Source organism: Oncorhynchus mykiss, chromosome 7 (assembly GCF_013265735.2).
Source record: "Oncorhynchus mykiss isolate Arlee chromosome 7, USDA_OmykA_1.1, whole genome shotgun sequence".
Taxonomy (NCBI): Eukaryota; Metazoa; Chordata; class Actinopteri; order Salmoniformes; family Salmonidae; genus Oncorhynchus; species Oncorhynchus mykiss.
The window spans coordinates 13166083-13310261 of record NC_048571.1 but is presented as its reverse complement, the minus strand read 5'-3'; the positions used below and the strand labels follow the sequence as shown (position 1 = coordinate 13310261).

General features: G+C 43.8%; 4 protein-coding genes across 4 annotated transcripts; all 4 read left to right on the top strand.

Annotated features, from left to right (window-relative positions):
• Window positions 1–3225: 3225 nt before the first annotated feature.
• Window positions 3226–13823, top strand: LOC118965253. Its single transcript, XM_036982629.1, has 5 exons — window positions 3226–3400; window positions 8847–9134; window positions 9285–9557; window positions 9706–9771; window positions 13764–13823. Exons 1-5 carry the CDS (start codon window positions 3334–3336, stop codon window positions 13769–13771), a joined length of 702 nt encoding a protein of 233 aa, XP_036838524.1. The 5' UTR covers window positions 3226–3333; the 3' UTR covers window positions 13772–13823.
• Window positions 13824–14303: 480 nt separating this feature from the next.
• LOC118965252 (uncharacterized PE-PGRS family protein PE_PGRS54-like) lies at window positions 14304–25546 on the top strand. The gene is made up of 3 exons (XM_036982628.1): window positions 14304–15229; window positions 15383–15439; window positions 21790–25546. Exon 3 carries the CDS (start codon window positions 21807–21809, stop codon window positions 24576–24578), a length of 2772 nt encoding a protein of 923 aa, XP_036838523.1. The 5' UTR covers window positions 14304–15229; window positions 15383–15439; window positions 21790–21806; the 3' UTR covers window positions 24579–25546.
• A 28274-nt stretch (window positions 25547–53820) lies between these two features.
• LOC110527330 lies at window positions 53821–112854 on the top strand. Its single transcript, XM_036982626.1, has 10 exons — window positions 53821–53851; window positions 64156–64437; window positions 66510–66776; window positions 106066–106347; window positions 106502–106768; window positions 107085–107372; window positions 107579–107845; window positions 108152–108436; window positions 108679–108951; window positions 111729–112854. The coding sequence occupies exons 1-10, from the start codon at window positions 53836–53838 to the stop codon at window positions 111794–111796; spliced, it is 2295 nt and encodes a 764-aa protein (XP_036838521.1). The 5' UTR covers window positions 53821–53835; the 3' UTR covers window positions 111797–112854.
• Window positions 90837–92804, top strand: LOC118965251 (protein SPT2 homolog). Its single transcript, XM_036982627.1, has 2 exons — window positions 90837–90992; window positions 91231–92804. The coding sequence occupies exon 2, from the start codon at window positions 91678–91680 to the stop codon at window positions 92704–92706; it is 1029 nt and encodes a 342-aa protein (XP_036838522.1). The 5' UTR covers window positions 90837–90992; window positions 91231–91677; the 3' UTR covers window positions 92707–92804.
• Window positions 112855–144179: the final 31325 nt, after the last annotated feature.

The window sequence follows — 144179 nt, the reverse complement described above, 5'->3', positions numbered from 1 at the left end:
AGATGCGACCCTGGCTTCCGAGCTGAACATCCCCACTCAGCCCCTCTCCATTCCCATGGATGTTAGAGCACTGGACGAGCGCTCTATAGGCCGGGTCACTCATAATACCACTCCCATCAACCTACTGGTGTCAGGGAATCACAGAGAGACTATTACATTTCTGCTCATCAAGTCTCCTCAGATTCCCATGATTTTTGGATTCTCCTGGCTCCAGCAATACAATCCCTTCATCAACTAGTCTACTGGTGCCATCATGGGCTGGAGTCCATTCTGCCACGCCCATTGTCTGAAGTCAGTGCAACCTGCCCTGGAACATCATCTTGAAGGCTCGGAAGGTGCCTCGGACCCCTCTGCTATCCTCGCGGACCTCCGGGAGGTGCTCAGCAAGGCCCAGGCCACTTTGCTTCCGCCTCACCGCCCCTATGACTGCGGGATTGACCTTCTCCCTAGCATCAAGCCTCCCCGGGGATGCCTGTACTCTCTGTCGGGACCAGAGACCAAGGCGATGGAGACCTACATTGGGGACTCCCTAGCTACAGGATTTATCCGTCCCTCTTCCTCTCCCGCCAGCACAGGGTTATTCTTCATGGAGAAAAAGGACAAGACCCTGCGCCCGTGCATTGACTACCGGGAACTCAATGACATACTGTTAAGAACCACCCCTTTCTGGGTTACATCATCTCTGCTGGGAGTGTCCAGATGTATCCTGGGAAGGTGAGAGCGGTGGTGGATTGGCCTCAGCCTACGTCCAGAGTGCAGCTACAATGTTTCCTGGGGCAAACCAACTTTATTGCCGTTTAATCCGGGTTTACAGCACCCTGGCTTCCCCCCATCTGCACTCACCTCTACCAAGGTTCCGTTCACATGGTCCTCTGCCGCTGACCGGGTGTTCCGGGACCTCAAACACCACTTCACCACAGCCCCTATCTTGGTTCATTCTGACCCTTCTCGTCAGTTTGTGGTGGAGGCCGATGCTTCGGATGTTGGAGTGGGGGCTGTCCTGTCCCAATGTTCTGCCATGGACCTTAAGCTGCATCCCTGCGCCTTCTTCTCCCACCGCTTCAACGCACAGAGCGGAACTACGATGTGGGGAATTGGGAGTTTCTCACGGTGAAGAATGTATTGGAGGAATGGAGGCACTGGCTGGAAGGGGCGGAACATCCGTTCATTCTGTGGACCGACCACAAAAACATGGTGTATCTCCGCACGACCAAGTGCCTCAACTCCAGGCAAGCGAGGTGGGCCCTGCTGTATACCCGGTTCAACTTTTCCCTCTTTTACCAGCCGGGGTCCAAAAATGTCAAGCCGGATGCCCTGTCTCGCCGCTATAGCCCCATGGTTACCACCCTGGAGCCCGAGACCATCCCTCCCCCCTCGTGCATGGCACTCAGCTGGGGTATAGGGAAACATGCCTTTTTGCCACAACTTTGAAAGTATGCTTGGTGTCATTGTCCATTTGGAAGATCCATTTCCAACCAAGATTTAACTTCCTTACTGATGTCTTGAGATGTTGCTTCAATGTATCCACATAATTTTAATTCCTCATGAAGCCATCTACTTTGTGAAGTGCACCAGTCCCTCCTGCAGCAAAGCACCCCCACAACATAATGCTGCCACCCCCATGCTTCACAGTTGGGATGGTGCTTTTCGACTTGCAAGCCTCCCCCTTTTTCCTCCAAACATAACGATGGTCATTATGGCCAAACCATTCTATTTTTGTTTCATCAGACCAGAGGACATTTCTCCAAAAAGTACTATCTTTGTCCACAGTGTTCCTATCATCTGGTTTAAACAGTTCTGCAAAAAAATCACTTACAGAATGAATTAAACATGATTTTGGCCTTGTTTTTGGAAAAGTGTTTATTTCTGTATTTCTTGGTTGTAATTTGCTGAATATTGTCCAGTGTTCCTATCATCTAGTTTAAACAGTTCTGTAAAACATTTCACTTACAGAGTGCATCAATCATGATTTAGACCTTGTTTATGGAAAAGTGTTTATTTCTGTATTTCTTGTTTGCAACTTGCTGAAAATTGTCTACAGTGTTCCTATCATCGAGTTTAAACAAACTAACAAAACAACAAAACGAACGTGACGCTATGATACACCGAGTGCTGACATGCAACTACACATAGACAATAACCCACAAAACCAAAATGGAAAATGTCAACCTGGTTATTAGCATCCCCAATCAGAGACAACGATAAACAGCTGCCTCTGATTGGGAACCAATTCAGGCCACCATAGACCTACATATACCCAGACATAGTAAAACGCCATAGATTTACAAAAGCCCTAGACAGGGAAAAACACCTTAGACAATACAAAACTTAACAACGCACCCTTGTCACACCCTGACCTAACCAAAATAATAAAGAAAACAAAGATAACTAAGGTCAGGGCGTGACAGTCATACACAACGTAGATGTCCTAACCGACTTGCCAAAACTATAGTTTGTTTACAATACATTTGTGAAGCGGTTGAAAAACGAGTTTTAATGACTCCAACCTAAGTGTATGTAAACTTCCGACCTCAACTGTAGCTGTGTGCGACAACAAGGCAGTTGTTCCTGAGAAATGGCGCCCAATCTACTTCACTAATTGCACAATGAATGGAAATGTGAAATTCAATGTGTATCACAAATAAATAGCTGTAGATGCTGTGACCATCCGAAGAAAATGTCATTGTGGTTTCTATTCTGATCTGCAGAACCAATGTCTTTGCTGCAATGTTTCAGCACTGTTTTCAGTACCATGGACAGCGCCCCTAGAAACCAAGGTTCGGGAACTATCTACCAGCACTTGGGTAGTTTTTCTTTACATGGCAGTCAATACGAAAATAACTAACGACCAGAGAACGCCTGAAATGTCACCTGACAACCAGTGTTAGTGAATGTAGCATCATGTTTTGTCAGAAAATTGATTGTTTGTGAAATAATCTTGATTTTTAATGCTGGTAACCCGTTGTATAAAGGTAAAAATACACTCGAGGCCATGTGTTATGACATTTTTATCATCATAGCCACGAAGCGAAACCTCTCAAGTATTATTGCTTAAATAGCATATATAAATAGCATATACACATAATGCAATGTGTTGGTATACAGTGTGATTGTATTGCAGCTATGAAACATTATTTACAAGTCAAATGGAACGTTGTTTTATTTCCACGAAGAGGTCTTGAATAGTGAGGAACTAAACCACATTTTAGTTTCACTTTCACAGCCTCGGGAAAAGAAGATCAGAAGCAGCCTAGATTAAGCACACAGTGTTTTAGCACATCTCTTTTGAATGTACTGTTATTTATTATCCTTACAAATAACAGTCTAGCAGATATGCCCGAACTACGGCTCATCAGATTGTGTTTATGGCTTTGTCTGGCGCGAATGGTGGTCTCCGGAGGTAAGTTGAACCGACTGGCAGGGGCGAATGTAGCATTTTGGCCTACCTAATATGTGTTACACTACTTGTTTGCTATTGTGTGCTAATTGTATAGTCTAGCCTACAACATCATATCCTAATCTTTGATTATCATGAACAATAGGTATATGTAAGATAATGTCGTTTATGAACACTACGTGGGCTGCAACTTCAAGTTAGAAGCGCAGCCACCGAGAGGGATTCATATCACTGAAAAAATTATATTTGTAACGAAATTATGGATGGACAATAGTCTAAACACGGTCTTCATATTGATTTTCAACATGGAAAGTCAGAATGGTTTTAAACAACGTCTATACGGGTTTCGATTAGAAATAAGGACCGCACCCTTCTTGTTCAGTGATGACTTTTTTTTTGGGGGGGGGGGGTATGGCTGACTTGCTTAAAAAATGTGGTTTCTAATGACAATTGAGATGTACAAACTATGGCATAAGGGGACAACAAGCAGATAAGAGGCAATCCGTAATTTTGATTAAGACATTCATGAAGGAGCTAGGATGGAAGTTGTCAATATAACTATTTGTTTAGCACTTTTGAAATGTACAGTGACAGAATTCAGAACATGGGCTGTTCTTACAGTGTTTTCCCTGTACACCAAGTCAGAACCGTAGGATAAATTAAGGGGGCATATAAGCAGACAATGAAAGCTCTTACATTATTCAATGATTACTTTTCTTTAAACAGGTTATAGGCTACATGTGCACCACCAAGTCAGAACAGTCAGAACAAATAGCGACCGTGAAGCTATAAATGAGACCTGTGCTGACACAAGCCACTAACATAGACAATCACCCACAAACAAACAGTGAAACCCAGGCTACCTAAGTATGATTCTCAATCAGAGAGAACTAATGACACATGCCTCTGATTGAGAACCATACTAGGCCAAAACATAGAAATCCCAAAATCATAGAAAAACAAACATAGACTGCCCACCCCAACTCACGCCCTGACCATACTAAATAATGACAAAAACAACAGAAATAAATGTCAGAACGTGACACACAGTCTCCCACGAATTCCTGCACATTCCTTTGTACATTGTGTGAATTGTTTGCCCTTCGAATGTTTATTTGTATCAATTCCCCATTACAGATGTAACCAGTAGCCATAGTAAATGTACCGTTAATCCCCATCATTTGGTTACATTAATACCTCTTAATGGATGCATTACAGTAATTTACCGTTCTTATTCTCTGAGTGGAAACCTATGCAGAGTTCACAACTTGCTACACTTGTGAGAAATAAGCTTTAGTCTGTTTCATAACCATCAATTTAGAGTTTTGTAATTTTTTTCATTGTCTTTTGAATTGAGTGCCCCATGTGGCTCCGGAGTGGCGCAGCTGTCTAAGGCACTGCATCTCAGCGCCAGAGGTGTCACTGTAGTCCCTGATCCGAATCCAGGCTGCATCACAACCGGCGTTGCTTGGGTGTCCCATAGGTCGGCGCACAATTGGTCCAGCGTCGTCCAGGTTTGGCTGGGATAGGCCATCAACATAAATAAGAATTTGTTCTTAACTGACTTGCCTAGTTACATAAAGATTGCATTGAGCATGTGTGAGGTTTCTCTGTACCGATAATGTTGAGGGAGCATGCGCGCCTGAGCATACCAACCTCCTGAGTTGATACAATGTTGCACTTTACTAAGGATAGCTCAAGTCATGATATAAAGGGAGGCGGAGTTGAGAGATGAATGCAATTGAAAGAACCTGCATTTTCATCAGGATATTTTCCACTGTTTTAGGTCTATGTATTTTACTAAGTTGATGATGGATTGGTCTATAGGCTATTTCTGAGTTCCATGCGCGGATTTCTTTAGCCACTAGTGGATCAATGTGTCCATATGGCAAAGGCTGGTGCTCTTGCATTTATTTGAATTTTTACTTTTTGATTTTATAATTTCAATTCAGATTTTTATGATTAGCTAAGAAGGTAATAACGTTACTAAGTGTATGTTGTGTAGTAAGCTATTAGTAGCCCATGTGCATCACGCTAATAATTTGGTCCCTTTTCCCCTCTTAATTTCCTCTACTGTTCGGACTTGGTGGTGCACATGTAGCCTATAGCCTGTTTTAGAGAAATGTAATCATCAAATTTTGTAAGAGCTTTCATTGTCTGCTCATTTGCCCCCATTATTTATCCTACGTTCTGACTTGGTGTACAGGGACAATACTGTAAGAACGGCCCATGTTCTGAATTCTGTCGTTGTACATTTCAAAAGTGCTGAACAAATAGTTATATTGACAACGTTAGTCCTAACTCGCTCATTAATGTCTAAATCAAAATTACGGATTGCCTCTTATCCGCTCGTTGTTCCCTTATGCCATAGTTTGTATATCTCAATTATCATTAGAAACCATATTTGTTTAAACAAGTCAGCCATATAAGCTATGTTTTTTTAAAGAGGCAGTAAATGAGGTTGAATGAACTGTTTTGCTGCCGGACAAGGCTCCGCTGATAGCCAGGTGGTAAGATGTTGGGACTGCTTCATGTTTTTAGCCTTTTTTTAACTTGGCAAGTCAGTGTCATGTCTTTGGCTATGCCGGATGAATTGATATGACATGCTATTCTATAAAATAATTTCTCCATAATTAATGTCACCTGATTGAGCTAATCATGTAAATGTAATTAACTAGAGAGTCGGGCTCCACTAAATAATATTTATGGAGCTGTTATCTTCCGAATAAACTCTTAAAGACCTAGTAATATTTTACATCAATAGCAGTCAATATCAATCGCCATCTTACTTCATCTGAAAGTTGTAAATTCTTAGTTATCTGCACGAACCCTGGCTAACAATTTGAAAAAAAAAATTGGGTTTCCACAGAATTACACAATTAATCATAACTTGATTACAAATTACGTCATAAAGGACAACGTCCTTAGCGGGCGGAACAGATATGACGGCTTGTTACACAAAGGAAAAGAGCTGGGTTTGTGTGAAAGAGCGGGAAGACTGAGGGACACAGGGAGAAGCTGTGCTATCGTAAATACAGTATCTTATGCATTCTAAATTACCGCACATTTGGAAAAGGAAAATGCAATAAATATTTACTCTGAGCTGCGCTTCAGTGGTAGATGGAAGGCCGTGTTGCCCAACCGAGTCCTTTGAAGAATGTCTCATGTTGTCAATTGGATATGTTGTAGTAACATCGTTGTGTGGTGGATGGGATACTCTGTCTGTTCCTTCCTAACCTACTTTTGCAGCTGCGGTCGCTAACTCAACGGCTAGGAGGTATCACTTCTGTCGTGAATAAGAGTTCAAAGTTCATACCATTCGCAACCAAAGCTCACGCTTCGTTCTGTAGTTATTTATTGAACCATTCTGACATAGGACCGTCGTCCTACCTCCCCGGACCAGGAAGTTATGTTGTCATCAAGGGCTCAAGGGAGAAAAGGGGTGTGTTTCATAGTTTACAACCTCTGTCTCTTGACGTGGGCGGGCCACTGAGTGAGCAGCCCTATCTTATGAAAACCCACATCTCACATTTTAGAAGCTAAAATCACATTTCATCCCCTCACAAATAATTTCATATTCAAACATTTAAATTGAACAACAATTCCATGTGAATCCGATAACTCTGTAGAGTTTATGTCATCTTATCATTGATGAGAATGTCTCAGATGACAACCGAACTGACATCATATTCATTAAGTACCACCACATTGGTTGGATTACCAGAATATAGTAATTTATATATATATAATTTCCCCCCACCTACTGATGTTCCCAGAATTTTTTATTTTATTTAACCAGGCAATTCTTATTTTCAATGACGGCCTAGGAACAGTGGGTTCAGGGGCAGAACGACAGATTTGTCAGCTCGGGGGTTTGAACTCCAGTTACTAGTCCAACGCTCTAACCACTAGGCTACCCTGCCGCCCCAAATCTCTATGTTAACCAAGGGTTTTGCAAATGTACCCTCAGTAGGGTAGAGAGAGGAAAAAGGGGGGAAGAGGTATTTATAACTGTCATAAACCTACCCCCCAGGCCAACGTCATGACATCAGTATAGAAGACATTCTTATTTACAATGACCCCAGACAACACCGGTCCAATTGTGCATCACCCTATGGGACTCTCAATCCCAGCTGAATGTGATAAACCTGGATTTGAACCAGGGACTGTAGTGACACCTCTTGTGCCTTAGACCACTGCACCACTCAGGGGACCTAACAGTTGGTGGCCCCTGTTTGTCACCGTTATTGTGCAATTAATGCAATTAATGTATTGTTTAGTCACAGTGCACCTGCCAAGATGCCTAACGTAGGCATTTTGCTATTCAACGCAGTAGAGTTGAAAATATGCTGGAAACACACAGAACTTTAGATTTTTATTCAGTAAATGAAAACTGAAACAAAAAAGTAGAATTTGTGTGCACTATGTCCTCACACACTGATTTGTATCTGCAACAAGTACATTAAGTGGAAACACCACTGGTTGGAAAATGCGCACATTTTCTTGATGTGGATTTTAGAATATTCTCATAAAAATCTGCCGCCAATTGGCTGGAAACGTAGCTACTAACTAGGTTTCCATCCAACCTTTTTTATGAGAGTAAAGTACATGTCAGATAAAAAAAATGTCATGACCGGCCTGATGGAAACAGAACATTTTTCGGGAAACTTTCCAAATGTCGACAAAACAAAATATTCTAGACAAGGTGGGATCTTTTTGTGTAAAATGAATTATGTGAGAAATGGGGTGTGAATATGCTTTTATGCGCAAATATTGATATAATAACCATCATATTGAAGTAAACATGGAGTCACGCGATAACGTGTTGTGTGGTCCTCCCACTACGACTGCAGTTTATTAGGCTACAGATTTGAAAAATTATGATTAACTTCACAGGGTGGTGAAAGTGCAAAGTGATGAATTTGATGCTCCTTTCAAATAAATATCGAGGGTCTTATTCTGGTGACATGATCATCAATGTTTTGCAGCCTTTTGACAAATACAAATAATATCGCTCTTATCCATAATAATCTCATAATGTAGATAGCCTAACCCCACTTAGTTTGATGGAAACATCTCTCTGGAGGGAAAATGTGCATATTGTTTTATGCAGATTTTACAATGTTCACATGAAACTCTGTCGCGGATTAGATGGAAACCTAGCTAGTGATATAATAGGGGACAGGGTGTAGACAAAGACTTTAATATGTGGTGTAGTCTAGATACATTTCTGCTCCAGTAGTGGTGATGGGGAAAATACTAGTCAAAGTGGTCAGACTACATAGACCAGATACACCCAGCAAGCAGAATTCTAGACATAAAAAGTAAAGGTTAATAATAATGTCTCTTTCAATGCCAATAGGGTTAGGACTACATATTTATACCCTCACCATAATGTGTTACCCTGGATACATTGATACTCTGATACATGTATGAAATGCTTTTCTAGAAGCCCTTAATCTTAAAGTGGGAGGTGAGCTCCTGTTGACGCCGGACAAGTCCACAGTGCCTGACTTCATCACAAGCATCCTATGGAAGCATGGGAAGAACAAGGTGGCAGAGTGGGACAAGGATTTTGGTGGTCTGGACGTCTATGCTGCCTTCAAAGGCCGCACAACCCTGGACCAGACTACTGGAGAGCTGAGAATCAGTGGATTGATGAAAACAGACAGTGGAGTTTATTCTGTGGAGTTCAACAGCAAACTGCTTGACAAGACATATATACTGTCTGTTATCAGTAAGTGTTTCAGTGTGTGTGTGTGTGTGTGTGTGTGTGTGTGTGTGTGTGTGTGTGTGTGTGTGTGTGTGGTCATGTAGAAACAGCAGGTTGTGCAGTGCCTCACAAGCATTTCCCCAAATTATTCCTGTTTCTTTCCTCTATTTACAGATGCAGTACCCAAACCCACAATCACTTCTTCCTGTAACGCCAACCAAACCTCCTGCACTCTGACCTGTGAAGGTGACACCACTGATGCTGAACCCGTCACCTACAGATGGAAAGTGGCAGAGGGGGCGTGGGAAGTCGGAGTAAAACAGTTTAATGTCTTTAAGAGCGACACTGGCCAATCAACCAACAGTTACAAGTACATCTGCAAGCTGAATAATGCTGTTAGTGGGGAAGGGAAAGTCAGTGAGCCAGTAGGAGAGGTGTTTGGTCCAGGTGAGTGGACACTCATAAGTGTGTTACAGTCTTATGTATTGATATGCCAGTAACACTGCTAGTGTTGTAGGACATTTTGAGTGCTGCACTATGTGGAATACCTGATCAACTCCTGTCAAAGTATCAATAAAACATGTTTTCATTTCAGAGCCTTCCAATACCAGTACTATTGTTGTTGGTGTTGTCATATTAGCGCTTGCTGCTGTCATAACAGGTAAGAACAGCACATCTATAGTAACAGAGCACTGCACATGTACATAGTTCTGAAGCACAGATTGACATAACAGCAGAAACAACAGGGAGCTATACCCCCTGAAGGGGGTATCTGTTCTACCTGTATTTACAGTAGTGTTCAGGCTACTGTTACAGTCAAGACAAGGGGTTAGATGCACCACCTGCCGTAGGTCACAGTCTTCATAATGTGTCACAAGGAGGCATCAATTTGGACCGTGCCCAGTATGGAATAACCTAATCGGATTCCTTACACTCGTTCTTCCAATGACCGATAGCCACACATCTAAAACAGGGAGCTATCCCCGGGTGCCTTAGCACAGGTTCGCTACCCTTTCCTCTCTGTTTCTTTGTCCTACCTTGGCCATTGAGACCACTGTTAGTGACTTCCACTGTGGCAGCGTTAACCACTTGTACATCTACGGAGTAAACTGAATTAGCTTCCACTCTCAATGCTGCTTGTACTATTAAATCCCAATGAGAATGCTTGTCCACTACCCCCTCTTTATTTGATTGGATTTTTCCATTCGCAGGGAAATGCTGACTAATTTTAACAATTTTGCACAATTTTTCCGATATTCGAGAATTGGTAGAATGCCTGTGCTCCTCTTTCAACACCTCTATGGCTTTATTAAACTTCTCTTCCTCTAGCCCCACTTTACAGTTAGAATTGGGGCCGTCTGTCGCCATTTCAATAGTTATTATTCTGAAATCTTTCCTGATGGTGTCCAGGGTGTGTAGATCTTCTTCACTCCCGGCTCTAATACACGCCTTTTATTAACTATTTTCCAAGGTAGCGCTAACCACTTCCCCGGAGTATAGTTATGGTATTTGTGCCTATTAATTGGTAATGGTACTTAATACCTTGTATTTGAACCAATCCAATAGCGTCTGCAAATGTATTACTGGAGAATACGGGTGACCTTATGTCTTATTCCAGTGTTACGCCTCAAATATCACTGTTGTTGATAACACACATTACCAAAATCATTCACAGTTGTCTTCCTATTGCCACATACTCTGTCACGGTTCCCCCTCCCAATAGGGCATAAACCAACCTCTTTCCTTATTGCTACTGCTAATACACACAAATCAGACAGTATTCGAATATCTTATTGCTTTTCTTTCAACCATGAATGTGGCTTTCTTTCAGAAATGATAGGAAACCTTCTTATCACCATCCACATTCCCTCCTGTTGTCCTTCTCCATGGACTACTTCTCTACAATCTGCCGTACTAGTACACAAGCGTGACAATTTATCCATACACACACACTTCGGCCACCGCGGCTGGGCTTTCACCTTCCCTTTATGGGTCTAGTAGGGAACCAACCCCACTTGGGATTTACCCCCTAGGACTTACCCTCTGCAGGTACCAGCCTGCTTGGGCTTACCTTCTGACAATTACCCTATACTTTATGGGTCTAGTAGGGAACCAACCCCACTCGGGACTTACCCCCTAGGACTTACCCTCTGCAGGTACCAGCCTGCTCGGGCTTACCTTCTGACAATTACCCTATACTTTATGGTCCTGGCAGGAACCAACCCACTTGGGATTTACCCCCTAGGACTTACCCTATGCAGGTACCAGCCTGCTCGGGCTTACCTTCTGGGACTTACCATATACCATGAATCTACAACTGGTGGTAATACAATGGGACTACTGAATAAGCTCAGGCTTTCTAGGTCCGTATCCTATAATTGGTTCAGCCTACGACTCTCATCTTCCCAACATGTCAGAATGAGTGGTAACAGGTGTAGGAACTGTGCCTACCTTATTTTTGGTGCTGGCTCCTGTTTCACTGATTCGGAATCTCTAGTTCGACTGTAATTCGTGGTGAACCCTGCTTGTAGCGCCAACTGTTAGGTTCTAAATAAACAGAGTAATAAACTCACGGATGCTTAATAAAGCTCAAACCAAGTTTATTCACCCACTGGGTCATACAGCTGCATAAGACAAAGACATGGTTCCACCAGTGGTAGTATATACAGTGGGGCAAAAAAGTATTTAGTCAGCCAAATACTTGTGCAAGTTCTCCCACTTAAAAAGATGAGAGAGGCCTGTAATTTTCATCATAGGTACACTTCAACTATGACAGACAAAATGAGAAAAAAAATCCAGAAAATCACATTGTAGGATTTTTAATGAATTTATTTGCAAATTATGGTGGAAAATAAGTATTTGGTCAATAACAAAAGTTTATCTCAATACTTTGTTATATACCCTTTGTTGGCAATGACAGAGGTCAAAGGTTTTCTGTAAGTCTTCACAAGGTTTTCACACACTGTTGCTGGTATTTTGGCCCATTCCTCTTTGCAGATCTCCTCTAGAGCAGTGATGTTTTGGGGCTGTTGCTGGGCAACACAGACTTTCAACTCCCTCCAAAGATTTTCTATGGGGGTGAGATCTGGAGACTGGCTAGGCCACTCCAGGACCTTGACATGCTTCTTACGAAGCCACTACTTCGTTGCCCGGGCGGTGTGTTTGGGATCATTGTCATGCTGAAAGACCCAGCCACGTTTCATCTTCAATGCCCTTGCTGATGGAAGGAGGTTTTCACTCAAAATCCCACGATACATGGCCCCATTCATTCTTTCCTTTACACGGATCAGTCGTCCTGGTCCCTTTGCAGAAAAAAGAGCCCCAAAGCATGATGTTTCTACCCCCATGCTTCACAGTAGGTATGGTGTTCTTTGGATGCAACTCAGCATTCTTTGTCCTCCAAACACGACGAGTTGAGTTTTTACTAAAAAGTTATATTTTGGTTTCATCTGACCATATGACATTCTCCCAATCTTCTTCTGGATCACCCAAATGCTCTCGAGCAAACTTCAGACGGGCTTAAGTATTGTCTTAAGCAGGGGGACACGTCTGGCACTGCAGGATTTGAGTCCCTGGCGGCGTAGTGTGTTACTGATTGTAGGCTTTGTTACTTTGGTCCCAGCTCTCTGCAGGTCATTCACTAGGTCCCCCTTTGTGGTTCTGGGATTTTTGCTCACCGTTCTTGTGATCATTTTGACCCCACGGGGTGAGATCTTGCGTGGGGCCCCAGATCGAGGGGGATTATCAGGGGTCTTGTATGTCTTCCATTTCCTAATAATTGCTCCCACAGTTGATTTCTTCAAACCAAGCTGCTTACCTATTGCAGATTCAGTCTTTCGTAGTGGAGTTTAGAGTGTGACTGTTTGAGGTTGTGGACAGGTGTCTTTTATACTGATAACAAGTTCAAACAGGTGCCATTAATACAGGTAACGACTGGAGGACAGAGGAGCCTCTTAAAGAAGAAGTTACAGGTCTGTGAGAGCCAGAAATCTTGCTTGTTTGTAGGTGACCAAATACTTATTTTCCACCATAATTTGCAAATAACTTCATTAAAAATCCTACAAAGTTATTTTCTGGATTTTTTTTCTCATTTTGTATGTCATAGTTGAAGTGTACCTATGATGAAAATTACAGGCCTCTCTCATCTTTTTAAGTTGGAGAACTTGCACAATTGGTGGCTGACTAAATACTTTTTTGCCCCACTGTATACCCCATTTTGGGTGACGTCCTTCTTCCCTCTAAACATTACATCTTTATTGCTAGGCAGGATAGTAAGTGATGTGGCCATAAACTGTTCCTTCTCCCTTAATGTGACCTGACATATCATCGGCCCCCTTCCTCACTAAACCACATCTCTCCATCTTTATCAGTGCCTGCCACATGTGATTGCCCTTCCTTTACTCAATACATTCCAAGCTTAATTGCCTCCACCATATACATTCCTCCTACAGATAACCATTAACTTCCTGTGTAGACCCTAGACTATGGCACTCAATATTCCAATAGGATACCTGATAATTAACAATATCTCAAGTTTAGAACTCATCAGAATTCAAGGCACACTTAACCAGCATGGGTACCACAACATTCTGAAGCGATACGCCAACACATCTGGTTTGCTCTTAGTGGTACTATCATTTTGTAATTCAACAGGACAATAATCCGACACACCTCCAGGCTGTTTATGGGCTATTTTACCAAGAAGGAGAGTGATGGACTGCTGCATCACATGACCTGGCCTCCACAATCACCCGAACTCAACCCAATTTAGATTGTTTGGGATGAGTTGGACTGCAAGGTAAAGGAAAAGCAGCCAACAAGTGCTCAGCATATGTGGGAACTCCTTCAACACTGTTGGAAAATAAATTCATGTGAAGCTGGTTGAGAGAATGCCAAGATTGTGCAATGCTGTCATCAAGGCAAAGGGTGTCTGTCAACTTGAAGAATCTCAAATATAAAACATGTGTTATTTTGTTATTTCATAGTTTTGATGTCTTCACTATTATTCTACAATGTAGAAAATAGTAAAAAATAAAGAAAAACCCTTGAATGAGTAGGTGTTCTAAAACTTTTGAGCGGTAGTGTATATTTACAAAAATATATATATATAGGGGATATGTTAATTATGTAGACAATTACATTGATTGATGCTACAATCTATCGGCAATATTAAAGCTGATCTACCCCCTAAAAAATAAAAAAGGCAGTTGTTGGGAAGTCATTACAGGCCTACACTGTATGCGCCGTTCCACAAGGGTGGCTGTAGCCTAGGGGGTCGGAAACCTTTTTCATCTTGTGTGCCAATTTATCTTTATCCTTCAATTTATAAAGTTCTGCATGCCAGTTATGATTTTCATATACGCATTGTAGGCTACCTAACCATGCCCTAAAATCTGCCCAAAAACTGAAGAATTATGTAGCTGTCTACTAGACAGAGGCGCTGCCCATTTCAGCACCACACCACTGAGCTCCACTATGCCTACTTGTACAGAGGAGCTGTCCATTCAGCGGTGCTGAATCACGGACACAGCCTTCCCTTTAAAAAGGCATGTGTATATTTTGTGATTTGTCATTCTTTGAGCTTTTGTCTTCATGTGTCCTTCTCGATTGTAGGCCTAAGTAAGTCTTTTGATGTGTGCCTTTTATTTCAGTGCATGTGTTAATGCATGTTTATGTATTATTTCTTACATTGTTACACCAGGATTTTTTTTGTACAAGCATTTCACTACACTCTCATTAACATCTGCTATCCAAGTGTATGCGACCAATAACATTTGATTTGATGTGTAGGATTTATCGAGCATAGTTTGCATTCATCGTCAGCTGTTTAATGCACCGGTTACTTTCACATTGATTTGAAGTCGGCCTTGTTCAGGTACTGTATGCATGTTGTTTATTGGTGCTTTCATAAATGATGTATTTTTATTGCAGCTTAAGCATGTAAATGTGGGTGAAGTCATACTCAATAGCTGACAGAATGGTTAATGCAGACTTGTACTTTAAGAAGTATTTCTCACTCTGATTTAGCGAAGACAAGCTACAGAACCATGGATCAACTTGGAAAATAAAATATGTATTTTTTTACTCCTCAGGAGTTTTGGTGTGGAAGAAAAAGACTGGTAGGATGATTATCTGTCTCTTTCTGTCTCAATTCTTCATACTCACTGGTTCACAATAAAAGCATTTACATTTGGATTCGAGTGAAAACATAGAACCATTTGAATGAAAATGTTAATAATGTCTAACATTCTTGTGTTTCTTTTTCCATTCAGGATATCCCCAAGACACCTGGATCGACTTTTTGAGAGAGTTTTGTGGTGGAATTTGTAGTAAGTTTTACCCTAACTTGACTCTGATCCATATTTAACCTGCTAACAGGGTCCCCAAAGTAATACAAACACAACGTTATTAATGTACTACAGTTTATAGTATACAGTAGTATACTACAGTATTTAGACCCATTTACTATTTCTACATTTTGTTACGTTACAGTCTTATTCTTAAATGGATAAAAAAACAAAAACATTCTGCAGCATTGAAGGTTGCCAAGAACACAGTGGCCTCCATCATTCTTTAATGGAAGAAGTTTGGAACCACCAAAACTCTTCCTATAACTGTCCGCCCGGCCAAACTGAGCAATGGGGGAGAAAGGTCAAGAAGGTGACCAAGAACCCGATAGTCACTGATAGAGCTCCAGATTTCCAATGTGGAGATGGGAAAAACTTCTAGAAGGACAACCCTCTCTGAAACGCTCCACCAATCAGGCCTTTATGGTAGAGTGGCCAGGCGGATGCCACTCCTCAGTAAAAGGCACATGACAGCGCGCTTTAAAGTTTGATGAAAGGCACCTATAGACTCCAAGACCATAAGAAACAAGGTTCTCGGGTCTGATGAAACCAAGATTGAACTCTTTGGCCTGAATGCTAAGCATCACGCCTGGAGGAAACCTGGTACCATCCCTACGGTGAAGCATGGTGGTGGCAGCATCATGCTGTGGGGATGTTTTCCAGAGGCAGGGACTGGGAGACTGGTCAGGATCGAGGGAAAGATGAATGGAGCAAAGTACAGAGAGATCCTTGATGAAACCTGCTCCAGAGTGCTCAGGACCTCAGACTGAGGCGAAAGTTCACCTTCAACAGGACAATGACCTAAGCACACAGCCAAAACAATACAGGAGTGGCTTCGGGACAAGTCTCTGAATGTCCTTGAGTGGCCCATCCAGAGCCCGGACTTGAACCCGATCAAATATCTCTGGAGAGGCCTGAAAATAGCTGTGCAGCAACACTCCCCATCCAACCTGATAGAGCATGAGAGGATCTGCAGAGAAGAATGGGAGAGACTCCCCAAATACAGGTGTGCCAAGCTTGTAGCATATCCTAGAATAATTGAGGCTGTAATCGCTGCCAAAGGTGCTTCAACAAAGTACTGAGTAAATTGTCTGAATACTTATGTAAATGTCATATCGATTTTTATTATTAATACATTTGCAAAAATGTAAAAAAACCTGTGTGTAGATTAATGAGGAAAAAAAGCTATTTAATACATGTTAGAATAAGGCTGTAACATTACAAAATGTGGAAAAAGTCAAGGGGTCTGAATACTATCCAAATTAACTATACTTCCATGCACTGCACACATACTTCCTCACAGCACAGGACAGTAGTGTTGTTTTTGTTCCATCCCAGAAATCCAGAAACCTGTTTTAATCGAATTAAGGAACTTTACTCACTAATAGGTACTGTTGAAGTCGGAAGTTTACATACACTTAGGTTGGAGTCATGAAAACTTGTTTTTCAACCATTCCACAAATTTCTTGTTAACAAACTATAGTTTTGGCAAGTCGGTTAGGACATCTACTTTGTGCATGACACAAGTAATTTTTCCAACAAAGAGTCAGACGTTTACATACCCTAAGTTGACTGTGCCTATAAACAGCTTGTAAATTCCAGAAAATGATGTCATGGCTTTAGAAGCTTCTGGTAGGCTAATTGCCATCATTTGAGTCAATTAGAGGTATACCTATGGATGTATTTCAAGGTCTACCTTCGAACTGAGTGGCCTACCTTCAAACTCTTAACTGACTTGCCTAGTTAAATTAGCTGTGGTGCCTATTTGGAACAAAATCCAGCAGTAGGTTCTGGCCTTTCTAGGGAGTTTTTGTCCATCAAAACAGGGGATGACGGTACAGGGGAATGGAAGGTTGTATGAGACTTAAGTGGATAGTTTACCCCGTAACAGATCTGGAATCAGTGCTCTGGCAGTTACAGTACACCCAAATCGTAATTGTCTCGGATGATTCCTGTAACTGACTGATTCTTGTATGCTAAATACATAACTGTGTTTTATAAGTATAGAGGGTTCATCTAGAACAGGGGTGTCAAACTCATTCCATGAAGGGCTTAGTGTTTGCTGGTTTTAGTTTTTTCCTTTCAATGAAGACCTAGACAACCAGATGAGGGGAGTTTTTTAATAATTAGTACTCCCTTGTAATCAAATACAAGGGAGGAGTGAAAATCCTCAGACACTCGGCCCTCTGTGGAATGAGTTAGACACAGGAAGAAGAAGCACTGTGTCATTCTCTTGGCTCGACTACAGTTCGGGAGAATGAGTGGGCGATGGTGAAGTAGAAAGGGCTAAAGTTAGAAATTAACAGCAGTTGATGGTTGGAGTGTGATTCACAAGCAAGGATGTTTTTTGGGGGTGAAGAATCGGTCAGTGACCAGGAGCGGTATGATGTTGTTTTCCTGTGTCAAAAGCGCAAAAGGAGAAGGCTCTGTGGCTCCACAAGATGTTGACGTATGATGTGGAAAGCTATGATTTTCAGAGTAGGGCACTAGTTAAAGGTGTCATCTCTGGTGTCTCGTTGGCCATAGAGGCTGTGTGGTTTATGGGTAACATTCCAGGAGTGGTAGACGAACGTCGCTTGAATCGAATGATGGACAAAAGAAGGAGCAAAGCGTATCGGTTTTACTGTCATTTGATGAAGTGTGAGAAATGCAGTGAGACCACATGCACAGAAGCCGCTGCAGAGTTTGTCGAAGGAATAAGTATGTAGTAGCTGAAGAGGCAGATGAAAGATGTTGTCATTGTGATCGGAATCCCGTTCCCGGAGTGCCCTGTAAGGATGTCGCTGTAGCTAGGATCAGGCCTATCCAGCAGATCTCCTATGTGGAGGCAGTGAAAATAGCTGAAGGTAGTGGATGTCTCACAGTCTGCAGTGAATGCCATGCAGGAGAAGGATCCCGACAAACCAACAGTGAAGAAGGTGGACTTTGTTATGTTTATAGCGCACATGATAAATTGCACTAATTCAAACTAATAAAACATCTAAGAAGCTAGACATGGTGAAGGCGGCAAATAGATTTCTGGATCTCCAGGACTTTACAGTCAAAATGTTACAGGGAGTACTGAATGAAGAGGTTTCAATTCTTATAGTTTAATTTCCGTTTATGTGAAAAAAACAAGCAGTCATTGTGTAGAGCAGTGATTCCCAAACCTTTTACAGTCCCATACCCCTTCAAATGTTCAATCTCCAGCTGAGTACTCCCTCTAGCACCAGGGTCAGCGCACTCTCAAATGTTGTTTTTTGCCATTATTGTAAGCCTGCCACACACACACACTATACGATACATTTATTAAACACAAGAATGAGTGTGAGTTTGTCACAACCCAGCTCGTGGGAAGTGACAAAGATCTCTTATAGGACCCGAGTACAAATAATAATCAGTATTTTTGCTCTTTATTTAACAGTGTTACATATAAAATATTTTGTTAATCAAAAATTGTGAATATCTCCCCACAGGTTAGTGAGAAGGGTCTGCTTGAAAGGATGCACATAATTCTGCAATATTGGGTTGTATTGGAGAGAGTCTCAGTCTTAAATCCTTTTCCACACACAGTCTGTGCCTGTATTTAGTTTTCATGCTAGTGAGGGACGAGAATCCACTCTCACATAGGTACCTGGTTGCAAAGGGCATCAGTGTCTTAAGAGCGATTTGCAATGGCAGGACACTCTGAGCGCAACCCAATCCAATAAATCTGTCAATGATTTCTGATTAAATTCAATTTTCACAGAACCGCCTGTTGAAATTTTGATGGGGCTCTCTTGTTCAGATATCGGTAAGTGAACTGGAGGCAGGGCATGAAAGGGATAACGAATCCAGTTGTTTGTTTCATCCGTTTCGGGAAAGTACCTGCGTAACTGTGCACCCAACTCACTCAGGTGGTACGCTATATCACATTTGACATTGTCCGTAAGCTTGAATTAATTTGCACAGAAAAAATCATACAATGATGGAAAGACCTGTGTGTTGTCCTTGTTAATGCTGACAGAGAAGATCTTGCTCCAACTTCTTAATCATCGCCTCAATTTTGTCCCGCACATTGAATATAGTTGCGGAGAGTCCCTGTAATCCAAGATTCCGATCATTCAGGTGAGAAAAAACATCACCCAAGGTAGGCCAGTCGTGTGAGAAACTCGTCATCATGCAATCAGTGAGACGTGAAAATTATGGTCAGTAAAGAACTTTAAGCTCTTCTCTCAATTTTAAAAAACGTGTCAATACTTTGCCCCTTGATAACCAGCGCACTTCTGTATGTTGTAAAAGTGTTACATGGTCGCTGCCCATATCATTGCATTGTGCAGGAAATACATGTGAGTTCAAGGTCCTTGCTTTAACAAAGTTAACTATTTTCTCTGTAGTGTCCAAAACGTCTTTCAAGCTGTCAGGCATTCCCTTGGCAGCAAGAGCCTCTCGGTGGATGCTGCAGTGTACCCAGTGGCTTCGGGAGCAACTGCTTGCACGCACGTTACCACTCTAATAATTATCCCGGATGGCTTTTGCACAATCAGTACAGATACCAACACATGTTGACCAACACATGTTGACCACCAAAGTCCATTTGATGTCACAAAGCTGTCCAGTACTTTAAAAATATCCACTTTTGTTGTCCTGGTTTGCAGAAAAAGGATATCTTCCTTAATTGACCCCCCCATAAACGTCACGGACATATACCAGGAGTTGTGCCAGGCCCGCCATGTCTGATTCATTTATAAAAAAATATATATTTCACCTTTATTTAACCAGGTAGGCCAGTTGAGAAAAAGTTCTCATTTACAACTGTGACCTGACCAAGATAAAGCAAAGCAGTGCAATAAAACAACAACACAGAGTTGCACATAAACAAATGTACAGTCAATAACACAATAGAATAATCTATGTACAGTGTGTGCAAAAGGTAAGGCAGTAAATAGGCCATAGAGGTGAAATTATTAACATTTAGCATTTATTAACACTGGAGTGATAGATGTGCAAGTAGAGATACTGGGGTGCAAAAGAATAAGAAGATAAATAACAATATGGGGATGAGGTAGTTGGGTATGCTATTTACAGTTTGGTTGTATACAGGTACAGTGATTGGTAAGCTGCTCTGACAACTGATGCTTAAAGTTAGAGAGGGAGATATAAGTGTCCAGCTTCAGTGATTTTTGCAATTCGTTCCAGTCATTGGCAGCAGAGAACTGGAAGGAAAGGTGGCCAAAGGAAGTGTTGGCTTTGGGGATGAACAGTGAAACATAAATGCTGGAGTGCATGCTAAGGGTGGGTGTTGCTATGGTGATCAGTGAACTGAGATAAGGTGGGGCTTTACCTAGCAGAGACTTATAGATGACCTGGAACCAGTGGGTTTGGCGACAAATATGTAGCGAGGAAACTCCTGTGGCTTATTTTTCAAGTGGGCATGTTTCGTTACTAAATGTCTGCGCATCCAGTTGTGAGATAGTACTTTTGCACATATAACACACTGTGGATGAGGAAAGACACTACTCCCAAAATAAGTGAACCCAAAATCAATGTAGTTCTCATCATATTTGCACCTCTTCGATGGTCCAACATCCCTGTCTGTTCCGTGCTTTCCCGGGTAAGGGGGCAGTAGCTCTTTGGCTGCATCAGATTCACAACTGTCAGTGTCCATGCTAGCTGGGCTAACAACAAATGTAGAATTACTGATGCTAGCATTGGATGTGCTCGAGGAAAAAAAACAACTTGTCGTCGACTGGTGCAGGTGTATTACTGCTGGTAGTAGCAGTACTACCAGTAGAGCTGGTATGTGTATATATGGACTCAGGCCTTTTTTTAAAAACATTTATACATTTTAGAGCAAACGGAATGAACAGCAGCTACGTTTGGCTACATGCAGACCGTTAGTGGAATTACCACGAGAGAAAAACCTCACCCAAATGTTTAGCCCAGTTGGAAAATATAAATGGACTGTTTGAAAATGTGAATCACATTTTTATTTGGCGTACCCCAGACGACATTGTGCGTACCCCTGGGGTTTTGGGAATACCTGTTGTAGAGGATCATTGTACCATCTAAACCGTTGTGAAATATATGATCCATAACCAAAAATATACCAAAAATAAATATATTGTATATACAGCTGGTGTTGGAAGCTAGTGTACAAAACTGAAATGGGAAGCATATAAATAGCACACATAGAACAGATCTACCGCTTCTTAGACTTGCTTTCAATGGGAATGAAAGATCTATAACTCCCGTTTCTATGTGAATTTGGTTGGGTTGCCCAAAAAGTTACATATTGTAGATTTAAGCAGTGGGTTTTTGATGCAGTAGGAGAGCGGCTGTAATTGATGTTGTTCTTCTGTGTGTTTCTGCAGAGATTACGGTTCCACTAATGGAATCACCAGACATTTGTTTAAATGGAACTAGGGACCTTCACCCACACGTGTGTGTGTGTGAGAGAGAGAGCACAGCGTTAATCCCACCACCCAGAACATTTCCAGCTGGCGAAGGAGGCGACAGAGCCGGCAGAGGAGGAGACGGAAGAGGAGCAGGCGGTGGTAAAGGAGGAGCCGGCGGTGGCAAAGGAGGAGCCAGCGACGGCAAAGGAGCCGGAGGAGGAGCAGGCGATTGCAAAGGAGGAGCCGGTAAAGAAGGAGCCGGCGACGGAAAAGGAGGAACCGGAGGAAGAGCCGGCGACGGCAAAGGAGGAGCCGGCGGCAGCAACGGCAAAGGAGGCGACGGAGCCGGCGATGACAAAGGAGGTGACGGCGGAGGAGGAGCCGGCGACGGCAAAGGAGGAGCTGGCGGAGGAGGAGCCGGAAAAGAAGCCGGTGGTGACAACGGCAAAGGAACAGCCGGCGGAGTCGACGTCAAAGGAGGCGACAGCAAAGGAGGAGCCAGTAAAGGAGGTGGCGACGACGGCAACGGACCAGCCGGCGGCAAAGGAGGAGCCGGCGGTGGCAAAGGAGGAGCCGGAAAAGGAACCGGCGGCGGCAAAGGAGGCGATGGAGCCGGCGACAGCAAAGGAGGAGCCGATGACAGCAAAGGAGGAGCCGGTGGCGACGAAGGCAAAGGAACAGCCGGCGGAGGCAACGGCAAAGGAGGCGACTGCAAAGGAGGAGCCGGAGGAGGAGCCGGAGGAGGAGCCGGAGGAGGAGCTGGAGGAGGAGCCGGAGGAGGAGCCGGCTCCGGCAATGGAGGAGCCGGAAAAGAAGCCGGTGGTGACAACGGCAAAGGAACAGCCGGCGGAGTCGACGGCAAAGGAGGCGACAGCAAAGGAGGAACCAGCAAAGGAGGAGCCGGCGGCGGCAAAGGAGGACCCGGAAAAGGAGCCGGCGACAGCAAAGGAGGAGATGGAGGAGGAGACGGCGACGGCAAAGGAGGAGCCGGTAAAGGAGGAGCCGGTGGCGGAAAAGGAGGAGCCGGCGATGGTAAAGGTGGAGCCGGTGACGGGAAAGGAGGAGCCGGAGATGGCAAAGGAGGAGCCGGCGACAAAAAAGGTGGCGATGGAAAAGGATGTGACGGGAAAGGAGGCAACGGTGGTGTTAAAGGAGGAGCCAGAGCAAGCGATGGAGCCAGCGACAGCAAAGAAGGAGCCGGTGGCGGCAACGGCAAAGGAGGAGCCGGAGGAGGAGCCGGCGACGGCAAAGGAACCGGAGGAGGAGCCTGCGGCGGCAAAGGAGGAGCCGGTAAAGAAGGAGCCGGCGATGGAAAAGGAGGCGACGGCGGCGTTAAAGGAGGAGCCGGCAGCGGCAAAGGAGGAGCCAGACCCAGCGACGGAGCCAGCGACAGCAAAGGAGGAGCCGGCGACGGCAAAGGAGGAACCGGAGGAAGAGCCGGCGACAGCAAAGAAAGAGCCGGAGGAGGAGATGGCGACGGCAAAGGAGGAGCCGGTAAAGGAGGAGCCGGTGGCGGAAAAGGAGGAGCCGGCGATGGCAAAGGTGGAGCCGGTGATGGGAAAGGAGGAGCCGGAGATGGCAAAGGAGGAGGCGGCGACAAAAAAGGTGGCGATGGAAAAGGATGCGACGGGAAAGGAGGCAACAGCGATGTTAAAGGAGGAGCCGGGGGTGGCAAAGGAGAAGCCAGAGCAAGCGATGGAGCCAGCGACAGCAAAGAAGGAGCTGGCGGCAGCAACGGCAAAGGAGGAGCCGGAGGAGGAGCCGGCGACGGCAAAGGAGCCGGAGGAGGAGCCGGCGACGTCAAAGGAGGAGCCGGTAAAGGAGGAGCCGGCGACGGAAAAGGAGGCGACGGCGGCGTTAAAGTAGGAGCCGGCAGCGGCAAAGGAGGAGCCGGTAAAGGAGGAGCCGTCGACGGAAAAAGAGGCGACGGCGGCGTTACAATAGGAGCCGGCAGCGGCAAAGGAGGAGCCAGAGCCAGCGACAGCAAAGGAGGAGCCGGCGATGGCAAAGGAGGAACCGGAGGAAGAGCCGGCGATGGCAAAGGAGGAGCCGGCGGAGGAGGAGCCGGCGACGGCAAAGGAGGAGCTGGCAGAGGAGATGCCGGAAAAGAAGCCGGTGGTAACAACGGCAAAGGAACAGCCGGCGGAGTTGACGGCAAAGGAGGCAACAGCAAAGAAGGAGCCGGCGACAGCAAAGGAGGAGCCGGTAAAGGAGGAGCCGGCGACAGAAAAGGAGGCGACGGCGGTGTTAAAGGAGGAGCCGGCAGCAGCAAAGGAGGAGCGAGAGCCAGCGATGGAGCCAGCGACAGCAAAGGAGGAGCCGGCGACGGCAAAGGAGGAACCGGAGGAAGAGCAGGCGACGGCAAAGGAGGAGCCGGCGGAGGAGGAGCCGGCGACGGCAAAGGAGGAGCTGGCGGAGGAGGAGCCGGAAAAGGAGCCGGCAGCGGCAAAGGAGGAGCCGGTGGCGGCAAAGGAGGAGCCAGAGCCAGCGATGGAGCCAGCGACAGCAAAGAAGGCGGAGGCAAAGGAGGATCCGACGGCGGCAAAGGAGGAGCCGGCGGCGGCATTGGAGGAGCCGGAGATGTAGCCGGCGACGGCAAAGGAGGAGCCGGTAAAAAAGGAGCCAGAAAAGGAGCTGGCAGTGGCAAAGGATGCGACGGACCTGGCGATGGCAAAGGAGGAGCCGGTGGAGGAGGAGCTGGAAAAGGAGCCGGAGGTGGCAAAGGAGGAGCCGGCTGTGGCAAAGGAGGGATACAGACCTCCTGACCTCAGGAAACATTTCAAAGGGAGAGATACAGAATCCTTGGTAAACTCAGACAACTGGGTGGTGGACATTTCATCAGTCCTGAAAAAAATGAACATGTACTTTGTTTTCACTATGCTGTATCCAATTTTTTTTAATCTTAGTCGAGTTTACAGCATTTTGGGCAGGAAGCCTTGATAAAACCATGCGTATCCAGAATTATACTTCAGACACATCAGATGATACTGTTTCCCAGTAAGCAGAATAGACACCTTCTAAAGTAAACAATCCCAGAGCCACTTTCTGGTAACCTTATCATTTTGACCTGTTGCATTGATTTAATGAACATATAAAACCTGTTGTTTAACAAATCTAGGACCCTCAAAAAGTTGGTGCCGTCTTATCAGCTTAATATTCGATACTAAAACATTTACTTCAATCTCAGACTCTGTTCCACGTTCCATTATCGTTTTAGATGACATTACCTTCTTGCTTAAATCACTGGTGTTACGCAAACTATGAAATTGAGTAATAATAATTAGAAATTGTCAAAAACATTTCCCATTCAACTATTCATACCTCTTCTCCAAATATCCCGCATGTATCCCTTACAGCCCGCTCGAGCCCAGCGCACCACTCTCTTTCACCTTTCAACTAAAACATAGAATTATTAATGTATTCAAACCACTAATAACATTACCATCCACATACTGAAAACAATCATTCAACTGGAAGTTATCAATTGTGATCATGTTCACAGTTCTGTCATAATTGCCGATCACCTGTTTTTAGAATGCAATTAGATTTAGGTAACAATCCGTCAGATTAGGCTACATGTAACAAAACAAACACTGGCTGTTGACAAGCATATATTCAGTTCATATCCAAATGATTCATATTTGATTCAGTTATTGAAATCACGACTGTCACGGCAGATTTCCTCCTCTTCGTCTGAAGAGGAGTAAGGATCGGACCAAGTGCGGCGTGGTAAGTGTTCATCATTTTAATGGAAAAAAGTGAACACTTCAAAACAAAGTGACAACCGTGACGCTAATGAAACATAGACAATCCACCACAACCCACAATGACAAAACAGGCTACCTAAGTATGGTTCCCAATCAGAGACAATGACTAACACCTGCCTCTGATTGAGAACCATATCAGGCCAAACACAGAAACAGACAAACTAGACAAACAACATAGAATGCCCACTCAGATCACACCCTGACCAAATAAAACATAGAAACATACAAAGCAAACTATGGTCAGGGCGTGACAACGACACCGTTCTCAGTAGCCTATTCTAGCAGGCAATTAGGCAACACAAAAACGTATTGCTTCAATCGCCTTGCTATTCATGTTGAATAAATAAGTCTTTCAATTTGAACTGAGAAAGGCACTAAATCGTTCAATTTACATCTTAAAACAAACACTAGCTACTATATCTAGCTAAGAAAACCATTTCAATATTTGAATTACAATCAGAAACTCAGATTTGAGTCATTATTATTGTTATTTGTTTGATTATTGAATGATAATTGAATTTGTTTAATTATTGAATGATAATTGAATTTGTTTGATTATTGAATGATAATTGAATTTGTTTGTATTATTCTGTTTTTGTTCCCGAAGGGGAAGGCACCTAGGGAGTGCTTAGGCAAGAGGCCTGCGGCCATACACGTAGTATTTACTGTCTATGCACACTAGGAAAGACCTGGACGGACCACCCCCTGTATTTTGGTTAGCGCACCAGGTGGTGCTAAATTAGGTAAGTAGTGGGTTGGCAGGTAATGTAGGAGAGGGGGCTTTGACTTTTACTTTCTTTGCTTTGGTTCCGTTCAGCCCCGTTTCCCCCAAATTACCGTGTGAAGGAAGCATTAAATTCCCAGTAAATGGTCAATTTACTTTGTCATCCTTACCCGCACCTACAATCCCATTCATCTTTCAATTCACGGGGAGTTGTTGCGTTCCCTCTTCCTAGAGGCGTGTGTAACAATAAAATAGATCCAAAGCTATTGAAATGACGAGTAAATCCCGCAAATAAACCAATTATAATGGTTTGTAGTCTTAACATCTGGCACATAATGACGACATCATTACCAGAAAATAGCCTTAAAATAGCCTTAAAGTTTGTCCAAGTGTTTCTTTGCAAAGATTTCAGATGCGCAATTTGGATTTATTTACAATCATAGCAGTCACACGAGTAAATCGACATCCATTGATTTGGAAATAGATCTGGCGAGTTTAATAAAAGCGGATTGTCTTTTCTGTTGCGATTTATTGAAATTCCTTTATTACATCACATTTGCTCCACAATGATTATTATTTAGATTGATAACCTAATTTGGCTTTTTACGTCGTTCCAAGTTACGTCGATATTCCAGCTTAATTCGCTCTAACTTTATAGAAAAAGGGTTTATTCGATAAATATGGCAACTCCTCTCTTGCTGCGAAAAAGAGAGCAAAAAAAATAATGATACGAATTTTCAGGCCAGCACACTCCAGCACACAAGACAGTCGTGGAGAGGGCACGACAAAACCTATTCCCCCTCAGGAGACTGAAAATATTTGGCGTGGGTCCTCAGCTGCACCATTGTTTTTCAGCTGCACCATCGAGAGCATCCTAGCTGGTTGCTTCACTGCTTGGCATGGCAACTGCTCGGCCTCCGACTGCAAGGCACTACAGAGGGTAGTGCAAAATGTCCCAGTACATCACTGGGGCCAAGCTTCTTGCCATCCAGGATCTCTATACCAGGCGGTGGCAGAGGAAGGCCCTAAAAATTGTCAAAGACTCCAGCCACCCTAGTCATAGACTGTTCTCTCTGCTACGGCACAGAAAGCGGTACCGGAGAACCAAGTCTAGGTCCAAGAGGCTTCTAAACAGCTTCTAGCCCCAAGCCATAAGACTCCTGAACACCTAGTCAAATGGCTACCCAGACTATTTCCAGTGCCCCCCACCCACTCTTTACCACACTGCTACTCTCTGTTGTCATCTATGCATAGTCACTTTAATAACTCCACCTACATGTACATATTACCTCAACTAACCGGTGACCCTGCCCATTGACTCTGTATCGGTACCCCCCCCCCTATATAGTCTCGCTATTGTTATTTTACTGCTGCTCTTTAATCTCGTATTCATGTTTTTGAAACTGCGCTGTTGGTTAGGGGCTCGTAAGGAAGCATTTCACTGTACCTACCGGTTGTATTCGGTGCATGTGACTAATAAAATGTGATGTAATTGATTATGAGCAGTTTTTTTAATGTATTACCAGGATGGAGAAAATTCCATAAGCTTTTATAGTTGCATTGGTTAGAGGTAAGTCAATATTTTTCTGAGAATATTTCACAGACCATTTTAGACAGTCATACAATGCAAAACGTTATCTTCACAGAATCCATATATAACGTTATACATTTTAGCTACTCACATCAACCAATCCATGTGGGTTTTCAACGACTCTCAGTGTAACAGTATAATTTTAGACCATCCCCTCGCCCATACCCGGGCGCGAACCAGGGACCTTCTGCACACATCAACAACAGTCACCCACGAAGCGTCGTTACCCATCGCTCCACAAAAGCCGCGGCCCTTGCAGAGCAAGGGGAACTACTACTTCAAGGTCTCAGAGCAAGTGGCGTCACCGATTGAAACGCTATTTAGCGCACACTGCTAACTAAACCAGCCGTTTCACATCCGTTACATCAGCTACCCGTTTTCAACGAGTTTCAGCTTTGCAACCATACTTCCCCAGAACCCAAAGACTTTAGGTTTCCTGGACGCTGCCCGGCGGGTCATGGAAATACTGCGCTACACGAATCCTCAGCGGCTCTCTAGCCTCCCAGAAACGATAGACTTGCCGCTAATTCCCATACATATAAAATATCATCCTGCGATATTACTAGCTGTCCCAGACTATGATGGGCTGTGGAGGACAGAACCCCAAGATAACGTTATATATCGAAACTTATTATCCAAATTTCAATCAGTTTATCATGCACATTTCAGATGAACACTTATGTCCACACTCACACACCTCTCATATCACAGTACTATCCCCAAACAACCTTATTAATCAATATTTTTATAATCTGCAGGAATATTTTCTTCTTTCAATAAGAGAGAAAGGAGGAAAAATAATACCTATATTTCATTTTTATTACACATGCATCTACTTCTCACTAGGTGATACCATGTCACTCCATATAACACCTATTCTCCATATTCCTAGGGTTCATAATAAGAGACCTTCTTCTACTTTCCAAACCTACTCCAAGTCCCTCACAGATTTTTTTGCCCACTTCCTTCATAGGTAAAATAAGAGACTAAATTGTCTTCTCACTCTACTCCACAACCTAGAAGTTTAAGGGTAACATTTTTTTCAAGAAAAAGTGGATCATTAGCTGCCTGACATTTTTTACTTGCCCACTCAACATTTTCGCCTAAACTGCCCACAATGTTCCATTAGTACTATCCAAGTATTAATCCTGTGCACTTTCAAGTTGTAATTGTTGAAACAAATCAGTCTCACCCTTAATTCTATCTGTTAAAAATGATGTATCCATTCCGCTGATGCTCCCAGCCGATCCGATCTGCTCTGTCTGGTGGAGTATGGTTTCCCCAGCTGCATCTAATGTAACTCCCGTGTACCGTTAACCTAGATTACCCCGGGAACAATCAGCAAAATGAAGATTATCATCCCATCATCGTGGCCAAATTGTCAGGGAATATTTCTAACCAAAGGAGAGAGACTTTGAGCTTTCTTCAAAACAATCACACTTTATTAATAATTATTGTAATAATAGCGCTGGCCAACAATCACCTAGAGATGATCGCATGAGACCCCGCGAGCAGATTTTCGCATCAGATCTTTATAGCAAAGTACATCCTCCTGAATGTTCATGACAAACAAGAGATGTGTAGAATTGTGCAAAGGTACATTGTGCAATCAAGCAACAGACAGCAAGATTTACATTGCGCCAGGTTTCTGTTTCTAGCTCATTTACTTATTGTTTATACAGGATTGTCTTCTCAGTTTGACACTCCTTAACACAGGTACCAATGCAATATGAGACATCAACATTTCTGAAGTGCATTCAATGGAATGCAGAATGTAGGTTTTATCACCAAGCCCATCATAAATCAATTGCCAGCGTTAAGCTTTAGAGGCCCAACTCAGTCACACAGATAAGAGAGTACTAATCAAAGCTATTCGATGCATAAACAGTATTAAAACATAATCTTCAAATTTTTTTACCATTTAGTATCTGCGGGTTTTTGTTTTTCAATGAAGACCTAGACAACCAGGTGAGGGGACTTTTATTTCTTTCTTTTAATTAGTGACCTTAATTCATCAATCAAGTACAAGGGAGGATGCATTCTAAAGTAACTTATTAATTAGCATTTTATGCCGTATGAGAAAGGTTGTAGTGGATGTTTTCCTTCCATGTGTGATTCTGCAGAAAATGATACGCTAACAGTCAACCCCAAAACAGGGGAAGACGACGCAGACAAAGCTGGAAAGGGGCAGGAGAATGGAGGTGTGTGTGAGACTTAAGCAGATAGTTTACCCGGTAAGGAGAGGAGGACCAAAATGCAGCGTGGTTAATGTTCAACATGTTTAATATACATGATAAATCAAATCAAATGTATTTGTCACATACACATGGTTAGCAGATGTTAATGCGAGTGTAGCGAAATGCTTGTGCTTCTAGTTCCGACAATGCAGTAAAAACCAACGAGTAATCTAACTAACAATTCCAAAACTACTACCTTATACACACAAGTGTAAAGGGATAAAGAATATGTACATAAAGATATATGAATGAGTGATGGTACAGAACGGCATAGGCAAGATGCAGTAGATGGTATCGAGTACAGTATATACATATGAGATGAGTAATGTAGGGTATGTAAACAAAGTGGCATAGTCTAAAGTGGCTAGTGATACATGTATTACATAAAGATGCAGTAGATTATAGAGTACAGTATATACATATACATATGAGATGGATAATGTAGGGTATATAAACATTATATTAAGTAGCATTGTTTAAAGTGGCTAGTGATATATTTTACATAAATTTCCATAAATTCCCATCATTAAAGTGGCTGGAGTTGAGTCAGTGTGTTGGCAGCAGCCACTCAATGTTAGTGGTGGCTGTTTAACAGTCTGATGGCCTTGAGATAGAAGCTGTTTTTCAGTCTCTCGGTCCCTGCTTTGATGCACCTGTACTGACCTCGCCTTCTGGATGATAACGGGGTGAACAGGCAGTGGCTCGGGTGGTTGTCCTTGATGATCTTTATGGCCTTCCTGTGACATCGGGTGGGGTAGGTGTCCTGGAGGGCAGGTAGTTTGCCCCCGGTGATGCGTTGTGCAGACCTCACTATCCTCTGGAGAGCCTTATGGTTGTGGGCAGAGCAGTTGCCGTACCAGGCGGTGATACAGTCTGACAGGACGCTCTCGATTGTGCATCTGTAGAAGTTTGTGAGTGTTTTTGGTGACAATCCAAATTTCTTCAGCCTCCTGAAGTTGAAGAGGCGCTGCTGCGCCTTTTTCACGATGCTGTCTGTGTGGGTGGACCAATTCAGTTTGTCTGTGATGTGTTCGCCGAGGAACTTAAAACTTACATATTGATGGGTGTCAGGAAAATAACCTCACACTCCCATCAATGTGGATAGGGGGGTGCTCCCTCTGCTGTTTCCTGTCCACAATCATCTCCTTAGTTTTGTTGACATTGAGTGTGAGGTTATTTTCCTGACACTACACTCCGAGGGCCCTCACCTCCTCCCTGTAGTCTCGTCGTTTTTGGTAATCAAGCCTACCACTGTAGTGTCATCCGCAAACTTTTATTTTTATTTTTTACCTTTATTTAACTAGGCAAGTCAGTTAAGAACAAATTCTTATTTTCAATGACGGCCTAGGAACAGTGGGTTAACTGCCTGTTCAGGGGCAGAACGACAGATTTGTACCTTGTCAGCTCGGGGATTTGAACTTGCAACCTTCCGGTTACTAATCCAATTCTCTAACCACTAGGCTACCCTGCCGCCCCACTTGATGATGGAGTTGGAGGCGTGCGTGGCCACGCAGTCGTGGGTGAACAGGGAGTACAGGAGAGGGCTCAGAACGCACCCTTGTGAGGCCCCAGTGTTGAGGATCAGCGGGCTGGAGATGTTATTACCTACCCTCACCACCTGGGGGCGGCCCGTCAGGAAGTCGAGTACCCAGTTGCACAGGGCGGGGTCGAGACCCAGGTTCTCGAGCTTGATGACGAGTTTGGAGGGTACTATGGTGTTAAATGCTGAGCTGTAGTCAATGAACAGCATTCTCAGCACTCAGATAAACAAGAACACTTACAAAATAGAAAACAACAAATGTGAAAAACAAAAACAGTCCTATCTGGTGCATAGACACAAAGACAGAAGACAACCACCCACAAAGTACTCACAGAATATGGCTGCCTAAATATGGTTCCCAATCAGAGACAACGTTAGACAGCTGCCTCTAATTGAGAAACAATCTAGGCAACCATAAACATACAAACTACCTAGAAAGGGCCCTGCCCCATAAACATACAAAACCCCTAGACCAGAGAAAACACATAATTCACCCATGTCCCACCATGACCTAACCAAAATAATAAAGAAAACAAAGATAACTAATGCCAGGGCGTGACAGCTCTGGCTGGTTAGTGAACTCCAACCATATCTGTCATAATGATTTGATTCCTTGACTCACCGCTGCTGAATTTTTGCCACCACTGCAAAAACTTTATTTTTTTAATATATAAACTCAGCAAAAAAAGAAACGTCCTCTCACTGTCAACTGCATTTATATTCAGCAAACTTAACATGTGTAAATATTTGTATGAACATAACAAGATTCACCAACTGACACATAAACTGAACAAGACACGTGACTAACAGAAATTGAATAATGTGTTCCTGAACAAAGGGTGGGTCGAAAATCAAAAGTAACAGTCAGTATTTGGTGTGGCCACCAGCTGCACAAGTACTGCAGTGCATCTCCTCCTCATCGACTGCACCAGATTTGTCAGTTCTTGCTGTCAGATGTTACCCCACTCTTCCACCAAGGCACCTGCAAGTTCCCGGACATTTCTGGGGGGAATGGCCCTAGCCCTCACCCTCCGATCCAACAGATCCCAGACGTGCTCAATGGGATTGAGATTCGGGCTCTTCGCTGGCCATGGCAGAGCACGGACATTCCTGTCTTGCAGGAAATCATGCACAGAACGAGCAATGTGGCTGGTGGCATTGTCATGCTGGAGGGTCATGGCAGAATGAGCCTGCAGGAAGGGTACCACATGAGGGAGGAGGATGTCTTCCCTGTAACACACAATGACAACAAGCTCAGTCCGATGATGCTGTGACACACCTCCCCAAACCATGACGGACCCTCCACCTCCAAATCAATCCCTCTCCAGAGAACAGGCCTCGGTGTAACGCTCATTCCTTCGACGATAAACGCGAATCCGACCATCACCCCTGGTGAGACAAAACTGCGACTCGTCAGTGAAGAGCACTTGTCCTCATGCCTCCTTGCAGCATGCCTAAGGCACGTTCACACAGATGAGCAGGGACCCTGGGCATCTTTCTTTTGGTGTTTTTCAGAGTCAGAGAAAGGCCTCTTTAGAGTCATAAGTTTTCATAACTGTGACCTTAATTGCCTACCGTCTGTAAGCTGTTAGTGTCTTAACGACCATTCCACATGTGCATGTTCATTCATTGTTTATGGTTCATTGAACAAGCATGGGAAACAGTGTTTAAACCCTTCACAATGAAGATCTGTGAAGTAATTTGGATTTTTACGAATTATCTTTGAAAGACAGTGTCCTGAAATAGGGATGTTTCTTTTTTGATGAGTTTATATATATATATTTCTGCCGTGAAGTGCTTTTAAATGATCATTGGCTCAATGACCAGAATTCTATGGGAAACGCTACATGTCACGTGTGCTCCCTCTCCGGCCTCTAGGTCACCAGGCTGCTCGTTATGGCGCACACCTGTCACCACCTGTGCGTCATCAAATTCACCTGGACTCATCACCTCCTTGTTTACCTTCCCAATATACACAATTCCCTTTGGTGACTTCCCTAGGTGTCATTGTTCTGTTTCAGTTGCCTATCTGTGCGTTGTTCAGGTTTCTTGTTTGGTTTATTTGTTTGTTATATTATGCACTCCCTAAACTTGCTTCCTGACTCCCAGCGTACATGTTACACTATATATATATTAAAGTATGTGGACACCTCTTCAAATTAGTGGATTTGTCCATTTCAGCCACACCAGCTGCTGTCAGGTGTATAAAATCGAGCACACAACCATGCAATCTCCATAGACAAACATTGGCAGTGGAATGGCCTTACTGAAGAGCTCAGTGAGTTTCAACATGGCACAGCCATAGAATGCCACCTTTCTAACAAGTCACTTCGTTAAATTTCTGGCCGGCTAGAGCTGGCCGGCTAGAGCGAAGTGCTGTTATTGTGAAATGGAAACGTCTAGGAGCTCAGTTGCGAAGTGGTAGGCCATGTTAACTCAAAATGACACAACGACTAGCTTCCAGTTTCACAATGTTTGCTTCACAGTATTTCCACAGTACTTAGCTGCCATCACACTCAAGCTAGGTGCAACTCCCCTGAGACTACTGCGTAGGTGTACCAATAAAAAAGTGATAGCTCCATAATAACAGAAAGAAATTGATACTAAAGCCTCTTACGTATTGTTGTTCCTGTACAGGAACCAAAATCAGCGGAAATTTCAGAGCGCCACCTGTAGTACTCGATAAAACTCAAACTTTCATTAAAACACACATGCAAGGTACTCAATTAAAGCTACACTCGTTGTGAATCTACAGTGCCTTGCGAAAGTATTCGGCCCCCTTGAACTTTGCAACCTTTTGCCACATTTCAGGCTTCAAACATAAAGATATAAAACTGTATTTTTTTGTGAAGAATCAACAACAAGTGGGACACAATCATGAAGTGGAACGACATTTATTGGATATTTCAAACTTTTTTAACAAATCAAAAACTGAAAAATTGGGCGTGCAAAATTATTCAGCCCCCTTAAGTTAATACTTTGTAGCGCCACCTTTTGCTGTGATTACAGCTGTAAGTCGCTTGGGGTATGTCTCTATCAGTTTTGCACATCGAGAGACATGTTTTCCCATTCCTCCTTGCAAAACAGTTTGAGCTCTGTGAGGTTGGATGGAGAGCATTTGTGAACAGCAGTTTTCAGTTCTTTCCACAGATTCTCGATTGGATTCAGGTCTGGACTTTGACTTGGCCATTCTAACACCTGGATATGTTTATTTTTGAACCATTCCATTGTAGATTTTGCTTTATGTTTTGGATCATTGTCTTGTTGGAAGACAAATCTCCGTCCCAGTCTCAGGTCTTTTGCAGACTCCATCAGGTTTTCTTCCAGAATGGTCCTGTATTTGGCTCCATCCATCTTCTCATCAATTTTAACCATCTTCCCTGTCCCTGCTGAAGAAAAGCAGGCCCAAACCATGATGCTGCCACCACCATGTTTGACAGTGGGGATGGTGTGTTCAGCTGTGTTGCTTTTACGCCAAACATAACGTTTTGCATTGATGCCAAAAAGTTCAATTTTGGTTTCATCTGACCAGAGCACCTTCTTCCACATGTTTGGTGTGTCTCCCAGGTGGCTTGTGGCAAACTTTATACGACACTTTTTATGGATATCTTTAAGAAATGGCTTTCTTCTTGCCACTCTTCCATAAAGGCCAGATTTGTGCAATATACGACTGATTGTTGTCCTATGGACAGAGTCTCCCACCTCAGCTGTAGATCTCTGCAGTTCATCAAGAGTGATCATGGGCCTCTTGGCTGCATCTCTGATCAGTCTTCTCCTTGTATGAGCTGAAAGTTTAGAGGGACGGCCAGGTCTTGGTAGATTTGCAGTGGTCTGATACTCCTTCCATTTCAATATTATCGCTTGCACAGTGCTCCTTTGGATGTTTAAAGCTTGGGAAATCTTTTTGTATCCAAATCCGGCTTTAAACTTCTTCACAACAGTGTCTCGGACCTGCCTGGTGTGTTCCTTGTTCTTCATGATGCTCTCTGCGCTTTTAACGGACCTCTGAGACTATCACAGTGCAGGTGCATTTATACGGAGACTTGATTACACACAGGTGGATTGTATTTATCATCATTAGTCATTTAGGTCAACATTGGATCATTCAGAGATCCTCACTGAACTTCTGGAGAGAGTTTGCTGCACTGCATGTAAAGGGGCTGAATAATTTTGCACGCCCAATTTTTCAGTTTTTGATATGTTAAAAAAGTTTGAAATATCCAATAAATGTCGTTCCACTTCATGATTGTGTCCCACTTGTTGTTGATTCTTCACAAAAAACAAAAAAAAATCAGTTTTATATCTTTATGTTTGAAGCCTGAAATGTGGCAAAAGGTCGCAAAGTTCAAGGGGGCCGAATACTTTCGCAAGGCACTGTAGCCAACATGTCAGATTTGTAAAATGCTTTTCGGCGAAAGCATGAGAAGCTATTATCTGATAGCATGCACCCCCCGAAATACCTGAACGAGACCTAAACAAAAGATTTAGCGGTAGCCGGCGCTACACAAAACGCAGAAATAAAATATAAAACATTCATTACCTTTGACGAGCTTCTTTGTTGGCACTCCTATATGTCCCATAAACATCACAATTGGGTCTTTTTCCCGATTAAATCCGTCCATGTATACCCAAAATGTCCATTTATGAAGGCCTTCTGATCCAAGGAAAATTCACCTTTACAAGACGCAACGTCACTTTTTAAAATTAAAAAAGTTGCCTATAAACTTTTACAAATCACTTCAAACTACTTTTGTAAACCAACTTTAGGTATTAATAAACGTTAATAATCGATCAAATTGATCACGGGGCGATCTGTATTCGATAGCAGCAAGTCTTGAAATCATCGTCCATTTTTTTCCCTTTCATAATTTCCTCGGTGCACCCCAAGACAGGAAGTGCCTATACGTCATCCCACCAAGGATAAACCTGCAATGAAATGCCAGTACTGGCGACATCGAAGCTGTAGGCATTGTAAACGGGACCTCATCTATTTTCTATCGCCTTAGACAATTCAAAGACTGGCAGATGAATATTTTTTGTTTGTTTTTGGTGAACAGTTTTCCCTGGGATTTTTACTCCTGAACACGTTCTGTTATAGCCACAGACATGATTTAACCAGTTTTAGAAACTTCAGAGTGTTTTCTATACACACATACTTATCATATGCATATACTATATTCCTGGCATGAGTAGCAGGACGTTGAAATGTTGCGCGATTTTTAACAAAAAGTTGCGAAAAGTTTCGAAAATTCGCATCATCCCTAACAAAGTTAACAGGCCACTCAAGCTCACAGAACGGGACCGCCGAGTTTTGAAGCTTGTAAAAATCATCTGTGCTCGGTTGCAACACTCACTACAGAGTTCCAAACTGCCTCTTGAAGCAACATCAGCACAAGTAGTTCTTTGGGAGCTTCATGAAATGGCTTTCCTTGACTGAGCAGCCGCACATAAGCCTAACATCACCATGCACAATGCCAAGTGTCAGCTGGAGTGGTGTAAAGTTTGTTTCCATTGTACTTTGGAGCAGTGGAAACGTGTTCTCTGGAGTGACGAATCACACTTCACTATCTGGCAGTCTGACGAACAAATCTGGAGAACGCTACCTGCCCCAACTAAAGTTTGGAGGAGGAATAATGGTCTGCGGCTGTTTTTCATGGTTGGGTCTAGGCCCCTTAGTTCCAGTGAACAGCATACAATGACAATCTCAATGATTTTGTGCTTCCAACTTTGTGGCAACAGTTTGGGGAAGCCCTCTGACCTCAAATCCATCGAACACTTTTGGGATGAATTGGAACGCCGACTGCGAGCCAGGCCTAATCGCCCAACATCAGTGCCCACTAGAGAAAGTTTGTCCTTCTGTTCTCATTAGCAGCAGAAGTCAGCAGATCCAACAGTCCTAAAGATGAGTCAAAGCCTGATGATAAGAAGACACAGTGGCATTCACCTGGAATTCTGTCACTTATCATCCTTTTCATTGTCATCCAGAAGTGAACACAACAAATACTAATATGGTTTGTGTATGAGAATGATAAACTCAACTTCCCTTCTCAACTAAAGACAGTGATGGAGTCCAGCCAGAACAAGGCAAGTAATCCAGTTCATTTAAGACTGTATAATGCTGAAGTATCTTCTTAAGTAGCATTTGATGTCTTAGGAGAGATGCTGCAGTCAATGTTTTCCTTCTATGTGTGATTCTGCAGAGGCTGTTGAGCTAATGGCTTTCACCAAAAAAGTGGAAGATGATGCAGACAGAGCTGAAAAGGGGCAGGGGAATGGAGGTGTGTTTGAAGCTTAAGCAGATAGTTACCCACTTATAGTGCTCTGGCAGTTACAGTACACTCAAACCATATTTGTCCCGGATGATTCATATAAATGCTAAATACATTTGGCTGTGTTGTATTACAAGTATAGAGGGTTCATCTGTAGAACTGGGGTATCAAACTCATTCCATGGAGAGCTTAGTGTCTGCAGGTGTTTGTTTTTTCCTTTCAATGAAGACCTAGACAACCAAGTGAGGGGAGGTCTTAACTAATTAGTGACCTAAATTCATCAATCATGTACAAGGGAGGAGTGAAAACCTACAGACACTCGACACTCTGTGGAATTAGTTTGTCATGTGATCTAGAGGGTTACTAGAAATGATATAATTTAGAGCTAGTTTGTGGCCAGAATACGAAAAACTAGGAAATCACTCTGCTGTTTGATTGTTGTAGCTTATCAGGGCTGTTGTGTTTTCTTGCCAGAAGCCCCCCCGTTGATGAAGTAGAACAGCCACCAGTAAAGAATCCAGTGTTTCAGGATGGTACGTCTGAGGAAGACACCAACTACAACATTTATTACAAAGCATTTGGCCTGTGAACTTCCAGCGACGATGTGGCAAGGAGCAGCAGCTAACTAAAGAGGCTGTATAGCTCCAACTATAGTTTAACTAATTATTCAACACCTAGTTACACATTTCGTTAACTAATTGTCCAAGATATCGGTTACATGGTTACATGAAAAGCAGACACTTTTGACCTGCAGCTGCTAGCAAGGAAAATGTTGGAGAGGAACAGCCTGATGACCCAGTTCGAAAAGAGATTCGCAAAATCGACAAAAATCTCGAAGAGAAGATTGGGAATATGGGCGATGATGTAGCTGAAATAAAACATAGTGGGCGCACTGAAACAAAAGTGGGCACTCTCAACAACCAAGTTAAAAATGCTGAAGAGAGGATATAAACTTTGTAGGAGAAGAATACCCACCTAAACGACATTGTTGTAAAAATTGAGACAGTGATTGAAGAACGACTTCAAAACCAGGAAAATTACAGTCAGAGAAACATACTTTGGATCAGAGGTGTTCCGAAATCCACATAAATACGGTGGATTGTGTGAAATAAATTTTATACAATCTATTTGAGGACACACTGGTGGATGTTAACATGACCATCGAGAGAACACATTGGACACCGACGACAATGCTGCCTATAATTTATCTTTCTGGTTTACAGTTGATGTCATTATAGTACTAGAGTAAGCAGGATTAAAGTCCAAGCATACAGTGCCTTGCGAAAGTATTCGGCCCCCTTAAGTTAATACTTTGTAGCGCCACCTTTTGCTGCGATTACAGCTGTAAGTCGCTTGGGGTATGTCTCTATCAGTTTTGCACATCGAGAGACTGAAATTTTTTCCCATTCCTCCTTGCAAAACAGCTCGAGCTCAGTGAGGTTGGATGGAGAGCATTTGTGAACAGCAGTTTTCAGTTCTTTCCACAGATTCCCGATTGGATTCAGGTCTGGACTTTGACTTGGCCATTCTAACACCTGGATATGTTTATTTTTGAACCATTCCATTGTAGATTTTGCTTTATGTTTTGGATCATTGTCTTGTTGGAAGACAAATCTCCGTCCCAGTCTCAGGTCTTTTGCAGACTCCATCAGGTTTTCTTCCAGAATGGTCCTGTATTTGGCTCCATCCATCTTCCCATCAATTTTAACCATCTTCCCTGTCCCTGCTGAAGAAAAGCAGGCCCAAACCATGATGCTGCCACCACCATGTTTGACAGTGGGGATGGTGTGTTCAGCTGTGTTGCTTTTACGCCAAACATAACGTTTTGCATTGTTGCCAAAAAGTTCAATTTTGGTTTCATCTGACCAGAGCACCTTCTTCCACATGTTTGGTGTGTCTCCCAGGTGGCTTGTGGCAAACTTTAAACGACACTTTTTATGGATATCTTTAAGAAATGGCTTTCTTCTTGCCACTCTTCCATAAAGGCCAGATTTGTGCAATATACGACTGATTGTTGTCCTATGGACAGAGTCTCCCACCTCAGCTGTAGATCTCTGCAGTTCCTCCAGAGTGATCATGGGCCTCTTGGCTGCATCTCTGATCAGTCTTCTCCTTGTATGAGCTGAAAGTTTAAAGGGACGGCCAGGTCTTGGTAGATTTGCAGTGGTCTGATACTCCTTCAATTTCAATATTATCGCTTGCACAGTGCTCCTTGGGATGTTTAAATCTTGGGAAATCTTTTTGTATCCAAATCCGGCTTTAAACTTCTTCACAACAGTATCTCGGACCTGCCTGGTGTGTTCCTTGTTCTTCATGATGCTCTCTGCGCTTTTGACGGACCTCTGAGACTATCACAGTGCAGGTGCATTTATACGGAGACTTGATTACACACAGGTGGATTGTATTTATCATCATTAGTCATTTAGGTCATCATTGGATCATTCAGAGATCCTCACTGAACTTCTGGAGAGAGTTTGCTGCACTGAAAGTAAAGGGGCTGAATAATTTTGCACGCCCAATTTTTCAGTTTTTGATTTGTTAAAAAAGTTTGAAATATCCAATAAATGTCGTTCCACTTCATGATTGTGTCCCACTTGTTGTTGATTCTTCACAAAAAAATACAGTTTTATATCTTTATGTTTGAAGCCTGAAATGTGGCAAAAGGTCGCAAAGTTCAAGGGGGCCAAATACTTTCGCAAGGCACTGTAAGTGATACCTCCTAGCTGTTGAGTTAGCGACCGCAGCTGCATACGCAGGTTAGGAAGGAACAGACAGAGTATCCCATCTACCACACAATGACGTTACTACAACATTCTTCAAAAGGACTCGGTTGGGCAACACGGCCTTCCATCTACCACCAACCTACTGAAGCGCAGCTCAGAGTAAATATTTATTTACAGCTTCACCCTTCGTTCCTCAGTCTTCCTGCTCTTTCACTCAACCCAGACCCTTTTCCTTTGTGTAACAAGCTGTCAAATCTGTTCTGCCCGCTAGGGACGTTATCCTTTATAACGTAATTTGTAATCAAGTTCTGATTAATTGTTTGTATGTGTAATTCTGTGTGATTAGTTAGGTATTTAGTAAATTAATAATTAAACCCAATTTTGTATTGCTGATTCAACTTGTTAGCCAGGGTTCGTGCAGATAAAATAATTTATAACTTTCAGATGAGACTGAATTGAGGTGACAATTGATATTGACTGCTATTGATGTAAAATATTACTAGGTCTTTAAGAATTTATTCGGAAGATAACAGCTCTATAAATATTATTTTGTGGTGCCCGACTAGTTAAATACATTTACATGATTAGCTCAACCAGGTAATAGTAATTACGGAGAAATTATTTTATAGAATAGCATGTCATATCACTTAATCCGGCATAGCCAAAGACGCGACACTGCTAATGTTTTTATTCTGTACATTTTTTCATGTTTGTATTGTTTAAAAATATATATTTTAAGTATATTTCTTTTAAAATGGTCTAGGGGGAGTATAAGAATATTTTGAAGATAAATACACAACGCAGAGGACGAGGATTAACGATCAATAGGAGTTGATTTTCAGTTCAACATCTGTTTAGGATCCGTGGGATGTCAGTCATGAACTCAGAGCTACGTGTGCTGCGTGGGCCACGTTTTCATTGTGCACTGCCCTATTGGACTCCCAATCACGGCCGGATGTGATGCAGCCTGGATTCGAACAAGGTACTGCAGTGGCACCTCTTGCACTGAGATACATTCATCACACACACTGGCAGTTTCCCCTTCACTGAGCTGCAAACACTGCATGCTACTGTCATGACTGGCAGGTTACCATGGACCACAATCCTACAGAGAGATCTCTCACACACACCAGAGGGGAAGACATCGAGAGGTATGGAGATAGTGGGGTTTTATGACACCTCACGCCCATTGTAAATCTAAGGCAGCAGACAAAATTCCTTTGTCCTCTAACTAAGGAGAACCGACCTCAGAATATTAACATGCAATAAATGAACTTTGGGACAATAGGTTTCGTCATCCACAATGGTGGTAATGACGATAGATGGAATATGAAAATGAATGTAGCTTTTGTTATGTTATTAAAGGGTAAAGGACAACGGTATAACGAAAACATTGTAACTTTAAGAATTTTCCTAGTACATGCTTGATGTTTGCATATTGTATGTTGTGTGGAAAATGTCCAGATCAAAGATGTTTTTGTAGAGATGAAATGGGAAGTTAGTTGTCTAAATTGGATCTGAGTAAAATTCAGACCTTGCCTCGTAACTTGATACACCCAGAGAATTTCCCTAAAAGTGGAAACGCCCATTTCTGACCCGGGGGTATAAAACATGTCAGTTAAGAATTAACATATCAGACTGAGCTGCAGCCAAGGTCCGAGTATTCAGCAACCCCAAAACGTAACACGAGGTTGAAGACAAAGGAACTTTTTATCTATGCTACGGATGAGTAGCTGCGTCTAAGAGGGCGAATTCAAGCATGACCACCCGGTCACCACTCTCCATCGAATTGTGTGTCTACACTGCTTTCATTCCTATGCTTTGAGCCCTGAGCTACAGGGCTGGCTGTTCTCAAAAGACCCCTTTCAGAACAAGGGCTAGGAAACAGACCACTAAGACAAAGGACACTGACATCGTAATGACAACCAGAGAGTTACACCAGAGAAGTGCGTCATCCGAGAAGCTGAAACGGTCCACGCAGAGACCCCCATCAGAGACCTTCAACACGTAATTACATCATTATATTCTGACCCATAAGAGCGGCAGTTCAGGGCAAGGTTAAGGTTAAAATAAGCGTAGCTGACAAATGCACCCAAGTGTATTTTTCTCTCGTGTACTCTCTCTATTTTAAATCCCCATTTTATGTAACGTGTCACATTGTGTTGGCCCGCTAGGGAGCTGTTTTGTTGTACTAAGTTCTAATCAATAGCCTAGACTGTGTGTTTGTGTATGTTTATCTTATATTATAATTTTAGCTTGTTAGTAAATAAATAATCAACGCAATTGGTGTGGTACGGACTCATTGGTGAGACTCGGGTTTGTGCAGATTCCCGGATTAAGCGACGTTCCAAATGAGACTGTAGAGGAAATTGATTAATTAGAAACTGTTGTAAAATCGATATTCTGATATTCTTTGAGTTACTTTGGGAAATAGAAACTCAATAAAACCGAACTTTTCCATGGTGCCCAGGTTAATGAGTTAATAATTACCTGATTCATTTAATCACGTAATTATAAACCGTTAATCAGTCGATGAGCAGCAGTCGTCACATTAATCAATACAACGTCACGACACTACCAACAGGTTACTTATATCAGTGACTATAATACATGGCTTACAAAGACCCGACAGTGTTGTCATTGTTTACTGTACCCTCAACTTTACCAGTTATAAACTTTTAACTTCTGAAGGGGATAATTGTGTCATTTGTACCACAATTTAACCCACTCCCCCTGCCCTTTCCCTGAAAATCAACGGAATCTTCTTCCCCAAAACACATATTTTCTTTCTCAAATCAAATACAGACCCGTATTTTACCAGTAAGTCTGCCTCCATCAGTGCACACTGGTCTGCATCGTTAGCGACTACAAAATCCCTGGTCAGATTCAAACCGTCAATGTTCATGACTGTGGACCAGCTCCCCAGGACGGAGAGAAACTGTCCATTTGCTACATTAACCCTACTGTGGTATGGTTGCAGTGTACCACTCTTACCTCCCAGAAGCATTTCTCCATACCTGTCACACCCTGGTCAAAGTATTTTGTGTTTATCTTTATTTATTTGGTCAGGCCAGGGTGTGGCATGGGTTTTTGTATGTGGTGTGTATTTATGGGGATTGTAGCTAGTGGGGTGTTCTAGCTAAGTCTATGGCTGTCTGAAGTGGTTCTCAATCAGAGGCAGGTGTTTATCGTTGTCTCTGATTGGGAACCATATTTAGGCAGCCATATTCTTTGAGTTTGTCGTGGGTGATTGTCCTTAGTGTCCTGATGTCATTGTTCTGTGTTAGGTTACACAAGTATAGGCTGTTTCGGTTTTCGTTAAGTTTATTGTTTTGATAGTGTTTGTGTTTAGTGTGTTACTTCATTAAACATGGATTGCAATAGACACGCCGCATTTTGGTCCGACTCTCCTTCTCATCAAGAAAACCGTTACAGAATCACCCACCACAAAGGGACCAAGCAGCGTGTCAACAGGCAGGAACAGCCCAAAGTGGAGTACAGTATGGACTATACTTCTTGGGAGGAGATAGACAGGTGGGCGGTCGACCCAGGGAGAGTGCCGGAGCCCGCCTGGGATTCGATGGAGCAGTGCGCGGAAGGATATAGGAGAATGGAGTTTGCGAAGCAAGCAAGGCGGCGCGGACGGAGGCCCCATAGTCAGCCCCAAAAATTTCTTGGGGGGGGGGCTCAGGGAGAGTGTGGCAGAGTCAGGAGCCAGACCTGAGCCAACTCTCCCTGTTTATCGTGAGGAGCCAAGGAGGAGATCAGAGCCGGTGTTGGAGGTGAGCGAAACAGAGACTGTGAAGGAGTTAATGGGGAAATTGGAGGAGAGAGAAATGAGGGAGTTGCTGTGTTGGTGTTTTAAACATGGAATTCGCCCGACGGAGCGTGTCGGGGATTTGATGGCACCTGGGTCAGCGCTCCATACTCGTCCTGAGGTGCGTGTTAGTCGGCTGGTGAAGATGGTGCCAGTCTCACGTACCAGGCCTCCTGTGCACCTCCCTAGCCTTGCACGTCCTGTGCCAGCACCGCTCTCAAGATCTCCAGTACGCCTTCACGGTCTAACCCATCCTGTGCCACCTCCACACCCCAGCCCTCCGGTAGCAGCTCCCCGCACAAGGCTTCCTGTGCGTGTCCTCGGCCCAGTACCACCAGTGCCAGCACCACGCATCAGGCCTATAGTGCGCCTCGCCTGTCCAGTGCTGTCGGAGCCCTCCTCCTCTCCAGCGCTGTCGGAGTCTCCCGCCTGTTTAGCGCTGTTAGAGCCTTCCTTCTCTACAGCGCTGCCGGAGTCTCCCGCCTGTTCAGAACTGCCAGTTAGCATAGAGCTGCCAGTTAGCAAGGAGCTGCCAGTCTGCAAGGAGCCGCCAGAGCTGCCTGTCTGCAGGATGCCGCCAAAGCTGCCAGTCTGCAAGGAGCCGCCAAAGCTGCCAGTCTGCAAGGAGCCGCCAGAGCTGCCAGTCTGCAAGGAGCCGCCAGAGCTGCCAGTCTGCAAGGAGCCGCCAGAGCTGCCAGTCAGTATGGAGCAGCCAGGGCCGCCAGTCAGTATGGAGCAGCCAGGGCCGCCAGTCAGTATGGAGCAGCCAGGGCCGCCAGTCAGCATGGAGCAGCCAGGGCCGCCAGTCAGCATGGAGCAGCCAGTCAGCATGGAGCAGCCAGTCAGCATGGAGCAGCCAGAGCAGCCAGTCAGCATGGAGCAGCCAGAGCAGCCAGTCAGCATGGAGCAGCCAGAGCTGCCAGTCAGCATGGAGCAGCCAGTCAGCATGGAGCAGCCAGAGCTGCCAGTCAGCATGGAGCAGCCAGTCAGCATGGAGCAGCCAGAGCTGCCAGTCATCATGGAGCAGCCAGTCAGCATGGAGCTTCCAGATCTGCCAGTCGACCAGACTCTTCCAGATCTGCCAGTCGACCAGACTCTTCCAGATCTGCCAGTCGACCAGACTCTTCCAGATCTGCCAGTCGACCAGACTCTTCCAGATCTGCCAGTCGACCAGACTCTTCCAGATCTGCCAGTCGACCAGACTCTTCCAGATCTGCCAGTCGACCAGACTCTTCCAGATCTGCCAGTCGACCAGACTCTTCCAGATCTGCCAGTCGGCCAGGATCTGCCAGTCAGCCAGGATCTGCCGACACCACCAACCAGCCTGGATCTGGTAGATTCATCAACCTGCCTGAGCTTCCTCTCACTCCTGAGCTTCCTCTCACTCCTGAGCTTCCTCTCACTCCTGAGCTTCCCCTCAGTCCTGAGCTGCCTCAGTCCCGAGCTGCCCCTCAGTCCCGATCTGCTCCTCAGTCCAGTGGGGTTCTGGGTGAGGACTACTAGGCCATGGTCGGCGGCGAGGGTGGACTATCCAGGGACGCGAGGAGAAGGGACTAAGACATTGATTGGGTGGGGTCCACGTCCCGCGCCGGAGCCGCCACCATGGACAGACGCCCACCCGGACCCTCCCTATTGTTTTGAGGTGCGTTCGGGAGTCCGCACCTTAGGGGGGGGGTTCTGTCACACCCTGGTCAAAGTATTTTGTGTTTATCTTTATTTATTTGGTCAGGCCAGGGTGTGGCATGGGTTTTTGTATGTGGTGTGTATTTATGGGGATTGTAGCTAGTGGGGTGTTCTAGCTAAGTCTATGGCTGTCTGAAGTGGTTCTCAATCAGAGGCAGGTGTTTATCGTTGTCTCTGATTGGGAACCATATTTAGGCAGCCATATTCTTTGAGTTTGTCGTGGGTGATTGTCCTTAGTGTCCTGATGTCATTGTTCTGTGTTAGGTTACACAAGTATAGGCTGTTTCGGTTTTCGTTAAGTTTATTGTTTTGATAGTGTTTGTGTTTAGTGTGTTACTTCATTAAACATGGATTGCAATAGACACGCCGCATTTTGGTCCGACTCTCCTTCTCATCAAGAAAACCGTTAGAATACCTGTTTGTGTACCATAGAAACCTGGGCCCCGAGTCCGCCATGACCTCACATTCAAAGTCAGCCATTTTGCCCTCCAGGTAAACCCCACTCCCCACAACACTTTAAGTAATCCTTGCTGTGGTCTAGTCAGCTGTGCATGTAGTTGAAGCTGATGCTGTGCTGTCCTTTTCCATGTAAGGACAGTTTTTTTCATCTGCAATCATCCTCTGTCACTTCTAGATCTCCCTCTGACCTGGTCTGGTCTGTATCCTCCCGTGGTGTCCACCGTTGCTACCGTAGAGGACCCTGGAAATGCTCTGCTACTTTGGTATGTCTCCCTCTGATGTGGCTGCCTTGCTGCCAGACACAGCACCTCTGTCCACAGCTGTGCAACGCTCTCACACAATGACTTGAACATCTCTTCTGGAACTCTGTCTCCAACTGAAGGCAAAGCAACCTCGCTTGTCCAACACATGTTTACTTTGTATTGTGCGGTGTCTTTGCTTTCAGCAATTCTAGCTGCCTTATCGGATCAAGCTCTGTAGTAATGCTAAATGCCTCTTCCAACATTTTTGGTACTGCCTTACACAGGTGTATACGAAGATCACTGCACCCAATGTCTCGTGCCAGCGAATCCCGTGTGCTCGCACTACAATCTGGATAAGACTTTGAAGATAGCCTGCTTAAATTATGCCTAAAATCACAAATGCACTAAACTACTTTTTCTGTCCTGATAAAATGGACGATTCCAGTCAGCATGTTCCAGTGGCTCCAAATGCTCCTGCAAAGCCACTTTCATGCTGTTGTAATCATTCTTTATATCCTGTACTACAAAATCTCAGATTATCAAAAATTTTTAATGGAATATCTACATAGGCGTACAGAGGCCCATTATCAGCAACCATCACTCCTGTGTTCCAATGGCACGTTGTGTTAGCTAATCCAAGTTTATAATTTTAAAAGTCTAATTGATCATTAGAAAACCCTTTTGCAATTATGTTAGCACAGCTGAAAAATGTTGGTCTAATTAAAGAAGCAATAAAACTGGCCTTCTTTAGACTAGTTGAGTATCTGGAGCATCAGTATTTGTGGGTTTGATTACAGGCTCAAAATGTCCAGAAACAAGATGGGCTAAATAACACAGACACTGGACAAGAGGAAAATTGTCAAAAAGTGTCATGGACTGACAAATCTAAGTTTGAGGTGTTCGGATCACAAAAAAGAACATTTGTGAGACGCAGAAAAATATGAAAATATGCTGGAGGAGGTCTTGACGCCATCTGTCAAGCATGGTGGAGTCAATGTGATGGTCTGGGGGTGCTTTGGTGGTGGTAAAGTGGGAGATTTGTACAGGGTAACATTTCTCCGACAACAGGACAATGACCCAAAGCACAGCTCCAAACTATGCAAGAACTATTTAAGGAAGAAGCAGTCAGCTGGTATTCTGTCTATAATGGAGTGGCCAGCACAGTCACCGGATCTCAACCCTATTGGGCTGTTGTGGGAGCAGCTTGACCGTATGGTACATAAGAAGTGCCCATCAAGCCAATCCAACTTGTGGGAGGTGCTTCAGGAAGCATGGGGTGAAATCTCTTCAGATTACCTCAACAAATTGACAACTAGAATGTCTAAGGTCTGCAAGGCTGTAATTGATGCAAATGGAAGATTCTTTGACGAAAGCAAAGTTTGAAGGACAATTATCATTTCAAAATCATTATTTATAACCTTGTCAACATCTTGACTATATTTCCTATTCATTTTACAACTCATTTCATGTTTGTTTTCGTGGAAAACAAGGACATTTCTAAGTGACCCCAAACTTTTGAACGGTAGTGTATGTGCTGTGTATACTCTAGTGTGTGTGTGTGTGTGTGTGTGTGTGTGTGATGTATTTATTTATGTAAGAAATATTTGACCTTGGAAAAATAAAAACTGTTACTGTATTTACATGTTTCTATTGTCCCCCTAATAGCTGGTGCTGTGATTGGTGTCTTGGCTTCTGTTCTATTGGCTGTTCATCCATGTGTAGAGTCTCATCTTCTGGAAGTGTTTCAAAGGTAAGTCCATGTCTTTACTGTAAATATTACCATAAATGTTTTATTATTTGAGTCTCCTCCTTGAAGTTTGATGGAAATATTTTTTTTCATATCAACAATTGTATCTCTAGCTATCTCAGGATCAAAGAATGACTCCAGGTCAACAAAATATTCAGATTTTGAAAGTAAGAAAGGGAAAGTGTGCTCCATATGCTCCAACATCCCTGGTTCTCTAGGTATGATATGTTGAATGATATCCAGAGCAGGACAAAGAACTGCACGCTGATTGGCTGAAAGCCATGCTATATCAGACTGTATACCATGGGTATGACAAAACTTGTATTTTTATTGTGAATATACCACACCCCCCCCCCCCCCCCCCCCCCCAGGTCTTATTGTTAAGTATAACCAGATTGCCCACACCAGCAAGGCTGTGATAACTAGAGAGAGTGAGGAAGAGAAGCAGCCGTTACTATATGAGGCAGGATCTATTGATAACACAGGTGATGTTGAGAGTAATAGCCTGCTCTCAAGTGAGGACACTGACTAAGGTATCTAGAAACAGAGAGGGAGAAAGAGAAAAGGAAGTGAAGGAAGAGAGCAAGAGACAGGAGAAGGACATGTCACAGACTCATCTCACCCCTTCCAAAGCCCTCTCGGATGTCACATACCAGCGATGGATACAGCCTGAACCACAATCAGGATACACTGTGGGGGACAGAGGATTATGGGAATGGATCTGACCAGGAGTCACATGAGGCAAGGGTCAGAGTTTATGATGCAGAGACGGGGGAGATGGAGAGACAGAGTGAGAGAACAAGGGAAGATGAGATGGCGAGGGTGAGGAAGAAGGTAGAGGAGATGGAGAGGAAGAGGGAAAGCAGAGGGAGAGGAGGAAGAGTAGAAAACACAGGAAGAAGGGAAGGAAGAAGAGGGATATAGAAAATAAGAAAGTTATTCCCATCAACAGGAGGACATCCACTCTGAGGAGGAGCCAGGGTCAGAGGACCAAGAGAGCCACACACGACAGCCAGACTGACGGTCAGAGGTCTCCACCAACCCCTCAGAGAAGGGATGACGATTGAGCGTCAGAGAGAAAGTTGGTGAAAGAACCTAACTTCTCAAAAACAAACACGTCCAACCCAAATTCCCATACGTCAAGCCCCAACTTTTCCTAAAACAACAACATTCTCCCACAATCCCCCAACACGTGTTTCACTAAGACCACCATCTACAAGACACTCACATTGCTATCAGATGGGTGTAGAACAAGAAAATGTAGTGAAGACAATGGAAACCCAGAGGAGCAGTGGTCAGGTAGACAGAGAGATAGGAACACTTGACCTAGCAGGTCTGAGGAGACCCACTAGCTCTGTGTCAGACAGTACAGACACTCATGATAGAAGCAGTCCAGGATTGTCAGCTGGTCTCAGATTATCTACTCCAGTAAGCTACAGTTCAGGTGCATCTCTCTTTTGGGTTATTATGCATCATACTGTTATCCTGTATGCAATGTGCTGTCATGTTTAGCCCAGGCTACTATAATTGTTATAAACTTTGAATAATGTGAATTATAATGAAATGTTAATCCATGCAACAAAAATGTATGTTTTGACGAAAATATTTAATTGTTTTTGTAATTATTTAATTTAATTAATACTTTTGTGTGCATGCCACAAACAGTAGGTCTACAGGTCAATGGTTACAGGCTGGTGAATCAAAAGCCCTCAGGCTCAGTGGACAGGAGGACAATTAAATGAACTATAGTTCAATATTACAGTATTGCCAACCTTTGTTGCATTATAGCACAGTGATCCTATCAATTCTAAATTGTATATGTAATTCTGTGCATTGTAGCCAATTATACACACAGGGAGGCGCCAATGACCATCTATGGGCTGGACTACATCAAGGAATGTAGAAAAACATGTTGTTAAAGCCTCTCCTGCCGATGATAAATGAGACATCATGCACATGGCCACGTTCATATAAAGTGGCATTGTTTACGTCGTTACCTAGCAACCCACTACCACTACTACTTTTAGAACTACTAGTCTTAGCACCTTAGCACCTTAATCACTATGAAGAATGATGCCAACAAGAAGAGGAGGAGGATATGAAATAAATTAAACAAGAAGAAGAGCAAGTGGACCAGCAACCTGAGCATGGCGTTAACGTTAGACATGCAGAAATCACTAGTGCTGCTATAGACGACATAGAAAAGGAGATCAATTAAAAAGCTACATCAAGACAAACCAATTGGGCAGCGAAATGCTTTCTGGAATGGCTGTCAGAAAAGTGGATAAACATCGGTCTGGCAAATGTTTTAAAACAGAAGATGGGTAATATTCTCCAGAGTTTCTACGCCACCGCATGGACTGCTGAAAGAGACCGATATGGAATCACCTGCTTCGCTGGACGGCGGCTGTCCTCCTACACCGCTACTTAAATGAGCCTCCACTGAGCCAGTCTTGGTGCCTGATGAGAGATATTGAGTTCCTAAAAGCAAACAATGTCTTTGCTGGTATCATAAAACAGCTGAGAAGGGAGGACAGGGACAGAACCAACCACCACCCAGGTGTAACACAGTCACAGGAGGACCTAATAATCCTCTGCGAGTCCGAAGCCTTGAGCCCCGCCACCCCTAGACGATTACTGAATAAGGTGTGGTTTGATTTGCATTTGCACTTTGGCCGAAGAGGCAACAAAGGAAATCGCAAACTGAAGCCATTCTCATTCGTAATAAAAGAGGACAAAAATGGATTGATATACGCAACACTGAGTTTCACTGAAGAAACCAAGAACCACAAAAATCCAATGGAAAGAGACAGACAATAATCGGGGCTGCACGTATAAAAAGATAGGGAAAGTGCTCTGCCCAGTGGCATTGCTAGAAAAATATCTCTCTAAATGACCAGAACATGCCCAAGCCTTTTATCTACGCCCCAGACGAAAGCTCTCCGATCATGAAAACTTGTGGTATACCATGGAGCCAATGGGACTCAACACCCTTTCATTAATGCTGCCTCGTCTGTGCAAGGTATTGTAACACCCTGATCTGTTTCACCTGTACTTGTGACTGTCTCCACCCCCCTCCAGGTGTCACCCATCTTCCCCATTATCCCCTGTGTATTTATACCTGTGTTCTCTGTCTGGACTGCCGAGCGCACTATAGGCCTGGTGCGTGGTGCGGGCACTGGCGGTACACAGGCTGGGGACACGCACCTCAGGGCGAATGCGGGGAGGAGGTACAGGGCGTACTGGACTGCCGAGGCGCACTGTAGGCCTGGTGCGTGGTGCCGGCACTGGTGGTACCAGGCTGGGGACACGCACCTCAGGGCGAGTGCGAGGAGCAGGAACAGGGCATACTGGACCCTGGAACGCACTGTAGGCCTGGTGCGTGGTGCCGGCACTGGTAGTACCGGGCTGGTGACACCAGGGCGGGGCGAGTGCGGGGAGGAGGAACAGGGCGTACTGGGCTCTGGAGGCGCACAGGAAGCCTGATGCGTGGTGTTGGCACTGGTGGTACTAGGCTGGTGACACACACCTCAGGGCGAGTGCGGGGAGGAGGCACGGGATAAACTGGACCGTGGAGACGCATTGGAGATCCAGAAAATAGAGCTGGCTCAATATGTCCAGAGCATCCGGCAACAGTAACCATTCTAGCCAGGAAAATGCGAGGAGCTGGAATAAAGCACACCGGGCTAGAATAGCTGTTCCTCTATTCTTCTGTCTTTATCCTCGTAGTATCGCCGTTCCACTTTCATACACCCCTGGCTGTGTCCAGGGTCCTGCTCCATCTAATATCTCCTCCCAGGTCCATTTCCCCATTAAGCGCTGTTCCTCCTTTTCACGCTGCTTGTTCCTGGTTTGGTGGGTTATTCTGTCACGTTCGTCGTAATGATGGGAATACATTCTTCTTTAATTAACGAAGAACACTTAAACAAACTAACAAAACAGACATGCCGCTATGATAAACCGAGTGCTGATATGCAACTACACATAGACAATAACCCACAAAACCAAAATGGAAATGGCAACCTAAATAGCATCCCCAATCAGAGACAACGATAAACAGCTGCCTCTGATTGGGAACCAATTCAGGCCACCATAGACCTACATTTACCTAGACAAACCAAAACCCCATAGATATACAAAAAAAACTAGACAAGACAAAAACACACTTGTCACACCCTGACCTAACCAAAATAATAAAGAAAACAAAGATAACTAAGGTCAGGGCGTGACAGTCATGCACAAAGTAAATGTCCTAACCGACTTGCCAAAACTATAGTTTGTTTACAATAAATTTGTGAAGTGGTTGAAAAACTAGTTTTAGTGACTCCAACCTAAGTGTATGTAAACTTCTAGACTTCAATTGTAGCTGTGTGCGACAACAAGGCAGTTGTTCCTGAGAAATGGCGCCCAACTGCGCTTGAGACCATAGCGTTACACATCTACTTCACTAATTGCACAATGAATGGACATGTGAAATTCAATGTGTATCACAAATAAATAGCTGTAGATGCTGTGACCATCCGAAGAAAATGTCATTGTGGTTTCTATTCTGATCTGCTGTACCAATGTCTTTGCTGCAATGTTTCAGCACTGTTTTCAGTACCATGGACAGCGCCCCTAGAAACCAAGGTTCGGGAACTATCTACCAGCACTTGGGTAGTTTTTCTTTACATGGCAGTCAATACGAAAATAACTAACGACCAGAGAACGCCTGAAATGTCACCTGACAACCAGTGTTAGTGAATGTAGCATCATGTTTTGTCAGAAAATTTATTGTTTGTGAAATAATCTTGATTTTTAATGCTGGTAACCCGTTGTATAAAAGTAAAAATACACTCGAGGCCATGTGTTATGACATTTTTATCATCATAGCCACGAAGCGAAACCTCTCAAGTATTATTGCTTAAATAGCATATACACATAATGCAATGTGTTGGTATACAGTGTGATTGTATTGCAGCTATGAAACATTATTTACAAGTCAAATGGAACGTTGTTTTATTTCCACGAAGAGGTCTTGAATAGTGAGGAACTAAACCACATTTTACTTTCACTTTCACAGCCTCGGGAAAAGAAGATCAGAAGCAGCCTAGATTAAGCACACAGTGTTTTAGCACATCTCATTTGAATGTACTGTTATTTATTATCCTTACAAATAACAGTCTAGCAGATATGCCCAAACTACGGCTCATCAGATTGTGTTTATGGCTTTGTCTGGCGCGAATGGTGGTCTCCGGAGGTAAGTTGAACCGACTGGCAGGGGCGAATGTAGCATTTTGGCCTACCTAATATGTGTTACACTACTTGTTTGCTATTGTGTGCTAATTGTATAGTCTAGCCTACAACATCACATCCTAATCTTTGATTATCATGAACAATAGGTATATGTAAGATAATGTCGTTTATGAACACTAAGTGGGCTGCAACTTCAAGTTAGAAGCGCAGCCACCGAGAGGGATTCATGTCACTGAAAAAATTATATTTGTAACGACATTATGGATGGACAATAGTCTAAACACGGTCTTCATATTGATTTTCAACATGGAAAGTCAGAATGGTTTTAAACAATGTCTATACGGGTTTCGATTCGAAATAAGGACCGCACCCTTCTTGTTCAGTGACGATTTCAAAACGGATTTTCCCATTCGGAGCTCCTTTATTCACAACTTCCCAGTTGTTTAGAACTCACTGACGTTTTCGCAGTTCCGAGTTAAGTTGTTTTGAACTTGGCACAAAGCATGCTTCATTAATAGCATGGCCAGTGTTGAATGTTTTTCCATTTGAAATTTGGAAAAGAGCCCCTTAATCCCAGATTTGGGACCACACAGACACTGAATAGCCACTGTCACTGATCCCTTCCAAACCACTCATTGAATTTGTGATATCCCACTTGTGTAATGCTTATGTCCAATGGCCGATGAGCACCGATATGTTTTATAATTTCTCTTAATTATTTATCTTCATATGACAAGGATTAAAAAGGATTTGCCAGTAGATTGTCGACTTGATTCATGATGACTCATAGCTAAGATTTTGGAAGTATGATGTTGACATGTTCAGTTCAATCAAAACCACTGGATATGAGATTTGATGTCATTTTATCTGTGGCCATTGACCTTGAGCCTTCTTTGACGGGCACTTTTAATGTAACTCTATGGTAGCACCCAAGGGGCTAGAATTTTCTAGCACTACCTTTCGATTTGGCTTTGTAGTAGTAGTAGTAGTAGTGTCCCCATGAGTGACAGAACACTGGGCCAATCAGGCTGCATTGCAGCTCAATTATACAAATCTGAAAGTTAAAATTCAACTAAATGCACGTGTCAGAGATATGTGTACAGGTGGCAGGGAAGTCAGGCGCAGGAGAGTCAAACGGAGTGTAAAATGGAGTCTTTTAATATATGTCCAAGTAACATGCTCCATAACACTAAAATGAAAAATGAATATAAACAAATATGGGTTCGAAGACCCGTCACGCACCTATACAAAAAACACTATACTGACAATAAACAATCTCTGACAAAGACATGAGGGGAAACAGAGGCTTAAATACACAACAGGTAATGAATGGGATTGAAAACAGGTGTGGGAAGACAAGACAAAACCAATGGAAAATGAAAAATGGATCAATGATGGCTAGAAGACCGGTGACGTCGAACGCCAAGCACCGCCCGAACAAGGAGAGGCAACGACTTCGGCAGAAGTCGTGACAGTACCCCCCCCCGCGCCTTATGGCACGCTGAAGGTGGACGTGGGCTGCCTCCCAGGTTTCGTCAGCGTGCCGAAACCAATTGTCCACCGCAGGAGCCTCGGTCTGGCTCTGATACCAAGGAGCCAGAACCGGCTGATACTCCTTTTCAATGTGTATTAGGGTAAGGTTAGTGGAGGAGTGACGTAGCGAGTTCTGAGCCATCTCTGCCCAGGGCACAAACTTCGCCCACTCCCCCGGCCGATCCTGGAAATAAGACCGCAGAAACCTACCCACATCCTGGTTAACTCTCTCCACCTACCCATTACTCTCGGGGTGAAAACCTGAGGTAAGACTAACCGAGATCCCCAGACGCTCCATGAACGCCTTCCAGACCCTTGATGTGAACTGGGGACCCCGATCAGACACTATATCCTCAGGCACCCCATAGTGCCGGAAAACGTGTGTAAACAGGGTCTCTGCAGTTTGTAAGGCCGTAGGGAGACCGGGCAAAGGGAGGAGACGACATGACTTCGAAAACCGATCCACAACGACCAGGATCGTGGTGTAACCCTGTGAAGGTGGAAGATCAGTCAAAAAAATCCACCGACAGGTGCGACCACGGCCGTTGAGGAACGGGTAGAGGTTGTAGCTTACCTCTGGGCAGGTGTCTAGGAGCCTTGCACTGGGCGCACACCGAGCAGGAAGAAACATAAATCCTCACGTCTTTAGCTAAAGTGGGCCACCAGTACCTCCCATCAAGACAGCGCATCGTCCGACCTATCCCAGGATGACCAGAGGAGGGTGACGTGTGAGCCCAATAGATCAATCGGTCGCGGACAGCAGACGGAACGTACAGACGACCAGCTGGACACTCAGGGGGAGAGGGCTCTGCACGTGACGCCCGCTCAATGTCCGCGTCCAGCTCCCACACTACAGGCGCCACCAGACACGAGGCTGGGAGTATGGGAGTGGGATCCATGGATCGCTCCTCTGTGTCGTACAGCCGAGACAATGCGTCTGCCTTAATGTTCTGGGAGCCTGGTCTGTAAGAAAGAGTAAACACAAAACGAGTGAAAAACATGGCCCACCTTGCCTGGCGAGGATTCAGTCTCTTCGCCTGCCGGATGTACTCCAGATTGCGGTGGTCAGTCCAGATGAGAAAAGGGTGTTTAGCCCCCTCAAGCCAATGCCTCCACACCTTCAAGGCTTCTACGACAGCTAACAGCTCTCGGTTCCCCATCGCTCCGCCGGGCTGAGCTTCTTCGAAAAGAAAGCACAGGGGCGAAGCTTCAGTGGCGTACCCGAACGCTGAGAGAGCACTCGGATGCGTCCACCTCCACTATGAATGGCAAAGAGGGATCCGGATGAGCCAACACAGGCACCGAGGTCTTCAGGTGCCCAAAAGCCCTGTTCGCCTCAGTCGACCACTGCAAGTGCACCGGGCCCCCCTTTAGCAGTGAGGTAATGGGAGCAGCCACCTGACCAAAACCCCGGATAAACCTCCGGTAGTAATTGGCAAACCCCAAAAAACGCTGCACCTCCTTTACCGTGGTTGGAGTCGGCCAATTTCGCACGGCTGTAATGCGGTCGCTCTCCATCTCCACTCCTGAAGTGGAAATCCGATGCCCTAGGAAGGAAATGGATTGTTGGAAGAACAAGCATTTCTCAGCCTTGACATATAGATCATGCTCCAACAGGCGACCAAGCACCCTGCGCACCAGGGACACATGCTCGGCGCGCGTAATGTAGGGGAGTATATCAGAATATACTCGATATACACCACTACACCCTGCCTGTGCAGGTCCCTGAAGATCTCATCTACAAATGATTGGAAAACTGATGGAGCATTCATCAACCCATATAGCATGACAAGGTACTCATAATGACCTGAGGTGGTGCTAAATGCCGTCTTCCCCTCATCACCCTTCCTGATACGCACCAGATTGTACGCACTCCTGAGATCCAATTTTGTGAAAAAACGTGCCCCGTGCATTAACTCAATAACCGTATTGATCAGAGGTAGCGGGTAACTATATTTCACTGTGATTTTATTAAGACCTCGATAATCAATGCACGGGCGTAAACCGCCATCCTTTTTTTTCACAAAAAATAAACTTGAAGAAACGGGTGAAATGGATGGCTGAATGAATCCCTGATGCAGGGATTCAGAGACATATGTCTCCATAGCCTCCGTCTCCGCTTGCGACAGGGGATACACATGACTCTTGGGATATGCAGCGTCTACCAGGAGATCTATCGCACAATCCCCCCGTCGATGGGGTGGTAATTGAGTCGCCTTTTTACAGAAGGCGAGAGCCAAATCGGCATATTCGGGGGGAATGTGCACGGTGGAGACCTGTTCGGGACTTTCCACCGTAGTAGCACCAACGGAAACCCCTAAACACCTACCTGAGCACTCTCGCGACCACCCCGTGAGAGCCCTCTGGCCAAGAAACAGTGGGGTTATGGCAAGCTAACCAAGGTAGGCCTAGCACCACAGAATACGCAGGAGAATCAATAAGGAAAAGACTAATCTTCTCCTTGTGACCCTCCTGCGTTATCATACATAAAGGTGCGGTTACCTCCCTGATTGTTGTAACTTTAATGTGTTACAGAGTTAATGTTTAAGTTAATTCTTTGAGCTGTATCTAAAGATATTTCTTTAGATTTATTTGCATATGTAATTGTATTGGGTTGTGTTGAATTACGCTTTTTGACTGCAAGTCCCAGAATGCCTTGCGAGACGAATGAGAGAGAACGCGCCAATTATGTGCAGGTGCAGTGATTGTGGCTGACTTTCCGATAGCATCTTACCTGCATTGCTCTGTACCAAAACAATTGTTGTTAAATGTAACGTAAACAAGTATTCTTACTAAAATAAGCTTTCGTATCAAACCCGACGTCCCGAGTCATTACTTTGAAGTTAGTTAATCTAAAACTGATAAACCCTGACCCTAATGGTCGACTATCTAAGGCATGAATAGGGAAAGGCATATCCACAGGAACAATAGGGATCCCTAAACTATGAGCTAAACTTTTATTAATGAAATTCCCAGCCGCACCTGAATCTACTAGCACCTTATACTGGGAATGCAGGGGGGAAAAAAAATCAGGAAAAGAGATAGAGACAAACATTAGTGCAACAGAGGGCTCTGGATGAGAATGGTGCCTACTCACCTGGGGGGATGCCAGAATGCCCTGCCTGCCTTCTCTATTCCCAGAGGAACCAACCCGGCACCGACCAGCAGTGTGCCCTCTGCGACCATTAATGGTGCTCGAGCGGGAACCCCCTCCGGTCTCCCAGCGCACCATCCCTCCCAATTCCATAGGTTCGGGAGAGAGGGTGCGGGAGGATTGAACAACCAGACCCCGATCTAGACGTCCACGAGTAGCCAGCATGTTGTCCAGCCTGATGGACATGTCCACCAGCTGGTCGAAGGTGAGGGCCAGCTCCCGACGGACATCCTCGCGTAGACTACAACGGTAATGGTCGATCAGGGCCCTGTCGCTCCATCCAGCGCCAGCAGCCAAGGTCCTAAACTCCAAAGCAAACTCCTGTGCACTCCTCGTCTCCTGCCTCAGATGATAGAGGAGCTCACCTGCTGCTTTGCCTTCGGGTGGATGGTAGAATACTATCCGGAATTGGCGGGTGAACTCCTCAAAATAGTCCAACGCCGCATCCTCCTTTCTACACACAGCGCTGGCCCATTCCAGGGCTTTCCCGGTGAGGCATGAGACGAGGGCGTAACTCTTCTCACGGTCAGATGGTACTGGGGAGACCGTGGCCAGATACAAGTTCAGCTTAAGGAGGAAACCCTGGCAGCCGGCAGTATCTCCGTTGTATCCCGTGGGTAGGGATAAATGGATCTTCGGTTCCGGAGGGAAAAAAGCGTTCAAGGGAGATTCCGGTTGTGGTGGTGGTGGCGCTGGAGAAACTCCCTGTCTCTCCCAGCGATCCATATTCTGGACAATGCGATCCATGACGGAGCTTAAACAGTCAATCTCCTCCGCTTGTTCCCGAACGCGTTCCATGAGCGTAGTGTCCTCTCCTGCTGACTTCATATATATTGGTCAGAGATTCTGTCAGAGATATGTGTATAGGTGGCAGGGATGTCAGGCGCAGGAGAGTCAAACGGAGTGTAAAATTGAGTCTTTTAATATATGTCCAAGTAACATGCTCCATAACACTAAAATGAAAAATGAATATAAACAAATATGGGTTCGAAGACCCGTCGCTCACCTATACAAAAAACACTATACTGACAATAAACATTCTCTGACAAAGACATGAGGGGAAACAGAGGGTTAAATACACAACAGGTAATGAATGGGATTGAAAACAGGTGTGTGGGAAGACAAGACAAAACCAATGGAAAATGAAAAATGGATTAATGATGGCTAGAAGACCGGTGACGTCGAACGCCGAGCACCGCCCGAACAAGGAGAGGCAACGACTTCGGCAGAAGTCGTGACAGCACGAGTACCAGCCTTTGCAATACAGACACATTGATCCATTGATCCACTGGCGGCTAAAGAAATTAGCGCATGGAACTCAGAGATAGTCTATAGACCAATGCAGCAGTAGGCCTATAACTTCCATCAACTACATAGGCCTAAAGCCGAAAATTTAAAACTAGAAAATATCCTAATGAAAATTCAGGTTCTTTCAATTGCATTCATCTCTCTACACCGCCTGTCTTCCTCCCTTTCTATCTGTCATGACTTATGAAGTGTAACATTGTATCACCTCAGGGTGTGCTCAGGCTCGCTCGCTCGCTCCCTCAACGTTATCAGGACAGAGAAACCACACACATGCGTATTGCTCACATGGAGCACTCCAAACAAAAAAGACAATGAAATAATTAACTAAATTCCTAAATTATGGTTAGGAAATGAACCAAAACTTGTTTCTCACAAGTGTAGCAGTTTGTGAACTCTGCAAACGACGTTTCCACTCAGATAATGAGAACGGTAAATGACTGTAAGGCATGCATTAACAGTAATTGTTGTAATCAAATTACGGGGATTAACGGTACATTTACTAGGCCTACTGGTTACATGTGTAATGGGGTATTGATACAAATAAACAATCAAAGGGCAAACAATTCACACATTGAAACAATGAATGGGCAACTATTAGCGGGAGACTGCGGAGCACGTTCTGGAGAGCTGAGTGCATGCATTCTGGAGAAAGACGCCCATATCTTCACCACACACCCCTCCCCTTCTCTTCTCAACGTTTTAAATTATACTCAAGACACATTATCGTTACACATTTTAGAGGCTTTTCACTGACAGCCACAATTTAATAATCAGCTAGGCCTATTGCTGTGCGTGCTGCCCAAGATGCTGGATTCCCAAATAGGCATAGGCTTGTGCACTTGTGATTTGAAACAATCCACAGCTATTTTTTTTTTAAAAGAAGCTAATGATCCTCTGTGGCTAAGTCAAGCTCTCTGGTAAAATATTTTGAATGATTTTATTTAGACAGGCGTAATTGTATAATTTTGGCAAGATATCAATTTACTTTAGGGGTTGCCAGCATCCGAAAAGTGCACTGTGCATCCGCCAACTTTCCTTCCTCATTCGCAAGTGGCTGAAACCAGAGATCTCTATAATCTGACGAGATCCTCATGTCTCCAGCCTAACAATGCGAGATGTTTTCCCAAAGGCGGGTATGCAGGCGACAAGCTTTGGACATTGGGCTTATCCAGGACATATTTTGGCGAGAGTGAGCCCTTTTGCTTTGCCTCTTCTTCTCTGCTGAAATTAGCCAGCGAAACAGCGCCCCTCTGTCTTGCTATATGTAGACCATATAACTGATGCTGTCTGGCCAGAAAAAGTATGACATGCCATAGTCCTTTTGTCCAGACAGCATCAGATACATGGTCTGCACTTGCGGAGACAGAGGGATGCTGTTTCGCTAGCTCGGATGCTTTATCTGCGTGTTTCTGTCAGCACGCACCGGCCAAGTTTAATGCGCCAAAATCATATGATGACCATCATATTGAAGTTAACATGGAGTCACCAGATGATATCTACAACTACAAATACCTAGGTGTCTGGCTAGACTGTAAACTCTCCTTCCAGACTCATATTAAACATCTCCAATACCAAATTAAATCTAGAATCGGCTTCCTATTTCGCAACAAAGCCTCCTTCACTCACACTGCCAAACATACCCTCGTAAAACGGACTATTCTACCGTTCCTCGACGCAATCTATCACAGTGCCATCCGTTTTGTCACCGAAGCCCCTTATACCACCCACCACTGCGATCTGTATGCTCTAGTCGGCTGGCCCTCGCTACATATTCATCGCCAGACCCACCGGCTCCAGGTCATCTATAAGTCTATGCGTGGTAAAGCTCCGCCTTATCTCAGCTCACTGGTCACGATAACAACACCCACCTGTAGCACGCGCTCCAGCAGGTATATTTCACTGGTCATCCCCAAAGCCAACACCTCTTTTGGCCGCCTTTCCTTACAGTTCTTTGCTGCCAATGACTGCAACGAATTGAAAAAATCGCTGAAGCTGGAGACTTATATTTCCCTCACTAACATTAAACATCAGCTATCTGAGCAGCTAACCGATCACTGCAGCTGTAAATAGCCCATCCAATCTACCTACCTCATCCCATGATGTTGTTTTTATTGACTTTTCTGCTCTTTTGCACACCAGTATTTGTACTTGCACATCACCATCTGCACATCTATCACTCCAGTGTTAATTTGCTAAATTGTAATTACTTTGCTACTATTGCCTATTTATTGCCTTACCTCCTCACGCCATTTGCACACACTGTATATAGACTTTCTTTTTTTTCTATTGTGTTATTGACTGTATGCTTGTTTATTCCATGTGTAATTCTGTATTGTTGTTTGTGTCGCACTGCTTTGCTTTATCTTGGCCAGGTCGCAGTTGTAATTGAGAACTTGTTCTCAACTAGCTTACCTGGTTAAATAAAGATGAAATAAAATAGAAAATAAAAACATATATGTTGTGTGGGCAGCACACTATGACATGGGTACAAATGGAATAAATGATGATGAACTTCACATGGTGGTGAAAGTTCACGGTGATCTTGATGCTCCTATCCAATAAATATCAAGGGTGTTATTCTGGTAACATGATGATCCATGCTTTGCTGCCGTTTGACAAATACAAATAATAATCACTATTATCCATAATAATGTCATAATGTAGATTGTTTACCCCCACTGTAGCTGCTAGCTGTTGGCTAAAGCGCATGTGTCAAGACCAGAGTTGGCACATTTTCTATATAACACAACAGTCTATATAACACAACAGTCTATATAACACAACAGTCTATATGACACAACAGTCTATATGACACAACAGTCTATATGACACAACAGTCTATATGACACAACAGTCTATATGACACAACAGTCTATATAACACAGCAGTCTATATAACACAGCAGTCTATATAACACAACAGTATATATAACACAGCAGTATATATAACACAGCAGTATATATAACACAGCAGTATATATAACACAGCAGTATATATAACACAACAGTCTATATAACACAGCAGTCTATATAACACAACAGTATATATAACACAACAGTCTATATAACACAACAGTCTATATAACACAACAGTCTATATAACACAGCAGTCTATATAACACAGCAGTATATATAACACAACAGTCTATATAACACAACAGTCTATATAACACAACAGTCTATATAACACAACAGTCTATATGACACAACAGTCTATATAACACAGCAGTCTATATAACACAGCAGTCTATATAACACAACAGTATATATAACACAGCAGTATATATAACACAGCAGTATATATAACACAGCAGTATATATAACACAGCAGTATATATAACACAACAGTCTATATAACACAACAGTATATATAACACAGCAGTATATATAACACAGCAGTATATATAACACAGCAGTATATATAACACAACAGTCTATATAACACAGCAGTCTATATAACACAACAGTATATATAACACAACAGTCTATATAACACAACAGTCTATATAACACAACAGTCTATATAACACAGCAGTCTATATAACACAGCAGTATATATAACACAACAGTCTATATAACACAACAGTCTATATAACACAACAGTCTATATAACACAGCAGTCTATATAACACAGCAGTATATATAACACAGCAGTCTATATAACACAGCAGTAAATATAACACAACAGTCTATATAACACAACAGTCTATATAACACAGCAGTATATATAACACAGCAGTCTATATAACACAGCAGTAAATATAACACAAACGTTTTTGTGACGAACCATCAGTGGAGTTGAAAATGCGATGGAAACTCATTGAAATTTGTATTTTTAATTTGGTACATGGGAAATGAATGGACACATTTATTTGTATGTACACTACATCATCACACAACCTTTTACATTCAAAGCGTCTGTTTATTGGTAACATACTGTATCTCCTGTGGGAAAATGTGCATATTGTTTCATGCAGATTTGAGAATGTTCGCATGAAACTCTGTCGCGGATTGGATGGAAACCTAGCTAGTGATATAATAGGGGACAGGGTGTAGACACAGACTTTAATCTGTAGTGTAGTCTAGATACATTTCTGCTCCAGTAGTGGTGATGGGGAAAATACTAGTCAAAGTGTGCAGACTACATAGGCCAGATATGCCCAGCGATCAGAATTCTTGATATAAACAGTAAAGGTAGATAATGTCTCTTTCAATGCCAATAGGGTTAGGACTGCATATCTATACCCTAACCATCATGTGTTACCCTGGATACATTGATATTCTGATACATGTATGAAATGTCTGCTTTTCCAGATCTTTATCATCAAGTGGAAGGTGATCTGGTGTTGAAGCCAGAGAAGTCCACAGTGCCTGACCCCATCACAAGCATCCTATGGAAGCATGGGAAGAACAAGGTGGCAGAGTGGTACAAGAATTATGGTCTGGACATCTATGGTACCTTCATAAACCGTACAACCCTGGACCAGACTACTGGAGAGCTGAGAATCAGTGGATTGATGAAAACAGACAGTGGAGTTTATTCTGTGGAGTTCAACAGCAAACTGCTTGACAAGACATATATACTGTCTGTTATCAGTAAGTGTTTCTGTATGTGTGTATGTTTAGCATGTAGATCTTGGTGGGGAAAAAAATCTGTACGATGCATGCCAGCATAGCACTACTCAACACAACACTAAACAATACATTCATTGCACTATAATGGTGACTAACGGTGCCCACAAACTGTTAGGGCCTCCATAAAGCTGTCCCAACATCAGAGTCCCAACTGCAGTCCCAACACCTTACCACTGCAACACCTGGATATCAGCAGAACCATGTCTGGCAGCAAAACAGATCATTCAGCCTCATTTACAGCCTTTAAAAAAAAATATAGCTGATATGGCTGACTTGCTTAAACAAATGTAGTTTCTACTGACAATTGAGATTTACAAACTATGGCATAAGGGGACGACAAGCGGATAAGAGGCAATCCGCAATTTCGATTAAGACATTAATGAGCGAGCGATGATGGACATAGTCAATGTAATTATTTGTTCAGCACTTTTGAAATGTAAAACGACAGAATTCAAAACATGGGCCGTTCTTACAGTGTTTTCCCTGTACACCAAGTGAGAACCGTAGGATAAATAAAGGGGGCATATAAACAGACAGTGAAAGCTCTTACAATATTCAATGATTACATTTCTCTAAAACAGGTTATAGACTACATGTGCAACACCAAGTTAGAACAGTAGGCTGAATTAAGAGGTGAAAATAGACCAAATTATTAGGGTGAGGCACATTGAACACCGTTTGCGTGTCAAAAAAGATAAATGTCAGATAACACTATTTGACATGTCAAATAACACAATTCTATTATAGAATGTTGGTGTCCTGAATATGCACGTGGCACAACTACTATCAGTAGCACTGTCAAATCTGTACCAAACAGTAGCCGAACAAACATACACCGGGGAACGAGTTATGTGTTTACAATACCACTTCGGTGAAAATGGACCAAATTATTATCAGCACATGGGCTCTTAACAGCTTACTACACAACATACACTTAGTATTACTTTCTTAGCTACAGTATACATATCTCCCTGGCGTATTACATCATTTATGCAGCAGCATACAATACATTTTTGGACTCAACTTGTGATGTGCTCACTTAAACAGGAAGGTGGTCCTTTGTGGGCAAATTTTGTCATCAAACTTTGTCATCAAAGTCTGGCATTCTCTGGATTTATGGTGGGACCACACAGCCACTCCATTGAATAGCAGGCTAGTGGTTGCTTTGCAATGCTGCAGTTAGCCACTGATTGCTTACATACCACTCCTTATTTAATTTGCGATTTCCAACTTGTTGTGTAATGCTTATGTCCAATGGCCGATGAGAACCCATGCGTTTTATCTATCATTTCTCTTCATTATTTCTCTTCATATGACAAGGATTAAAAAGGATTTGCCAGTAGACTGTAGACTTGATTCATGATGATGACAGCTAGGTAAGACTTTGAAAGTATGATGTTGACATAATCAGTCCAATCAAAGATACGTTACATATAATGTGATTTGATGTGATTTTGTCTGTGGCCAATGACCTTGAGCCTTCTTGGAAGGGCACTTGTAATATAACTCTATGGCAGGACCCAAAGGGCTGACATTTTGGATGTCTACCCTTACTAAGGACATAAACCTGGCAATGACATGGTGTCCCCATGAGTGACAGAACACTGAGCCATTCTCTGCTGGCTCGAACCACCACCACAGAAAGCACTGAGCTAGGCTGAAACACCTGCATTTTGGAGCTGCCTTATGCAAGAAAATAAAAAAGAGACCATGTTTGTATGCGGCTTTATTAACTCAATTATATATACATATTTTTTAAACATTGTTTGCAAACTGATATGTGACACGTATTAATGCCCAAATAGCATGCAAAACAGGAAAGCCCCCCCCCCAATATATATTTATATATATTTTATTTTGCTTAAAGTGTGGGGCTCAAAACATGTGGGGCTCTGCCCCACCTGCCCTGAATACGGGTCGCCACTGATGTACGTGTGTATGTGTGCGTGGTTGTTTAGAAACAGCAGGTTATGTATTGTAGTGCCTTACAAGCATTTTCCCACATTATTCCTGTTTCTTTCCTCTATTAACAGAGGCAGTACCCAAACCCACAATCACTTCTTCCTGTAACGCCAACCAAACCTCCTGCACTCTGACCTGTGAAGGGGACACCACTGATGCTGAACCAGTCACCTACAGCTGGAAAGAGGGAGAGGAGCCGTGGGTTGTTGGAGGAAAACTGCTGATTATCTCTAAGAGCAACACTGGCAATTCAACCAACAGTTACAAGTACATCTGCAAGCTGAACAACACTGTTAGTGGGGAAGTCAGTGAGCCAGTTGGAGAGGTGTTTGGTTCAGGTGAGTGGACACTCATAAGTGTGTTACAGTCTTATGTATTGATATGCCAGTAACACTGCTAGTGTTGTAGGACATTTTGAGTGCTGCACTATGTGGAATACCTGATCAACTCCTGTCAAAGTATCAATAAAACATGTTTTCATTTCAGAGCCTTCCAATACCAGTACTATTGTTGTTGGTGTTGTCATATTAGTGCTTGCTGCTGTCATAACAGGTAAGAACAGCACATCTATAGTAACAGAGCACTGCACATGTACATAGTTCTGAAGCACAGATTGACATAACAGCAGAAACAACAGGGAGCTATACCCCCTGAAGGGGGTATCTGTTCTACCTGTATTTACAGTAGTGTTCAGGCTACTGCTACAGTCAAGACAAGGGGTTAGATGCACCACCTGCCGTAGGTCACAGTCTTCATAATGTGTCACAAGGAGGCATCAATTTGGACCGTGCCCAGTATGGAATAACCTAATCGGATTCCTTACACTCGTTCTTCCAATGACCGATAGCCACACATCTAAAACAGGGAGCTATCCCCGGGTGCCTTAGCACAGGTTCGCTACCCTTTCCTCTCTGTTTCTTTGTCCTACCTTGGCCATTGAGACCACTGTTAGTGACTTCCACTGTGGCAGCGTTAACCACTTGTACATCTACGGAGTAAACTGAATTAGCTTCCACTCTCAATGCTGCTTGTACTATTAAATCCCAATGAGAATGCTTGTCCACTACCCCCTCTTTATTTGATTGGATTTTTCCATTCGCAGGGAAATGCTGACTAATTTTAACAATTTTGCACAATTTTTCCGATATTCGAGAATTGGTAGAATGCTCGTGCTCCTCTTTCAACACCTCTATGGCTTTATTAAACTTCTCTTCCTCTAGCCCCATTTTACAGTTAGAATTGGGGCCGTCTGTCGCCATTTCAATAGTTATTATTCTGAAATCTTTCCTGATGGTGTCCAGGGTGTGTAGATCTTCTTCACTCCCGGCTCTAATACACGCCTTTTATTAACTATTTTCCAAGGTAGCGCTAACCACTTCCCCAGAGAATAGTTATGGTATTTGTGCCTATGAATTGGTCATGGTACGTAATACCTTGTATTTGAACCAATCCAATAGCGTCTGCAAATGTATTACTGGAGAATACGGGTGACCTTATGTCTTATTCCAGTGTTACGCCTCAAATATCACTCTTGTTGATAACACACATTACCAAAATCATTCACAGTTGTCTTCCTATTGCCACATACTCTGTCACGGTTCCCCCTCCCAATAAGGCATAAACCAACCTCTTTCCTTATTGCTACTGCTAATACACACAAATCAAACAGCATTTGAATATCTTATTGCTTTTCTTTCAACCATGAATGTGGCTTTCTTTCAGAAATGATAGGAAACCTTCTTATCACCATCCACATTCCCTCCTGTTGTCCTTCTCCATGGACTACTTCTCTACAAACTGCCGTACTAGTACACAAGCATGACAATTTATCCATACACACACACTACGGCCACCGCGGCTGGGCTTTCACCCTCCCTTTATGGGTCTAGTAGGGAACCAAACCCACTCGGGACTTACCCCCTAGGACTTACCCTCTACAGGTACCAGCCTGCTCGGGCTTACCTTCCGGGACTTACCATATACCATGAATCTACAACTGGTGGTAATACAATGGGACTACTGAATAAGCTCAGGCATTCTAGGTCCGTATCCTATGATTGGTTCAGCCTACGACTCTCATCTCCCCAACATGTCAGAATGAGTGGTAACAGGTGTAGGAACTGTGCCTACCTTGTTTTTGGTGCTGGCTCCTGTTTCACTGATTCGGAATCTCTAGTTCGACTGTAATTCGTGATGAACCCTGCTCGCAGCGCCAACTGTTAGGTTCTAAATAAACAGAGTAATAAACTCACGGATGCTTAATAAAGCTCAAACCAAGTTTATTCACCCACTGGCTCATACAGCTGCATAAGACAAAGACATGGTTCCACCAGTGGTAGTATATAAACCCCAGTTTGGGTGACGTCCTCCTTCTCTCTAAACATTACATCTTTATTGCTAGGCAGGAAATTAAGTGATGCGGCCATAAACTGTTCCTTCTCCCTTAATATGACCTGGTCTGACCTCGGCCCCATTCCTCACTAAACCACATCTCTCCATCCTTATCAGTGCCTGCCACATGTGATTGCCCTTCCTTTACTCAATACATTCCAAGCTTAATTGTCTCCACCATATTCATTCCTCCTACAGATAACCATTAACTTCCTGTGTAGACCCTAGACTAAAGCACTCAATATTCCAATAGGATACCTGATAATTAACAATATCTCAAGTTTAGAACTCATCAGAATTCAAGGCACACTTAACCAGCATGGGTACCACAGCATTCTGCAGCGATACGCCAACACATCTGGTTTGCTCTTAGTGGGACTATCATTTGTTTTCCAACAAGGCAATGACCCAACAAACCTCCAGGCTGTTTAAGGGCTATTTTACCAAGAAGGAGAGTGATGGACTGCTGCATGACATGACCTGGCCTCCACTATCACCCGACCTCAACCCAATTGAGATGGTTTGGGATTAGTTGGACAGAGTGAAGGAAAAGCAGCCAACAAGTGCTCAGTATACTCCTTCAAGACTGTTGGAAAAGCTATCCATGTGAAGCTGGTTGAGAGAATGCCAAGATTGTGCAAAGCTGTAATCAAATTCAAAAGGTGTCTACTTTGAAGAATCTCAAATATATGTGTTATTTCATAGTTTTGATGTCTTCACTATTATTCTACAATGTAGAAAATAGTAAAAAATGAAGAAAAACCCTTGAATGAGTAGGTGTTCTAAAACTTTTGACCAGTAGTGTATATTTACAAAAAAATATGGAAATGATGCAGACAATTACATTGATGGAAGATACAATCTGCAATAGTAAAGCTGATCTACCCCCTAAAAAATAAAAAAGGCAGTTGGTGGGAAGTCATTACAGGCCTACACTGTATGCGCCGTTCCACAAGGGTGGCTGTAGCCTAGGGGGTCAGAAACCTTCTTGGGGGTCGGAAACCATCTTGTGTGCCAATTTACAATTGATCCTACAATTTATAAAGTTCTGCATGCCAGTTATCATTTTCATATACGCATTGTAGGCTACCTAACCATGCCCTAAAATCTGCCCAAAAACTGAAGAATAATGTAGCTGTCTAGTAGACAGAGGCGTTGTCCATTCAGCACCACACCACTGAGCTCCACTATGCCTACCTGTACAGAGGCTGTCCATTCAGCGGTGCTGAATCACGGACACAGCCTTCCCTTTAAAAAGGCATGTGTATATTTTGTGATTTGTCATTCTTTGAGCTTTTGTCTTCATGTGTCCTTCTCAATTGTAGGCCTAAGTAAGTCTTTTATTTTTTTTATTTATTTCAGTGCATGTGTTAATGCATGTTTATGTATTATTTCTTACATTGTTACAACATTAAAAAAAAATTGTACAAGCATTTTGCTACACTCACATTAATAACATCTGCTATCCAAGTGTATGCGACCAATAACATTTGATTTGATGTGTAGGATTTATCGAGCATAGTTTGCATTCATCGTCAGCTGTTTAATGCACCGGTTACTTTCACATTGATTTGAAGTCGGCCTGGTGCAGGTACTGTATGCATGTTGTTTATTGGTGCTCTCAGAAATGATGTATTTTTATTGCAGCTTAAGCATGTAAATGTGGGTGAAGTCATACTCAACAGCTGACAGAATGGTTAATGCAGACTTGTACTTTAAGAGGTATTTCTCACTCTGATATAGCGAATACTAGCTATAGAAACATGGATCAACTTGGAAAATAAAATCAATATTTTTTTTACTCCTCAGGAATGTTGGTGTGGAAGAAAAAGAAAGGTAGGATGATTCTCTGTCTGGGTCAGAAGTTTACATACACTAAGTTGACTGTTTGAAAATTCAAGAAAATGATGTCATGGCTTTAGAAGTTTCTGATGGGCTAATTGACAACATTTGAGTCAATTGGAGGTGTACCTGTGGATGTATTTCAAGCCCTACCTTCAAACTCAGTGCCTCTTTGCTTTTCACCATGGGAAAATCAAAAGAAATCAGCCAAGACCTCAGAAAATAAATTGTAGACCTCGACAAGTCTGGTTCATCCTTGGGAGCAATTTCCAAATGCCTGAAGGTACCACATCCATCTGTAAAAACAATAGTACGCAAGTATACACAACATTGGACCACGCAGCCATCATACCGCTCAGGAAGGAGACGCGTTCTGTCTCCTAGAGATGAACGTACTTTGGTGCGAAAAGTGCAAATCAATCCCAGAACAATAGCAGAGGACCTTGTGAAGATGCTGGAGGAAACAGGTGCGAAAGTATCTATATCCACAGTAAAACGATTCCTATATCGACATAACCTGAAAGGCCGCTAGGCAAGGAAGAAGCCACTGCTTCAAAACCGCCATAAAAAAGCCAGACTACGGTTTGCAACTGCACATGGGGACAAATATATTGCTTTTTGGAGATATGTCCTTGGTCTGATGAAACAAAAATAGAACTGTTTGTCCGTAATGACCATCATTATGTTTGGAGGAAAAAGGGGGAGGCTTGCAATCCGAAGAACACCATCTCAACCATGAAGCATGGGGGTGGCAGCATCATGTTGTGGGGGTGTTTTGCTGCAGGAGGGACTGGTGCACTTCACAAAATAGATGGCATCTTGAAGAAAGGAAAGGAAAGTTATGTGGGTATAATTTAGCAACATCTCAAGACATTAGTTAAGAAGTTAAAGCTTGGTTGCAAATGGGTCTTCCAAATGGACAATGAGCCCAAGCATACTTCCAAAGTTGTGGCAAAATGGCTTAAGTACAACAAAGTCAAGGTATTGGAATGGCCATCACAAATCCCTCACCTCAATCCTATAGAAAATTTGTGTGGCAGAACTGAAAAAGTGTGTGCGAGCAAGAAGGCCTACAAACCTGACTACGTTACACCAGTTCTGTCAGGAGGAAATGGCGAGAATTCACCCAACTTATTGTGGGAAGCTTGTGGAAGGCTACCCGAAACGTTTGACCCAAATTAAACAAAGACAAAAACTAACCAAAACAGCAAAAGACAAGGCATATTGACATTAGGGAGAGTTATGTGTAGTCGAGGGATCATATGGTCCAATGAGTAGCAATAGATGAGTCAGGGAACCGATTCAGTAGTCGCTACTACGCTAGGGAAGCTGGAGACACGGCGATTCAGACAGCTAGCGGGCCGGAGCAAGCAGATGGGCTTCAGGCAATGTCGCAACGGAAGAGCCTGTTGAAACCACCTCGGACGATTACTTCGGCAGGCCAGTTGTGATGGATTGGCGGGGCTCCGTGTCGGGCAGTAAAGGGTCCAGGCCAATTGGCAAAAGAGGTATTGTGGACCTCCTAGCTACTCCTAGTTTGAGGCTAGCTCAAGGCTAACTGGTGTTTGCTTCGGGACAGAGACGTTAGCCAGGAGTAGCCACTCGGATTGCAGCTAGCTAGCTGCAATGATCTGGTGTAAAGGTTCAGAGTTTGCGGTAGGAATCCGGAGATGTGGTAGAGAAAAAGCAGTACGATATACTATGGATTGATATTGCGCTGTGTAGACTGGCAGGTTTTGACTGAGCTGAGGCTGGCTGGTGTCCAAGTTAAGGCTGAAGTGGCTAACTGACTACTAGCTCGTAGTTAGTTAGCTGGCTAGTTGCTGAAGGGGGTTCCGGTTCTAAAGTATAAACATAGCAGATACATACTACATTGGGTGAGGCGGGTTGCAAGAGAGTATATTCAGTCCGTAGATGGAAAGTGAGATTAAGATACAGTGCCTTGCGAAAGTAATCGGCCCCCTTGAACTTTGCGACCTTTTGCCACATTTCAGGCTTCAAACATAAAGATATAAAACTGTATTTCTTTGTGAAGAATCAACAACAAGTGGGACACAATCATGAAGTGGAACGACATTTATTGGATATTTCAAACTTTTTTAACAAATCAAAAACAGAAAAATTGGGCGTGCAAAATTATTCAGCCCCTTTACTTTCAGTGCAGCAAACTCTCTCCAGAAGTTCAGTGAGGATCTCTGAATGATCCAATGTTGACCTAAATGACTAATGATGATAAATACAATCCACCTGTGTGTAATCAAGTCTCCGTTTAAATGCACCTGCACTGTGATAGTCTCAGAGGTCCGTTAAAAGCGCAGAGAGCATCATGAAGAACAAGGAACACACCAGGCAGGTCCGAGATACTGTTGTGAAGAAGTTTAAAGTCGGATTTGGATACAAAAAGATTTCCCAAGCTTTAAACATCCCAAGGAGCACTGTGCAAGCGATAATATTGAAATGGAAGGAGTATCAGACCACTGCAAATCTACCAAGACCTGGCCGTCCCTCTAAACTTTCAGCTCATACAAGGAGAAGACTGATCAGAGATGCAGCCAAGAGGCCCATGATCACTCTGGATGAACTGCAGAGATCTACAGCTGAGGTGGGAGACTCTGTCCATAGGACAACAATCAGTCGTATATTGCACAAATCTGGCCTTTATGGAAGAGTGGCAAGAAGAAAGCCATTTCTTAAAGATATCCATAAAAAGTGTTGTTTAAAGTTTGCCACAAGCCACCTGGGAGACACACCAAGCATGTGGAAGAAGGTGCTCTGGTCAGATGAAACCAAAATTGAACTTTTTGGCAACAATGCAAAACGTTATGTTTGGCGTAAAAGCAACACAGCTGAACACACCATCCCCACTGTCAAACATGGTGGTGGCAGCATCATGGTTTGGGCCTGCTTTTCTTCAGCAGGGACAGGGAAGATGGTTAAAATTGATGGGAAGATGGATGGAGCCAAATACAGGACCATTCTGGAAGAAAACCTGATGGAGTCTGCAAAAGACCTGAGACTGGGACGGAGATTTGTCTTCCAACAAGACAATGATCCAAAACATAAAGCAAAATCTACAATGGAATGGTTCAAAAATAAACATATCCAGGTGTTAGAATGGCCAAGTCAAAGTCCAGACCTGAATCCAATCGAGAATCTGTGGAAAGAACTGAAAACTGCTGTTCACAAATGCTCTCCATCCAACCTCACTGAGCTCGAGCTGTTTTGCAAGGAGGAATGGGAAAAAATGTCAGTCTTTCGATGTGCAAAACTGATAGACATACCCCAAGCGACTTACAGCTGTAATCGCAGCAAAAGGTGGCGCTACAAAGTATTAACTTAAGGGGGCTGAATAATTTTGCACGCCCAATTTTTCTGTTTTTGATTTGTTAAAAAAGTTTGAAATATCCAATAAATGTCGTTCCACTTCATGATTGTGTCCCACTTGTTGTTGATTCTTCACAAAAAAATACAGTTTTATATCTTTATGTTTGAAGCCTGAAATGTGGCAAAAGGTCGCAAAGTTCAAGGGGGCCGAATACTTTCGCAAGGCACTGTATATACAAAGGGGAAAAAACAAGCAAAAAACTATATTTACATGGGACAGGACGGGACAAGACAAAACACACGTCTGACTGCTACGCCATCTTGGAATCAGCTGTAACGCATATAATTAACTGGCTTTCATGCAAAGCAGTAATTGTTTCAAAACATCTCCTGCCATGTCACTGATACGTCGTGAAACAGTGTTGTTTGATGAAGGCATTGTCTGTATGTTTTTTTTGGCCTTTTCCCCCAGCATTGTCCCATCCAGATCCGCGGCAGCAGAAATAATTAAGTCCCCCACAATAGTATGGGGCTTATCCGTCCTGGCCACGCGGTAGCTCATCATATAAGATGCTTCTAGCCCCTTCTTATTAATAGTATCTGTTGTTTTTATACATGTCTTACTACTTGAAAATCATATTTATTCTCACTCAAAACTCCTGTGGCTTATTTTTCAAATTGGCATGTTTTGTTTCTAAATGTCTGCGCAAGAGTGGTTTCATCCAGTTGTGAGATAGTACTTTTGCACATATAACACACTGTGGCTGAGGAAAGGCACTTCTCCCAAAATAAGCCCAAATCAATGTAGTTCATCATATTTGCGCCTCTTCGATGGTCCAACATCCCTGTCTGTTGTTTGGTGCTTTCCCGGGTAAGGGGGCAATAGTTCTTTGTCTGCATCAGATTCACAACTGTCAGTATCCATGCTAGCTGGAACTTGTTGTCGACAGGTGCAGGTGTATTACTGCTGGTAGTGGCAGTACTACCAGTGGCAGTACTACCAGTAGCAGTACTACCAGTAGCAGTACTACCAGTAGCAGTACTACCAGTAGAGTTGGTATGTGTATCAATGGACGCGGGTCTTTTTTTTAACCATTTATACATTTTCCAGCAAACGGAATGAGCAGCAGCTACGTTTGGCTACATGCGGACCGTTAGTGGAATTCCCACGAGAGAAAAACCTCACCTAAATGTTTAGCCCAGTTGGAAAATATACATGGACTGTGAATCACATTTTTATGTGGCATACCCCCGACGGCATTGCGCGTAACCCTGGGGGTTTGGGAACACCTGGTGTAGAGGATAGTTGTACCATCTAAACCGCTGTGAAATATATTTTCCATATCCAAAAATATTGTATATTCAGCTGGTGTTTGAAGCTGGTGTACAAAACTGAAACGGGAAGCATATAAATAGCACACGTAGAACAGATCTACTACTTCTTAGACTTGCTTTCAATGGGAATGGAAGATCTATAACTCACGTTTCTATGTGAATTTGTTTGGGTTGCCCAAAAAGTTAAATATTGTAGGTTGAAGCAGTGTGTTTTTGCAGTAGGAGAGAGGCTGTTATTGATGTTGTCCTTCTGTGTGTGTTTCTGCAGAGGTTACTGTTCCCCTAATGGCATCACCAGAAATTAGTTTTAATTGAACTAGAGACCTTTACTCACACAGCAGTAAATCCAGAACATTTCCAAGGTCTCATAACCTTACGCAAAATTAAAGGGCAAATACTTAAATTAACTTCAAGGAACCTTCTCTACTCTTTTTGCTGGGAACAAATGTTGATGTCTGTGAAACACTGATGGTTCAGCAGAGGCTGTAGTATATTATAGTATACTGTTTCCTCAGGGCGCGACGGTGAGCCTAAAAGGGCCCGCAGCGGACCGGCATTTGTGGAGGCGGAGGCGATTGCGGTGGAGGCGGCGATGGTGGCGATTGCGGAGGCGGCGATGGCGGCGATGGCGGCGGCGATGGCAGCGATTGCAGAGGCGGCGATTGCTGAGGAGGTGGCATTTGCGGAGGAGGCGGCGATTGCGGCGGAGGCGGCGATTGCGGCAATTCCAAAAGCGGCGGAGGCCCGGGAGCCGACCTGAACACAGCTGAAAAAGGAGAGGGAAATGGAGGTGCGGGAATTTCACTAACTCTCTCCAAAGGCACCTACCTCAAGAAACATTTCAAAGGGAGAGATACAGAATCCTTGGTAAACTCAGACAACTGGGTGGTGGACATTTCCTCAGTCCTGAAAAAAATAAACACGTACTTTGTTTTCACTATGCTATATCCAAAAAATGTTGCATTTTGGGCAGGAAGCCTTGATAAAAGCATGCATATCCAGAATTATACTTCAGACACATCAGATGATACAGTTTCCCAGTAAGCAGAATAGACACCTTCTAAAGTAAACAATCCCAGAGCCACTTTCCGGTAACCTTATCATTTTGACCTGTTGCATTGATTTAATGAACATATAAAACCTGTTGTTTAACAAATCTAGGGTCCTCAAAAAGTTGGTGCCGTCTTATCAGCTTAATATTCGATACTAAAACATTTACTTCAATCTCAGACTCTGTTCCACGTAATGGAAACCAATTATCGTTTTAGATGACATTACCTTCTTGCTTAAATCACTGGTGTTACGCAAACTATGAAATTGAGTAATAATAATTAGAAATGGTCAAACATCTCCCATTCAACTATTCATACCTCTGCTCCAAATATCCCAAATGCATCCCTTACAGCCCGCTCGAGCCCAGCGCACCACTCTCTTTCACATGTCAATCAACACAAAAACGTATTACCTCAATCGCCTTGCTATTCATGTTGAATAAATAAGTATTTCAATTTGAACTGAGAAAGGCGCTAAATCGTTCAGTTTACATCTTAAAACAAACACTAGCTGCAGTATGTAGCTAAGAAAACCATGTCAATATTTGAATTACAATGGGGCAAAAAAGTATTTAGTCAGCCACCATTTGTGCAAGTTCTCCCACTTAAAAAGATGAGAGAGGCCTGTAATTTTCATCATAGGTACACTTAAACTATGACAGACAAAATGAGAGAGAAAAAATCCAGAAAATCACATTGTAGGATTTTTAATTAATTTATTTGCAAATTATGGTGGAAAATAAGTATTTGTTCACCTACAAACAAGCAAGATTTCTGGCTCTCACAGACCTGTAACTTCTTCTTTAAGAGGCTCCTCTGTCCTCCACTCGTTACCTGTATTAATGGCACCTGTTTGAACTTGTTATCAGTATAAAAGACACCTGTCCACAACCTCAAACAGTCACACTCCAAACTCCACTATGGCCAAGACCAAAGAGCTGTCAAAGGACACCAGAAACAAAATTGTAGACCTGCACCAGGCTGGGAAGACTGAATCTGCAATAGGTAAGGAGCTTGGTTTGAAGAAATCAACTGTGGGAGCAATTTTTAGGAAATGGAAGACATACAAGACCACTGATAATCTCCATCGATCTGGGGCTCCACGCAAGATCTCACCCCGTGGGGTCAAAATGATCACAGGAACGGTGAGCAAAAATCCCAGAACCACACGGGGGGACCTAGTGAATGACCTGCAGAGAGCTGGGACCAAAGTAACAAAGCCTACCATCAGCAAGGGCATTGAAGATGAAACGTGGCTGGGTCTTTCAGCATGACAATGATCCCAAACACACCGCCCGGGCAACGAAGGAGTGGCTTCGTAAGAAGCCTTTCAAGGTCCTGGAGTGGCCTAGCCAGTCTCCAGATCTCAACCCCATAGAAAATCTTTGGAGGGAGTCGAAAGTCCGTGTTGCCCAGCAACAGACCCAAAACATCACTGCTCTAGAGGAGATCTGTAAGGAGGAATGGGCCAAAATACCAGCAACAGTGTGTGAAAACCTTGTGAAGACTTACAGAAAACGTTTGACCTCTGTCATTGCCAACAAAGGGTATATAACAAAGTATTGAGATAAACTTTTGTTATTGACCAAATACTTATTTTCCACCATAATTTGCAAATAAATTCATTAAAAATCCTACAATGAGATTTTCTGGATTTTTTTTCTCATTTTGTCTGTCATAGTTGAAGTGTACCTATGATAAAAATTACAGGCCTCTCTCATCTTTTTAAGTGGGAGAACTTGCACAATTGGTGGCTGACTAAATACTTTTTTGCCCACTGTACAATCAGAAACCCAGATTTGAGTCATTATTGTTGAATTTGTTTGATTATTGAATGATTATTGAATTTGTTTGTATTATTCTGTTTTTGTTCCCGAAGGGGAAGGCACCTAGGGAGTGTTTAGGCAAGAGGCCTGCGGCCATACACAACCCATAGTATTTACTGTCTATGCACACTAGGAAAGACCTGGACGGACCACCCCCTGTATTTTGGTTAGCGCACCAGATGGTGCTAAGTTAGTTAAGTGGTGGGTAGGCATGTAAGGTATGAGAGGGGGCTTTGACTTTCTTTGCATTGGTTCTGTTCAGCCCCTTTTCCCTATCAGGAGACTGAAAATATTTTGGCATGGGTCCTCAGATCCCCAAAAGGTTTTTCAGTTGCACCATCGAGAGCATCCTGACTGGTTGCTTTACTGCTTGGCATGGCAACTGCTCGGCCTCCGACCGTAAGGTGCTACAGAGGGTGGTACATACGGCCCAGTACATCACTGGGGCCAAGCTTCCTACCATCCAGGACCTCTATACCAGGCGGTGTCTGAGGAAGGCCCTAAAAATTGTCAAAGACACCAGGCACGCTAGTCATAGACTGTTCTCTCTGCTACTGCACAGAAAGTGGTACCGGAGAGCCAAGTCTAGGTTCAAGAGGCTTCTAAACAGCTTCTAGCCCCAAGCCATAAGACTCCTGAACACCTAGTCAAATTGCTACCCAGACTATTTCCAGTGCCCCCCACCTACTCTTTACCACACTGCTACTCTCTGTTGTCATCTATGCATAGTCACTTTAATAACTCCACCTACATGTACATATTACCTCAACTAACTGGTGACCCTGCCCATTGACTCTGTATCGGTACCCCCCCCCCCCCTCCCCCCCTATATAGTCTCGCTATTGTTATTTTACTGCTGCTCTTTAATCTCTTATTCATATTTTTTTGAAACTGCGCTGTTGGTTAGGGGCTCGTAAGGAAGCATTGCACTGTACCTACCGGTTGTATTCGGCGCATGTGACTAATAAAATGTGATATAATTGATTATGAGCAGTTTTTTTTAATGTATTACCAGGATGAAGAAAATACCATAAGCGTTTATAATTGTATTGGTTAGAGGTAAGTCAAGTCCGATTCCTTTACCAAAAGTGGATATATGCCAATATTTTTCTGAGAATATTTCCCAGACCTTTTTAGACAGTCATACAATGCAAAATGTTATCTTCACAGAATCCATATATAACATTATAAATCATAGCTACTCACATCAATCAATCCATGTGTGTTTTCAACGACTAAGCTGCTACAAGGTTCAGCTTTGAAACTATACTTCCCCAGAACCCAAAGACTTTAGGTTTCCTGGACGCTGCCCGGTGGGTCATGGAAATACTGTGCCACACGAATCCTCAGCGGCTCTCTAGCCTCCCAGAAACGATAGACTTGCCGCTAATTCCCATACATACACAATATCATCCTGCGATATTACTAGCTGTCCCAGACTATGATGGGCCGTGGAGGACAGAACCCCAAGATAACCTTATAAATCAAAACTTATTATCCAAATTTCAATCAGTTTATCATGCACATTTCAGATGAACACTTATGTCCACACTCACACAGCTCTCATGTCACATTTACACAGTACTATCCCCAAACACACTTAATATTTTTAAAACCTGCAGGAATATTGTCTTTCAATAAGAAAATATATATATTTTATTACACATGCATCTACTTCTCACTAGGTACACCATATAACACTCCTTCTCACTTCATATAACACCTATTCTCCATATTCCTAGGGTTCATAATAAGAGACCTTCTATTTTCCAAACATACTCCACGTCCCTCTCAGATTTTTTGCCCACTTCCTTCATAGGTAAAATAAGAGACTAAATTGTCTTCTCACTCTACTCCACAACCTAGAAGTTTAAGGGTAACATTTCTTTCAAGAAAAAGTGGATCATTAGCTGCCTGACATTTTTTACTTGCCCACTCAACATTTTCGCCTAAACTGTCCACAATGTTCCATTAGTACTATCCGAGTATTAATCCTGTGCACTTTCAAGTTTTAATTGACGCTCCCAGCCGCTATTCGATGCATTAACAGTATTAAAACATAATCTTGTAATTTTCTACCATAGGGCTTAGTGTCTGAGGGTTTTTGTTTTTTAATCTTTTCAATGAAGACCTAGACAACCAGGTGAGGGGAGGTCTTTACTAATTAGTGACGACCTTAAATCATCAATCAAAAATTAGGCTGCATTCCAAACACACCCTCAGCCCTCAAATTAAGTGGACACTTCTGATGACGAATTGACACTTGCAGGGCGGGCGGCGGGCGGGCGGACGGGCAGGCAGGCAGGCAGGCAGGCAGGCAGGCAGGAAGGAATGAATGTTAAATGGATCACCCTTGCCCGGAAATACGTCACTAGTTTGTCCCACGGTTTCGTTTTTAGTCATCTGCTTTATCTGGTCTACAGTCTATTATGATAGTATTTCCTATCTTGGCTAGAAGACAACACATCTGCAGACATTGAATTCTAGCCATCCAACGATATTGGGTAAATCAAAACGTATTATGTATAAGCGTGATGTCAGGAAAGTTGTGAAAGCTAACCAAACAAAACCTTAATTATTTTTGAGACGTGTTTGTGCCGTCATGTGCATTATTCTTTACTTATGTATGTTGACTTTTCCATATTGATGTTGGTTTTAAGTTTAGGTTGACTTTTCTTAGCAGACTTACAATCATCGCAAATTGTATTATGGGCCATTTCAGCCCCGGGAGTGAACAGAATTATACACTCGCACAGTATCACAAACGAGGTTTGAGGGGCTTATGTTGCCAACTTCCTTGCTTTGCTAATTGTTTGGACCGACGGCAAAGATGGCTGCGGGGATTCCCCCAAGGGTGTAAGGCAAGTGTAAGTGGAGGAGGGTGTGTCTTTTACGTGTTTGGAACGCAGCCTGAAAATTGGCAGACACTCGGCCCTCCGCGGAATGACTTCGACACATGACCTAGACGGTTATTAGAAAGAGTTTATCCATCTGTTCGCTTTTGCAGCTGAACCTAGCAGATCCAACAGTCCTAAAGATGAGTCAAAGCCTGATGATGAGAAGACACAGTGGCATTCACCTGGAATTCTGTCACTTATCATCCTTTTCATTGTCATCCAGAAGTGAACACAACAAATACTAATATGGTTTGTGTATGAGAATGCTAAACTCAACTTCTCTTCTCAACTAAAGGCAGTGATGGAGTCCAGCCAGAACAAGGCAAGTCATTCAGTTCATTTAAGACTGTATAAACAGAAGTAATTTCTTTAAAGATGCACTATACAGAAATCACTCCTCCATTTCCTGGTTGATACAATTCTAATAGTTTACCTAATTTCAGTTTATGTCAAAAAACAAGCAGTCATTGTGTAGAGCAGTGGTTCCCAAACTTTTTACAGTCCCGTACCCCTTCAAACATTCAGTCTCCAGCTGAGTACCACCTCCAGCACCAGAGTCAGCGCACTCTCAAATGTTGTTTTTTGCCATTATTGTAAGCATGCCCCACACACACACACTATACGATACATGTATTAAACATAAGAGTGAGTTTGTCACAACCCGGCTTGTGTGAAGTGACAAAGAGCTCTTATAGGACCCGGGCACAAGACTAATATAATAATAATCAATCATTTTGCTCTTTATTTAAGTCTTACATATAAAACCTTATTTGTTCATCAAATTGTGAATAACTCACCACAGGTTAGTGAGAAGGCTGTGCTCGAAAGGATGCACATAACTCTGCAATGTTGGGTTTTATTGGAGAGAGTCTCAGTCTTAAAACCTCTCTTGGGTAGGGGGCAGTATTTAGAATTTTGGGTGAATGAGGTGCCCAATGTAAACTTTCTGTTACTCAGGCCCAGAAGTAGGGATATGCATGTACATGGTAGAATTGGATAGAAAACACTCTAAAGTTTTGAAAACTGTTAAAATAATGTCTGAGTATAACAGAACTGATATGGCAGGTGAAAACCTGAGGAAAATCCATCCAGGAAGTGGGATATTTTTGATGTGGGTACTTTTCTATGTCTATACAGTATGTATTTGGATAAGACCCAAATTGCAGTTCCTATGGCTTCCACTAGATTCCAACAGTCTATAGACATTGTTTCAGGCTTGTATTCTGAAAAACGAGGAAGAATGAGAACATTCTTTCAGTGGACTCTAAATGAACCAGAGCTCTTTTGAACGCGTGACCGATTGTGTGCCGTTTTGCTGTTATATTGAAGACGCTTTTGTCCGGTTGAAATATTATCAATTATTTAGACAATTGACAACCTGAGAATTAATTATAAACATCGTTTGACATGTTTCGATGAACGTTACAGGTACTCTTAGGATGTTTTCGACTGCATGTCGTGACCGCCTTTGAGCCAGTGGATTACTGAACAAAACGCACCAACAAAACTGAGTTTTTGGGACATAAAGAGGGACTTTATCAAACAAAACAAACATTTATTGTATAACATGGACTCTTGTGACTGCAAACATATGAAGATCATCAAAGGTAAGTGATAAATTTAATAATTTCTGACTTTTGTAATTCCTTTACTTGGTTGTAAAATGTTTGAATGCTTTTAATCGCATGGTATGCAGATAATCGCATGGTATGCTTTCGCTGTAAAGCCTTTTTGAAATCTGACACAGCGGCTGGATTAACAAGAAGTTCATCTTTAAGCCGATGTATAACACTTGTATCTTTTATGAATGTTTTATGTATTTGGCTCTCACAGACCTGTAACTTCTTCTTTAAGAGGCTCCTCTGTCCTCCACTCGTTACCTGTATTAATGGCACCTGTTTGAACTTGTTATCAGTATAAAAGACACCTGTCCACAACCTCAAACAGTCACACTCCAAACTCCACTATGGCCAAGACCAAAGAGCTGTCAAAGGACACCAGAAACAAAATTGTAGACCTGCACCAGGCTGGGAAGACTGAATCTGCAATAGGTAAGGAGCTTGGTTTGAAGAAATCAACTGTGGGAGCAATTTTTAGGAAATGGAAGACATACAAGACCACTGATAATCTCCATCGATCTGGGGCTCCACGCAAGATCTCACCCCGTGGGGTCAAAATGATCACAGGAACGGTGAGCAAAAATCCCAGAACCACACGGGGGGACCTAGTGAATGACCTGCAGAGAGCTGGGACCAAAGTAACAAAGCCTACCATCAGCAAGGGCATTGAAGATGAAACGTGGCTGGGTCTTTCAGCATGACAATGATCCCAAACACACCGCCCGGGCAACGAAGGAGTGGCTTCGTAAGAAGCCTTTCAAGGTCCTGGAGTGGCCTAGCCAGTCTCCAGATCTCAACCCCATAGAAAATCTTTGGAGGGAGTCGAAAGTCCGTGTTGCCCAGCAACAGACCCAAAACATCACTGCTCTAGAGGAGATCTGTAAGGAGGAATGGGCCAAAATACCAGCAACAGTGTGTGAAAACCTTGTGAAGACTTACAGAAAACGTTTGACCTCTGTCATTGCCAACAAAGGGTATATAACAAAGTATTGAGATAAACTTTTGTTATTGACCAAATACTTATTTTCCACCATAATTTGCAAATAAATTCATTAAAAATCCTACAATGAGATTTTCTGGATTTTTTTTCTCATTTTGTCTGTCATAGTTGAAGTGTACCTATGATAAAAATTACAGGCCTCTCTCATCTTTTTAAGTGGGAGAACTTGCACAATTGGTGGCTGACTAAATACTTTTTTGCCCACTGTACAATCAGAAACCCAGATTTGAGTCATTATTGTTGAATTTGTTTGATTATTGAATGATTATTGAATTTGTTTGTATTATTCTGTTTTTGTTCCCGAAGGGGAAGGCACCTAGGGAGTGTTTAGGCAAGAGGCCTGCGGCCATACACAACCCATAGTATTTACTGTCTATGCACACTAGGAAAGACCTGGACGGACCACCCCCTGTATTTTGGTTAGCGCACCAGATGGTGCTAAGTTAGTTAAGTGGTGGGTAGGCATGTAAGGTATGAGAGGGGGCTTTGACTTTCTTTGCATTGGTTCTGTTCAGCCCCTTTTCCCTATCAGGAGACTGAAAATATTTTGGCATGGGTCCTCAGATCCCCAAAAGGTTTTTCAGTTGCACCATCGAGAGCATCCTGACTGGTTGCTTTACTGCTTGGCATGGCAACTGCTCGGCCTCCGACCGTAAGGTGCTACAGAGGGTGGTACATACGGCCCAGTACATCACTGGGGCCAAGCTTCCTACCATCCAGGACCTCTATACCAGGCGGTGTCTGAGGAAGGCCCTAAAAATTGTCAAAGACACCAGGCACGCTAGTCATAGACTGTTCTCTCTGCTACTGCACAGAAAGTGGTACCGGAGAGCCAAGTCTAGGTTCAAGAGGCTTCTAAACAGCTTCTAGCCCCAAGCCATAAGACTCCTGAACACCTAGTCAAATTGCTACCCAGACTATTTCCAGTGCCCCCCACCTACTCTTTACCACACTGCTACTCTCTGTTGTCATCTATGCATAGTCACTTTAATAACTCCACCTACATGTACATATTACCTCAACTAACTGGTGACCCTGCCCATTGACTCTGTATCGGTACCCCCCCCCCCCCTCCCCCCCTATATAGTCTCGCTATTGTTATTTTACTGCTGCTCTTTAATCTCTTATTCATATTTTTTTGAAACTGCGCTGTTGGTTAGGGGCTCGTAAGGAAGCATTGCACTGTACCTACCGGTTGTATTCGGCGCATGTGACTAATAAAATGTGATATAATTGATTATGAGCAGTTTTTTTTAATGTATTACCAGGATGAAGAAAATACCATAAGCGTTTATAATTGTATTGGTTAGAGGTAAGTCAAGTCCGATTCCTTTACCAAAAGTGGATATATGCCAATATTTTTCTGAGAATATTTCCCAGACCTTTTTAGACAGTCATACAATGCAAAATGTTATCTTCACAGAATCCATATATAACATTATAAATCATAGCTACTCACATCAATCAATCCATGTGTGTTTTCAACGACTAAGCTGCTACAAGGTTCAGCTTTGAAACTATACTTCCCCAGAACCCAAAGACTTTAGGTTTCCTGGACGCTGCCAGGTGGGTCATGGAAATACTGTGCCACACGAATCCTCAGCGGCTCTCTAGCCTCCCAGAAACGATAGACTTGCCGCTAATTCCCATACATACACAATATCATCCTGCGATATTACTAGCTGTCCCAGACTATGATGGGCCGTGGAGGACAGAACCCCAAGATAACCTTATAAATCAAAACTTATTATCCAAATTTCAATCAGTTTATCATGCACATTTCAGATGAACACTTATGTCCACACTCACACAGCTCTCATGTCACATTTACACAGTACTATCCCCAAACACACTTAATATTTGAAGTGTGAAAACCTGAGGAAAATCCATCCAGGAAGTGGGATATTTTTGATGTGGGTACTTTTCTATGTCTATACAGTATGTATTTGGATAAGACCCAAATTGCAGTTCCTATGGCTTCCACTAGATTCCAACAGTCTATAGACATTGTTTCAGGCTTGTATTCTGAAAAACGAGGAAGAATGAGAACATTCTTTCAGTGGACTCTAAATGAACCAGAGCTCTTTTGAACGCGTGACCGATTGTGTGCCGTTTTGCTGTTATATTGAAGACGCTTTTGTCCGGTTGAAATATTATCAATTATTTAGACAATTGACAACCTGAGAATTAATTATAAACATCGTTTGACATGTTTCGATGAACGTTACAGGTACTCTTAGGATGTTTTCGACTGCATGTCGTGACCGCCTTTGAGCCAGTGGATTACTGAACAAAACGCACCAACAAAACTGAGTTTTTGGGACATAAAGAGGGACTTTATCAAACAAAACAAACATTTATTGTATAACATGGACTCTTGTGACTGCAAACATATGAAGATCATCAAAGGTAAGTGATAAATTTAATAATTTCTGACTTTTGTAATTCCTTTACTTGGTTGTAAAATGTTTGAATGCTTTTAATCGCATGGTATGCAGATAATCGCATGGTATGCTTTCGCTGTAAAGCCTTTTTGAAATCTGACACAGCGGCTGGATTAACAAGAAGTTCATCTTTAAGCCGATGTATAACACTTGTATCTTTTATGAATGTTTTATGTATTTGGCGCTCTGCAAATTTCACCGGATTTTGGCCAGAAGAAGTTAAATAATTTTCCACACAGTCTGTGCCTGTGTGTAGTTTTCATGCTAGTGAGGGCCGAGAATCCAATCTCACATAGGTATGTGGTTGCAAAGGGCATCAGTGTCTTAACAGCGCAGTTTTCCAAGGCAGGATACTCTAAGCGCAGCACAATCCAGAAATCTGGCAGTGGCTTCTGATTTAAATTCAATTTTCACAAAACCGCTTTTTGATGATGAGGCTCTCTTGTTCAGATATCGGTAAGTGGACTGGAGGCAGGGCATGAAAGGGATAATGAATTCAGTTTGTGTCATCCGTTTTCGGGAAAGCACCTGCGTGATTGCGCACCAATTTTGTCCCGCACATTGAATATAGTTGCGGAGAGTCCCTGTAATCCAAGATTCAAATCATTCAGGCGAGAAAAAACATCACCCAAGGTAGGCCAGTCGTGTGAGAAACTCGTTGTCATGCAAGCAGTGAGACAAGTGAAAATTATAGTCAGTAAAGAACTTTAAGTTCTTCTCTCAATTTTAAAAAACGTGTCAATACTTTGCCCCTTGATAACCAGCGCACTTCTGTATGTTGTAAAAGCATTACATGGTCGTTGCCCATATCATTGCATTGTGCAGAAAATACACGAGAGTTCAGAGGCCTTGCTTTAAGCAGGATTATAGTATACAGTGCCTTGCAAAAGTATTCGGCCCCCTTGAACTTTGCGACCTTTTGCCACATTTCAGGCTTCAAACATAAAGATATAAAACTGTATTTTTTTGTGAAGAATCAACAACAAGTGGGACACAATCATGAAGTGGAACGACATTTATTGGATATTTCAAACTTTTTTACAAATCAAAAACTGAAAAATTGGGCGTGCAAAATTATTCCCGAAGCGGATCCTGTGTTTTGCCCACCACCCAGGACAATGGATCGGATCCCAGCCGGCGAACCATAACAACGACGCCGTAAAAAGTCTTCTGGACAGGCTCCGGAGACAGGCACATCGCGCACTGCTCCCGAGCATAATACTCGCCAATGTCCAGTCTCTTGACAACAAGGTATGCTCCCGCATCCCAGGTTCTCTAGGTATATATGTAGGTATGATGTGATATGTTGAATGAGATCCAGAGCAGGACAAAGAACTGCATGCTGATTGGCTGAAAGCCATGGTATATCAGTCTGTATACCACGGGTATGATAAAACATTTATTTTTACTGCTGTAATTATGTTGGTAACCAGTTTATAACAGAAATAAGTCACCTCGGGGGTTTGTGGTATATTGCCAATATACCGTGGCTAAGGGCTGTATCCAGGCTCTTCGCGTTGCGTCGTGCAAAGAACATCTCTTAGTCATGGTATACTAGCCACATACCACACCTCCTTGAGCCTTATGTTGTTCTGCCCCTGAGCAAGGCAGTTAACCCACTGTTCTCCGGGCGACGAAGATGTGGATGTCAATTAAGGCGGCCCTCCGCACCTCTCTGATTCAGAGGGGTTGGGTTAAATGCGGAAGAGACATTTCAGTTGAATGCATTCAGTTGTACAACTGACTAGGCATCCCCCTTTCCCCTTATTGTTAAGTATAACCAGATTACCCACACCAGCAAGGCTGTGATAACCAGAGAGAGTGATCAAATCAAATCAAATGTATTTATATAGCCCTTCGTACATCAGCTGATATCTCAAAGTGCTGTACAGAAACCCAGCCTAAAACCCCAAACAGCAAGCAATGCAGGTGTAGAAGCACGGTGGCTAGGAAAAACTCCCTAGAAAGGCCAAAACCTAAGAAGAAACCTAGAGAGGAACCAGGCTATGTGGGGTGGCCAGTCCTCTTCTGGCTGTGCCGGGTGGAGATTATAACAGAACATGGCCAAGATGTTCAAATGTTCATAAATGACCAGCATGGTCAAATAATAATAAGGCAGAACAGTTGAAACTGGAGCAGCAGCACGGCTAGGTGGACTGGGGACAGCAAGGAGTCATCATGTCAGGTAGTCCTGGGGCATGGTCCTAGGGCTCAGGTCCTCTGAGAGAGAGAAAGAAAGAGAGAAGGAGAGAATTAGAGAACGCACACTTAGATACACACAGGACACCGAATAGGACAGGAGAAGTACTCCAGATATAACAAACTGACCCTAGCCCCCGACACATAAACTACTGCAGCATAAATACTGGAGGCTGAGACAGGAGGGGTCAGGAGACACTGTGGCCCCATCCGAGGACACCCCCGGACAGGGCCAAACAGGAAGGATATAACCCCACCCACTGCCAAAGCACAGCCCCCACACCACTAGAGGGATATCTTCAACCACCAACTTACCATCCTGAGACAAGGCTGAGTATAGCCCACAAAGACCTCCGCCACGGCACAACCCAAGGGGGGGGAGCCAACCCAGACAGGATGACCACATCAGTGAATCAACCCACTCAGGTGACGCACCCCCTCCAGGGAAGGCATGAGAGAGCCCCAGTAAGCCAGTGACCCAGCCCCTATAATAGGGTTAGAGGCAGAGAATCCCAGTGGAAAGAGGGGAACTGGCCAGGCAGAGACAGCAAGGGTGGTTCGTTGCTCCAGAGCCTTTCCTTTCACCTTCCCACTCCTGGGCCAGACTACACTCAATCATATGACCCACTGAAGAGATGAGTCTTCAGTAGAGACTTAAAGGTTGAGACCGAGTTTGCGTCTCTGACATGGGTAGGCAGACCGTTCCATAAAAATGGAGCTCTATAGGAGAAAGCCCTGCCTCCAGCTGTTTGCTTAGAAATTCTAGGGACAATTAGGAGGCCTGCGTCTTGTGACCGTAGCGTACGTGTAGGTATGTACGGCAGGACCAAATCAGAGAGATAGGTAGGAGCAAGCCCATGTAATGCTTTGTAGGTTAGCAGTAAAACCTTGAAATCAGCCCTTGCTTTGACAGGAAGCCAGTGTAGAGAGGCTAGCACTGGAGTAATAGGATCACATTGTTTGGTTCTAGTCAGGATTCTAGCAGCCGTATTTAGCACTAACTGAAGTTTATTTAGTGCTTTATCCGGGTAGCCGGAAAGTAGAGCATTGCAGTAGTCTAACCTAGAAGTGACAAAAGCATGGATTAATTTTTCTGCATCATTTTTGGACAGAAAGTTTCTGATTTTTGCAATGTTACGTAGTTGGAAAAAAGCTGTCCTTGAAATGGTCTTGATATGTTCTTCAAAAGAGAGATCAGGGTCCAGAGTAACGCCGAGGTCCTTCACAGTTTTATTTGAGACGACTGTACAACCATTAAGATTAATTGTCAGATTCAACAGAAGATCTCTTTGTTTCTTGAGACCTGTTTTGTCTGAGTTTAAAAGTAGAAAGTTTGCAGCCATCCACTTCCTTATGTCTGAAACACATGCTTCTAGCAAGGGCAATTTTGGGGCTTCACCATGTTTCATTGAAATGTACAGCTGTGTGTCATCCGCATAGCAGTGAAAGTTAACATTATGTTTTCGAATAACATTTTTCTGTGTACCAGGGAGCTAGTTTCTTATGAGAAATGTTTTTAGTTTTTAGGGGTGCAACTGCATCTAGGGTATTGCGCAAGGTTAAATTGAGTTCCTCAGTTAGGTGGTTAACTGATTTTTGTCCTCTGGCGTCCTTGGGTAGACGGAGGGAATCTGGAAGGATATCAAGGAATCTTTGTGTTGTCTGTGAATTTATAGCACGACTTTTGATGATCCTTGGTTGGGGTCTGAGCAGATTATTTGTTGCAATTGCAAACGTAATAAAATGGTGGTCCGATAGTCCAGGATTATGAGGAAAAACATTAAGATCCACAACATTTATTCCATGGGAATAATGGGAGTGATGGAGAGAAGCAGCCATTACTAGATGAGGCAGGATCTACTGATAACACAGGTGATGTTGTGAGTAACAGCCCGCTCAAATGAAATGACCAGAATCAGGGCTGGAATTCCAATGCCTTCCAGCCTAGATCTCAGGTGAGGACACTGACTAAGGTATCTGGAAACGGAGAGGGAGAAAGAGAGAGGGAAGTGAAGGAAGAGAGTAAGGGAGAGGAGGAGACCATGTCACGGGCTCATCTGACCCCCTCCAAAGCCCAGAGATGGATACCAGAAATGGATAGAGCTTGAACCACAATCAGGATACACAGGGGGGGACAGAGGATTATGGGAATGGATCTGACCAGGAGTCACATGAGGCAATGGTCCGAGGTTTTGATGCAGAGACAGGGGGAGATGGAGAGGGGGAGGAAGAGGGTAGAAGAGATGGAGAGGAAGAGAAGACACAGGATGAGGGGAAGGAATAGGAGGAATCCAGCAGAGCCCCATTCAACAGCCAGACTGAGAGAAATGACTGTCTGGCCACAGGTAAACAAGAGAGACAGGCGAGATTTAGAAGGTTTGGGTTTTGTGAAGTGAATACCATTCTGATACTCAGTCACGGTTAAATCATGTCCAAGTATTTTAATGTTGTTGGTAAAGGAATAGGAATTCCTTTGTTTAGTTTCCACTGACCATGTGACCTGACCTGTGTGTTTCTGTTTGTATGTGTGTGTGTCAGGTAATCCTGAGATCTACATTGGTATTGGTGCATGTGTCTTGCTGTTGGTTGCTGTTGTGGTCTGGCTCATCAAGAAGCGTTCCAAAGGTAAGCCCATGTCTTTAAAATAAGTACAGTAATACCTTATAACAGGGTTCTTTATTATGAGGCTCCTTAAAGTTGTATTGACATGGTGCTGATTCCTTGTGTTTGGTTTAGACTCATAATCAACTGAAGAAAATCTGTTACAAGTTTCATTTCCCTTTCTCTCTAAGCCCTCTAGTAGCTCCATACCTGCATATCCACTGACTTCTCTTCTTTCCTCTCTCTTGGTTTTGTAACTAAGGCCAAGCTAATTCTGTGGCTCAATCAAGATCTATAAGCTCCCTTGGTGACACCACAGCTGATACTTTCCAATCCAGTCATGACATCCCTGTTCCTCTAGATTTGCAGAGAACAGGGAATGCCAGCCATCTTGAAGACTATTGAGAGAAGGCGGTGGCAATCAGCTAGGCAGAAATTGGGGAAGAGGAGAAAAAACAATTACTGGAGGAAGAACTTACTTGGAACACAAGTGTAAAGGACAGGGTCAATCAGAACAACCAGAACAATGAGGCTGTGAAAACTGGAGAGGGAGAGGGAGAGAAGAAACCATTACTAGACAAGGCAGGATCCACTGATACAGATCTTATTGTGAGTAATAGCCCGTTCAAACTGAACAACCAGAATCAGGTTAGCGGTTGGGAGTCCGAAAAGAGACAGAGGGAAAAAAAGTGTAGAATCCAAACAGAACATGAATGTTACCATGGGGAGTATTACCGAAGAATCCGGCCAAATTGCTCCTCCGAAGCCACCTCGGAGCAGCCTTAACTATAATTCACCGTACCCACAGATTCTGGAGACACAGCACAGCAGTTGGAGAGGACGTGTCCAAAGCATGGGTGGTTATGGCACAGAGGGAGCGGGAGATGGAGAGGGAGATGGACAGTTTATGCCCCAGAAAGTCCTAATCTTAGACACAGGGGAGGAGAGCAGAGGAAAGGATGCGGGGCCAAGAGAGGAGGGAGAACACGTTGAGAAAGAGAAGGTAATAGAAGATGATTTAGTGACAGAGGATGGAGAGGGACAAGAAGAGACAGGTAGGAGAGGTGATGGAGGAGAAAGAAATGGACAGGAGAGACTGAAAAGAATGAAGAAGAGCAGGGAAGAAGGGAGAGGAAGAAGAGGGAGAATAAAGGAGAAGAGACACAGAAGGGAGAGGAAGGCAAGAGCCCAACTTCTCCCAAACAACCACTCCATCGCAATGACCCCCCACCACCTCTCGCCCCAAAACCATCCAATATGGCATGGCAACCAGATGGATGTAGAACAAGGAAGCATAGTGAAAACAATGGAAACCCAGAGCAGTGGGCAGGTAGACAGAGAGGGAGGAACACCTGGCCTATCAGGTCTGAGGAGACCCACTAGCAGAGTGTCAGACAGTACAGACACTCCTGATAGAAACAGTCTAGGATTGTCAGCTGTTTCTATAGCCACAACAAGTTCAGGTGCACCCTCCGGACCAGGAGAAACAAGTTCAGGTGCACCCTCCGGACCAGTAGACACCAGTTCAGGTGCACCCTCCGGACCAGGAGACACCAGTTCAGGTGCACCCTCCGGACCAGGAGACACCAGTTCAGGTGCACCCTCCGGACCAGGAGACACCAGTTCAGGTGCACCCTCCGGACCAGGAGACACCAGTTCAGGTGCACCCTCCGGACCAGCAGACACCAGTTCAGATACAATGTGTAATAGAGAGCAGCTCAGATACTGTCTACTATAGTAGAAAATGTACCAACAGAGACCAGTACAGCTACAGCCTCTGTACCAGGAGAAACCAGTTGAAAAGCACTTGTTGAAATAGTTTGTTAAACAAAAATATTAGGCTATGCACGGGGATGTTTTGTTTCTCTTATATTTAGACAAATTATTTCAAGTGTATTTAAAACCAAATACCTTTAGACTTTTACTTTAGTCATTTTCTATTAAAGTATCTTTACTTTTACTCAAGTATGACAATTAGGTACTTTTCCACCACTGTATTATAGCACATACAGGTACAGTATACAGTACATTTTTAATACCAACATACATTTTGTATTTTTAGGTGCATTTTATGAAAAATATATTTAATTAAGAGCTTACCTGATCATTTACATGGTGTGAGGGCTGATACTTTGCTCTATAAAAATAAGACATATTTCAAATGTTAATATAAAAAGAAGTTGTGAGACAAAGTTGCTTTTGCCCGACTTTCAATAATGCCTGAGGAGTAGGCCCGTATAAAAATGAAGAAATGACCCTATCACTTTGACTTCATGGATCTCACTTGTGGGATATGGATGACCAAGGACGATCAAGTCCAACAGTAATAGTATTAGTCACCATCTTCTGTTGCATTTGTGGCAGATAATCAATGAATGGTAAGTGAATATATTTCATGCAGGTATTTATAATTATAGTTTAGACCAGCCTTTCTTAAAGTATGGGTCGTCGCGGACCTGTTAATGAAGGGTCGCGACGTGTCAGATAAATTTAAAAATAATTTCATGAATTACTGGAATTGATTTGGCCAAGTGCATCTGCGCTCTCTGTTCAGTGGCTCTCTGTTCAGTGGCTCTCTGTTCAGTGGCTCTCTGTTCAGTGGCTCTCTGTTCAGTGTCTCTCTGTTCAGTGGCTCTCTGTTCAGTGGCTCTCTGTTCAGTGGCTCTCTGTTCAGTGGCTCTCTGTTCAGTGCGCTCACAGTTCAGTGCGCTCTCTGTTCAGTGCGCTCTCTGTTCAGTGCGCTCTCTGTTCAGTGGCTCTCTGTTCAGTGCGCTCTCTGTTCAGTGCCCTCTCTTTTCAGTGTGCTCTCTGTTCAGTGAGCTCTCTGTTCAGTGCGCTCTCTGTTCAGTGCCCTCTCTGTTCAGTGCGCTCTCTGTTCAGTGCGCTCACAGTTCAGTGCGCTCACAGTTCAGTGCGCTCTCTGTTCAGTGGCTCTCTGTTCAGTGTGCTCTCTGTTCAGTGCGCTCTCTGTTCAGTGCGCTCTCTGTTCAGTGCGCTCTCTGTTCAGTGGCTCTCTGTTCAGTGCGCTCTCTGTTCAGTGGCTCTCTGTTCAGTGCGCTCTCTGTTCAGTGCGCTCTCTGTTCAGTGCGCTCTCTGTTCAGTGCGCTCTCTGTTCAGTGGCTCTCTGTTCAGTGCGCTCTCTGTTCAGTGCGCTCTCTGTTCAGTGGCTCTCTGTTCAGTGCGCTCTCAGTTCAATGGCTCTCAGTTCAGTGCGCTCTCTGTTCAGTGCGCTCTCTGTTCAGTGCGCTCTCTGTTCAGTGCGCTCTCTGCAGTTCAGCAGTCTCTGCTCAGTTCAGCAGCTGTGGGAGTGTGAGAGTGTGAGAGGGAGATGCCCATGTGCTTCGAGATTTACCGGAAGATCACTCCACGACACATGATGCAGCACTCTCGTTCAAGCCACTGACTTGTTATTCCCACTCACCGCTGTCATGAAATGGACTCATATTAGCCACAAGTTGTGACTGAGCTCAATTGTCATGAAACGCATATACAGCGATGAGTTTTTCACTCTTTCATACAAACTTATAACAAGGAGCGCTCACAATGTCTTTTGTGCGTGGAAGTGCTTAGTAATGAGTCTCTCATAACAAACCAATTTAAAAAACGACATGTCCTGTGACCAAACATCCACAGCATGATGGTAAACCCAGGACAGAATGCTTCAGGAAACAGTGATTCAACACTGTTTTTGTGTTGATATTTAATTTGTTTTAGGCATAGGGGCAATGAAATGTACAAATATTTATGTATAGTTGAATATTTTCCTAAGCTTGGGTTCCAGGAAAACACAGAATTTCTCATTTGGGTTCCAAGATAAAAAAAAGTTTAAGAACCCTCGGTCTAGACGCACTCATGTCAAACAGACGAGATTTCAGTCTGTGTAAACTGACAACAGGTGTTTTGACACAGTCATCCAGCGGGCGACAGTTGACCCTTTTTTCACTAATGTTTGTTAGGGTGTAGACTATTGAGCCGAGTTAAGGGTGTGTATTATAAGAACGTGAACTATATTGACTGTACCATTGTGTATTTTAAATATGAACGGTAGGCCAACTTCACAGCTGCATGTATACTGGGCTGTTATTACTGGGTAGGACAAGATGTTAACACTCCACTAAAGACTGTGGCATGTTAAGAGTGATGATGCAACCATAGAAATAGAATTTAAGTAGACTTACCGGAATTATGATTATATTTCTAAGGGTGTAACTCTGCTCTTTTCCCATAGCATCTGCAGCTTCACCAACACGTTATGTCATCACAAACAGGCATGTCATCATCAAGCCTGGGAAACAGCCACTCTGAAGTAGATCCAGAGAAGGCAGTGGGAACCAGCCACTCTGAAGAGGACCCAGAGAAGGCAGTGGGACCAGCCACTCTGAAGAGGACCCAGAGAAGGCAGTAGGAACCAGCCACTCTGAAGAGGACCCAGAGAAGGCAGTGGGAACCAGCCAGTCTGAAGAGGACCCAGAGAATGCAGTGGGACCAGCCACTCTGAAGAGGACCCAGAGAAGGCAGTGGGACCAGCCACTCTGAAGAGGACCCAGAGAAGGCAGTAGGAACCAGCCACTCTGAAGAGGACCCAGATAAGGCAGTAGGAACCAGCCACTCTGAAGAGGACCCAGAGAAGGCAGTGGGAACCAGACAGTTTGAAGAGGACCCAGAGAATGCAGTGGGACCAGCCACTCTGAAGAGGACCCAGAGAAGGCAGTGGGACCAGCCACTCTGAAGAGGACTCAGAGAAGGCAGTGGGACCAGCCACTCTGAAGAGTACCCAGAGAAGGCAGTGGGAACCAGCCAGTCTAAAAAGGACCCAGAGAAGGCAGTGGGAACCAGCCAGTCTGAAGAGGACCCAGAGAATGCAGTGGGACCAGCCACTCTGAAGAGGACCCAGAGAAGGCAGTGGGACCAGCCACTCTGAAGAGGACCCAGAGAAGGCAGTAGGAACCAGCCACTCTGAAGAGGACCCAGATAAGGCAGTAGGAACCAGCCACTCTGAAGAGGACCCAGATAAGGCAGTAGGAACCAGCCACTCTGAAGAGGACCCAGAGAAGGCAGTGGGAACCAGACAGTTTGAAGAGGACCCAGAGAATGCAGTGGGACCAGCCACTCTGAAGAGGACCCAGAGAAGGCAGTGGGACCAGCCACTCTGAAGAGGACTCAGAGAAGGCAGTGGGACCAGCCACTCTGAAGAGGACCCAGAGAAGGCAGTAGGGACCAGCCACTCTGAAGAGGACCCAGAGAAGGCAGTAGGGACCAGCCACTCTGAAGAGGACCCAGAGAAGGCAGTGGGACCAGCCACTCTGAAGAGGACTCAGAGAAGGCAGTGGGACCAGCCACTCTGAAGAGGACCCAGAGAAGGCAGTAGGGACCAGCCACTCTGAAGAGGACCCAGAGAAGGCAGTAGGGACCAGCCACTCTGAAGAGGACCCAGAGAAGGCAGTGGGACCAGCCACTCTGAAGAGGACCCAGAGAAGGCAGTGGGACCAGCCACTCTGAAGAGGACCCAGAGAAGGCAGTGGGAACCAGCCAGTCTAAAAAGGACCCAGAGAATGCAGTGGGACCAGCCACTCTGAAGAGGACCCAGAGAAGGCAGTGGGACCAGCCACTCTGAAGAGGACCCAGAGAAGGCAGTAGGGACCAGCCACTCTGAAGAGGACCCAGAGAAGGCAGTAGGGACCAGCCACTCTGAAGAGGACCCAGAGAAGGCAGTGGGACCAGCCACTCTGAAGAGGACCCAGAGAAGGCAGTGGGACCAGCCACTCTGAAGAGGACCCAGAGAAGGCAGTGGGACCAGCCACTCTGAAGAGGACCCAGAGAAGGCAGTGGGAACCAGCCAGTCTGAAGAGGACCCAGAGAAGGCAGTGGGACCAGCCAGTCTGAAGAGGACCCAGAGAAGGAAGTGGGACCAGCCACTCTGAAGAGGACCCAGAGAATGCAGTGGGAACCAGCCAGTCTGAAGAGGACCCAGAGAATGCAGTGGGAACCAGCCAGTCTGAAGAGGACCCAGAGAAGGCAGTGGGACCAGCCATTCTGAAGAGGACCCAGAGAAGGCAGTGGGACCAGCCACTCTGAAGAGGACCCAGAGAAGGCAGTGGGACCAGCCACTCTGAAGAGGACCCAGAGAAGGCAGTGGGAACCAGCCACTCTGAAGACGACCCAGAGAAGGCAGTGGGAACCAGCCACTCTGAAGAGGACCCAGAGAAGGCAGTGGGACCAGCCACTCTGAAGAGGACCCAGAGAAGGCAGTGGGACCAGCCACTCTGAAGAGGACCCAGAGAAGGCAGTGGGAACCAGCCAGTCTGAAGAGGACCCAGAGAAGGCAGTGGGAACCAGCCATGCAGAGAGTGGGGAGAAGGAGAGGCTGCCATTACTGGAATGAGAACAAGTGGTTAAAGAAGAGGACATAGATCAAGCAGACAGGGGAAGGTGTGCGAACCAGAGATAGTTAGGGAGATAAAAACCCATTACTGGACTATGACAAGGATGGATCTACTGATAACATAGGTGGGACTGTGAGTAATAGCCAGTTGAAACTAAACAACCAGAATCAGGGCCGGGATTCCAACCAATATCAGATGAGGACGCCAACTAAGGAATCTGGAGAGGGGGAGGGAGAGAGAGAGAGAGAGAGAGGGGGGGGGGGGGGGAGTGTAGAAAGAGAGTGAGGGAGAGGTAGAGGATGGGCTCATCTCACCCCTTCCAAAGCACCCTCAGATGTCTTGTGCCAGCGATGGATACAGCCTGAACCACAATCTAACACTCCCAACAGGTTCAGGATAAACAGTGGGGGAACCAAGCTGACCAGGAGTTACATAAGAGGAGTGACAAAGGAAATGACTCAGAGACAGAGGGAGAGAGAGTTGAAGAGGAAAGGAGAGATGTCGATGGTGAGAGGGAGGGAGAGACAGAGGGAAGATAAGATGCAGAGAGGGAGGGAGAGACAGAGGGAAGATAAGATGCATAGAGGGAGGAAGAGGGAAAGGAAGAGGAGCAAGAAGAGGAGACAGAACGAAGGGGAGAAAGAAGAGGGATATAGAAAAAAACAAGGTGACGACCAACAACAGGAGGACATCCTATCTGAGGTGGAGCCAGGGTCAGAGGACCAAGAGGAGGAATCCAGCAGACCCATACACACAACAGCCAGACTGACTGTCAGAGGTCTTCACCAACCCCTCAGAGAATGGACTAAGATGGAGCGTGCAGAGAGAGAGGAGGTGATAGAACTTAAGTTCTCTAAAACAAACACCTCCATACCGAATTCCCATACATAAAGACCCAACAACCCACCACTTCTCACCCCCAAAACCATCAACTATAAGTTACTCATTGCTATCAAATGGGTGTAGAACAAGGAAGTGTGTTGAAAACAATGGAAACCCAGAGGAGCAGTAGTCAGGTAGACAGAGAGGGAGGAACACCTGGCCTATCAGGTCTGAGGAGACCCACTAGCTCAGTGTCAGACAGTACAGACACTCCAGATAGAAGCAGTCCAGGATTGTCAGCTGGTCTCAGAGCCACAGCATGTAGGTACATTATCTACTCCAGTAAACTATAGTTCAGGTGCACCCTCCAGACCAGTAGACACCAGCTCAGATACAGCATGTACACCAATAGAGAGTAGCTCAGATACTCTGTCTACTACATAGAGAAGTATAGGTAAATCCTCTGTACCAACAGAGACCAGTACAACTACAGAGTATGTACCAGAAGAAACCAGTTGAAAAGCACTTGTTGAATTTATAGTTTGTTTGATAAATATTTAGATTCTGTACAGGGAAGGTTTGTTTCACTTCAGTAAACTCATCTCTCTTTTTCTATCTCTTACAGGTTATTATGTATTATATTGTTATCCTGTAGGGGCTGTCATGTTTAGCCTAGGCTACTATGATGCTCAACTATGTATACTGAACGAAAATATAAACGCACCATGTAAAATGTTGTTCCCATGTTTCATGAGCTGAAATAAAAAATTCCAGAAATGTTCCCAAAAATATAATTTCTCTCAAATGCTGTGCATCAATTAGTTTCCATCCCTGTTAGTGAGCATTTCTCTTTTGCCAAGATAATCCATCCACCTGACAGGTGTTGCATATCAAGATGCTGATTAAACAGCATGATAATTACACAGGTGCACCTTGTGTTGGGGACAATAAAAGGTCACTCTACAATGTGCCGTTTTGTCACACAACACAATACCACAGATGTCTCAAGTTTTGAGGGAGCGTGCAATTGGCTGCAGGAAGGTCCATCAGAGCTGTTGCCAGATAATTCAGTGATCATTTCTCTACCATAAGCCACCTCCAACATCATTTTAGAGCAGACCACCTGGCTCCCACTTGGGCCTGGCTCCCTTCCAGGCCCACCCATGGCTGCGCTCCTGCCCAGTCATGTGAAATCATTAGATTAGGGCTTTATTTATTTATTTAAATTGACTGATTTCCTTATATGAACTGTATCTCTGTGAAATCGTTGACATTGTTGCATTTCAATATATATTGTGAATTATAATTAAATATTGAACCATACAGTAAGATGGCAAACATGCATTATATGTTTTGAGGAAAATATTTAATCTTGTGAATGTTTTAGTGTGCATGCCATATAGGCATATGGACGAATATATAGGCTATAGGCTATAGGCTGTTGAATTAAAATCTATTTTACACTCAGTGGACAGGAGGAAAATTAAATTAACTATAGTTATTCATTTACCTTTGAATATTTCAGTATTGCCAAGTTTTGTTACATTATAGCAGAGATTCAATCAATTCTAAATTCTATATATTTAATTATGTGCGTTGCAGCCAATTATACAAATAGGGATGCGCCAAAGACCAGGTATGGGTTGACTACAGGAAGGAATATTCCAGAACTGGTTAAAAAAAAGCTTATTAAAGTTATTAGAACATATAAATAGAATGCAATGTGTTTGTATACCATATCATCTAATTGCAGCTATTAAACATAATTTACAAGTCAATTTAAACAATTGTATTTTCCACCAAGATTTCATGAATAGGGAGGAACTAAACCACAGTTAACTTTCACTTTCACAACCTCAGAAAATACAATATCATACGTAGGTTAGACGATGAACCACACCATGTTTTAGCATATCTCATGTTAACTTACTTTTATCTATTATCTTAACAAACAAACTAATTAGCAAATATGCCGAAACTAACGTTCATCGAATTGTGCTTCTGGCTTTATGTGGCGCAAAATGTGGTTTCCGGAGGTAAGTTGAACCGACCGCAGGGTCGAACGTAGCTTTAGGTCTCCCTAATATTTGTAAGGCTACTTGTGTGCTTACTGTGTAGCCTACAACATCATCACATCATAATGTTTGATTATGATGAACAATAGGTAGGAAATGTAACAATGTGCCTTATGAACACAATATGCGTTGCAACTTGAAGAACAAGCGCAGCCGCCCAAGTGTGATTCACATCAGTGAAAAAACACATGGCAATCTGAAACAAGAAGCCTTTATAGCAACATTATTGACAATAGCCTAAACACGCTCTTCATAGTTATTTTCATCATGGAAAGTCTGAATGGTTTTAAACTAAGTCTATGTGGGTTTCGATGAGAAATAATGACCGACTCCTTATTATTTGTAGCTACACACACATAACCGACGTCAGAAAGTGACAGAATATTAAGTCCTGGCCTACCAAGGCGTAAACCTACAGAAGGGTCTGCGTGATCATGGCAGGGCCGGTGATATGGACGGGCCTTAGGGGGGCTACCATACCTTCTTGCCCCTCCAAATAAAATATTGAAATATTTGTGATTTATTTGACCGAGATGTGCACCTACAGAAAGAGCAATCAATCTCAGATAAAGCATCCATCTGATGCTGTCTGGACCAAAATAGTATGGCATGTCATACTATTTCTGGCCAGACAACATCAGATACATGGGCTAGATATTGTAAGAGAGAGGGGGGCGCTGTTTTGCTCACTCGGATGCTTCGTTTTCAGCATAGAAGAAGAGGTGAAGCAAGAGGACTCACTCTCTCCAAAATCAGTCCAGAATAAACCCTATGGGCATAATATGCAGACATGAGCTTGTGGCCTGCCTTCCCGCCTTAAGGACAATGACTCCCATTGTTAGGGCGGAGACATGAGTATCTCATCATTATATACAGATCTCTGGTTCCAGCCTCTTGCGAATTAGAAAGGAAAGTTGGCGGGTGCACAGTGCACTGTTAGGATGCTGGCTTCCCCTAAAGTAAATTGATTGTTTTGCGAAATTATATAATTAATCCATCTTTAATAAAAACATTCAAAATACTTCACCAGAGAGCATGACTTAGCCACAGAAGATCAATATCTGTGAATTGTTTCAAATCACAACTGCATAGGCCTATGCCTATTTTGAAATCTGAACATTTGGGCAGCTGGCGTGGCAATATCTCTTAGCTGACTGAGTTTTGGCTGTCATTGTAAATAATAATTTGTTCTTAACTGACTTGCCTAGTTAAATATATATTTTTAAGAATCTAAAATATGTTTCAAGATAATGTGTCTTGAATATCATTTTTTATGTTGCAACAAGAATAAGGGGAGGGACATGTAATCACCCACAAATCAAGGGTGAAAACAGGCTGCCTAAGTATGGTTCTCAATCAGGGACAACGATTGACAGCTGCCTCTGATTGAGAACCATACCAGGCCAAACACAGAAATACCAACTCATAGAAAAACAAACCTAGACAACCCACCCAACTCACGCCCTGACCTTACTAAAACAAAGACATAACAAAAGAACTAAGGTCAGAATGTGACACTGTGCCCATTCATTGTTTCATTGTGTGAATTGTTTGCCCTCTGATTGTTTATCACTTCCCCATTACATATCAAATCAAATGTTATTGGTCACATACACATGGTTAGCAGATGTTAATGTGAGTGTAGCGAAATGCTTGTGCCTCTAGTTCCGACAATTAAGTCATCTAACAAATTCACAACAACTACCTTTACAAATGTAAAGGGATGAATAAGAATATGTATGTATATATATAAATATATGGATGAGTGATGGCCATGCGGCATAGGCAAGATGCAGTAGATGGTATAGAATACAGTATATACATATGAGATGAGTAATGTAGGATATGTAAACATTATTAAAGTGGCATTATTTAAAGTGAATAGTGATACATTTATTTGAGTCTGTATGTTGGCAGCAGCCTCTCTGTTAGTGATGGCTGTTTAACAGTCTGATGGCCTTGAGATAGAAGCTGTTTTTCAGTCTCTCGTTCCCAGCTTTGATGCACCTGTACCTTCTGGAAGATAGCGGGGTGAACAGGCAGTGGCTCGGGTGGTTGTTGTCCTTGATGATCTTTTTGGCCTTCCTGTGACATTGGGTGTTGTAGGTGTCCTGGACAACAGGTAGTTTGACCCCGGTGATGCGTTTTGCAGACCGCACTACCCTCTGGAAAGCCTTGCAGTTGAGGGCGGTGCAGTTGCCGTACCAGGCGGTGATACAGCCCGACAGTATGCTCTCGATTGTGCATCTGTAAAAGTTTGTAAGTGTTTTAGGTGACAAGCCAAATTTCTTCAGCCTCCCGAGGTTGAAATGGCGCTTTTGCGCTTTCTTCACCACGCTGTCTGTGTGGGTGGACCATTTCAATTTGTCCGTGATGTGTACGCCGAGGAACATAAAACTTTCCACCTTCTCCACTACTCCACTCCACTATTTTCCTGACACCACACTCCGAGGGCCCTCACCTCCTCCCTGTAGGCCGTCTCGTTGTTGTTGATAATCAGGCCTAACACTGTAGTGTCGTCTGCAAACTTGATGATTGAGTTGGAAGCGTGCATGGCCACGCAGTCATGGGTGAACAGGGAGTACAGGAGAGGGCTGAGAACACACCCTTGTGGGGCCCCAGTGTTGAGGATCAGCGGGGTGGAGATGTTGTTTCCTACCTTCACCACCTGGGGGGCGGCCCGTCAGAAAGTCCAGGACCCAATTTCACAGGGCGGGGTCGAGACCCAGGATCTCGAGCTTAATGACAAGTTTGGAGGGTACCATGGTGTTACGTGCTGAGCTGTAGTCAATGAACAGCATTCTTACATAGGTATTCCTCTTGTCCAGATGGGATAGGGCAGTGTGATGGCGATTGCATCGTCAGTGGACCTATTGGGGCGGTAAGCAAATTTGAGTGTGTCTAGGGTATCAGGTAGGGTGGAGGTGATATGATCTTTGACTAGTCTCTCAGAGCACTTCACGATGACAGAAGTGAGTGCAACGGGGCAATAGTCATTTAGTTCCGTTACCTTAGCTTTCTTGGGAACAGGAACAATGGTGGCCATCTTGAAGAATGTGGGGACAACAGACTGGGATAGAGATTGATTGAATATGTGCTAAACACACCAGCCAGCTGGTCTGCGCATGCTCTGAGGACGCGGCTAGGGATGTCTTCTGGGCCCAAAGCCTTGCGAGAGTTAACACGTTTAAATGTTTTACTCACATTGGCCACGGAGGAGAGCCCACAGGCTTTGGTAGCGGGCCGTGTCAGTGGCACTGTATTGTCCTCAAAGAGAGCAAAGAAGTTGTTTAATTTATCTGGGAGCAACGGTGCTGGTTTTCTTTTTGTAATCCGTGATTGTCTGTAGAACCTGCCACATACGTCTTGTGTTTGAGCCGTTGAATTGCGACTCTACCTTGTCGCTATACTGACGCTTTGCTTGTTTGATTGCCTTGCGGAGGGAATAGCTGCCCTGTTTGTATCCGGTCATGCTTCCAGTCACCTTGCCATGATTAAAAGCGGTGGTTCGCGTTTTCAGTTTTGCATAAATGCTGCCATCAATCCATGGTTTCTGGTTAGGAAAGGTTTTAATAGTCACAGGTTTTAATAGTCATCCTGAAGGATACCGATCTCGTCTTTGAGCAGTACCAGACATCCCAATATTTTCAAACATGTTGAATTTTATCGGCACAAAATCTACAGTGCTCTTGTAGTGTGAGACAAGGTTCGAGAACGATGATCAGCAATAGCCAATGAGAGCTCGGCAGAGAAGAAGCCAGTGAGATGATGACGTTGTTTCGCATCACCCAAAATGTGTAGATCGTTACAGCTCTGAAGTTCATAAGCAATGTTGCTCATTTCAAAATGTTGGCTAGATATTTGAACTCGGTATGGTAAGCGTCAATGTCTGACTGAACGTTTATGAAGCTGCTTTGAGCCACAACTCGTAGCTAAGTAAATCTAATCACATCTTTGTTTTTACGAGACAGCGTGGTATCGAGAAAATGACAGGAAACACAGTCGTTTAATGTGAGAGGCTCGGCGTTGTTAGGATTTTGAAAGTCGTGTAGTGTCCACCCAGCTTTAGTTGAATTTTAACTTTGAGATTTGTATAATTAACCATTTGCCAACGATTTTGAGAAACGAAAACATTATTATTGAAATGAAACTGCTCCACGAAAATGCGCATATAAAAATAATCAGAACCTTCATGCAGATCGGTAGAAAAGGTAAGATACATTGTAAGCTTCCTCAAACTTCAATCTCACGAGCTCCCTATGGTCTTTACTATAACACCCATAAAAAAAATGTGTGAACGCGCAAGCCGTGCTCACTGATGGATATCAAAGGCCCATTCAACTGATTAGTTCTGCACACACGCTCCCTCAACGTTATCAGGAGAGAGAAACCAGACATGCTCATTGCGCACATGGAGCACTTCAAACAAAAGACAATGGAAAAAATGTACAACTCCTAAATGATAGTTATGAAATAAACCAAAACTTGTTTCTCACTAGTGTAGTAGGTTGTGAACTCTGCAAACAACGTTTCCAGTCTGAGAATGAGAACGGTAAATGACTGGAATGCTTGCATTAACAGTAATTCATGTAACCAAATGACAGCGATTAAAGGTACATTTAGGCCTACTGGTTACATACAGTTTATTCAGAAAGTATTCAGACCCCTTGACTTTTTACACATTTTGTTACGTTACAGACTTATTCTAAAATGGTTTAAATATTTTTTTCCCCCTCATCAATACAATATCCCATAATGACAAAGCAAAAACAGGTTTTTCGAAATCTATTTATTATTTATTACAAATAAAAAACAGAAATACCTTATTTCCATGCGTTATTGATCAGAATAAACAATCAAAGGGGCAAACAATTCACACAATGTAACAATGAATGTGCAAGAATTGTTCGGAGACTGCGGGCTTATTCAGGACAGACTTTGGCAAGAGTGAGCCATCTCACTTAGCTTCTTCCTCTCTGCTGAACCTAGAGAGCAAAATAGTGCCCCTTTGTCCTACTATATGTAGCCAATGTATCTGATACTGTCTGGCCAGAAAAAGCATGACCTGCCATAGTACTTTTGTCCAGACAGCATCAGATACATGGTCTACGCATACAGAGACAGAGGGGCACTGTTTCGCTCGCTCGGATGCGTTTTCTGAGATTGATGAGTCTTTCTGTCGGCTTACGTCTCGGTCAAATAAATTATCCATATTTTATTTAGACGGGCAAGGAGGTAAAATAGTGCGGGCCAGGCCCCCTAGGTCCCGCCCATAACGCCTTCCCTGCTTTATGCACAAATATTGATATAATAACCATCAACCCTGTAAACTTGGAGTTGTGATGATATGTTGTGTGGTACTCCCACCACGACCCAGGAAACCATCCAGTTTATTAGGTTACAGACTAAATAAATGATGAACTTCACAGGGTGGTGAAAGTCCAAGGTGATGAGTTTGATGCTCCTTTCCAATAAATATTGAGGGTCTTATTCTGGTGACATGATGATCGATGCTTTGCTGCTGTTTGACAAATAAAAATAATATCACGCTAATCCATAATAATGTCATAATGTAGATAGTTTACCCCCACTGTAGCTGTTGGCTAGAGCGCATGTGTCAAGACCAGAGTCGGAACATTTTCTATATAACACAACAGTCTATATAACGCAGCAGTCTATAATACAGTCTATATAACACAACAGTCTATAATACAGTCTATATAACACAGAAGTCGATATATGTCACTTTCAATGCCAACAGGGTTAGGACTATATATTTATACCCTAACACAATGTATGAAATGTCTGCTTTTCCAGATCTTTATCATCAAGTGGAAGGTGATCTGGTGTTGAAGCCAGAGAAGTCCACAGTGCCTGACCCCATCACAAGCATCCTATGGAAGCATGGGAAGAACAAGGTGGCAGAGTGGTACAAGGATTATGGTCTGGACATCTATGGTACCTTCATAAACCGTACAACCCTGGACCAGACTACTGGAGAGCTGAGAATCAGTGGATTGATGAAAACAGACAGTGGAGTTTATTCTGTGGAGTTCAACAGCAAACTGCTAGACAAGACATATACACTATCTGTTATCAGTAAGTGTTTCTGTGTGTGTGTGTGTGTGCGTGCGTGCGTGCGTGCGTGTGTGTACATACAGTATGTGTGGTCATGTGGAAACACCAGGTTATGTAATGTAGTGCCTCACAATCATTTTCCCTAATTATTCCTGTTTCTTTCCTCTATTTACAGATGTAGTACCCAAACCCAAAATCACTTCTTCCTGTAACCCAGACAAAACCTCCTGCATTTTGACCTGTGAAGGTGACACCACTGATGCTGAACCAGTCACCTACAGCTGGAAAGTGGGAGAGGGGCCGTGGGAGGTTGTAGACAAACAGCTGTTTGTCTCCAAGAGCAACACTGGCAAATCAAACAGCAGATGCAATTACATCTGCAAGCTGAAGAACGCTGTTAGTGGGGAAGTCAGTGAGCCAGTTGGAGAGGTGTTTGGTTCAGGTGAGTGGACACTCACAAGTGTGTTACAGCCTTATGTATTGATATGTCAGTAACACTGCTAGTGTTGTAGGACATTTTGAATGCTGCACTATGTAGAAAACAGACAGTGGAGTTTATTCTGTTGAGTTGAACAGCAAACTGCTTTAGAGGACATATACATTATGTTATCAGTAAGTGTGTGTGTGTACATCTGTGTGTATGTACATGTGTGTATGTGTGGTCGTGTAGAAACAGGCGGTTATGTATTGCAGTGCCTCACAAGCATTTTCCCAAATTATTCCTCTCTGATACATGTATGAAATGTCTGCTTTTCCAGAGTATCTTTATCATAAAGTGGGAGGTGAGCTCGTGTTGACGCCGGACAAGTCCACAGTGACTGACCCCATCACAAGCATTCTATGGAAGCATGGGAAGTACAAGGTGGCAGAATGGGACAAGGATTTTGGTGGTCTGGACATCTATGCTGCCTTCAGAGAGCGTACAACCCTGGACCAGACTACTGGAGAGCTGAGAATCAGTGGATTGATGAAAACAGACAGTGGAGTTTATTCTGTGGAGTTCAACAGCAAACTGCTAGACCAGACATATACACTATCTGTTATCAGTAAGTGTTTCTGTGTGTGTGTGTGTGTGTGTGTGTGTGTGTGTGTGTGTGTGTGTGTGTGTGTGTGTGTGTGTGTGTGTGTGTGTGTGTGTGTGTGTGTGTGTGTGTGTGTGTGTGTGTGTGTGTGGTCATGTAGAAACAGCAGGTTATTCAGTGCCTCACAAGTATTTTCCCACATTATTCCTGTTTCTTTCCTCTATTTATAGAGGCAGTCCCCAAACCCACAATCACTTCTTCCTGTAACCCAGACAAAACCTCCTGCATTTTGACCTGTGAAGGTGACACCACTGATGCTGAACCAGTCACCTACAGCTGGAAAGTGGGAGAGGGGCCGTGGGAGGTTGTAGACAAACAGCTGTTTGTCTCTAAGAGCAACACTGGCAAATCAACCAGCGGATATAATTACATCTGCAAGCTGAAGAACGCTGTTAGTGGGGAAGTCAGTGAGCCAGTTGGAGAGGTGTTTGGTTCAGGTGAGTGGACACTCATAAGTGTGTTACAGCCTTATGTATTGGTATGTCAGTAACACTGCTAGTGTTGTAGGACATTTTGAATGCTGCACTATGTAGAAAACAGACAGTGGAGTTTATTCTGTTGAGTTGAACAGCAAACTGCTTTAGAGGACATATACATTATGTTATAAGTAAGTGTTTGTGTTTGTATGTACATGTGTGTATGTGTGGTCGTGTAGAAACAGGCGGTTATGTATTGCAGTGCCTCACAAGCATTTTCCCAAATTATTCCTCTCTGATACATGTATGAAATGTCTGCTTTTCCAGAGTATCTTTATCATAAAGTGGGAGGTGAGCTCGTGTTGACGCCGGACAAGTCCACAGTGACTGACCCCATCACAAGAATCCTATGGAAGCATGGGAAGTACAAGGTGGCAGAGTGGGACAAGGATTATGGTCTGGACATCTATGGTGCCTTCAGAGAGCGTACAACCCTGGACCAGACTACTGGAGAGCTGAGAATCAGTGGATTGATGAAAACAGACAGTGGAGTTTATTCTGTGGAGTTCAACAGCAAACTGCTAGACCAGACATATACACTATCTGTTATCAGTAAGTGTTTCTCTGTGTGTGTGTGTGTGTGTGTGTGTGTGCGTGTGTGTGTGTGTGTGTGTGTGTGTGTGTGTGTGTGTGTGTGTGTGTGTGTGTGTGTGTGTGTGTGTGTGTGTGTGTGTGTGTGTGTGTGTGTGTGTGTGTGTGTGTGTGTGTGTGTGTGGTCATGTAGAAACAGCAGGTTATTCAGTGCCTCACAACTATTTTCCCACATGATTCCTGTTTCTTTCCTCTATTTATAGAGGCAGTCCCCAAACCCACAATCACTTCTTCCTGTAACGCCAACCAAACCTCCTGCACTCTGACCTGTGAAGGTGACACCACTGATGCTGAACCCGTCACCTACAGATGGAAAGTGGCAGAGGGGGCGTGGGAAGTCGGAGTAAAACAGTTTAATGTCTTTAAGAGCGACACTGGCCAATCAAACAACGGTTACAAGTACATCTGCAAGCTGAATAATGCTGTTAGTGGGGAAGAGGAAGTCAGTGAGCCAGTTGGAGAGGTGTTTGGTTCAGGTGAGTGGACACTCACAAGTATGTTACAGTCTTGTGTATTGATATGTCAGTAACACTGCTAGTGTTGTAGGACATTTTGAATGCTGCACTATGTAGAAAACAGACAGTGGAGTTTATTCTGTTGAGTTGAACAGCAAACTGCTTGACAAGACATATACACTATCTGTTATCAGTAAGTGTTTCTGTGTGTGTGTGTATGTGTGTGTGTGTGTACATCTGTATGGAACACCGTTTGGGTCTTAAAGCACGTGGTCAAAACGCAATCTTTTTAATGCTACGTGTGTAAAGTAAACAGGTGCAGGTGTTAAATTAACGCGAATAAACATCTTCACGCACTAAATTAACGCGAATAAACATCTTCACACACTAAATTAACGCGAATAAACATCTTCACGCACTAAATTAACGCGAATAAACATCTTCACACACTAAATTAACGACAAACATGCGTCTAATAAGCTTGTGCAGGCGGTCCAACATGTGCTAAATAAACAGCTGTCAGCGGTCCTGCACAAGTCAAATGAATCCCTACAGCTGCTTAATATGAACATTTTACTAGACAATTCCCCTAGCTCTTCCTTGCAACCAGGTTTCACAGTTTGAAGGAACTTCCTTTTCCACTGCATTGCAAGCAGAGTATGAACATTTACAAGGTAACCGTTTTGTCTTGGAAAATTGTTGTTACTGAATCTAAAAGTTTATCAGCTAGTTTACAGTGGAAGGATCTGTTTCTCATCACTGGCTTTAAAATTCAGCCAACATTAATCTCGCACCAGGATCAGCAGTGCTTAGCATAAACTAAATCAGATACTTGCTAACTAATTTAGCTAATGTCGGTAGCCTCGAACCCTGGCCATATTGGGGCGGCAAGGTAGCCTAGTGGTTAGAGCGTTGGACTAGCAAGTTCAAACCCCCGAGCTGACAAGGCACAAATCTGTCGTTCTGCCCCTGAACAGGCAGTTAACCCACTGTTCCTAGGCCGTCATTGAAAATAAGAATTTGTTCTTAACTGACTTGCCTAGTTAAATAAAGGTAAAAAAAAATATATATATTATATCATATACTTTGCCTCAAACTGCTAGCCACAGTGAACCGCGCCAGTCTTGTGTTTTATTAAAAGCCCTGCTGAAAAAACATGTCAACTATAACTGCCACGGAAACACATTGAACTATGTTAAAACCTCTTCATCCTACCCCCTCCTTTTTTGAACATTCTGTTAAAAATCGCGCAACTTTTCAGCGTCCTGCTACTCATGCCAGGAATATAGTATATGCATATGATTAGTATGTGTGGATAGAAAACACTCTGAAGTTTATAAAACTGGTTAAATCACGGCTGTGACTATAACAGAGCGTGTGTTTCATTGAAAAACGCAAGAAAAACTGCTCTCTGAAAGCAAAAAATAATTTCCATAAGTCACTTCCACCAGTTGTTAAAGGAGAACAGAATTTAATGGGAATTTGCCTGCACCGTCTACAAATTCCGCACGATGGCGCCATTGTACTAATTTTCAATCAAATTAATTGTTGGAAAATCCATCTGTCTGACCCCAAGTTTTCCAGTCTTCACCCGGATGCAGTTTAGGGAGAGATCAGATTGCATTGTTTTTGAAGTGAGGACCTATTGAAGAGACATCGCCCTGTAATCATTTAGATAGATTATAAACGTTTACTAATACCTAAAGTTGGATTACAAAAGGATTTCGAAGTGTTTTGTGAAAGTTTATCGTCGACTTTTTTAATTTTAAAAAATTACGCAGCGTTTAAAAACGATGAATTTTTCTGAATGACACTACTTCTATACAAAGCTATTTTGGGTATATATGGACCGATTTAAACGAAAAAAAGACCCAATAGTGATGTTTATGGGGCATATAGGAGTGCCAAGAAAGAAGCTCGTCTAAGGTAATGAATGTTTTATATTTTATTTCTGCGTTTTGGGTAGCGCCGGCTATCGCAAAATCTGTTGTTTACGTGTCGAGCTGGCATTTTGGGGGGTGCATGCTATCAGATAATAGCTTCTGATGCTTTCGCCGAAAAGCATTTTAAAAATCTGACTTGCTGGCTAGGTTCACAACGAGTGTAGCTTTAATTCAATACCCTGCTTGTGAATTTTGATCAAGGTTTGAGTTTTAACGAGTACATTTAGCATTTAGCGTAGCGCATTTGCATTTCCAGGTGCCTACTTGAGACATATGCGTCTCAAGTAGATTCAAGAAGTTAATACTATCAAGGTAAATTACATACCAGCAAGCTTGTTGCTTGAATGCAGGACCAGGCATACATAGATTCGACAACGGAGATGCTCAACATCCCGGTAGTTCTCGATGGTCTTTATCATTGACTAAAGGAAGACAAGCTACCTAAATGTGACTTATCGGCTAGTACTGAAGCAGGACATGCTTTTGAGTTACGTTTTTAGCCCAAAACCTTGTATTTAAGCAAAACAACGGCTGAAGGTAGGCAACTTCTTCCGCCTGACTGGCTGACATTTCAATGCTAGCGTTAGCCGTGCTAGCTCGCATTTGGCATGAAGACACTGAAAAGCTCACACAAAGCAAATTTGTCTAGTGACAACTTTGTAAAAACCCTTGCTAATATCTACATGTCAGCTTTCGAACAGAGTAGACTTTAATGTGCATGTTCACTTCGTTTTTTGATTATTTATATTCCATCGAAGCTTATTATGGTAAAATGCCTTCAGGCATATACTCTACTGCTTCAAAGGAATAGGGTTCCCATTCCTTCCACTTTATTTTCACACAATTGTCTTGCAGAAGGGAACCATGAAGAGGAGCTCGGAGTGGGCAAGGGGGAGGCTGATGAAGCAGCAGAGAAGACCTGATTCATCAAGTATCATTAACCCCAATCAAATATTCAATGTCATTAAAACATGTATCCCAATTTACAGTCAAGCAACATCGGTCAGTTGTGTTAATGATATGAACTACAAACCGTCTATGGTTCTTGGAGTCAATGAATCAATTGAAAGTAGACATTTTAAAACTGTGTCAGTAAATATGACAAAAAAAAGTCATCTGCTCTTATGGTTCTGTTTACATTTCTTCAACACTTCAATCCAACACTCTTGCTAATGTTTGACGTCAGGCAAAACGGAGAGCTGCTGGTTGGCATTTTTGTCTGTGTGGGTGTACCAGGAAACGACGTTAGAAGTTATGTCTCCATGATATCGAAGCTTCTTACCATCTTCACTGCAGCCCAGTCGATATCGATTTTAAAAAACAGGAACAATAGATATTGTGTAGCACATAGTAGCAAAACATTTCACTGGAACAACTCATTTGCCTATTGTTCCAACAAATGTCAATTATACATGTTTACATGCGTCAGAGTGCATTTTATTTTATAGCTCTGCTTTCAACGCCATCCTGACCCACAAACTGGTTAGCAGACTCAGGGCTCTGGGTGTAAATCCTGTAATAACAAATTAGATTTTTTTACATTATCTGTGTATCCCCAGAATGGACCCATGGTACACCTGATCACCAACAGTCTCAGCATAAGCAAAACAAAGTAAATGGTGACACTTGACCGTTCTCCCATCTACTGTACATTAACATGGAGATGATCAGCAGCTTCAAGTTCCTGGGCACCCTGATATCCTTTTCTGACCCTCAGTTACTTCAATCATTCCCACTTGTGTTTCTCCACTACCCTCAAACTTGCTGCACCACGACCTATGTACCAAATACAGTGTGTTTGTATTGCCATAACATGTACATGAAATGTCCATATTTACTGTAAGATGTGTTTATGGTAACATTGCACATTGTAACATAGTCCCTTGACATACATGACTTAACTACTTTGCATAATTCTCAGTTTACCCACTCTAAGAAATCATACATATATATTAAAGCTGCATTATGTATTACTGTCCAATTGATTCTGGTTGTTTGTAATGTTTTTGAAAACTTTCACTACACAACTTTTTTTTTGCTCATGGACACTGGAAACTTTCACAATATCAATTATTTTGGGACACATCACCAATTAACAGTGGCTGCAGCATTCTGAACTTACTAGGTTGTCATGCAATGAACATTTTGGATAATCCCCCTTAAATCAATTCGTATTTGTCACATGCGCCAACTACAACCGGTGTAGACCTTACAGTGAAATGCTTACTCACAAGCCCTTAACCAACAATGCTGTTTTAAAAATTACAAAAAAAGTAAAGTAAATAATTAAAGAGCATCAGTCAAATAACAATAGCGAGGCTATATACAGAGGAAACCGGTACAGAGAATGTGCGGGGGCTCCGGTTAGTCGAGTCAAGAAAGTATTCGGCCCCCTTGAACTTTGCGACCTTTTGCCACATTTCAGGCTTCAAACATAAAGATATAAAACTGTATTTTTTTGTGAAGAATCAACAACAAGTGGAACACAATCATGAAGTGGAACGACATTTATTGGATATTTCTAACTTTTTTAACAAATCAGAAACTGAAAAATTGGGCGTGCAAAATTATTCAGCCCCTTTACTTTCAGTGCAGCAAACTCTCTCCAGAAGTTCAGTGAGGATCTCTGAATGATCCAATGTTGACCTAAATGACTAATGATGATAAATACAATCCACCTGTGTGTAATCAAGTCTCCGTTTAAATGCACCTGCACTGTGATAGTCTCAGAGGTCCGTTAAAAGCGCAGAGAGCATCATGAAGAACAAGGAACACACCAGGCAGGTCCGAGATACTGTTGTGAAGAAGTTTAAAGCCGGATTTGGATACAAAAAGATTTCCCAAGCTTTAAACATCCCAAGGAGCACTGTGCAAGCGATAATATTGAAATGGAAGGCGTATCAGACCACTGCAAATCTACCAAGACCTGGCCGTCCCTCTAAACTTTCAGCTCATACAAGGAGAAGACTGATCAGAGATGCAGCCAAGAGGCCCATGATCACTCTGGATGAACTGCAGAGATCTACAGCTGAGGTGGGAGACTCTGTCCATAGGACAACAATCAGTCGTATATTGTACAAATCTGGTCTTTATGGAAGAGTGGCAAGAAGAAAGCCATTTCTTAAAGATATCCATAAAAAGTGTTGTTTAAAGTTTGCCACAAGCCACCTGGGAGACACACCAAACATGTGGAAGAAGGTGCTCTGGTCAGATGAAACCAAAATTGAACTTTTTGGCAACAATGCAAAACGTTATGTTTGGCGTAAAAGCAACACAGCTGAACACACCATCCCCACTGTCAAACATGGTGGTGGCAGCATCATGGTTTGGGCCTGCTTTTCTTCAGCAGGGACAGGGAAGATGGTTAAAATTGATGGGAAGATGGATGGAGCCAAATACAGGACCATTCTGGAAGAAAACCTGATGGAGTCTACAAAAGACCTGAGACTGGGACGGAGATTTGTCTTCCAACAAGACAATGATCCAAAACATAAAGCAAAATCTACAATGGAATGGTTCAAAAATAAACATATCCAGGTGTTAGAATGGCCAAGTCAAAGTCCAGACCTGAATCCAATCAAGAATCTGTGGAAAGAACTGAAAACTGCTGTTCACAAATGCTCTCCATCCAACCTCACTGAGCTCGAGCTGTTTTGCAAGGAGGAATGGGAAAAAATTTCAGTCTCTCGATGTGCAAAACTGATAGAGACATACGCCAAGCGACTTACAGCTGTATTCGCAGCAAAAGGTGGCGCTACAAAGTATTAACTTAAGGGGGCTGAATAATTTTGCACGCCCAATTTTTCAGTTTTTGATTTGTTAAAAAAGTTTCAAATATCCAATAAATGTCGTTGCACTTCATGATTGTGTCCCACTTGTTGTTGATTCTTCACAAAAAAATACAGTTTTATATATTTATGTTTGAAGCCTGAAATGTGGCAAAAGGTCGCAAAGTTCAAGGGGGCCGAATACTTTCGCAAGGCTCTGTATATACAGAGGAAACCGGTACAGAGAATGTGCGGGGGCTCCAGTTAGTCGAGTCAATATATATACAGAGGATACCGGTACAGAGAATGTGCGGGGGCTCCGGTTAGTCGAGTCAATATATATACAGAGGATACCGGTACAGAGAATGTGCGGGGGCTCCGGTTAGTCGAGTCAATATATATACAGAGGATACCGGTACAGAGAATGTGCGGGGGCTCCGGTTAGTCGAGTCAATATATATACAGAGGATACCGGTACAGAGAATGTGCGGGGGCTCCGGTTAGTCGAGTCAATATATATCCATGTAGGTAGAGAAATTAAAGTGACTATGCATAGATAGAGTAGCAGCAAATAGACTGGGTAGCCATTTGCTTAGATGTTCAGTAGTCTTATGGCTTGGTGGTAGAATCTGTTTAGAAGCCTCTTGGCTTGAGAGTGATTAAGTGATATTCTACTAGTGTTGGCCGTGTTACTTCAATGATCATGGTTTTGCATCTAACCTTCCACCTCCAGAAACAAATGACTTCTCTCTATTGCTCTTTGATTGGTACCAGGTGGGGAGCGCTCTGCTTTGAAGAGAGAAGCTATGTCTTCGGCCAAAAGAGGTTTCTCAGCATAGATGAAAACCTCTTTGAAGAGGGTTGAGTGTCTATTCATGTAAAGCAGGAGACCTAGACACTCCAGACCCTCTTTGAATCTATAAAGTAAAAAAGTTAAATGAATTTGCCCTGAAGAATTTAACTAAACTTGAGATTCCTTAGATATATGGAAACTCACTGCTCAAGAGCATCCCATATCCTGCTTTCTAAGTAGAACTTTGTGGCTGAGTCCACCAGGGCATCACTCTCCAGTGTACAAATGCACTGGACCCAGCATGACCGCTTCCTGTGCCTCGTCAACAGTTTGTGCTAACTGGATATTAGATTGTTAATTGAACTGTGTTTTGGGACAAATTAGCAAAACAATAAACTGATTATCACTACCCTTAAAAAGATTGACTGGGCCTCCTGGGTTGCGCAGTGGTTAAGCTGTGCCACCAGAGAATCTGGGTTCGCGTCCAGGCTCTGTCGTAACCGGCCGTGACCGGGAGGTCCGTGGGGCGACGCACAATTGGCCTAGCGTCGTCCGGGTTAGGGAGGGGTTGGCCGGTAGGGATATCCTTGTCTCATCACGCACCAGCGACTCCTGTGGCGGGCCGGGCGCAGTGCACGCTAACCAAGGTTGCCAGATGCACAGTGTTTCCTCCAACACATTGGTGCGGCTGGCTTCAGGGTTGGATGCGCGCTGTGTTTAAGAAGCAGTGCGGCTTGGTTGGGTTGTGTATCGGAGGGCGCATGACTTTCAACCTTCGTCTCCCCCGAGCCCGAAAGGGAGTTGTAGCGATGAGACAAGATAGTAGCTACTAAAAACAATTGGGTACCATGAAATTGCGGAGAAAAATGAGGTAAAATTCAAAAAAATAAAAATAAGATTGACTGCCAACAAAAGGAAACCAGATCCATGTGGAAAAGTATTCATGAAATACAACCCATTTTTTTTTCAAACTTAGTGCAAATTAACAGTAACATAACATCCATCACAGTATAAAGTTACTTACCTTCTCCAACTTCTTTCTGAAGTCCTATTCTGCAATTTCTTTCAGTTCTGGCACAGGAGGTTGTAGGCCACACCCTTGCCTGTATAGCCTCTCTGAAAAAATTTTAGCTCTACACCCCCATGTACCAGACAGACAGCAATCATGCGGCCCACCTGCTTGTATACGTCATCATAGAGTGCTGTCACACAGAAGACAAACAGTAAATAAAGGACACATTACATTCAAAAATCAAATGTCTTACTCAAGTCATATATTGCCATAAACAAACGTGTCTTTGTTGGTGTAAAAGTGTAACTCACCTTGAGAGTTGCAAGAAAGACATTTTTGCCAATCAGGTCCCTCAAATATTGCAGAGGAATGGATGGCACTCATTAGCAGCTGGAGAAATTCTCTTGAGGGACCACCCTCATCAGCTGCCCCTTTTCCATCAGCATCCCTAAAAACCACGTCTATTTTTGCCTCCAGATTGAAGCGGACTCTCTTAAAGCCTCTCATTGCACAATCATAAATGTTGTCCCTCATCACGTTAATTTGGTTGGCATCTCATTAACTTCAGCAGTGTTTGGAGGTCAACACTAAAAGAAACATTCAGAATAACAAAGCTCAGATACTTCCCACAATTAATCTGTAATAACTAGACATTGAATTATTTACAATTCATCTGCAATAACAAGACATTGAATTATTTACAGGGATGACTTACTCACTGTCATCACCAACATCAACAGGAGAGTGGTGAAGGTGGACGATAAGCCTCGGGGAATGGTGGAGGGGAGGCCACAGGAAGTGGTATAGGTGGAGGGAGGCCACAAGAAGTGGTGCAGAAGATGGGGGGAGGCACAGGAATAGGTGCTGCCACAAGTGTAGCCTCGTTTGTAGAAGTAGTCTGTAAAAGGTCATTTAAAGGATTATACATTTCAAAAACATGGAGAAAGGAATAAAGCTGTCAAACATAATGTGATTGCGTTCTGAAAATGATTTACAGAAAATAAATGTAGCCTCATGCATCGCTCAATATAGAATGTAATCAATGTGTAGGTCAAGAAGACATTTTAAGGATGCATGTAGCTCTTATTTTTTTAATAATATTTTCAATATGTATTACATTCAACAAGCAGACAGTGTTTACTCCTCCATGGTCCGTTCTAACTCTGGAGGGAACGCCATTTCTGGAGACAGTGTTGTTTTCTCCTCCATGGTCCGTTCTAACTCTGGAGGGAATGCCATATCTGGAGACAGTGTTGTTTTCTCCTCCATGGTCCGTTCTAACTCTGGAGGGAACGCCATATCTGGAGACAGTGTTGTTTTCTCCTCCATGGTCCGTCCTAACTCTGGAGGGAACGCCATATCTGGAGACAGTGTTGTTTTCTCCTCCATGGTCCGTTCTAACTCTAGAGGGAACGCCATATCTGGAGACAGTGTTGTTTTCTCCTCCATGGTCCGTCCTAACTCTGGAGAGAACGCCATATCTGGAGACAGTGTTGTTTTCTCCTCCATGGTCCGTCCTAACTCTGGAGGGAACGCCATATCTGGAGACAGTGTTGTTTTCTCCTCCATGGTCCGTTCTAACTCTGGAGGGAACGCCATATCTGGAGACAGTGTTGTTTTCTCCTCCATGGTCCGTTCTAACTCTGGAGGGAACGCCATATCTGGAGACAGTGTTGTTTTCTCCTCCATGGTCCGTCCTAACTCTGGAGGGAACGCCATATCTGGAGACAGTGTTGTTTTCTCCTCCATGGTCCGTCCTAACTCTGGAGGGAACGCCATATCTGGAGACAGTGTTGTTTTCTCCTCCATGGTCCGTTCTAACTCTGGAGGGAACGCCATATCTGGAGACAGTGTTGTTTTCTCCTCCATGGTCCGTTCTAACTCTGGAGGGAACGCCATATCTGGAGACAGTGTTGTTTTCTCCTCCATGGTCCGTTCTAACTCTAGAGGGAACGCCATTTCTGGAGACAGTGTTGTTTTCTCCTCCATGGTCCGTTCTAACTCTAGAGGGAACGCCATATCTGGAGACAGTGTTGTTTTCTCCTCCATGGTCCGTCCTAACTCTGGAGGGAACGCCATTTCTGGAGATAGTGTTGTTTTCTCCTCCATGGTCCGTTCTAACTCTGGAGGGAACGCCATATCTGGAGACAGTGTTGTTTTCTCCTCCATGGTCCGTCCTAACTCTGGAGGGAACGCCATATCTGGAGACAGTGTTGTTTTCTCCTCCATGGTCCGTCCTAACTCTGGAGGGAACGCCATATCTGGAGACAGTGTTGTTTTCTCCTCCATGGTCCGTCCTAACTCTGGAGGGAACGCCATATCTGGAGACAGTGTTGTTTTCTCCTCCATGGTCCGTTCTAACTCTGGAGGGAACGCCATATCTGGAGACAGTGTTGTTTTCTCCTCCATGGTCCGTTCTAACTCTGGAGGGAACGCCATATCTGGAGACAGTGTTGTTTACTCCTCCATGGTCCGTTCTAACTCTAGAGGGAACGCCATATCTGGAGACAGTGTTGTTTTCTCCTCCATGGTCCGTTCTAACTCTGGAGGGAACGCCATTTCTGGAGACAGTGTTGTTTTCTCCTCCATGGTCCGTCCTAACTCTGGAGGGAACGCCATATCTGGAGACAGTGTTGTTTTCTCCTCCATGGTCCGTTCTAACTCTAGAGGGAACGCCATATCTGGAGACAGTGTTGTTTTCTCCTCCATGGTCCGTCCTAACTCTGGAGGGAACGCCATATCTGGAGACAGCATTCATGAAGCAATCCATTACAGTACTGCTGCGATTGTTGCTGGAAGCACGGAGGAACAACAAGACTGCTGTACCCATCAACGCCACCATGTACTGGTTGATACAAAAGCTGAAGACACATTAAATATACAAACATCACCATCCTCCTTTACCACTTAAATGCTGCATCAGGTTCCTGCGGTATTTAACTAAGCAGCAGACCAAATATTACATTAACATCCAAAATGTGGAACAGCGTTAATAAACAGTCTACAGCGGATCACAACTATAAGTACTTCCGTTAACCCTCTAAAGGCTACAACAAGGGGTTGTTCTAGACTGTTTCCTTTCCTGAAAGATGTGTGATTACAATATCTACTTCAATTGGAAAAATAACCACATTCCTGTTGTTCACACTTAGGCACAAATACTTTGCTCCAACTGTTTAAGCCTCCGTATGTCCTCAATATAAGCATGTTTGTTAATTTCATGATGAAGATATTCTAGCAATCACAGAAATAGCAGAAACACAATAAAACAATTATTATCCACATGAGTGACATATGGTATCAAGGGCCATTGCTTACTGAACTGTTAGTTGTTAATGAACAATTTGAGATGTTACAATGTACAACTTCTCACCAGTGATATAGATAATTGTGTCTATCACAAAGATACATCTACCTTATCAGTTTGTGGTTTCCATCAAGGTGCCATAACGAGTTTGGTCCAGCAACACGGTATGATCTTCTATGCGGCCTCTGCGACATGGCTTTGAGGGCAGCCGCCCTCGGGTTAACACGAAGCATGATGTCCCTCACTCTGCGTCTCTGCACCCAGAGCCCTTAAATGTGCTCAAACTGTTTGGCCGTAGCCCACGCCAAATAAATGAAAAACACTACACAAACCAACCGCGACCTTCTCTTGTGAATCCCAGACGTAAGAGAGAGAACAATTCCTTATCCTAGTCTTAACTTCCAATGCTCCATCCCCCTGCCCAACCCCCCTCCACGCCACTCCGCCAACCACCAGGATGCCCGGCATCAGAACATTCCAGGCATTCCCGTGATTGGCAGATAGCAGGTTGATTGGCATGTCGGCTCCCGCGAACACTGGGTACTGGTAAGTACAACACAACCAACTAATAGGACTTTGTGGTGGGGGTCGGGGGGGAGTCCCATGGGAGTCCCCACTGGGAACTGTTGGAGCTGAGCATGAGAGCGGCCTGGGGGGCCCTTTCTCGCTGTGCAGTTGTCACAGCGGCGGCAAAAGTCCTCCACATCACTCTTGTGCTGCCCCCAGTAAAAGCCCTGACGGAGGCGGCAGAGAGTTTTTGTGACCAGTCCCCACCCTCCCATGAGTACTCTGGAGCACAGTTTCCGCAATGCTTTTGGGACCACCACCTGCCACCTCTGCTCTCATGGGGGGGTGGGCTGACTCCTTCCATGCCCGCTGTAGCACGCCATCAGCCAGCCACAGTCTCTCAAACTTTGACCACAACCCTTTGGTCATGAGTGAGAGTGCTGTCACCTCTTCCCATGGTGGCCTCACCTGCGCCTCTACCCACTGTAGAACTGGCTGTAGGTCTGTGTTCCATCCCTGCTGCTGCCCCCATTCAGCCACGTCGACAGTCTGCAGCTCACAGCAGACAGGCCCGCTCGCCCGACACATTGTGGCACAGAACCCCTCCTCTGCACACAGCGCTCTCTCCCGTCCCTCTCTCCGCTCACAGTGGCGGCAGCCGTCTGCAGTACAGGGCCAATGGGACATGGCGTCGGGGTTGGAGTGGCATGCCCCTGCCCTGTGCACCACTGTGAAGTCATACGGCGGAAGATCCTCCAACCAGCAAGCCACCTGCCCCTCTGGCTCTCTGAAAGACATGAGCCACTGGAGAGCAGAGTGGTCAGTCCTTACAGTAAATGGTAGGTAGTACTTGAAGTGTTTGACGGAAGCCACAACAGCCAGGAGCTCCCGCTGGGTGACATAGTAGCGGCGCTCATGTTTGTCAAATGTTTTGCTGAAGTACGCCACCACTCTCTCCCCCTCTGGCACCACCTGGGCCAGCACCCCACCCATACCAACATTGCTCGCGTCTGTGTCCAGGATAAAGGGCAAGGTGAGGTCAGGGGGGGTGAGCACGGGGGCCTCGATCAGTGCACTTTTGAGGGTGGTGAAGGCCTCGTCACACTCCACTGTCCAAGTGAAGTCCTTGTCCTTCGGCAGCATGAGGTTCAGGGGAGCAGCGACGCTTGAGAAGCCCCGTACAAACCTCCTGTAGTACGAGGCCAGGCCCAGGAAGCTCTTCAGCTGACGCTGGCCGGTGGGGGTGGGCCAGTCTCTGACAGCCCCAACCTTGTTCTCCATGGTGCCGATCCCCTCCTTTCCCACTCGGTGGCCCAAGAAGAACATCTCTCTACTCATGAAGTGGCACTTCTCGGGGTGGAGCTTCAGACCTGCGCCAGCCACCCTCTCCAGCACACGCCGTAGCGCCACCAGGGCTGACTGGAAGGAGCTGCCATGGGCCAGGATGTCACCGAGGTATGCCAGACACTGCTGTCGTGGGATGCCATCCAGCACCCTGTCCATCAAACACTCAAAAGTAACTGGAGCGTTGCACAGGCCAAAGTACAGGACCTTGAACTGCCAGTGTCCTCTGTTAGTGGAGAACGCAGTTTTGGCTCTGGCCTCTGGGGAGAGTCATTTTAGCCACCCATGCAGGCTTTTCCAGATCTGGGCTGCTCTGCCCCCCAGCCCGCACAGAGGGTCTGTCTCCCTGCACCCCTACCAACGCCCAAGCTGAAAGCCCACACCAGCTCCCTCTCCAAAGCCATCTCCAAGGCTATCATCAATAACTCCGGAAGAGCCAGCTGGGTCTGTATGCGCAGCTCCGTAGGAGAGAGAACCTGTATGAACTGGTCCCGTGCTAGCATATCCCCCCCCCCCCCGAGAGAGGCTCTCAATGTTATTAGCTAGCACCCGTAGAGGCACTCCAGGTTGCCTCCGTCTATTGCTCAGTTCGGGGCACAGCAGCCCGGGCTGTACACACTGTCCACAGCGCCTCCTCAGTGCTCCTACTAAAGCACCATAATCACGTCTGTCCTCGGGCTAATCAATATCAAACAGGCCAGAGCATCATCCGTGAGGCATAAAGCCAACTGCAGTGCTCTTTCTTCATCCGACCACCCCCTAAAATGAGCTAACAGTTCAAACTGAGCATGAAAAGCTTCCCAAGCCGCCTTACCGGAGTACTTCGGAATCTTAACTTATACAGACGCAACCGGGAACTGGGCGCCGCAATGTTTGTTTACATCCTGAGCTCCAGATTCCTCGTCCTGCCGCGTCCTGCCGAACACTGGGTACTGGTAAGTACAACACAACCAACTAATAGCCTAACACATAACACACAGCTGTCTGTGCAGGTTGCTAGAGTATTTTTTTTAAATCAACCTTGTTAACGTGGACTGAACAGCATCAAGTCCAGGATTATCGGAGAGCAGAAGCCGAGTGCAGCCGTTTAGGGTCTGTTTGCAGCGGATATGGAAGTTCCTTCTCGCCATCTTCAATTGTGGTGTTGTTGCATCAAACTGACTGTACACCGATTTAACCTCTTGAGTGTAGGGGGCGGTATTTTGATGTTTGGATGGAAAAAGGAACCCAAATGAAACAGCCTATTTCTCAGGTCCAGAATCTAGAATATGCATATAATTGTCAGATTAGGATAGAAAACACTAAGTTTCCAAAACAGTCAAAATATTGTCTGTGAGTATAACAGAACTGATATTGCAGGCAAAAACCTGAGGAAAATCAAACCCGGAAGTGCTGTTTTTCCTGAAAGCTCTCTGTTCCATTGCATGCCTTTGCTCCATTTAAAGGGATATCAACTAGATTCCTTTTCCTATGGCTTCCACATTGTGTGAACAGTCTTTAGACATAGTCTTAGGATTTTATTTTGAAAAAATGAGCGAGAAAGATCACATCGCGCCATTGGATGGCTGGGTGCCAGCAGCGTTTTGCATGCGCAACTGCTTGGAGCAGACATTTCTCTCTCTCTCCTATTGAAGAAACTACAGTCCGGTTGAAATATTATCGATTATATATTGTAAAAACAACCTGAGGATTGATTATAAAAAAACGTTGGACATGTTTCTACGAACTTTACGGATACTATTTGGAATTTTCGTCTGCCCCATCGTGACCGCTCGAGCATTTGGATTTCTGAACATAACGCTCAAACCAAATGGAGGTATTTTGGATATAAAAATTATCTTTATGGAACAAAAGGAACATTTATTGTGTAACTGGGAGTCTCGTGAGTGCAAACATCCGAAGATCATCAAAGGTAAGTGATTCATTTTATTGCTTTTCTGACTTTTGTGACCAATCTACTTTGCTCCTAGCTGTTTGTAATGTTTTGTCTGCTGAGAGAGATGTCCTTACATAAACGCTTGGTATGCTTTCGCTGAAAAGCTTTTTTGAAATCTGACACGCCAGGTGGACAAGCTAAGCTAAGCTGTGTTTTGCTATATTGCACTTGTGATTTCATGAAAATTAAATATTTTTAGTATTTTTGAATTTGGCGCTCTGCATTTAAGCGGATGTTGACGAAAATGATCCCGCTAACGGGATGGGTGCATCAAGAAGTCGGTTTAATGAAAGGAGGAGCTAGGGAAATTGGCTGGTAAAATTAGCATATTAAAGAATGTGTTAAGTTATATTGTGTATATTTAGCAGCTGTAGGCGTTAACTTCCTGATGCACCCCATCCCGTTAGCGGGGTTAATTTCATCAACACCCGCTGAATTGCAGCGCGCCATATTCAAATAAAATGACTAAACATATTTAATTTTCATGAAATCACAAGTGCAATATAGCAAAACACAGCTTAGCTTGTTGTTAATCCACCTGTCGTGTCAGATTTTGAAAATATGCTTTACAGCGAAAGCAATCCAAGCGTTTGTGTGAGTTTATCGATCACCATACGGCGTTGGCCCACTCCAGAGCTTCCCCTGAGAGGTACGAGACGAGGGCGGCCACCCTCTCCCTTCCCGGAGGAGCTGGATAGACGGTGCCCAGGTAGAGGTCCAGCTGTAGCAGGAAGCCCTGGCACCATGCCGCCGTTCCATCATACTCTCCGGGAAGGGCGAGACGCATCCCACTGGAACCGGGTACAGGGGGGACGGTTAGTGAGGACTCCTGTTGTACTGGAGGAGGTACTGGAGAACCTCCTTGTCTCTCCCAGTGATCCATCATCTGAACTATGAGGTCCATAGCGATGACGAGATGTTGAATCAAATCCATGTGCTCCTGGACACGCTCCTCGACTCCGCTACTGTAGGTACCTGACAATGCTCCATGTTTCATGTATCCATTTGTTTTGTCTTGTTCCCCTCACACCTGGTTTTCATTCCCTAATCAATCTACATGTATTTATTCCTCTGTTCCCGGAAAAACAAACCAGTATGGCGCATCACCAACGAACAAGTAACACAAACAATCTCACACAAAGACATCATCATGTATATATCTGAAAAACTTGATTAGTCTATTCCATCATAGATGGGAAGTCTAAAGTATTGCACCAAGTACTGAGTGTAAAATTACAAAGCAGACATAATTTTTTATTTGATATCAATTATTGTGCTTTTAAGCTAATTTATTGATCGTTTATAGACTTATATAGATGTTTCTAGATGCTTTATAGAGGGGCTGTAGTCGATGTGTTTCTTCTCTGCGTTTCCTCAGGTGTCTCCTACTGTGCTGTTAACACAACCGCAGCTGAAGAGGGGCAGGGGAAGGAAGGTATGAAGCCCAGCATCTTCCACTTCTATGTTTGATCTGAAGGGACCAATTAGGAGTTAGGAATATAACTTTAACCTCCTGGCTCACCCAAATGAAAAATGTATGCATGCATGACTGTACAGTAAGTCGCTTTGGATAAATGAGTTTGCTTAATGGCATAAACAGGATTATATTTAGGTGTTAGCAATATGGTGGTAGCTCTATCTAGCGATGGCAATGGGACTTCGAGCACTCCAACTATCCTGTTTTGTTTGTTATTTTGCAGAGGAAGCCTTGGCGAGGGAAAATTATCATAAAGATGGTTCAGTAAATAATTCAGTACTGTAGGACGGTAAGTTTGACTGTAAAATAATATATACTGCATCCACCTCATTCTCTTAATTGTGAACCAATTTAGGCCAACTCTACCAGTGTGTTGAACTCTTGTTCTTACTGATGTGTTTCAGCTGTGGATCTGTGGGCCAGAGGATCACTGTGGATGAAGAGAAACAAATATCTAGACAATGAGCATTCGATGACAAAAGGAACAATCTACCACTTTATTGTACCCATTAAAAGAATGTTACATCCCGATCTGAGAAATAGAGGTACATTTGAGTTACAGATGTAGGATCTTAATTTGAGCTAAACTGAGTTTGTTACTGCAGGAAAATAGTCCTGCAGAAAGGATTTTTTTTTATATGGATTATAATCAAACATTTATTTATTTTTTGTACAGGAGAATCAAGTCAGAAGTTTCAAAGTCGAAATTACAAACTTCAGAAGCCCTTTTAAGCCTTGAGTACACTACAAGTTTTACATGCCTCCCGAGTGGTGCAGTGGTCTAAGGCTAGCTGTGCCACTAGAGATCCTGGTTTGAGTCCAGGCTCTGTCGCAGCTAGCTGCACCCGGGAGACCCATGGGGCAGCGCACAATTGAGTTCCAGTGGTGTGTTAATGGCATGTAAACACATTAATCTCACTTCCAGTGGTGTGTTAATGGCATGTAAACACATTAATCTCACTTCCAGTGGTGTGTTAATGGCATGTAAACACATTAATATGAGTTCCAGTGGTGTGTTAATGGCATGTAAACACATTAATCTCACTTCCAGTGGTGTATTAATGGCATGTAAACACATTAATATGAGTTCCAGTGGTGTATTAATGGCATGTAAACACCCTAATCTGAGTTCCAGTGGCGTATTAATGGCAAGTAAACATCCTAATCTCACTTCCAGGGGTGTATTAATGGCATGTAAACACATTAATCTCGCTTCCAGTGGTGTATTAATGGCATGTAAACACATTAATCTCACTTCCAGTGGTGTATTAATGGCATGTAAACACATTAATCTCGCTTCCAGTGGTGTATTAATGGCATGTAAACACATTAATCTCACTTCCAGTGGTGTATTAATGGCATGTAAACACAATCTGAGTTCCAGTGGTGTATTAATGGCATGTAAACACATTCATCTGAGTTCCAGTGGTGTATTAATGGCATGTAAACACAATCTGAGTTCCAGTGGCGTTTTTGATCTGCACATGTGCTATCACGAGCAGCGCAAGCCTCCTTTTCTGGCACAGGTGAAGTGAGTTTGGAAAATCTGAAAGTATGCATAGATTTCACATGCAAACTTTATATAGTATGTCCAAACTCTGAATCAGATAGGCTTCCCAAAATGATATGATCGATGTGATAGAACGTTTATGTTGATTGGTGATTTTCAGGTTGCCTGAATATAACCTGTCCACCGGATTGTAGAGGAAATCGTTCTTCTCGCAAAGCATGTAAACGTTATAAACAAACTATAATATTAATCAGAGTATTAACACGAATCATATTATTGAATGCATATAAACATACCCGTTGTTACATGAAATACAGTAGTTTGCAAAAATACTTCATTTAAAGTTTGTGCTTATGTAGACATATGCAGTTGGTAAAGTGCAACTGCTCAAACTAAAGCCATGTGCCTTTAAAGCCTTCTCACACTTCTACTCTGCCAGTGTGTATCTCTGTGTATATCTCTGTTTTTTCTTAACCTATGTGAGAACAAGTTTACTGCAGTACTAGCAAACTTTGCAATGACAATCTTAAACTGTGTGATGTGATTGCAAGATCACTCACTGCCTTACCTTTCATAATCAATAATAGTAAAGGCAATTTTTACCCAGTGCTGTCGAATTGGAATGTAAATAATCTATCGTTTTACATGTTTATTTTCTGCAACTTAAATCAATGTTGATTTTGTGTTGAATGTATGTAACAGTATGTTGTATGTATATATTTCTACAGAGACCAAGGCTTCAGTTGTGTACATGTTGTGAGAGTGAACGCTGTCTTTTTAACAGAATTGTAAAACTGTCACACATAGAATTTAGTTGTAATAAAGCAGTGGTTTTCTTTTGAATGATTTGAATGTGCCTGACACCATAGACACCCTACAGGCCTTTACCGTACCTGGCATTGCATGGTATACCAAAGATACTGGCAACTAACCCAATATATCTCATCGGCGTCGTTTCTAATGTGAGAAAATTAAGCATATTGGACAGAACAACCAAGAAGGTGAGCAGAGCCAAGCCCGAGCTAGCAAGATCATATTGGCACGTGTTTGCAAGCATTTGCATATTTCCGTTAGGAAATTCCTTTTCTCTAAAGTGTGTTTTGTGCTTTTAAAGTGTGATTTTTGCATTCCTAAACAACAAAAACATTTGAAACTGTGGCAAATGGTCAAGTCTACAAAACGTAGTGAGTGGAGGTTCTAAATGGATGCTTCAGATTTATACATCCGGTGAGACATCTGACTCCTTTATCTGTGGTGCACTTTGTGACAGTTGAACAAAGGGGTCTCTATTGCACCCCCTAGTCGACTCACACGATCACTGCATCATAAAATGAGGAAGGGTGTGGCTTAGTTGTTACTATCTGATCACGGTAGAAACAACGGAACATTACAACCACATAGTCCCTTTCACCGCTACCCCTAACCTTAACCATTACCCAAACCTTAACCCTAACTCTAAATTGAGTACCAAAAATGTACGTAGTTACACATTAGTTCGGACAAAATCGTAACTTTAGTTCTTTCTAGCATGGCCATCTACAGTAGTAACTACAGAGTTGTTTTTCGCTGCACTCAGTTACTCACAGATGCCCCCTTCTGGATGTACAGCCAAAAGCACTATGGACACCGTTGTGGCCAGTTTGTGCTGTTAGATTATGTCTACTTGTGTGCATGTTTGTGTGTACCCACAATGCCTGCATGTGAGTTCAAGTCTCTACCCTTGAATGACACTCACCTTGAGGATCTGTTTCCTGCTGTCGGCTATCGATGAATAAACAACAACTTTGGTTTCACCACACCTCTCGTTCACTTTTAAAAGTAACTCCTTCTGCCCTTGTCTGCCCTTGCTGACCCAGCTCATTTACCCTTCAAAGCTAAACGACACAGTGTCCCAGAGTCCACTCGTTTATGACATCCTTAATCCTAGACTAAAGAACAAGGTTTTTCTGAAACTTTCCTGTCTAAGTTGATGAACAACCAACCACAATTTGTGCAATTGTTGTGCTATTGCAGGACTAGTGTCCGAGTCCTTATAGTGATCTTTTCAAACTGGCAGAATCACGGAACAGAACCCTGCTAACGGAATGTTCATTTCGGAGTAGAATTCATTGTTAAATGGAACAGATCCTTCTCTCTTACTTGACTGTAGACAGCTCAGACTCAGTTATTCAACTGAATGTTTTTCCTTTGAAGGCCTAATAATATGTAATATGGACTTGTTAATAGATGAATATATACCAGATGAGTTCTGGTCCAACAGACAGTATAGCCTACTATTGTACCACAAGTTACACTGTAAGATCAAGCGCATGGACATGCTGTATGCTTCACAGCCTCACACATTGACCTAATGTTCTAAGGTAACTGACTTCGGGGTGAATATCTTTCATCTCTGTGACATTGTTTATGACCTGGTAGTAATGGTCTTTATTAATGTATAACTATGGCAGAGGGATCAGCAGGTTGGCTACTTTTATGGTACGTAGTTCCCCTGACCTTGCTACAATACATAACCTCGTACCCAGGCTGGAATTACTGGTGACAGAGAGATAGAGAGAGAGAAATGGAGAGAGAGACAGAGAGACAGAGAGAGAGAGAAACGGAGAGAGAGACAGAGAGACAGAGAGAGAGAGAAACGGAGAGAGAGACAGAGAGACAGAGAGACAGAGAGACAGAGAGAGCCGGCTGGTGGATGAGACTACAATAAAGATAACTTGATGATAAGACTGAAATAGCAGAACAAGCACTGTGTGTGTGTGTGTGTGTGTGTGTGTGTGTGTGTGTGTGTGTGTGTGTGTGTGTGTGTGTGTGTGTGTGTGTGTGTGTGTGTGTGTGTGTGTGTGTGTGTGTGTGTGTGTGTGTGTGTGTGTGTGTGCTTGAAGCCCTGACAGCTCTGTCCACTCACAGAACCATGCGTGCCAAGTGTGTGAGTACATGCTGTCTGTGTGTGTGTTTGTGTGCGCGCGTGCCTGCGTGCATGCATGTAAAGCCCTGCCAAAGAGCACAAAGTGCTGCCCACTCACACAACCATTGCATCTGGTGGCTCTCTAGAGCAGCAACAATAAAGAGAGATAGAGGGGAGATATTCAGGAATGGGAGAGCCCAAACTGCACAGTTGTATCATTAGTAATGCCAAGAAGCAGAGAGAGAGAGAGTGAGAAGGATGAGAAACAGAGACAGAAGTGTATTTCTTGTTTCTACCAGGAGGAGGCAGTGCTAAGCCAAGCTTTACCACTGCTGGCTGCACCCATCAGTAGCACAGTGACTGGGAGTAGCATGTCAAACACATCACAGAAATAAACATGTTTATTTACCCCATACAAAAAGCACAAATAGATTAAATCTACACATTAATATTGCATACTGTAATGTTTTGTAATGGTCATAGGATTTACTGGAATCAGTCGAGACTCTAGAGACATAAACAAGGATTATGGAAAGATTATGTCCTGTAAGAAAGCAGGAAGTACACATGGGAGCCAACTGATCCATTTGTGTCACTCAGTGGGAGTTGATGTCTAATCCCTCTTCCCTTTCTCATTATAGGAATCATTATGACAGCTATGAGCCATTGACCAACTCATCATTTTCGGCTGTTGACACCACAAAATCGACACTGGTGTCGACATCACAGTTCCACATGAATGACTGCCACGTCCACTCTGTCTTAAAATGTTTAACCCGGACACTGCATTTTAACTTGCTTATCCACTCAAAATATTTAACCCGGACACTGCATTTTAACTTGCTTATCCACTCAAAATGTTTAACCCGGACACTGCATTTTAACTTGCTTATCCACTCAAAATATTTAACCCGGACACTGCATTTTAACTTGCTTATCCACTCAAAATGTTTAACCCGGACACTGCATTTTAACTTGCTTATCCACTCAAAATGTTTAACCCGGACACTGCATTTTAACTTGCTTATCCACTCAAAATGTTTAACCCGGACATTGCATTTTAACTTGCTTATCCACTCAAACTGTTACTTCCTCAACAGTTTCTTCAAACTGTTTTGTATGTATTTAAAGTATATAGAGATATTAAACTGTCTTAATGACATCTCTTATTTCCTTATTACCATAGCGCCTCCATGGTAACAGCGTGAGCATCTTTAGATTATTCCGCAGCCCACTAGTGAGCTAATCTAAAACCAGCATGGGAGAGACATACCTCCTATTATAACCCTTTGTAGAGGGAGATTTTTAATGTTATTCTCAGAATTCTACCCTACTCACAGAATTCTGCATTCTACCTGCCCCTTCTAAGTGGAGCTAGATCAATGAATGCAAGGAATTCTCTTTCCAAAACTGTCAGGTTCCCCCCACCTCCTCAACATGATATGTATGCTGTTAAAAGCTGGTGTTTTTATTCTGTGTATCAGTGGAGTTCACATCTGACCATGGTCACTGAGCGATGGGCTGTACCTGCCATGGTGATATAGGGGGACCATGGTCACTGAGTGATGGGCTGTACCTGCCATGGTGATATAGGGGGACCATGGTCACTGAGCGATGGGCTGTACCTGCCATGGTGATATAGGGGGACCATGGTCACTGAGTGATGGGCTGTACCTGCCATGGTGATATAGAGGGACCATGGTCACTGAGCGATGGGCTGTACCTGCCATGGTGATATAGGGGGACCATGGTCACTGAGTGATGGGCTGTACCTGCCATGGTGATATAGGGGGACCATGGTCATTGAGCGATGGGCTGTACCTGCCATGGTGATATAGGGGGACTATGGTTTTGGTGAATGGTATTGGAGCTGTTGATGTATTGGAGATTTATGAGCTTTATGATGAGTGGTGAAATGATTATCCCAGACGGTGTGGAAATGTAATCCAGATATCAGTAAATTAATCATTGATATGCACATTTTTCATACCAAGTCATTAATTAAGCTTTCATTGTGTGTGTGTGTGTGTGTGTGTGTGTGTGTGTGTGTGTGTGTGTGTGTGTGTGTGTGTGTGTGTGTGTGTGTGTGTGTGTGTGTGTGTGTGTGTGTGTGTGTGTGTGTGTGTGTGTGTGTGTGTGTGTGAGAGAGAGAGAGAGAGACGGAGAGAAGAGTATAAACACACACACATGCTTGGTAAACAGGTGTACACTAACAGTGAAACGCTTACTTATGGGCTCTTCCCAACAATGCAGAGAGAAAGAAAAGACAAATAATAACACAAGGAAAAAATACACAATGTGTAACGGTAACTTGGCTATATACAGTGGGGAGAACAAGTATTTGACACACTGCCGATTTTTCAGGTTTTCCTACTTACAAAGCACGTAGAGGTCTGTAATTTTTTATCATAGGAACACTTTAACTGTGAGAGATGGAATCTAAAACAAAAATCCAGAAAATCACATTGTATGATTTTTAAGTAATTAATTGGCAGATTCTGTCTCTCACAGTTGAAGTGTACCTATGATAAAAAGTACAGACCTCTACGTGCTTTGTAAGTAGGAAAACCTGCAAAATCGGCAGTGTGTCAAATACTTGTTCTCCCCACTGTACACAGGGTACCAGTACAGAGTCAATGTGCAAGGGTACGACGTAATTGAGGTAGATATGTACATATAGGTAGGGGTAAAGTGACTAGGCTACAGAATAGATAAACAGTAACAGCAGAGTATGTGATGAGTCAAAAGAGTTAGTACAAAAAGGGTCAATGCAGATAGTTAAATAGTTAACCAATAGCCACCCGGAGTAACTATTTAGCAGTCTTATGGCTTGGGGGTAGAAGCTGTTCAGGGTCCTGTTTGTTGCAGACTTGGTGCATCGCTACCGCTTGCCGTGTGGTAGCAGAGAGAACAGTCTGTGACTACGGGTGCAGGAGTCTTAGACCATTTTTAGCGCCTTCTTCTGACACCCCCTGGTATAGAGGTCCTGGATGGTAGGAAGCTTGGCACCAGTGATGTACTGGGCCGTATGTACTACCCTCTGTAGCACCTTACGGTCGGATGCCAAGCAGTTGCCATACCAAGCAATGATGCAGCCAGTCAAGATGCTCTCAATGGTGAAACAGTAGAAGTGTTTGAGGATCTAAGGGGCCATGCCAAATCTTTTCAGCCTCCTGAGGGGGAAGAGGCATTGTTGTGCCTTCTTCACAACTGTCTTGGTGTGAGAGGACCATGATAATTCCGTAGTGATGTGGACACCGAGGAACTTGAAGCTCTCGACCCCATCCACTACAGCCCCGTCGATGATGTGTGCTCGGCCCTCCATTTCCTGTAGTCCACGATCAGCTCCTTTGTCTTGCTGACGTTGAGCGGGAGGTTGTTGTCCTGGCACCACACTGCCAGGTCCCTGACCTCCACCCTATAGGCTGTCTCATCGTCTTCGGTGATCAGGCCAACCACCGTCGTGTTGTCAGCAAATGTAATGATGGTGTTGAAATCGTGCGCGGCTACGCAGTCATGGGTGAACAGGGAGTACAGGAGGGGACTAAGCATGCAACCCTGAGGGGCCACCGTATTAAGGGTCGCGTGATGGTTGTGTTGTTGCCTAGCCTCATAGACTACTTTCTGGCACAGAATGTGCTGTATGTATCTAGCTATCACCTATAGACACCTCCTACAGTAGTATTCATCTCTCATAGAATGTGCTGTATGTATCTAGCTATCACCTATAGACACCTCCTACAGTAGTATTCATCTCTCATAGAATGTGCTGTATGTATCTAGCTATCACCTATAGACACCTCCTACAGTAGTATTCATCTCTCATAGAATGTGCTGTATGTATCTAGCTATCACCTATAGACACCTCCTACAGTAGTATTCATCTCTCATAGAATGTGCTGTATGTATCTAGCTATCACCTATAGACACCTCATACAGTAGTATTCATCTCTCATAGAATGTACTGTATGTATAGAGTTCTGATCTGGCTGAGGGCCGTGGGCTGTGGGATTATGCAACATGACTAGGCCCCAGGAATCTGAGAGAGCCCTCCCATTGTTCACAGCCATGTGACAAAGGTCAGGGTCAACTGCAAAGGCAACACAGGGGCCGGCCGGACTGTAGAAACACAGAGAGGAGGATGGAGAGGAGATGTTTCACATCGGTGCAGCTAAATTGAACGGGCAGGTTGCTCAGAGAACACTATGACAAGCAACAAGTGATTGAAAGTTCTAGAGAGTAAGCCACAGAGATAGACGTTTGACTCTGAGTGAGAATGTACATATGTAGGAGATAGAGAGTGTGGGAGGTAGAGGGGCTGGGGAGAGAGAAAGAGAGAGAGAGAGAGAGAGAGAGAGGAGGAATGAAGATAAGAAAGTGTCTTCTACAATGCTCATTTATATGAATGGTATTAGGCTGTAGGGGAGAGTAGGAGGAAGAATGTGAGTGAGAGAGAGAGAGAGAGAGAGAGAGAGAGAGAGAGAGAGAGAGAGAGAGAGAGTGAGAGAGAGAGAGAGAGAGAGAGAGAGAGACAGAGAGACTGTGAGAGACCGTGAGAGGCAAAGGAGAAAAGGAGAGAAAGAGAGTGAGAGAAAAAAGAGGGAGTCAAGAAGGAGAGGGTCCAAACTCCACAGAGCTTTCTTGTTAGTGTTGCCAAGGTCAGGTCATTTAGAACGCAATCTCCCTCACCAAATGGTTAACCCTTTCCTTGGTCCAGTTCCAACTTCCCAGCCCTGTCTATGGCTATAGGCCTGGCAATGATATGAAGGTGGAACTCGCTCAACTACTTTCTACACAAAAAATATAACAATGGCTGGTTGCTAGGAGCTAAGATACCTTCAGTTGTGTCCATATACAAACTGTTCCAACTCATTGATGGAGTTGGAACAGTTGGCCCTTTTTTACACTGCATATTAAAGGCTACCTCTATCCCTCCCTCTCCTCGCCAGCCATGTTGCAACTTGCCACCATCTATCAACAGGTTGTAGATCAGCAAAGGGACATGTTAGCTAATTGCACTAACGGGTACAGCGACCCTTGCATCAGGGCGACAGAAATCATAGTGGGGCGTCAACAGCGTACCATGGTTGGCACTCAACTGCTACAATATGATATGTATTGTGTGAGTGTTTGTGTGTGTGAGTGGGGTGGTCAATTCAGCAGCACTGGAGAGAGTAATCTGATCATATAATGTTATCATATAATGAAGGTCTTTCTAAATAGATGTCGCTCAAAGCTCTCATCAAAACTCAAGAAACAGTATGAATGACAACACAGAGGACTCAAATAAAATGAAGAAGAACAAGTATCACTTCTTTCCCTGTGGGTGCAATATAATGGTTCTTACATGGAGCTCGGGCCAGCTCGACCTTTCTCTGATAAGCGTTCAGCTAAGAGTCTGCAGTATCTGAACACTTTGAGTATTTAATTATTAATCTTTAATGTCCATAACAGCCTTCGCTCAGCTACACATATCGGTGTTTAAGCTCCACTCTCTCTGGCTCTGGAGCCACTCAGCTCACTGGAAAACATGGCCCCGGATTCTAGGCCCTGAGTGGGTGGAGACTGGAGAAGGAAAAACATGGTACTGTAATCTTGGCCAAACTGTATCAGGTACCAAGTCTGCTGGATCATTAACAAAAGTGAATGATTAGTTCAGTTGGCAATGGGATGGGAAATGGGCCATTGGGTTTGCAATAAAGGCCTTTATTATGGCTAGCTCAGCATGTTAGCAACAGGACAGTTCTGCGTTGGACTCAGATGGACTTCATGGCTTTACTGCTACTACTTGCATATCAGCTGCAGCTAGATTCACCACATGTTGCAGGGCCAGTGTTGCTGGATCATTAAGGATGGTTCAAATCAAATCAAATCAAATTTTATTTGTCACATACACATGGTTAGCAGATGTTAATGCGAGTGTAGCGAAATGCTTGTGCTTCTAGTTCCGACAATGCAGTAATAACCAACGAGTAATCTAACTAACAATTCCAAAACTACTGTCTTATACACAGTGTAAGGGGATAAAGAATATGTACATAAGGACATATGAATGAGTGATGGTACAGGGCAGCATAGGCAAGATAAAGTAGATGGTATCGAGTACAGTATGTACATATGAGATGAGTATGTAAATAAAGTGGCATAGTTAAAGTGGCTAGTGATACATGTATTACATAAGGATGCAGTCGATGATATAGAGTACAGTATATACGTATGCATATGAGATGAATAATGTAGGGTAAGTAACATTATATAAGGTAGCATTGTTTAAAGTGGCTAGTGATATATTTACATCATTTCCCTTCAATTCCCATTATTAAAGTGGCTGGAGTTGAGTCAGTGTCAATGTCAGTGTGTTGGCAGCAGCCACTCAATGTTAGTGGTGTCTGTTTAACAGTCTGATGGCCTTGAGATAGAAGCTGTTTTTCAGTCTCTCGGTCCCAGCTTTGATGCACCTGTACTGACCTCGCCTTCTGGATGATAACGGGGTGAACAGGCAGTGGCTCGGGTGGTTGATGTCCTTGATGATCTTTATGGCCTTCCTGTAACATCGGGTGGTGTAGGTGTCCTGGAGGGCAGGTAGTTTGCCCCCGGTAATGCGTTGTGCAGACCTCACTACCCTCTGGAGAGCCTTACGGTTGAGGGCGGAGCAGTTGCCGTACCAGGCGGTGATACAGCCCGCCAGGATGCTCTCGATTGTGCATCTGTAGAAGTTTGTGAGTGCTTTTGGTGACAAGCCGAATTTCTTCAGCCTCCTGAGGTTGAAGAGGCTCTGCTGCGCCTTCTTCACGATGCTGTCTGTGTGAGTGGACCAATTCAGTTTGTCTGTGATGTGAATGCCGAGGAACTTAAAACTTGCTACCCTCTCCACTACTGTTCCATCGATGTGGATAGGGGGGTGTTCCCTCTGCTGTTTCCTGAAGTCCACAATCATCTCCTTAGTTTTGTTGACGTTGAGTGTGAGGTTATTTTCCTGACACCACACTCCGAGGGCCCTCACCTCCTCCCTGTAGGCCGTCTCGTCGTTGTTGGTAATCAAGCCTACCACTGTTGTGTCGTCCGCAAACTTGATGATTGAGTTGGAGGCGTGCGTGGCCACGCAGTCGTGGGTGAACAGGGAGTACAGGAGAGGGCTCAGAACGCACCCTTGTGGGGCCCCAGTGTTGAGGATCAGCGGGGAGGAGATGTTGTTGCCTACCCTCACCACCTGGGGGCGGCCCGTCAGGAAGTCCAGTACCCAGTTGCACAGGGCGGGGTCGAGACGCAGGGTCTCGAGCTTGATGACGAGCTTGGAGGGTACTATGGTGTTGAATGCCGAGCTGTAGTCGATGAACAGCATTCTCACATAGGTATTCCACTTGTCCAGATGGGTTAGGGCAGTGTGCAGTGTGGTTGAGATTACGTCGTCTGTGGACCTATTTGGGCGGTAAGCAAATTGGAGTGGGTCTAGGGTGTCAGGTAGGGTGGAGGTGATATGGTCCTTGACTAGTCTCTCAAAGCACTTCATGATGACGGAAGTGAGTGCTACGGGGCGGTAGTCGTTTAGCTCAGTTACCTTAGCTTTCTTGGGAACAGGAACAATGGTGGCCCTCTTGAAGCATGTGGGAACAGCAGACTGGTATAGGGATTGATTGAATATGTCCGTAAACACACCGGCCAGCTGGTCTGCGCATGCTCTGAGGGCGCGGCTGGGGATGCCGTCTGGGCCTGCAGCCTTGCGAGGGTTAACACGTTTAAATGTCTTACTCACCTCGGCTGCAGTGAAGGAGAGACCGCATGTTTTCGTTGCAGGCCGTGTCAGTGGCACTGTATTGTCCTCAAAGCGGGCATAAAAGTTATTTAGTCTGCCTGGGAGCAAGACATCCTGGTCCGTGACTGGGCTGGATTTCTTCTTGTAGTCCATGATTGACTGTAGACCCTGCCACATGCCTCTTGTGTCTGAGCCGTTGAATTGAGATTCTACTTTGTCTCTGTACTGACGCTTAGCTTGTTTGATAGCCTTGCGGAGGGAATAGCTGCACTGTTTGTATTCGGTCATGTTACCAGACACCTTGCCCTGATTAAAAGCAGTGGTTCGCGCTTTCAGTTTCACGCGAATGCTGCCATCAATCCACGGTTTCTGGTTAGGGAATGTTTTAATCGTTGCTATGGGAACGACATCTTCAACGCACATTCTAATGAACTCGCACACCGAATCAGCGTATTCGTCAATATTGTAATCTGACGCAATACGAAACATATCCCAGTCCACGTGATGGAAGCAGTCTTGGAGTGTGGAGTCAGCTTGGTCGGACCAGCGTTGGACAGACCTCAGCGTGGGAGCCTCTTGTTTTAGTTTCTGTCTGTAGGCAGGGATCAACAAAATGGAGTTGTGGTCAGCTTTTTCAGAAAGGGGGGCGGGGCAGGGCCTTATATGCGTCGCGGAAGTTAGAGTAACAATGATCCAAGGTTTTACCAACCCTGGTTGCGCAATCGATATGCTGATAAAATTTAGGGAGTCTTGCTTTCAGATTAGCCTTGTTAAAATCCCCAGCTACAATGAATGCAGCCTCCGGATAAATGGTTTCCAGTTTGCAAAGAGTTAAATAAAGTTCGTTCAGAGCCATCGATGTGTCTGCTTGGGGGGGGATATATACGGCTGTGATTATAATCGAAGAGAATTCTCTTGGTAGATAATGCGGTCTACATTTGATTGTGAGGAATTCTAAATCAGGTGAACAGAAGGATTTGAGTTCCTGTATGTTTCTTTCATCACACCATGTCACATTAGTCATAAGGCATACGCCCCCGCCCCTCTTCTTACCAGAAAGATGTTTGTTTCTGTCCGCGCGATGCGTGGAGAAACCTGTTGGCTGCACCGCCTCGGATAGCGTCTCTCCAGTGAGCCATGTTTCCGTGAAGCAAAGAACGTTACAGTCTCTGATGTCCCTCTGGAATGCTACCCTTGCTCGGATTTCATCAACCTTGTTGTCAAGAGAATGGACATTGGTAAGAAGAATGCTAGGGAGTGGTGCACGGTGTGCCCGTCTCCGGAGTCTGACCAGAAGACCGCCTCGTTTCCCTCTTTTTCTGAGTCGTTTTTTTGGGTCGCTGCATGGAGTCCATTCCGTTGTCCTGTTTGTAAGGCAGAACACAGGATCCGCGTCGCGAAAAACATATTCTTGGTCGTACTGATGATGAGTTGACGCTGATCTAGTAGTTCTTCTCGACTGTATGTAATGAAACCTAAGATGACCTGGGGTACTAATGTAAGAAATAACACGTAAAAAAAACAAAAAACTGCATAGTTTCCTAGGAACGCGAAGCGAGGCGGCCATCTCTGTCAGCGCCGGAAGTCACCGGAAGTTAACGACTGGCTAACGACTATGTTCCAGAGACAGCGATGGGGATGGAGGGTTGAGAGTGGAAGCAGAGTTAGTAGTAAAAGGCTTGATTACAGCTATATTAGTAATTGAGTACAGGGGCGGTGATGAGTTGATGAGTTCATACATCACCAGACTTGCAGCAGCTGCAATGTTTCTCTGTCTCCTGATGCCTTCCAACAACTCTCAGGGGAACCCCTAGCCCTCCAAGCTAGACTTCTATCGACAAAACACACGATGTACAACAACACCCCGCTGCTTCCCCTGTTGCACTGCTCTAATGTCTGAAAGTTGCGTGTCTATTTGAGAGTTAGTGGATGGTAGATGGAGGGAAGGGACCCGAGGGGTTGGTTTGAGAGTTAGTGGATGGTAGATGGAGGGAAGGGACCCGAGGGGTTGGTTCAAGTGGGAAAATTACCATCCGCGAGATTCAGTTGATTGGCTATTTAATATGCTGTTTGTTGGACAATAACATGTTTTTAGGGAAATAGGAGACGATAAAAGGCCTATCGGGACCATTATTGATGGAAGCTATAATATTTGCTTACGTTTAGAGAGACCTGAGGGAAACCTACAAGTAAGTGAGCTTGTGAAATTAAAAATATACTGTTATATATACTGTAGTATATACTGTAGTATACTGTATACTGTAGTATACTGTTGATATCTCACAGTTGAATGAAGGTGCATGATGAAATTAAGAACAACTCTGATCTAGAAAAGATATTCAGCCATGTTCCTCCAAGAGGAAACTGGAAATGTTTCCTTCTTGATCAAGTGAATGAGGATGGAAACGTAAGAGTCCCCCCCATCCCCACCTTTCTGAATCCATTCATTATTAGTTCACGTTTATTTTGTATAATATTTTTTTTCAGCAGGAAAGATATTACAATTCATACATCTCCCAGTCAACTGTTTTTTAAAGTAAAGGTAATCCATTGAGTTTACCTCACTCTGAAAACCAGACTTTAGATTCTGAGTTATCCCTCTTACCCATGATCGTTGTTTAAAACTCAAAGACAACAACGGCCAGATATACCCAGCCTCAGTGTCAGTCTTATGTTACATAGAGAAGCCACATTAACTTTATGGTATCCTCTTGACATGGAGGTTGTTCCCCACCCACCCTGTCTCTCTACTCCCACCAAAACAGTCATTAGCACTAATGATAGTAATTGTTGAAAAATGTGGGAATCCTAACAATACAGGTACAGTACACAACACACATCATCATAATTCCTAATACGAGGAGTCTCAGTGTCTGTGTGTGTGTGTGTGTGTGTGTGTGTGTGTGTGTGTGTGTGTGTGTGTGTGTGTGTGTGTGTGTGTATGTGTGTGTGTGTGTGTGTGTGTGTGTGTGTGTGTGTGTGTGTGTCTGCGTACTTGCATGTGTGAGCTGTGTGTGTGTGTATGTGTGTGTGTGCAACTGTGCTTTACACAGGGCAATAAACCTCCACAGCCCAATCTTTTCTGACGAAGTAGCTATTGATTACCCTCAGCGAACAGCACCAGATAATTCAGGTGATTTACATTATGAATCAGTGAATACTGATCATCTCCTCAGTGGAAAACCCCCAGTTTGGTCAAACACACATCCTTGTGATTCCTTCTGAAATGAGCCAGTGGTGGGTACGGTGGTGTGGAAGGGCTCAGCTGTAGCCTTCAGGGTCCATTATCTGATCCTTTCATCCACAGGGCGAGGACACCTGTGCCATCTCAGGAATACAATACAGGAGATAGGTGGGTTAAATGCAGACGTTATGGCTCTATATCATTTCTATATCAATGCCTTGCATGCCTTTTCTTACATCCCTCATCCACTCCATCTCATTCTGCCTCTCACTTTCAGCTCGTTACGTTCCCTCGTTTCTTCTCTCTGTCTGCTTCCTCTTTAATCTCCATCTTTCTTCTTTTCAATACTTTGAAATGTTCTTCCTCATCACCATGCTTATCCAACTGATGGGGTCTAAATAGAATATTGATTGAGCTGATGATGCATTCCTCACCATTTACAGAGAATAGAGGCGAACAGAGGCGTGGGCTTGTCTCCACCCCGGAGAAATAGTGTCTGGTTTGTACTCATTTCCAGAGGAGCGGGAGGGCAAGGCGTCTCATTTCCACAGTAGAGGTGTAGGTGGAGATGGGAGACAATGGGTATATCACAATAGTTGCAAAAGGGTCCCTTTATGTTCACGCAGAAGGAAAGGAGATGAGGACACAAGGAGAGGAAGCCACTGTGGACTATTGAGAAGCACCCTAGACTACTGGTGCGTTGGCCCTATATGATAACACACCAGCACACTGGGATCACCCAATAACACACTCTCCTGGGCTGCTGCTGTGCTTCAATCCAGTTTGCCTTCGGGTGGGGGGAGCGAGAGAGAGAGAGAGAGAGGGAGAGAGAGAGAGAGAGAGAGAGAGAGAGAGAGAGAGAGAGAGAGAGAGAGAGAGAGAGAGAGAGAGAGAGAGAGAGAGAGAGAGAGAGAGAGAGAGAATTTTCATTTAGTGAGGAAAGAGGGGATTGTCAGGGATGACTGGGTAGGGATCAAACTCTGTGTGGCGCCGGTTTGGAGCGAGGTGAGTGGACTGGCCTAGCAGCAAACAGCCCAGGGTAATTACCCAATCAGAGCCAACAATGACTGTATGATAGAAGCAATTTGTAATCTATTCAGTTTTGGGATGTATCTGAGTTTAAGAATGCAATACTGCGCAATGGTATGCAACACTTCCCACTTCACTGTTTCGATTTCCACTTCACTGTTCCACAAGTGTTTTGTATCCACAGAGCCAATCCCAATTCAAAATAATTTTGTTTTAAAATAATTTACAGTATTTCAGCGATGCTAAACAGAGCCCAGAAATCGGACTGTCAGCAGAACCTGCAGGAAATATACTGTTGCCAAAATACCGCAGCCAACATACTGCAGCCAATGTACTGTAGCCAATGTACTGCAGCCAATACCACAAGAACAAAGATATATCAATTGAGATATTCATGGCTGCGTTTAGACAGGCAGCTCAATTCTCATTTTTTTTTCACTAATTGGTCTTTTGACCAATCAGATCCGCTCGGAAAAGATCTGATGTGATTGGTCAAAATACCAATTACTGGCAAAAATATCAGAATTATGCTAGCTGTGTAAACTCAGCCAATGAAGCCTGGAGACTGTCACAGAACAGCAAGAACAACAGCTGAACAAAAAAGGAATATCAGTCAAAAGATAGATGAGATGCCTATTAAATGAGAAACGTCTCAGGGAACAATACGATAAGAAAACTATAGCCTACAGTTACTATCCTGCAGTGGATGAATTCAGGAGATTAAATTGTCTAATTTGAATGTGCAAAGAGATATTCACTCAGCCGTTCTTGGAGGGAAAAAAAAGGTATTTGTCATTAAAAACCAATCTGTTTCAGTATTGCACACATCATCAGCACATGATGGATCCTAACACCTGCTGAACCAAGCTGAGCGGTGTTGGGTTGAGTGTCAGAGCCATCAGTGGTGCCACTGAGCCAGCTGGGAGCTATCCTAACACATTACATGAAACGAGCAACAACCAAACTCTAACGTTGCCACAACGATGTCATAACCATCAGTGGTGCCACTGAGCCAGCAGGGAACTATCCTAGCACATTACATGAAACGAGCAGCAACCAAACTCTAACGTTGCCACAACGATGTCATAACCATACAATAGTGAGATGGGGGAACAGGTGTACAATGCAACGTAACTGTGTAAATGTTGGCAAAGTGAAATTGTCAGATTGGATTACCTGAGTATTCTTTATGTAGCTGTTCTCTGTCCTTGTCTCTCTCTCTTTCTGTCTTTCCCCCTCTCTCTTCATCTCTCTGTCAAACTGGTAAAAATGTCTCATAAAAAAGTCATGTAATATTGATGATTAAAATTTGATAAGTTGATTTACCCCCTCTTCTCACTCTGTCTCCTTTCCCATTTCTCTCTGTGCACACACACATGCACGCACACACACACACACATACACACACACACGCACATGCACACACACACACAGACACAAACACTCACAAAGAATTATCGCAAAACAATCCAATCAGAGCCAGTACCAGAGCCCTGTCAGCCCAGCTTTTCCAGTCCAGACATCAGCCAGAGTTATTGTATTATTCCCATTAGTGAGGAGTCTAAGGGTGTTTTATTGTGCCTCCACATTGGACATCTAGAGGATTTAAGACAGTGGTGCCGCCGACAGAGAGACAGACGGAGAAAGAGAGAATGTTTTAACGGATGCTTTCATCAGAGGGAGAAAGCAAAGCAACACACCATAATACCAGTCTACATACAGTATTTCCCTGTTTCTGTATGTTAATGATGTTTTTCCTCTCTGTGTGTGCAGGCTGATGCACTGTGCTGTTTCTCTGGTTTTTACCCTCTTTTTGTCACTTTTCTCAATCTTTTTACTTTCTATGTTTCCCCATTAGTTTTATTTTTCTCTTTCCATTATCGGTCACCCAATTATTGTTCTCTAAATCCATATTTATCTTGTTCTCTCTCTATCTCTCCCCCTCTCTTTCCCTCTCTCTGTTGTTGTCATGGGTGCCACCTAGCATTTTCTTCAAATCAAATCCAACTTTATTCGTCACATGCGCTGAATACAACATGTGTAGACTTTACCGCGAAATGCTTACTTACAAGCCCTTAACCAAAAGTGCAGTTCAAGAAAGAGTTAAGAAAATATATACCAAATAAACAACAGTATAAAATAATCAAAAGTAACACAATAAAATAACAATAACAAGGCTATATACATGGGGTACCGAGTCAGTGTGCGCGGGTACAGGTTAGTTGAGGTAATTTGTACATGTAGGTAGGGGTGAAGTAACTATGCATAGATAATAAACAGTGAGGAGCAGCAGTGTAAAAAACAAATGGAGGGAGGGGGGGTGTCAATGTAAATAATCCGGCGGCCATTTGGTTAATTGTTCAGCAGTGGGGTAGAAGCTGGGGGGTAGAAGCTGGCTTGGGGGTAGAAGCTGTGAAGGTGCCTTTTTGGTCCTAGACTTGGCGCTCCGGTACCGTTTGCCGTGTGGTAGCAGAGAAAACAGTCCATGACTTGTGTGACTGAAGTCTTTGACACTTTTTGGGGCTTTCCTCTGACACTGCCTATTATATAGGTCCTGGATAGCAGGAAGCTTGGCCCCAGTGATGTTCTGGGCCATTCGCACTACCATCTGTAGCGCCTTACGGTCAGATATCAAGCATTTACCATACCAGGCGGTGATGCAACTGGTCAGGATGCTCTCAGTGGTGCAGCTGTATAACTTTTTGAGGATCTGTTGACCCATGCCAAATCTTTTCAGTCTCCTGAGGGGAAAAGGTGTTGTCGTGCCCTCTTCACGACTGTC

Excerpts from the sequence above, each read along its gene's own strand:
- LOC118965253 (XM_036982629.1), top strand. The coding sequence starts at position 3,334 with ATGCCCGAACTACGGCTCATCAGATTGTGTTTATGGCTTTGTCTGGCG. Across the intron at positions 3,401-8,846 it reads GCGAATGGTGGTCTCCGGAG|AAGCCCTTAATCTTAAAGTG; the intron begins GTAAGTTGAACC and ends ATGCTTTTCTAG. Across the intron at positions 9,135-9,284 it reads ATATATACTGTCTGTTATCA|ATGCAGTACCCAAACCCACA; the intron begins GTAAGTGTTTCA and ends CTCTATTTACAG.
- LOC118965252 (XM_036982628.1), top strand. The coding sequence starts at position 21,807 with ATGGAATCACCAGACATTTGTTTAAATGGAACTAGGGACCTTCACCCA.
- LOC110527330 (XM_036982626.1), top strand. Across the intron at positions 106,348-106,501 it reads ATATACACTATCTGTTATCA|ATGTAGTACCCAAACCCAAA; the intron begins GTAAGTGTTTCT and ends CTCTATTTACAG. Across the intron at positions 106,769-107,084 it reads TGGAGAGGTGTTTGGTTCAG|AGTATCTTTATCATAAAGTG; the intron begins GTGAGTGGACAC and ends CTGCTTTTCCAG.
- LOC118965251 (XM_036982627.1), top strand. The coding sequence starts at position 91,678 with ATGAATGTTACCATGGGGAGTATTACCGAAGAATCCGGCCAAATTGCT.